This window comes from Calypte anna, chromosome 2, assembly GCF_003957555.1.
Source record: "Calypte anna isolate BGI_N300 chromosome 2, bCalAnn1_v1.p, whole genome shotgun sequence".
In the NCBI taxonomy this organism is placed as follows: Eukaryota; Metazoa; Chordata; class Aves; order Apodiformes; family Trochilidae; genus Calypte; species Calypte anna.
The window spans coordinates 70926111-71070289 of NC_044245.1; the positions used below are offsets into that span (position 1 = coordinate 70926111).

General features: G+C 39.7%; 1 protein-coding gene across 1 annotated transcript; it reads right to left on the reverse strand.

Annotated features, from left to right (window-relative positions):
- Positions 1 to 15916: 15916 nt before the first annotated feature.
- Positions 15917 to 117003, reverse strand: LOC103533769 (cadherin-6). The gene is made up of 13 exons (XM_030444812.1): positions 116964 to 117003; positions 70349 to 70499; positions 64151 to 64508; positions 38753 to 39047; positions 37105 to 37224; positions 34826 to 34993; positions 33180 to 33367; positions 31563 to 31816; positions 25685 to 25821; positions 21228 to 21349; positions 20339 to 20456; positions 20002 to 20253; positions 15917 to 16417 (listed from the first exon to the last, which is right to left on the reverse strand). Exons 3-13 carry the CDS (start codon positions 64379 to 64381, stop codon positions 15927 to 15929), a joined length of 2376 nt encoding a protein of 791 aa, XP_030300672.1. The 5' UTR covers positions 64382 to 64508; positions 70349 to 70499; positions 116964 to 117003; the 3' UTR covers positions 15917 to 15926.
- Positions 117004 to 144179: the final 27176 nt, after the last annotated feature.

Consider the following 144179-nt stretch of genomic DNA (forward strand, 5'->3'; position numbering starts at 1 on the left):
ACAATTTGAAGCCTGTGCCAATTTGAACTTGATCAGACCATTGTAGAGAAAGTCATAGACAAAGTATCAGGAAAGACTTTCTTCTTTGTTTCCTCTCAAAATTTGTATTTTACAGATCTGCTCTCTTCATCTTTTTGTTCTTGGTCTGATGTTCTAAATATGTGCATTAATTGCACCTCATCTACCTTTGAATTTTTCACTAGACTAATTACCTCTAGTCTTTTGCTCATGTTTAGCCAAAAACTTTTCCTTCCTTTGCTTACAGACATTACTACTACTGTTTTCTTCTGAGATTTAGTATAATTTCCTTCCTTCATTTACATTGTTACCTTGAAGATATTTACAGGCTATGTTCATTTTCCTCTGAGGTTTCTCTTTTCCCCAGTGTGGATTTTTTTTTCAGTTCCTTTCTTTTTTCTTCTCTTTCCCTAATTTCTATGCTCCCTTTCTCTTTTTATCACCAGTACAGCTAAGCATTTTGACTAATTTTACTTGTAATTTTTTTTTCTCATATGTTTAAGTTTCAGAAACAACCTTAAAATGATGTGAGGGACATTTCCACAAAAATATTGCATAATATTATCTCTTTTATTATATTGAGTTTTCTTTTTAATGTCCATCAGTAGCAAATGTCTTGTATCATTAAGCCAGCTGTCAGAGTTATGAAAATCAATAAAATAAAAATCTATAGCCTTTACTTTTTTCAAGAAGGACTTCACATTTCTTTAATTGCTCAGTGGTGCATATCTTATTTGCCCAGACTTGCATAGGTTCTGTGTAACCTGTGGTACATGTGTGAGTCTGGTGCATGCGTTTGGACAAGCAGGGAGAGTCTGCACTCTGCAATTAAAATGCAAGAATGACATTAGGTGTGCAACTCTTGCTTTGAATGTTTTTCCATTTAAGAAAGGCCGCACCAGGTTTACACCTAGATTTAAGCACATTGACCTGCATGTAGATAGATGTCTAACAGGATTTTCAGAAGTGAGTAGGCAGGCTGAGTTCCTAATCCTTAGTTTCTCGATTCTACCAGTTTACACCTGAATCCCTTTTGACAGTTATCTGTGCTTAATCACTTTGCTGGGGTGGGAACTGACATTTTCTCTGTGGAGTGCTGAGAACAGCAAAGCTCTGCCCTTACCACATCCTCAGCAGTAGCAACCTGAAAATGCCTAAGAGCAACAAACCAAAATCAAAGCGATGCTAAGGGGACAGGGAGTGGGAGTTAATATGAAGTAGAAGGAGCGAAGCAAAAAGACACCAGGCATTCAGCCCATCTGATGACAAGAGAGTGAAGAACTAATGATGAAAACCATCTGGATGAGGCATTGTCTTTCTGTTGTTTACGAATAAGCTAATTTAGTCAAGAAATAGAGATTGGATGTATAAAAAGTACAAGATTTTACCTTTCCCTGAAATCTCTGGCCTCGCATTTGTTTATAAGGATTATCCAATGGAGGGAGAGCTGCAATCTGAGAATGTGCCTGCACTGACAGTACAGTGCCAGGGAATGGGAATCTTGAATCTGTCAAAAAAATAAATGTGTATTGCTATCCATGAACTTGAGAAGATGCAGCTCCTTCACCCTGAACCCCCTGTTGCCAGTGGCTGCTGCTGTCAACCGGAGGGTTTGGTTTCAATATTGTGAGAAACCTCAGGCAATCTCACACAATGCAAGTGAGAAAATGACAGCCCTCTGATGATGCAGCCAGTTTTCCTGATCAGCGTGATTGTATGAGAGTGCTGTACTTAGTTATATCGATTTGTCTCTGAGAGCTCTTTCTGCCACATAAATCTCATTGAAAATCTTTAAAGATCCTGCCCCAGAAGGCCACTGTGTTTTCTTTCTCAGTAAAAAGAAGCGGAGCCAGGAATTCATTCCTCAGAGTTTCAACTAGAATGGCACAGTTATGAGGCAGGTCTGAATGCATCTCTATTTTACATTTTGAAACATGTAAAGCCAAGGTTGCACTTCATGATTATTCTCCACACCTAAGTAGTGCTACAATGAGCTGTACCTATCTCCTCTCCCTTTCTTTCTTAGTTCAAGAGGTTTGAATAAAGAAAATCACCTTTCATTTAGATGGGGTTATTTGAAGGAGCGTTGTGCTCATTGTAGCTCAAGGCTTAAGTACAATAGGCACCACATTATAAAGATACTATTTGTGCCAGTCTAGTTAAAAAGACTGATAGTGCTTCCCTGATAATTTTTTTTCTTTTGAGTCACTAAAATTATTTTTAATGTTTTACATTAAAAATAATGTATTTCAATTCAGCCAGAGCTTAGGAAGTACAAAATACAAATTCATACTAATTCTCCATAGAGTTACCAACATGTCTGAGTCACAAATTGTGTCTTTCTTCATGGTGGGCTCATTTCTTTTGGTATATATAGAATGAAATTAGAAAACACAAGTTTGACCGTTTTTTTTTCTCTGACAAAAATTCTTTTTTTAAGAAGGTCATTACTGAGTCTGAATTATCCATAACCCAGAAGAAAACCCTGTTTGTGTAAACACATATACATGCGTGAGTTTTAGGCTGTTTAGGTACAGGATAACTTGTATGATGTGGCTATGAATGTTTCAGGGACACTAAGTGTTTGGTAACGTTATTCTTTTTTCCTCTTTAATAGCCTGATAAATTATTTCTTGGCTTGCTCTGTTGCTCTGCCCAGATGCAGCCGTCTGTCCATGCACTGTAATAGGAGACTGGGGACTTCATTTCCTTCTCCTCTTTTTTTCTTCTAAACAAACTAACTCCAAGACCTATTACAACCAATATATACCAAAGTGTCATTTATTAATTTAAACTGTGCAGCCCAGTGCAGCCTAAATGTAATTACCACAAAGCAGAACAAAGCTGACTTCATAAAGCCAGGACATGACAAGCGACATCTGATCTGACAAGCATCCTCCTGCAGGTGCAGAACCACAGCAACTAAGGAGGGCATTCCACTAATCCAGGACATAATGGAAAATTAAACAGGCCACGATTTTGTCATTTATTGCAGGGGTACTAGTGCATTTGTAGGGAGCCAATTTCAAAGAAATGGGCCCTGTAGCTGTCCCCTCAAGTGGAGTAAGTTTGTGATTATGTCATTAGTTGTGTCCATGGATCCTGCCCTAGTATTTATTCATGTGTTTGTGAGCTTCTTTGTATAAATATTCATATACTGACATTATGATAAATGACTTGAAGGTGCAACAGCAAATGGATGAGAAATCTAATCAGTAAACCAGCAGATTTTGAGGACTGGAACAAGCAGTGCCTAAGAGTACATGTAATAATTTTATTACAAGTGTGAACTCTCATACCTGCAGTATATCAGCACAAGCATGGAAATGTTTTTTCAACTAATAGTTCAGACTGATTAGACTTTGAACCCTTGCCCAGACTTGAAGAAAATAAGGCACCAGTATTTCTCAGATGTATGCATATTTTTAATTGTATGCACTAGGACCAGAGCATTTAGTTTCAGTGAACTTACAGACTGAATAATCATAAAATTCCAAAATTTTCAAAATCAGTTTCTGGGCCTCCATTGGGTTCTAGAAACCAGTTCCAGGTCTTTTGGATTGGCCTTTGCATTTTTGAGTTCCCCTTGATTAAATCTTGTGTTCTTTTGATATTAACAGTTCAGGTTTATGGGAGAGATGTAAATATGTCCACTGAACTTTTATGAAAATCCAAGTTATATTTCTGCCAGAAACAACATTCCTCCATCTGATCCTCAGTACTCCTTTATATTGCCTGCATTGTCTGCCCCTTTTTGACTCAGATGAGATAGAGGCAGACTCTTGCCTCTCCGTGTCTATGCTACCAAGGGGATGGAGAGGTAGGAAGATTGCACTAGCTGGCCAGTGTTTTCAAAGGGGAAGAAGATGTCCTAGAGGTACTTTCCCATTCTTCTCACTGTTGGAAGAAAGATATTTATATTTCTCTTTCCTGTACTCAATGCCACACACACACACACACAAAAGAAAAAAAAAAAAAAAGTGCTTTATTTGCTAAGGAGGCTAGAAAGAGTTCTGGTGGCCTCTAATTCATTGCAGTTCCAATGGGATTGGGCAGTGGGGAGGCAATCTGAGCAGAAAGTGTTTTCCCTTGGGTAACCAAGATATCTTCTGGAGTATGCATTTTCGCACTTCATCACAGTACCAGCTGCAGCAATGACAATGTACTGGAAGTACTGCACATGGAGGAAAGGTCTTTTGCACTTTTCCAACAACTAAAAGGTACCGAGTGAATACCCAGAACTATGTCCATCTGTGAAATGCGAGTACTCCATTCATACTCCATTTAGGGCTAAACCAGAGCATGATCTTAAGAACCTGGCAGGGTTTCAAAAGAGAAGATAGAGTAAAATGATAAGACTAAGTAATCATTAGCATAATAGCTTTACATGTAGTTAGCACGTAGTGTAAATGTAAATGTTTATGAATGTAGGTAGGCTATCCAGGGGACAAAAGAAAGGACTTTCAAGAACACGAGCTGAATGAAACAGAATTTTGCAGTTCAGCTTTGGTCCAGTTGGTCTAGAGTCTGGGTACACAGGAGGGGTGGCCAGAGCTGGTGCAAAGTGAGCACTGTGTGCATCAGGGACATGGCCTGCCCAGTGGAGAGGGATTGAGAGAGAAACAGTATCACAGACAGCTGATGGGATTTGATGCTATCTCTGCTGACATACAGTGAGGGGTTGGTTTTTGTTTAGCAAGGTAATAGTTAAAAGGCAATAAAATGAAATCCTGAAGTCTTGGCACAGTGTTTTATATATTATGATCCTCCAGCCAGAGATATTTTTTTCTCACATGGTTCTTTTGTTTCATAGTTCTCAGGAACAACACCTATAAACAGTCCTTCTACCCTCTGCTGCACTTCATGCTGGTTAACCTGCATTGTCTTTCAGCAGTCCCATTTCACTCCTGCCGGAATCAATGATAAAGTTCTGACTGTGCAAGGGAGTGAGCCCATGGGCCAAATGGATATTTGGTATCAAAAGGTTTGAAGGGCTCTGTCTGCAAAAAAAATTGCATGAAGTATTTGCTCTAAAGACAAGTGCCTATCTCTTATCTCCAGGGCATTTGTAATCAATCTTTTATTACAAGTTGATTAAGTACTAAGATAGTAGAATAGTGAATCTCCAAGTGTACTTTTGAGTTCTCTTTGTTATTCAAAAGCAACTGTAAAAATTGCCTGGAGAAATGTTGATAAATCCAGAAAACAATAAAATCAAAATACCATCATAGTTGTTATTTCTAATTATGAGAACTTGGCAATGGGAACATTCATCATTAGATTTTTACCTAGAAGATTTTGTAAGTGGGCAGGATATTAAAGTATTTGTTGGCTAATTATGTTGCCTATTTATCATATGCTTTGTGCAAGCAGATAGTAGAACACATGGAATAATTTCTGTGCATAGATCATTTTACTAATATCCAGTGTGTGCTTCTCAAAATGGTGGTGGCATCCACAGGAAGCCAAATAGAAAGCTGAAATCTGTTGTCTTCAGAGATATGTAATAAGGGGTGTATCTGGTGTGGGAAAGTCTAGATTTGGTGCATTTGAAATGGAAACCTGACCTTGCTCTTGCTCACTCAAGTGAAGAGGCATGGCTGACCCAGCTATAATTTGGAGCAGTAACAGGTGGCTTGATTGTCTTGTCACTGGATTCCTTTTATCACTTTAGGTTTTCTGTCTTTGGCAATAGGCATTAGGTTCATGACCATCTGAACAGGAGTGATGAAGCCTGGGACTGGCTTCATCAGAGAAAGAGGAAGAGGAAGGCAGAGAGGACCTGGCTCCACACTCTTAACTATTTTGATGCTGGGGCATCAAAATGTTTAGCCATGGCAAAACAAAGGTGAATCTAGCTCTGTTTTTTTTGTTCTGACAGGGATGCCTGGGCACATGGAGGAGAAAAGCATCTAATGTGAATAATAGGGTGAAGAGTCCACCCTCTCCAAGCCAACAGTAAAAATACATTTAGGAATGCTGTGTCAGAGACTGATCCAGTTGGACCCCCACCTTCCCCTGCTGTCCCTACGCTGTCTACTTCACTCTTTGACTTGCTCTTTTATTCAGACCTCTTTTCAATGTCTTGTTACCAAAATTTAGGTTTGTTCTTTGGGGGTGTTTTGGGGTTTTGAGTTTGTTCTAATGAGGTAGAGCTGTAATTGGGAAATGGGTTAAGCTCGCTTCCAATTAAGATAATTGACGTGAAATACCCAGTTGCATCCTGAGAGAAAATGAGTTCCCCAGCTGAGTTGTAGAAGTGAGCAGCTTTGTCTAACAATGTAGGCAGAAGCAGATGTTTAGAAAAACATGTAAAAGCAATCAGGAGGGGATTTATTAATTTGTTTATTAATTTACATTCATGCGTGAGCAGACAGCCAGCAAAGTACCAAGTTTAGAATAGGTAAAGTTCCAGCAGCAGGTACAAGGAAATCTGTATACAGGTAAATCTTGGTGGGTTTCTTTTTTTGGTTGGTTTTTGTTTTGATTTTTGGTTGGTTGGTTTTGGTGGGGTTTTGGTGTATTTTTTGTTTGTTTGTTTGTTTGGGGTTTTTTGTGGCTTGTTTGTGTGGGTTTTATTTGTTTTTTAATATAAAGGAGTAACTACCCAAAACCTTTTTGGAAGACTAAGGGCAGTGCATCTCCTTGAATAGTCTTCCTGACTCTGTTCCCCTGATCCTAGGAATTTTTTTCTCTGTTGTCTATATACATGATAAAGTAAGGGCTATATGTATTTCCATAGCTAGTAAAAAATATACATGGTTTTGTGTAAACCTACTCTGTAAAACTACTCTGTAGTTTTCCAAAGTCAAAAAATAATGAATACTAAAATTATTCTGAAATAAGTAGTGGCTGAGAACTTCTGACAATGCTCATGTTTGCTTTCTAACTTGTGGGGAATAAGAAAGTGGAATCAGCTTTTCTGATCAGATGGAAAGAGGATGCTTGGGGCTCTCTAATGTGAGGACAAACAGCTGCTGAGAACCTGTTGGTGTGATCAGTTTGGAGAGAATAAAGTGCAGAGGGTGGGTGTTTGCTAGGTAGCTGCTGGAGCTGGAAATAGGGGAAGATGTACTAGGGCTGGTAAGACTAAAGAAAGGCTTCAGAGGCTTTGGATAAGAATATGTCGGTTGTTTTACAATGTCTATACCTTGCCCAGCATATCTGGATTTCATTTGAAGTATCAGAAGTAACGTTATCTGAGATTAAAATTGGAAGGACCATTCACTTTGTTGCTTATGTAAATGATCATTCCTGTGATTCTTTTGCAAATATTAAAGCATCAGTGCATCAGTTAAATGTTTTGTTATTCCCAATTGTTTGCTTTTTTGAGCTCTTCTTGAAATTCAACAAGGATTGGTTAAGTTTTTGAAGTAAGAGATGGCAGGCTTTGATGGCTTGTCTGACTAACTTGTCTCTATGGTGACTTTGGTAGTACTAATGAAAGATGAAAACTGGGAGGATTTGTGTGCTGTACAGGAATTTGTCTTACCTAGATAAAGCTGGCAAATCAATGTTTGAAAATCAACTAATTTTTATGGCTTAAAAGCTAGTCTTAAGTTGACTTTTCTTTGTGATTGAGGTGCTCTTTGATGTATTAAATCAAGTCAGAAGATGGGAAACATAGCAGATTCCTCTTTCATGTAAAGAAGAGTAGTGGGGAGTCCTCTGTTCTGCTTCTGCCACGCAGAGCCTCAGTGCACGTGGAGGGCTGCAGAGCCTGGACCACCTCTCAACAGGTGGACAACCAGCATTACTGCTGCTGCTCCTGCTGTCTTTGTTTAGAGGATGGAAAAACTCAAGCTGGTGTTCTTTGTAATCTGGTAGGGCTGCTCTAATAGAAAAAATAATGGAGCCAAGAGATGAGGTAACTGGAGCCTTTGTGCTAGCACCTGCAAGTGTATGTCCTTACTGCAGGGTGTGGAGGGGAGGTAGATAAATTGTCCATCCACAGTTCAGTGCTTTGTTTCTGTGATTTGGTGTTCTGCAAGTGAGATCATAAAAATAATAATTATTGTGTAGAGCGATGTATTTATAGCCTTATGATCTACTATTGAGTGTCTAAAAATGTTGGTTTCTTGGGCTATTCATACAGAAGTTTTCTTCTGAAGGTTCACCAAAGATTGCAGTTAAGGCTAATGGAAGGTTAAGGCTAATTTCTCTCATCAGTTTAAAAGTTATTCAGTTCTTTCATAAACCACACATGGGTTTCAGTGTTAAACTGCTTGCTTTTTGTTATTCTTTCTAATGCTTTTGTGAATTTTTGCTTCACGGTTACCTTTCCCACTCTTTTCTTTGTCCTTGTATTTAGAAAGGAATTTAAGCATGATGGAATTTCTGAAGATCTAGACAGATCTTTTATTGAGGAAGTGTTAAAATGGATAATTTCCCCTGGAGGCTGTACTTATGTTAAAAGACATTGCAAATGACATTTGGTCACTCCATAAATGAACTGTGCCTTTAAGTCTTCTTTTGGACTTCATGTAATGAAAGCAGAATAGCTGAACAATGCTGTTATAAAATACATGATCATTGTATGCTTCAGTGAAGGCATTCCACATCCTTTGCTTATACAAAGCTCCTGCTGACTTCCTGGGAAATCTTGGCTAGTCACAATTTGGCTCGTGATCATAGAGGAATATCCTCCTCACAGTGAGCATCACTAAATGATGCTTTCTGAAATTATATCACTCTTTTAGGAGGCCTCACTGATCACAGAATAGTGATTCTACTGCTCTCATAGCATGTTGCAAGCCAGACACTTACAAATGGCATTTAAAAGATTGAATCAATTTACCCTTGTGTCTTAAAGTGATTGCAGAATCTTTGTGAAGGTTTATCTTTATAATAGTGTTGTAAATACAAAACATAGATTGACAGAATTAGGAAAAAACCCACCAGGTTAGAAAAAAAACAATTTATTAAGTAGTATCATATAAATAACTTGTTACAAAAATCAATTTGCAAAAAGGCAAATTTACTCTGTGAGAAATTGTTGTTCAAATTGGTTTCTCATTAAATCGTTAAATTGAATTTCCCCCTGTTCCCCACCCCCCAAAAAAGAAGCCAGTACAGTGAATGGGAAATATAAGGGAGAGAGTGCACACTTGCTATCTGACTATAACAAATAGCCCATCCACGCTTCAGAAGAGATGATCATTCCAGAATGGGTCCCTTTGCAACACAGGGAGGCTTCTAGGTATAAATCTCTTGGGTGTCAAAAATCTTATTGCCCAAATCAAATGTCCCTCTGTGCTGAGCAGGGAGCAGATCCATCCGTCAGCCACGCTGAGGCTCCTTTGGCATAACCAGGGGATGACATCGTGAGAGACTGTGGCTGGAGCATGCCAGCAAGTAAATCTTCCCAGGTGGTGGCATCAGTTTCAATCTATGGTTGAAAGTGTTTTTAATTAAAAAAATCAATACCGAAAAGCATTTATTTTAAGGGGTTTAAAATTACAAATCGCAACAGGAGTTTGCCAGATTGATTTCGCTCAGTAACACAGTTAAGATGCACATAGCATTTATTATAAGGCCTTTCTTTTGACTTTTCAAAGCAATGAAAGGAATCACAGAATTAAAACACTATAGTGATAATGAAGAGTTTCCAAAACTTTTGTGTGTCAAAGTCCAGAACAATTTTGTGTTTGCAATCTTTTCTCTTTGTCATGTTCACCTGAATGCTTAATAATTCTATACATTTTATTCTTTAATAAACATCGAAGTAATAGATCATAGAAAACTAAAAGCTTATAGAAAGTGTCTCCAGGTATATTTACATAAATAGTGCAGTCTCATAGGAAAGGTTAAAAGCCCATGGGAGTGGAAAAGATTTCTCTATGTGGAGGACTTATGCCTTATTTATCAAATCAACTTTGTGGAAGGAGGAATTCGAAGTTAGCAGCGCCTTTTTTATTGTTTGTATTTGGTTGTTTGGTTGGGTTTTTTTTAAGAAAGCAGAAGACATGCAGAAAAAAATGTAAGAGCAGATTTGTAAAAACGCCTTGGAAATCCAGTAACTCTACAAATACTACATGACAGCGTTGTTGATTTTAAGTGACATGGGCCCACCTTGTACAATATTGATTACCCCCATCATACCTCCTCAGCCAATTAATTTTCTATTCTTCCAGAAACTCCCAATTCTATCACTCTGGTACTCCCTGCAGCCCCACCCATGACTTTTGGATACCTGCTGCTGAATTTTATAAACTGTTCTTTGGGAAAGTGTATAGTGCATGTCAAAGGCAGGTCTGATCTGAAAAGTGTAATGTTGAAAAATGATGGGCAGGATCAAGCTGTGGGGTTTATTTTGTGTTTTGTTTTGTTTTTTTGTTTTAGCATTAAAACATTACTTTGGCTGCTGTGTTTTAACCTCACTTTCTGGAGCAAGGCATGCAGCTGTAGACATTAAGTATGCTTTTGTTCCCTTCAAGTACAGAAACAGTCACTAAGAAAACAAGATTTTCTGAAGACTAAACTGAAAATAAAAACGTTGTGACTTTGACATTTATCAGAGGAGGCTACTGTTTCACAGGCCTAGAGGGGCTGGAAAAAGCCCTGCCTTTCACAACTTACAACGTAGTTCATACTCATTGGAAGTAGCATAATGACTGTTAATTTGTCAGCTCTCATTTGACAAGGGAGCTCAGACTGAAGTGTTAATTGAAACACAGATGAACAGAAATTGAAACACAAACAGGGTATGGAAGCATCCAGTTGGGACAGTGGTCTTCTGAAACGTTTCAATAGCACTTAAAGCCAAAGGAAACATGGAGAAATTTAAAACAGATGGTGGGAGGGAGAGCTAGCACAGCAGTGCTCAGAGTCACTGTCCATAGTTCACCCTGCAGAAGGCCATCAAGATAGGTATGCTGTAGAAATTCAACACGTTTTAATAACAGCCATGACAAAAGGACTTTCTTTTTTAGAGATCTAGATTTAATTTGCTTGGTCTAAAAAAAAAATGATGTCTTTCTTTCCATACATGCAAATCTCCCTCTGGCTGCTTTAGGAAAACGTGAATTGTTAGAAGTGACTGTGCACTCTTGGTCCTGCTCAACATGGATGAGTCTGGTTTTGACATATGGCCAGCTTCCAGTGCTCATTATTTCCCTTCTTTTTATTCATACTTTACATGTGCAGACACACATTCCCAAAGCCATTCTCCCTGCACTACCTCATGACCATTCTGCTTTTTTATGGTACTACAGATATTCAGTTAGTTGGGTTTTGTGGTATGTTTTTGGTTTGTGAAAGAAAAATAAAAATGTTGTTTATTTAATGTAGCCTGCTACTTCCAAAACTTGATCATTTGAAGCTTGCTTCTCCCACTCACATTTAATAGCTAGGAAATGCTTGTCTGTAGAATGAAATAAGACTTGACAGCTAACAAAATTTTAAAAATCAGAAAAAATATATCTCTTTCTTAGGACAAGTTTAGAAAATATTGGTGTTTGTATAGGTGGAATGTTCTTTCTCTACTCAAGAATCTTTCCCAGCAATTTTTTTTACCAGTAACAACTTAAAAACAGAGCTGGGTTGTTTTTCTCATGGTTATATGCTTCTCTATGTCAGGTTTGAGAATGCATTCTGTTCCTTTGGAACTGTTGGTAGAGCCCTGTGGAAGCCCCCAAAGTCTCTTGTTCAGCCCTCACTGCAAGTTTCTGCCTCAGCTCTCCTCCAAGACCTTGCCTACACAGAGATGTTCTGACACAACTGTATGGGAGGTTTGTGCTCGTGTCTCCTTGTACTGGTGCTGCTGAGGGATAGAATTGGTTTTAACCTAGAATAACCATTCTTCTAAAGTAAAAAAACAAACAAACAAAAAAACAAAAAAACACAATTATTTTTTTCTGGAACAAAGTGGGTTTTTTGGGACTTGGAATGAAATAACTCTACTAGAAACCGTACTTCATTTCCAGTGCAGAGACATTGTTCTGCAGTAGCAAGGCTGGCAAAATCTCCCATGGTGAACACGCTCCTCTTTCATGTGAACTCCACTGAATTCCTTGGTATTTTTTAATACATTCCCTAGTGTCAGCTTGGATGTTTTTCCAGATTAAAAAGCAACTTCATTGCTCATCTCTCTGCCTGGCTTAGCTGAGCTTCCTTACAATATTTCTTCTCAAACAGGTGTGGTTGTAAGGAGAACAGGCTTAAAATAGCCAGGAAACCCTTGTCACAGCCCATGGTCTTAACATTTGTTTTTCTATAAATGACAATTCTAGCATTGTGGGAAAGCATTGCCCAATATTCATTTCTATCCTTAAGTACACTGGCATGCAACAAAGTGCAAATAAATATTGTAAAGTTTTGCATTCACTGCAGTATGGCACTTCTAAGATGTAATATGCAGCACTGATTTTATAAATTGCACTCTGTTACTGCCAAGCAAGAAGAAAAGACAGATTTGGATTAGTCTTGCTGTGTGAGAGTTGCTAATTCTGTCTAATTTTCAGGAAAAAGTAGATCTTGAAACCTAAATGCATAAATAATAATTTGGATGCAAGTTTGCCTTGAATTATCTTAGAAGAATCCATTTGCTATTCAGGCGCCACATTCCTAGTGACATAACAGTTTTATATACAATGTATTTACATAACAGGCACGAGTAGCCACTCATATTTACTCTGTCACTCACTGGACAAGATAAAACCTGCTTTCAACTAAAAGACAAAAAAGAAGAAAGAAAAGAAACCCACGTCTTGTGCTTGGACTGCTACTAACAATCATTAAATCAGACAAAATCGCCGTGCGGGCATAGGAAAGTAGTTACAAGGGCATCAGTGATCCTCCTGTTTTGTTTTTCCACACCAAATGGTGACTGATGCATCTTAAAGAGTAACCTGCAGGGTGGCCTGGCCCTTTCAGGGTGTGGGGTCTGTCCCCAGCCAAGTGTTGGTGACTCCTTTTTTCTCTCTGGGTGAGAGGGTGGCTCGCAAGGCCACATACGTGTGTGGTTCCACAGCTACCCCTGCCATCCCTGCTGCATACAAATCTGTTTCCTCAGGGCTTGAGGAGGGGAAGGGATGGTTCACTAGCTTGCACTGGGGATCTAGATGGACTCTGAGCTTGAAGCAATTTGCTGAAGCCAACCCCATGCAGAGAAGGTTGGGACTCAGGCGTGTGTTAAAGAGCCATTAGGATGGAGCCCCTGGAGGGGGTACACACCGACTGTCCCCATTGACTGTATGAGGAAGGCAGCCTGAAGTTAAAGTGAGCTGTGGAGGGTTGTGCTGAGCATCTCTGATTCTCCACGTATCTGAAATCCAGATGATTGATTCCCCCCCGTTTTTCAGAATCAGCTTTTGTACTGGTTGCCTCCTGGATGCTCTGGTTTCAAGAAAGCCACAAAGGCCTAGATTTTTAAAGGCTTTTATCATCTTAAATGACAAGCAATTAGCTGTCTTGTCTGAAAGCTGTAATTGTGCAGTGCTCCCCTCTGCGAAGGAGTCCTTCCCCATCCCATCTGGGCACCACAATGTGGCTCTCATCCTCTTCACTGTGAGCTGGTTCACAAAACCTGAAATTGTCATCATACTTGTATAAGTCTAATACTCAGAAATCTTACTGTTTTCTTTATTTAACTATCTAGGAGTGACAGATTCCAGGGATTAATTTTTAATCCCTTTACATTTTCTGTTTATTACCTTTTTTCCCTTCTCTCTTTATTTTTAGCATAAATTGGAGCTGCTGTTTAGTTTTCAAACTGATTCACTCAGGGGAGAGGGGGAATAGATCCATGCCTGTAATTCTGGTATTAAATACTGTTTCAAAATGAAAGAAATGAATTTTTTTTAATATACCGGATATATTTAAAAAAATAAAAGACTCCTTCTTTGCACAGTGCCACAGTGGGATGTGTCCCTACTTTGGCACACAGGGTAGCTTTTATCTCCTGGAACTGGTTATGTCCCATAGCAGCCCATTAAGGTTTTCTCCATATAGCCTCTCCTAGTAGGTTGGATTTGAAGAGCAGCAAGAGCATGCATTTGAGAGACCAATAGAAATACTGAGTGGTGCACAAGCTGTAAAGAAAATTGTTTTGGTCTGAGACTATGTAATCTTCCCCCACCAGGTTAAAAATTACTTAGCTTGGCAAAGCAGATAAACACACACACACACACACACACACAGACTTACGATTAAAATTTTACCTTTTGATGAAGTCTTTAGCAACCCTCGGTGAGTAGTTTATTTTTAAAAGATGAATCATAGTTATGAATACTACGTTTCAGGCCACTGAAATGACAATTGATTCTTGCTTACTTCAGCATTAAGGGTTTGAATTTGGAAAAAAAAACCCCAGAAACAACCACCCAAAAGTGCAAGAAATTACTTCCTCTGGCAGAATGCCAGCATTTTCCATATCTAAAGCATTTTTCAAATGACTTCTATAACTCTAGCAACATCCTGATGAGGTAGGCATTATTTCCCCACTTTACAGATGGCAAAACTGGGTAGTCAGTGAGGAAGCCACCCTGGGCATCCAGGCAGGGAAGGTCAGGACAACCAAAGCACCCTTTCATCCTTTGCAGTTGCTCCTTTTGTCCCAAGGGGTGGCAGTCACCTTGAGGCTACCGCCCCTACATGAGAACAGTCAGAAGTAGATGGACATAAAAAGCCTGACTCCTGTCTCCCCGGCACAGTGGCCATCACTGAACTGATGAAGGTGAAGGCCCATTGAGGAAGTGTAGTGAAATGAGGCAACCAGGTGTCACTAATTACCAGGCAGTGGGCATGAGCTTGTGTTAAGCCCACCTGTGCCTGATTAGGGCGGGCCCCCACTGCACATGAGCAGGATTAGGGGGCCAGTAAAAGGTGAGGCTTGAAGCACAGGCTCAGCTCACTCCTGAGCAAGCCAGCAGAGAGGTCGGTCACTTCTGGAGCAGTAGCAGCGAGCCAGGCTAACCAGTCCTGAGGGCAACAGACTCAGGGCACCTTTTGTGCACTTCTGCTGGAACACCTGTTGGACCTTGGAGCGCCGTGCCCTAAGAGAGGGTTGTCATGCAACAAGGAAGTACAAAGAAAAGCACAGTTACGATCTGTTCCTTCCTCCAAGTCATCATCTAATCTGGAGCTGGGTTAGACGACTTTCCCTACAGCACAACGCGAGTCCAGGTAAGAACTGGGAAACCATCCAAGAATTAGATATCAGGCCTACTGACCACACACATGCACACACACACATCTCTCCAGCAATGCTAGGTCGGAAGAATATATACATAGCAGTCAATGAACTATATATATGTGTGTGTTAGTATGATTCAGTGCATTGGGGGCGATGGCGAGTTCTAGAAAAACACATAGGTTTAAATGACCATTAGGCTTTTCTACCCTCCTTATGAGTAAAATGCATGTATGGTGTTTTTTTTCTCAGCTTACTCTACTTGTATAATAAACCTTCATTCCATCACCACTACTTTTGACTATAATACATAGGGTAAACTAGGGTACCTCATTACATTGGGATGTGCAATACACAATCAACAGCGCAGTCGTCTGAGCTGAATAGTCTGAATACAAGTAAAAAGAGCAAGTGAGCTTAAACATATACTATACTCCAATTTACAATATAAGCAGAACAAGTAAAAATATTGCTCCCCATCTGATCCCTTTTTTCCCCTCAACTACTGCCGTGCCTGTAAGGTTGACTTGGTAAACTGGATGCACTAAAAATAAGAATTTTGCCTCTTGGAAGGTAATAAAATGATAATAGAAAAAAGTTTTCTGACAGCTGATCCACACAGATTGCAGTCTTTAGACAATTTGGATGGGTGGAGCAGAAAACCCTTTCATGCGGCTGTGGAGAAACAAAGAAATAGCCACTTCACAAACCTCAATGCTGTTTCTGAAAATGAAGAAGGGAAACAAAACAAACAAACAAACAAAAAAAAGGCAACATATTAAAAGTCTTTGTCACTGTCCATTGCGCCATACATATCTGCCAGCTTTTTAAACCGAGGCCCCCAGTCACTGAGGTAATCGTAGTCCTGATCTCCGTCCGTGGTCACCGACTCCAAGGAGCTGAGGGACTCGGCCACAGAACCATTACCTTCGTACGCGTAGGTTGCTAACGAGTCATATGGAGGGGCTGCTGGATCTGCATCGTTTTCCTTTAACCTTTGGTTAATGAAATCTCTGACATCCGTGTTGTCTCGTGCCGTTGTAGTCCGCCGCGGCATAAAAAGTGTTTCTGGCACAATGTCCCTGCGCAATTTGTTATCGTCTATGGCTTCGGGATTCCTCAGCGTGCCGATATCAAACGCCTGGGTGTCTTCCTCTCCACCACCTTCATCATTATAGCTGACAATGTTGTCTCTGATGTCTTCTTTGGAAATAATCAAAGGCTCTTTTTTCCGCTGCCGTCTCAGTGCTGCAAACAGCACCACTGTAACTGGAAACAAAAAAATAACAGGGGAAGAACAAGGGGAAGGTTAATCCCTCGCTCCATTAAAACCCAGAAGAAACGCTGCGCTGTGGCTCGAATCTAAAGTTTTAAAAGATGTTTTTTTGCAATATTGCAAATGTGCACGGCAGGTTTTCAGACTGTGCTTGCTCTGCCTGAAAGTACCCTGGGAGATTAAATGGCATGGATATGCACTAGAAGAAAGGAGATGTCAAGCTCATAAGAAGCCAAGTGGAGTGAATTTTTGTCAGTAGGCACATTTTTACCCAGAGTCATATAGCAATTTTATTGCTTTGAGAAAAGAACCAATTTCATATGAGTTGGGGGCTGGGTGGGAAGAAATACTTTCTCCAAAATAAGTAATATTGGATGTTATTTACCAATCCCTAAGGATGAGATGCAACTTTTGCTATGGACCAGGCTGGTATCTACTGGGCTATCATAAAAGGTTAGCAAAGTTGCATTTCAAGATAAGTAAATCTATTCTCCAAGGGCAAAAAGCTTGGAATATGGAGTAGATTTTCAGCCAACAGAAAGTTCATCTTTTATTAACTTCCCTGTCATGTTTTCACAAGGTACATCACCTTAAAAAAAAGTACATGACTTAAATCGTAGACTGACGAGATACAGTAATCATATTTTTTAATTTGCAAAAGGTTTGAGATTTCTCAGATAGGTATTTTACACTTTTCATCCTAAAATGTGTGTATATACACATATATTTTCCATTTTTTTGGAGGGAAGTAACTTTTTCCAAGGCTATGATCCAAATTTAAATATTTTTACCCAGTAATGACCCCTTACTGGTGGAGAAGTGGGCACAGAGGGTGGAAGGGGACGCATTCAATATGGTATTTTCTTTAAAAGGCAATTTAAGATTTCTTCATTAGATTTTACTGTAACATGGTGAATGTCTGAATATTTACAAATGAACAGCAGCAAGAAGCAGGGATATATTACCACTATCACTGTTTCTTTGACAATCTAAAACCCACAGTGCTCACTATTTCAGCTCTGCAGTGAAAACTTCAAGAAAAGACACATCTTGCTGGTTTTATAATTGTTTCATAGCAAAGGAAAGCAACTAAGAAAAGATCTGAACTCCCTGATATGAGATGATAAGGTGAATCAAAATTATCATTCACTTCAGCTGTATTTCTAAAACGATGTGTGAGTCAAAGCACAGTGATTATTCAAGACTTTTTTTTTTTGCCTTTCCTCATTTTTAACCCTACTAAGGTCAATTCCAAGGGCTAAGGACGAAACCCAAAATTTTAGTCCACTGAAACTTAGATTCCCTCAACAAACAAAAAGCTGATTTTTTTGTTTGCTAGTTTTGTTTTTAAACGATGGGCTTCATGGCAGGATTGCTTAAAGCTGAGTGCTCTCTGTTTAGTGTGCTCAAATATTTTGTGTAAGAGTCTCATTTTTTCTGCCTATTGATTAAAGAGGGATCCCAAGAAGACAGCATTAAGTCAGAAAATGCTCTAATTCCTGCTGTATCTTTTACTCAAAATAGTGTAAGGGAGAACATCTATAAATAGGAGTTAAAAGAAAATAAGTTAGGTGGTGAAACTGAAGGAATTAGGAGGGTTGGTTCAGATGGTGAATGCTTCAGGCTCTCACCCTAATGATGTGGGCTTACTTACAGTGTTATGTAAAAGCTGTAACCCCAGTGATGCTTCTTTGTGCTGCAGTGGAAAAATGCAGTGAAAGAATTCTCTTAAGAGCATAAAGCTGTGACACTATGTGGGAGGACTGGGGAAAGGTCTGTGTGAGAGAACAGAAATAGAGAAAATTCTGGAGAACTTAAAAACAGTACTGATTTTGAAAGGGCCTCTGAAACAGGGACTGATCTGAGAAAGTGTAGCGATGACAGTTCTTACGTGGAAGGGTTGTAGAAATATCTCATTAACAAAAAAGGTGTTACACAGAATATGCAAGGATTAGACTGATAATTGTCACATCTCTGATGCTTGGGTTTTCTTATTTTGCACTGGACTTGCAGGCAAAAGAAAACCCATTAGAATTTATATGTTAAATATTTATGTACATGTCACTGTTTAGCATTATCTGAGGCCTTCAGATAAGCTGCTGGATGTACTCAAACTAAAATAAACCTACCATCTTACAGACACTTTTTGTTACTACTAAATTTTAAGTCATGGCTCAGATCTGCCTAGCATATTGTTTTTCACTCAGTAATTGTTGCACATGCAAACCCTGCAACCAGCCTGAAAATAGAAAATTATATAGCTGAGTTAATTGAAAATCTGCTTATGGTGCATGGTGGCGTGAGCAGTAATTGACATAAAGTGCTGCTTAGCAAACAGAATCAATTATTTTCGATTGACATAAACCAGGAAATCGTTTAATGTCAGATTGATATTAATGAGCACAGTTGTACTAACAAGTGAGAGACTATCTGAAGCATTAGATTTCTTTTACTGGTAAGGAACCTGATACAAAGAGATCTAAGTCCTTAGAGGCAATGGTACCATGCTTTGAAAAGTGAATTTAATGGCAAATTAAGGGTAAAATTGTTATTGTGGGAATTTTTTCTGCAAATGGGATAGTGCTTATTTGAGCAACTCATTACTATATTGTTAAAGCCTGAGAATTACAACATGGTCTTTGACTCTTCACTGGACAGGGAAAAATTTTTAATAACAGAGGTCAGGATGATTCTGCAGTGGTGGTGAGCATGTCCAAGGAAGATAGAAGCATGGTAGAAAGAAAAGGATTCAGTGGAGAAATATTTTCTCCCCTGCTTGACCCTGCTGTTATAAATTTGATCTGATTCCCTTCTTTCCTGGCCAGATACTAAAGGTGACTTATAACATCTCCCTGGGAATTGCCTGTGTTGTATAGTATAGTTCTCCTTGGATTAATATACTATGGCTAATGGCCAAGCAGATTGTCCCTGTTATACAAGAGGAATGGAACCTGAGACAAATGGGAGAGATGTTGCAAAGTCCTTATTTTTATAAAAAATAAAGGTTGAGCACCTGTAATTGTTGTAGCCAGAGATCTGTATGCCTTCCCCACTCAGGATCCAACCTCTCTGAAAGGGAGGACCCTGCAGCCTATGTGAGGGTGCTTGAATAGACACCCCTTTTTATCATCCTTTTCCAGCAGAACAGAAGCACTGAGAGTTGCTTCTTCTCGGTTTAGACATGGGAAGTTCATCATTTAAGTTATCTGGCCTTCTTCTGTGGTCAACAGAAAGACACCTACAGAAGGTGATTAGTCTGGTCCACCTCAGATACCAATAAAGTCATTTTGGGAGGCTTGAATGTCCCTCTAGAGGTTCCTGTCTCCTTCCACTTAAAAGAGGGTGGAATCCAGCTGTCTTCTCTTGCTTGGACATTGCTAACTTTCAGATACCTAACATCAGGCAGGATGTGTTCTATACATCATACTTATAGCAGCCCTCAGAGGAGGAAATACAATAATATAAACACAGCATAAGACAAGGATATCTTTTCTTTGCTCTTGCTTTATCTCTGGTATAATGACTTGTAGCAGTCCAAATATTAATGAATGGAAGAAAATGCCTCTGAGCTACTCACCGAGTAAAATAATTATACAGAGAAGAATGGCAATAAGAGCTCCAGTGCTAAGACCAGTAGGATGAATCAAGGCTTCTGCATTACAGGACAGCATCTTTCCTCGATGGTCACAAGCACATACTCGAATAGTCACAGTTTCAGTGCTGCTCTGGATAGGGTAGTCATTGTCTGATATTACCACTGGCAAGAAGTAGGTACTCATTTCATGCCGGTTGTATCTGTTTTTACGGGTGAAAATCCCTGCTGTATTGTCTGAAACACAAAGCACACATTAAATCTTCATCTGAAGACTGAAAGCCAGATGAGATAACAAAGAAAAGTCTTTCTAGAAATTCACCTCTGTTGTCCTGTAGTGTAAAGTTTGAGCTGCTGGCTGCCTCAGGAGCTAACGAGAAGGAAAACTGATGTCCACTGTAAGAGTCATCTTTATCAACAGCACTTAATGTTTGTATCAGCTGAAACAATAAGAACAAAATTATCTTCAAAGTCAATAGACCTTATGCTTACTTATGTACTCCAGCGTTGGAACGAACTCTTATTGTATTCATTTCTAAATTCCCCTTCAAGGCAGCTGATGCTGCTATGGTGAGCTTAAAAAAAGTGGTCCGTGTGCTGCCAGTGTGGTTTAGGATTGTATTCCATACCACCAGCCAGTAACATAATGACCTTGAAAGTTGGCCAGAAAATCATGTTGAACAAAAAAGCAGGCTTGGGTTGATGCCACTCCAGATGGGTAGCAATAGAGATGAAAGGTGAGACAGTCCAAGCTGACTGTATATTTAACTACCCAAATCTCATTTAACAGGAACTGTTTGGCTGAATCTTTCAAGTTATGTTACTTTGAGCCACTTAGTAATAGAACTGGAAGAGTGAGAATTATTTGGCAGGAAACAGTTGTACCACAGACAGGACCTGTAACAGTTTCAGACCTGAGACTCTTTTTGAAGGAGACAGTGGAGGAGCCTGAATAAAGCAGAGAATCACAAAAGGAAAATGTATCAGGGATAACAAGGTGCAGTATGGAAAACAACAGTGTAAAACATGCTGTCACATTAGCTGCAAGAATACTAAGTGAAATCAGAAGCTGTGCAGCCACTGTTTGGTTTAATTTTGAAAAACTGACAGTTTGATGCAGTACAAAGTATATCTCTTGAGGAGGTGATGCAGGAGTAGTGGCAAAACTCAATTAAATTGGAATATTTTCTTAGTTCATGCAGGCAACACACCTGTTCTGCCTTTGCATTTTCACAGACGAAGGTCTCATAAAACATGGCAAACTCAGGAGCATTGTCATTTACATCCAAAACCTTAATGAACACTGGGACACGGCTGCTTTGTTTTGGGTTGTCTGAAACGATAAAACCAGAAAGAATATTTTATTGAGCCCAGGTACTGACAATGCAGGAGGAGAAAAAGACAGACTTAAGGTTTCACTGCCTTAAACTCCTCCACTTGCAGCACTCCACTTGTATTCTGTTGATTTCTGGGGAATGCATTATGGAGTGAATTCCACAAAGCTGTGCTGTGTTTTCATTACCTGGATTCTGTGTAATCTATATAGTTAAGACTGAGTAGAAGTCAAGGATTTAAAAAAATCTTTCAACACTTCAAGGACAATTATAAATGTGTGACACACACACACATATTTATAAATAAAATACTAGAATTAAATACAATTTCTTACATATAATATTTAGTCTTGCACAAATCTCATGACACAGTTCCTTAAGCTATCATGATTACCATTTTATTATATAACTAGTAACCGTGGCTGAGATCACCAATACTTTCTAATCTGTTGTGAATGAGTTTGGCTGATATTCTAGAGTTAACACTAAAAGCTATCAGCTGAAGAACATAAGTCATAGAATACGCAAATCCCATTATGTAAATATTTTTTTTTCCCTATAAGGACTTTATAGTGCCAATGGATCAATTTTTACATGGATATTCCTGAGCAAAAAATACTGATGAAAAAATACTGTCAACTTTCTAGGTAAAAATGAAACCATTTAGCGATGTACCACACTGTATAGAGCATTCCTCATTCTGTTAGGGGGAGACAGGCTTTAGTCACAAAATAAGGAAGAAAGACAACAGGCAGCGACCTTACGTAGGAGCCATGAATGGTGAGGTAGGCAAGATTCTGAGGCAAAGCACCACATCATAGCAATCATCAACTCCTAAAAGGTGAAAAACTTGCCCCCCAAATAATTGTCATCACCAGTCAAAGGGATACCATGAGACATTGACAGGACTCTATCTTTTTACTTCATATCCCACAAAAAATGATCCAGACCTACCTGCCCCAGTGCCTGGGAGTATGTGGATGCAGAAATGGGAGAGAGTGAATGAGTGCCATTTAAATTAGTTTCATTTAAAATAAATACGTTTCCCCTCCCTTTCACAAGAACTCATACTGAGTTTTGCTATGCTAATTTCCTACTCATGTTAATATAGTTTATGAATGCATTTTTAACCTATAATTCAAGTGACAAAAATAGTGTGATAAAATATAGCAGATCTGAGACTCCATATGCTTCTACAAGCATTCATTATAGTAGCTTGTTGAGTCAGGCTTTAATGGAAGTCCTATTACTGTCTTTATCATACTTTTATAAATATGAAAATGCCTCCTTCAAAATTGGCACTATAGTTGTATTACAGAGCTCAGTCATTTGGACAAAATATTGTGCTCCACAGTTTCATTGAAGTTAATATGATTCCATTAGGCATAAACCTCTTTCTAATACGAACCATTGGGTAAATTCATTCAATGTAGAAAATAACAGTTTACGTATGATATAGACTAGGCTGAATTCTATGCTAAACTACATCAATACAAATGATAATTTTTTATATTAGGCAGAAAACAAAGGTAGTCATTTGAAGTTGCAGGTCTATTGGAAAGACTATTTCATAAAGGTATACCTTTCAAATAAATACATTCAAATATATGGGCAAATGTGTTTCTACTCCACTCAAGATTTATAACTGTTTTCTTTCCTGCTTTTTGAACTGTGGAGTATGTATTTTCATTTTACTTCTAGGTGCTTTAGATTCTTACAAGTTAAAATGGTACTGTAATAAACAGAAATTTCATAAAAACTCTGTGCTTTATGGGCATAGGACTTTTACTGATTTAATGGAAATGTATGATGAAATATATGTATACATCTTTAAGCCTTTTTTGCCATCTTTCGAATTATTTTTGCAAATTAATTGATGTAGGTTAATGCATTTGAATTATCCTCTAATTACTACTGGGCTCCATCTCCAAAAAAAGCTCCACATACTCAACAAACTGCTTAAATCTATTCATCACTACAGTGCTCTTGAGCCAGCAACAAAACTATTCCAGGTTTTTGGGGTGATTTGTCTGTTTGGTTGGTTGGTTGTTTTTAATACCTCCCCAAAGGCCTGTAAATGTTTGATTTACCCCTAAGTGTTAAGTAAAGAATATTTAAAAATACTCTAGGAACTATGTCTGGTAAATCAGCTGTGATTCTGCAGCTGTGAAGAAGCAGCCCAGCGTACTGTGTTTTGTTGCCAGTTTGCCTTCTGACTGTGGCAGATGTACTGACCCTGTGCTACACCAACTATTTGTTTGCAGCATTCACAGCACGATTCTCAGGGCTGCTGAGCAACTGCAGCTCATACTAGAGAAAAAGAAAAACACTAAAAAAAATGGAGTTAAATACATTTACTGACAATTCTAGACAATTAAAGGCAGAACAACTGTGCTTTTATTTCTTGTCTACTGTAAAATAAAAAACATTTTGGAAAAGTGTTTCACCATATAACTTTATCATCCTTTTTTTACCAGTTTTAATAACAAAGGGAGTAGCCATCTATCTGAATGTACATACTGCCTGTGACCGGACTGGATATTTCTTTCAGATTATTTCAGTGAAATATCCATGGAGCTTGATATGGTGGTATGCAAACAGTGATTAGCTAGAATTTGATGGACTTGGACTTCATCTGGTCTGCCTAGAAACTATGATTTTAGCTAGGGATGTTAAGCAGTGGTGCTTTCCAGTGTAGTCTCTTAAAAGCAAAATCAGTGAAGTAGGCTTGTTTGAACAGGACCTGCATTTCAGGCAAGAAAATTGGATCTGGAAGGTATCTAACCCAGTCATGCCATATTTGGTCAAGGCTCAGTGAACCACAGCCTGGGAAGTAGCTTGTTGCAGCCTGGAATTAGGCTAAAATCTAAATCTAAGTATCTAGACTAAAGAGGAGTGGTAGTTAAGACAGAAACCTGTGTCAGACACAAAGGTTTAGTTGAGAGGGTTTGGCCCAGTACCCTTAGTCTGTCCTCATGGGAGAAGGCAAGGAACTGAGTATTTCATATAAATGCTAAGTTGGTTTCCAGACAGTATACAACGTTCTGTATATTATTTCAGTTCTACTGGGATCCGTGCAAGTGTGGTTCTTAAATGCTCTTGCTATTCCTCTCTTTTCAGGTGTTTATTTTTCCTCCCCTCCTCTACCCAGGAGCTCAGTCCATAGTGTACAGCTCTTGACCCTAGAACACTCCTTCAAAGACTTACTAGAAACACCAACAGTCAGCAGGAGGTCAATGTTTAGTATACTGACACCATGCATCCAGGGTTAAAAGGTGCAGACTTTCAAGAGAAGGAGACAAGTATTTAGAAAGAAACATCACTCCTGTAGGCTTTAGCCCACTACCTTTTACACAGCCCCATCTGCTTGCCTCAATAGTATTGTCTCACATTAGTATTCAGTTTTTAAAAAGGCCTACAGAATAATAAAAGCTAGAGCCAAGTACTCCTAAGTTACACACTTCTCACACACGTGCAACATAAGAAAGTAGGGTATATATTATCTCAGATTATTTTTTTTAAAAAAAGCCATTTAGGCTCTGAGCTGTACAATACTTTGTGACTGCCATAAAACTGGTATTTGTAATTAGGTTTGTCTACCATTCCAACATATTTCACAATTGTAAGCACTGTGACTCTGAAGTGAATAGAATTGCATTGCCTAATATTTGAGCATGTCACATGCCTATAGTTATTATAAGAAAATATAGAGGATTGTTCATTAAAGCCACCTAGCATACACATCCTTATCTAGATTCCTGGCATTTCATCTTCTGAAATCAAGACGATTATTATAATCACAAGATTACTTCTGAGCAATCCCAAACCAAGTGACAGACTGATTTGTAACTCTAGCTCGTAATTTCAAAGGACTCTAAGGAAGTTTAAAATGGAAATCCTTAAAACTGATTAAGATCTGGGCACCTAGCTCAGCCCAGCTGCCTTAGTCTTACTCGAACATATCCAGCCTGTCCTATATTCAGTGTGGATGAGACAATTCTGCCACGGATTGCAGTTTGGCTTGAAACCATCTTTTTTGCTGCATGCCAATTTCAGAATTCAACAGTCATGTTAAAAGTGGAAAATGACTATTACTGATTAGAAAATGCAGAATTATTATCTTTCCTCCCTGCTCAGCTGAGTTACCTCTTCATGAACTCTGTCCCTAGCAAATGCAGAGCTGCAGACCACCTCTTGCCATTTCCGCTTCTTCATTAGTATTGAGTGGCCTGTCCATATAACCTGACATCTGTCCAGCTGGGCTTTCCACACACTCAGCTAGAAGGCTAAATTCATTACATCAGGGACAGCAGTGGTATTTAGGTTTGACTTACTGATCTCTGATGCTATTACTGTAATGTTGTGCCACAGCAGTGTTTCCCGGTCAAGGGGTTTTGAAGTAAAGATCGAACCATTTCCTGAATTGATGTTGAATACTCTGTCCATATCAGTGTGTCGATCTACAGAGTACCTGCGAATACAGAGATAGGAGTTAGGAAAATGCTTTCCTTTTAATTTCTATGTTCTTAAACCATTTTCTAAGATAAGACATCAAACAGCTAGTAAATGGGGTCGCCTTTTGTTTTCAGCGCAGGCTTCGGAGTCTTTTTATATTCACACAAAGAGCTTGTTCGGAGAGTCTGCATAATGACACGTTGGAGGTTTGATTTAGAAGGTGGAGCACTGTCACTGAATAAATGAGTTCCTGTAGAATTTACATACCTCTGAGAACCATCAAAGCTTTGATTTTAGTGAGAAATGTGAAGTCTGTGTCCTGAAAGATATGACATTTATTTTAAAGCTGAGTTGGTTTTGCCATTAGAAAAACCTCTTTTTATGGTCTGATATCTCAACTGTTCCAAACAATTTCTTACATAAAATTTTAAAGTTGGGGTGCATTCTTGCCTTTCAGTTCCCAGCGTTTAAATAGACTTCCCCTCCCAAACAAGTAATCAGGAAACAGGTATGCTATTTTAAGGTTTGTATCATGTAAAGATCTGCTTTAAATCATTAATACTAGCATGATCAGCCCTGCTTGGTAGCATTCATTTTTACATCTAGATACTACCAAGTTCTAGAGGAACTCAGAGTCAAAATACAGATTTCAATCTGATCTTTCACTTTTCCTGCTGAACTGAATCCAACTTTTAAAAGTAGAACTATCCAGTCCAGGGGAGAGGGTGCTACCCCACCCTGGTCCAAATGCTGTGACTTGGTTTCTTGCATAAATTACAGAGGTTCTGCTCTTGTTTTAAGCCCAGATGTGTGCTGATGTACAATTCAGGACAAGGCCTTAGGAAGCCTTGTGTGCTCCCTTGGTCTTCTTGCAGGCCACATCGAGGGAGACAAGGCAGCTACTGCTGTCCCTTGTGTCCAGGCAAGAACCAGGATATGGATGAGCAGGTATTCAGTCAGATGAAAACTGAGCCAGGAGAATGACTGACAGGATTTCAGAGAATGCAGAGCCTGAAGAAAACAAAAGTTTCCATTCCCTGCCCTGCCTAGGGAGCAGCTGTATGACATGTCCCTTATTATGCACAGGTTTCCCACTGACTGTGCAGTGTCTCTTAACTTCTCAGAAAGATATTGCATGGAAGGAGGGAAGAGATTAGTTCAGTTGAAATATCTAATTCTGACAAGGTTTTAAAATAACTAACCTCCTAATTTTCTTGTAACTGCATTGTTTTTTCTCCCTTGCAAGTAAATAGATGGGATACAATATCCACAACAAATTAGATCGGTCTTATTCTACAATGACAATTTTAGTGTAGCGTACTATCTTAAACAAAACTGTAGCAATTATTAATTCTTTGCACTAGCCTGTTTTTCCATCCCTGAATTCAATTCCTATGGAAACAATCAAATGAGATTCAAAAAAACTCACAAAAAAACTAAATTCCTTTGGTAGGACTTGCGTAGACACACCTTGCTAGTTTGTCAGGTGTTGATTTAGTTTTTTCTTATTTGCTGTCATCTGACTAGCAGTACCTCACTTGACTGTACTGTCAGCGGTGGTGTCACTAACCTGGCTCCTTTATGCATTGCTATAATGTTATCATCAGCTTACACAGAGTATGTGAGGAGGTTTGTAATAGGCAGTGCTGACTGACAGGACAGCTCCAGCAAGCTGTGTTGCTTTGTCCAAATCTAAATAGTGCGTGTGAATTTGTTGATGTAGCTGAAACATTTGATGGAAACAAGTTTATACAAACTGGTCTGGCTCTCTTATATTTTGACAGAGTATGCATTTGATATGGTAAACATTTCATTTTAACTTTCATTCATTCAGGCTTTTATATGATATTATGTTGGTATTTTGTGAATTCAATTCTTTTTTCAGATATTCTGTAATCCATTTCCATATCTTTCAGCTGAAATACTTTGGTATTTCCATTTTGCTCTAAGTCTAGATTTTGCATTCCTATTTGAAATATCATGATTTTCCATACATTAGCTGTTCCAGCCAACAGTAATTGTATGTTTCAGGCTCTTATACAGTAAGATATTTAAGTAAGCAGCTGGCTTTAGGCATGAATTTTCCATTTGTTGGTTTTTTTTTTTTTTTCTTCAGTTATGATTTCACTCATTCTTCATGTTATGAATTGACTTAAAATATCTTAATGCCTTAGCATATTTTAATGCCTTGGCATATAGTAATCACTATCTTTCCTTTGTAAGAGTCCCCAAATTCAATCTGTGAAAAAGTATCTGGAAGAAATAATAATAAAAAAAAGAAATATATTTGTCTGTGCTTTCTAAGGTTACCAGAACTGCAACATTGAGGACTGCTTCTTAAAGATATTAAATATGTTAAAATTTAAAGTCCTTTTAAAACCATGTGTTTGTTCAGTCATTTGTGCAGTGGAAAGTTAAATCACAAAAAAAAAAAAAAAACCAACCAAAAAAAACCAGCCAGAGAGCAGCTTCTTAATGAAATGTTAATTTTATTACTTCATATCCAAAAGAAAATACATACAAGGTCAATGAAGTTAAAGTATATTCTAATTATACCATTAACCCTGGTCTAGAAGGATGATTTTAATAAGCTAGACTGTCACTTCTCTTTCTTGGTTTGTATAAACCAGTCTCTTTTGATCAAGGTCTGCTAATTATGTTGAATTAGTGGTGATTCTGACTTATGGATTATAACCTAGAAAGAATGAAGTAGACAATATTAAACTCATTTTGCATTTATTTAATAAAATTACTGTTGTGTATTTGTCAGATATCAGGAGTTCATCACTTTCAAACACTGAGGAATTGACAAGCTAGGAAGTTAAAAGGTATCTATGTAAATTCCAGTCTCTCCTTTTACATAGCAGGAAGAACAGTAGGGTGAAAGAAAGAATCTAAGACATGCAAATATGTTGTCAGTAAAATACACAAACAAAATTAAGCCTTACATTTGTTTGTAGATCATTTTCATCTGGGATACTTTAGTAAATCAAATCACAGCAGGGAAACAGTTCCAGTGACTGATGAACTTCATTATGCCTCTGAGGAGTTACTATAGCAAAAAAACTCAACTAGCAATTTAAAAAGATCTGATGTACAACACAGCAGTGCTAGTTGCAGCATTATCTTTTTCAGTTCATAATACTTCTGCTTAGTCAAACACAAGCAGAATGCAAAACTTTTTTTTTTTTTATAACACAGCTGGACAGTGGAGTGTTAAGAATGAGTGTATTAATGTCACTAGGCATGGATGCATACTCAAATACAGTCAAACATCTATTGTTTGGGGTTTTTTTGTGTGTTTTTTAATGTCATGTCACAGCAAAGCTTATTTATAAGGGTTGGACTGGTGAAATGTAGCTCTGTCAACACACAGGTCACAAATGATTATGCAGTCTTACAGCCAGGGCAGATATCTGCTTCATATTTTCCTAGTGCTTCATTGTCTCCTGATGCTCAGCAGCTTGCTTTCTAATGTAACCACAAGTCAGGAAGATTTGTGGGTCAGGAAGGAATATGTTTGTGAATTTTTCATAAAGCATTTTCATAATGATATTGTGAAGGTTTCCTTTAATGGAAGATCAAAGGGACTTTCATCTAACAGAGTTAGGGCTCAGTTTGTTTAAAAAGAGAAATCTTCACACAGGAGAAAATGGAAGGTTTTCATTGTAGTATCAAGTATCTAAAGATTTTATTTTTAACCATCAAGAAAAATTGATGAGCAAGTGACAAGTCATATATATGTACAGTCTAATTGCATCTTCCCTGAAGCTCAGAGTGAAAATCAGATTTAATATCTCTATTGCATGATGAAAAAAAACAAAAAATCACCCTGTCAAAAAGATGCAGACTCAACCCACGGCCCTAAATTCTAGGAGAAACCCAAGATATTAGCACCATAAAATTACATTATTGCAAGCTAACAAGTCTCAGACTACTGCTGATTTCCTTCTCTTACTGTCTTTCATGTTTCCTCTCCTATGTTTATTTCTGTTACTCTAACCTCTTCCTCATTTTGCTTTTTCTTCTGCATTCACCTTGTTTTTTGCCTGTTATTAGAGATAAAGGAGACAATTTTTCTGATAAATTTTGCTCAAAAGTTATCTGATACTTTAATATGCAAAGTACCTATACTGTATTAAGCAACCTTTGAAAGATAGGTAAGTTTTAGCACATGCATTCAAATAATAAAAAAGAGCCAGTAGGCAGGACTCAACAATGAACACCATAATCCCTATCCACTGTAAATCTCTTACAATTAGGAGCTGGTGCTGCTGTGAAATGCAAATGATTGTGGCTGTCACCACAGGGAAGTACAGGGAAGCAGGGAACTACTACCCTCACTCTCCAGTGCCATTAGATATGAAAAAAAAGCAAATTCATATGAAGACTGCAAGGGGCCTGCCTGGGTGTCAGCTCAATCAATTTTTTAATCTTTCTAGCATGCCCATGAAGCCATGCTATAGAAGGTGTTCATTCTATCCCTGGGCTTCATCAAAGTCAGCAGTTGCTCCTTATGTTACTGTGCTCTGCTAGTCCAAAATTCCCTATCGTTGTTACACATTGTGACATGAAGGAAAGCAACCTTAATTAAAAAAAAGAAGGCTTAGTCTTGACCAAGAGTTATGTGCCTGCAGACTGAAGATAGAGAGGATTTCTGCCAGTGGTGTTTTAGTTTCTTCATCTAGGAAATGAAGATGATACAATATTTACCCCTCTCGCAAGGCAAACTAAGAACTTAGAAGATACTCATTCCTCATGAACATTGTCAGATATCTAAAGGAAAGACAGTTGTTTGCAGAAGTGCAGAGTTTTGATGGACTGGACTTTGATTAAACCTGAGTTGTTCTATTTTGATCTTAAGACTACTGCTGCATTTCCAAGTTGTCCAAGTCAGAGACATGCTGAAAACTGACATGGACTTAATATTGCTGCATTTTTTGTTTACTCCTCTTACTGTCTTGTCAGTAAAAATGAACTTTAATTGTAGCACGCAACTAATTAAAAGTTCTTTTATCCTCTACCCAGTATGATTTAGGAGCTCCAGTATGTTTTCATATGTACTGAACCTATGTACTTGTTAATTTCCAAAAAATGAAGGCTTAGGTGTAACTACTCCAAACTTAATACTTCCTGTAAGACTAGTTTATTGATTCACGGCAAGAGTAACTTATAGTTTGTCAGACTGATTCTTATCTTACTAACCTTACACTGATACAAGTGAGATCAATCTGTGTGTGCACACGAGCTGCTTTGAAGCTGTTATAATAATAATTATTATTATTGTTATTATTTTTAATTTACTATTGGCAGGTTATAGAAGGTAAATATGACTTCTGTTAAGCATGTCAGATGGGAGAAGAAAGTGATGGGTGTGCTGAATCACACACACACAACCAACATATAGCCAAGAGGATACACTGTGCTGCACTGGAAAATGTTAAAGGTGGAAGAAGGACACTAACATCTTCTTACTGCTCTGTTTGCAGTAAAATATCCCATGGCAAAAATAACCACATGCAATTGTCACTGAAGAGGATAGGATGTAATTCAAGATGCAAGAGCCATGCAGACAATCACACATACATAGATATGCTCAAGTGGGAGAAATCATTTGCTATCTACATTATTCCATATTTAAGTATACGTGAACAATCTTGTTGTTAAAAGTGGGTTTTTTGTGTGTATTCTGACATGCAAAAAACAAAATTAAAGATGTAAAAAATGTACACACAAGTGTAAATAGTCTATGCTTACTTGACAGGGTTCTTTGCAGCATCTGGATCCTGAGCAGTTACTGTTCCTATTACACTGTTTATCGGAACATCTTCTTTCACTTCCATTATATATGCTGGTCTGCTGAACACAGGGGGTTCATCTACATCCTCCACCTGAATTCTGACTGTAGCTGAGTCCTTGAATGGCCCCAGGTAGAGAAATCGAGGGTCCACATGAGTATTGGTAGCTTCCACTTTCAGGATATACAGGTTTTTATTTTCAAAGTCCAGTGCCTGGGAAGAGGAAAAAAACCCAAAAGTTTGAGAGGTCTATCGAGATCGCTGTAGCTTGCAGCCAGATGGTCCATATGAACAGGGGGGTGTCAAGGAGAGGTCTGTGCTAGCTAACAGGAGCCTAAACTGCAATTAAAATGCCAGCAGACAGGAGAGAAACAGAACTTTATGTCACTGATGATGCATTAAGAAAAAAAACACCTTTTCAAGAATTCTATACCTGGAACTCCTAAAAACCAATTAATCTTGCCTTCTCAAATAACCTTAACTCTTCATTCTTTGTATTCTATAATTTTTGGCAATTGCTGGTTTCTTGACTATGCCTTACCCCTAAGCACCACACATTAAAGAGGGGAAAATTTTCAGTGAGCTGCTTGTAAAAATATTGGCACTCCATCAGTGAAAGGAAACACCATGACACTTGGTGTCTGGATATCCAGGAGCAGCCACCAAGAAAAACATGATTTTGTGATAGGCTATGACTATATCACATGTTGTCAAAAGTATGAAGAAGCAGCATTTAGTGACTCTCTTCCAGAACTTAGAGAAATGTGGGGAAGAGAGTAGTTGCCCCGTTTTTCTATTATGTTGTGGAAGATTCACAGCTTTTGTCACCAACAGACAGAAATGCAAACAGAGTTAGACTGATATCATAATTAGCCCCTGGAAGGCAACTCTTAAAAAACAAGTAATGACAGGTGTCTTAGTGACATCAACAAGCACTGCATGTTTGGAAAATCTACACAATGTCTATCTAGTGTTGACTGAACTTGAACTGATAGAGAATGATATCTGTAACCTTATCAAGCTTGCCTGATAACCCACTGTAAACAACATTTGCCAAACCATTTCTGACAGCCAATGTGCAACCTAGTAGATGATGTCCACTGCAATCCAGCGAGGTGCTGTGATTCCTTTTTTTTTTTTCTAAAGCAAAAAGGCTGCTGCTGGATTCATTACATTTTCTCAAAATGTGAATTAAAAAGTAATTGTCTATGAACTTTAATACATTAGAGGTATGCAACACAGCATCTTCTGATAGCACAAAATAGGCAATGTGATACTGATTATTTATATGGTCTTATGACCTTTCTAGTGAATGAACAAACACTGTAGGTATCTCAGGGACAAAATCACTGTTGGATGGTGCTTCCTTGAGTTATTCTGTGATTATGTTCAGACTGCAGAATTTTTTTCTCAGCCTTGTTATCACTCCATAGATTATTTATTCAGATCCCTCAAAGTACGTGCATTGGTTTAGCAACACCACATGTTGCACTGAAAATGGGAAAAACACATTTGTGCAACATAAAGTTTTGACTGGCATTTCACAGGCTGGGATTAAGCATGTTAAAAAGTGCACCTTTTTGACTGTTATAATTCCTTCCTGTGTGTCCTTGTCTGTCGTAATTCCAAACATGTCATATCCATCCCCCTCCGTGATACTGTATTCAATCTCTGCGTTTTCATCCACATCAGCATCATTAGCTTTTATCCTGCCAACTGGTGAGGCAGGTGGTGTAGACTCAGGAGCTCTGAATTGATATGTGCCTACAGCAGACAGAGAAGGAAATCTGGTCAGTCTCATGGTATTTTGGACACCATGTCCAAGCCCACTATCCATTCTGGGCATGTACAGATGAGCTACTGTGTCTTCAGGACTTCCTGGGGCAACAGTCTTCAGCTTCTACCTTACTTTCGCTGGGATTAAACATAACTTATTTTTTTATCTCTTTTCTAGCATGAAGAATGGGCATTTTGTTTTCCTAGATACATGTATCTTTAGCAAAATGTGTCCCTTTCTAGACATTACCAGGGTCTCTGTCGAACATATCAAAATTATATATGAAAAATATCCCGGGGCCAAAAGACAAATCTTAATAGCTGCCAAAGGCCAAGGCAGCTTAATAACACTAAAAACAAATTCAGCCCAAATGCCTGTTAATAATGTGCTACATTGAATTATCTGAAGAAACTACTTGGGGACTGTTGGTGTTATGAAGCTGTAACTTTGGCTTTTAGATTGAAGACACTTATGTCCAGAGATGTATAATTAACTCATTAGAGTCAAAGTGCTACATTCTTTCTTAAGTTGGTCTAATTTAAATGGAAACACTTTCCCCACAGCTAAGAACAGACTTTGAACTTAAATGACAAGTTGCTTCCAATAACTTTCCCAGTGACTTAACTGCCAAAGCTTGCTGATTTGCCTGATAGTATCTGCAATTATTTTCTCTAACAGATGCACTTGACTTTGACACAGACTGACACTGTGATACACACACATCATGCACAGAGTACTGGTTAAACAAAGCAGGAAAGAAGACGGCACAGGGCAGAAAAGAAAGAAAGGAAGGAAGGAAAGAGAGAGAAGTGGATGAACACTGAATCACTTATGGCCATGAATGGTCATTAATAGGAATTACTTCCTAAGAGATCTGGCTCAAGTGATTCCCTTAAATATCACACAGATATCTACCAAATCGTTCAAGACAGGGGAAGGAAAATAGCCAGAAATATCTGTCTTTGTTTCTGTATGCAAAGCACATAGAAAAATCTACAGAAGCACATGCTTCTTGGGTATAGGTATTCATTTTAATAGAATTTCTCCTGGGATCATTTTATGCGATTAATTATGCTTCAAAACTTAAATATGTTAGACTGGAATAGGTATCTTAAAATGCAGTCAAACGCAAGGTCTACTAGACATAGTATTGATCAAGAAATACATATTATATCTGTCAAACCATTTAATAAGTAGGAAAAACAATGCTTCTGTACATTAATTCACTTCTCAGACTATCTACTGCATCTGGAATAAAAATATTAAAGATTTGTATCCCTGTTAACTGCAATTAAACATAGCAAGCATATTGCTTGCTTTTTTCTTTCTTAAAGGGAGCCTGATACTCAGTAAGTTCGTGACACTAGAAAAAAATAACTGAGGTGAAAAAACCCACTATTTTTATCCCTTTTAGTGTGAAGACACAGAATGCAAATATTCCATACTCTGGGGGAAGCGAGGAGGGTTGTCGTTTACGTCAGTCAATGTGATGTTCACGGTGGTGGTTCCTGACAATCCTCCCATCTGGCCTCCCATGTCCTTAGCCTGGATGACCACTTGGTACTGCTCCCTATTTTCACGGTCCATGTTCAGCAGAGCAGTTTTAATAATGCCTGAAAACATGAAAATTAAACAGTTTACAAGTAAGGTACTGACTTTAATGGAAATTCTTACAAAAAAACCCTCCATGGCCTAAAGAACAAAACAATCTTTGAGTAATAAGTAAACTTTGCCCAGGACAAATATTTCCTGTTATGAGATGGCATGTTGAATTACAGAGTTGTTACAGGCTACCTCAAGCTGCTGCCTATATGACAGACATAATATCGGTGGCATTCCCAGAAAGCTGTTCTACCTATTTTTGAGCAGTCTTATTCTACATAGCTATTACCCCCTTTCAGTTTAATGCTAAAGTCTCCCACTGAGAAAGGGACTTTTGTTCATTATAATGTGCTCCACATTTTCTCTACTTTTCCTTTTTTATTTTGACAGATGTGTCAAAAAACCCCCAAAAGCTAACTTCAACAAGACATCATTAAGGGGGCAGTACAAAAACATTCAATGGGAGAAGAGAAATTAATTAAGAAAATTATGAGCATCCAAGCATGCCCAATACATATATTTCTATTTCTACAATGATTGAAATGATTTTGCCAATCACTTCCCTTTTCAAAGCCACAAATAACAGTTATGAGACCAATTCCTATTGAAATTTAAAGATTCAAATTTACCGTGAAGAAAAAGGTTTGCATTCTGGTCTCTTCAGGCTAAAAGATAACTCTTTTGTAGGCAAAATGGGTGAAATTCAGGTAGCAAAATCACTGACAAAATACACAGCAGCTTTGACAGAGACTTATTTCACTCTGGGAGTTTTGCAATTGATTTCCATAGCAGAAAGATCAAGCCTGTGGCTTACCTTTCTTCCTCTCTGTGCTCCCTACAACCCTCTTGCTAAAAGATTATTACTGGTCAACTTCCAGCTACATCATCCTCATAACTCTAGACAGAAGAACACATAGTGTACTGTCCAAGTCAGAATGAGTGAAAAAATTCCAGCCTGTAGTATCTCATACCTTATGCTCAAAGGGCTACTCCCTTTGATCTTAGCTCTCCCTCTCTTTAGAATCATGTATATTTTTCTTATGTACATGTTTTCCTTTGAGATATCTAATCTCTCCCTTCTTTTCCCCGCCTGAGTCTCCAAGATTTATTTAAGAAACAATGGTAAAACCTGATTAATTGTTTGGGATAATGAATTTCTTTCCTGTAAGGATACAGAGGTCTACCAATTTCTCTAGCTTCCAGCTAATATCCAGGGATAATATGGAGTTTCTTATCATAGAATGTTAAGTTGGAAGGGACCTCAAGGATCATCAGGTCCAATGATTCTAATACTACTGTTTATATGAGATGTCTCAGCACCTGGTTCTTGAGATCCTCTGTTTCTTGTTGGAGAAGTTTGTTATGTATCCTGAGAAAAGACTATCCCTGTAGTCAGATAGTCAATGGTATAGAAGATTCAGTCAGCAAGAATTCATATGTTTTACATGCACAGGTTCCAAAGCTATCTGTTAGTCAGCCCATAAAACATTCCAGTCACTGTCTATAATTTAAACATCTTCCAAAAACAGAACTCAGAAGTTTAGGATTCTATTTGTGATCTTCTAGCATAGCGCAATAGCCAATTTTACCTCTTCTATCATTATTCTTAATTAAGATTTCTTACACAAAATTAGCATTAAAATGATATGTTACAGATGTACAGAAATGATAATTACTTTAAACAGGTTTTGAAGAAGAAGAAGGAGAGAAAAAAACCTCACCACCCTCCTGAATAAATCCTCAGTCTTAATTTAGCCATTATGAAGATCTATGAGGTTTAAGCACTTTTTTTCCACACCCACCTCTTTCTCTTTTTCTTCTAAAAGCCAACCTATTTGGTGTAATTTAAGCATTCATGGCAGTATCTGTACCCACTGCTTGTTGAAAATGATTGAAAACTGGTTCACATCCAGTACTAATTGTATTTATTAGACTGTGCTGGTGAGATTAAAACAACGTAGGTGTCATGTTTACAGATATATAGCTCTATTAAGTTTGTCAGATTTTGCACTGAATAAAATGCAATCTCTTTGAAGTTTTTGTCTAATATGTCCTATCTTGGCTTAGCATGTCATTTTGAATTATAGATGTTGTCACAAAATGACAGATAAGGTCTCCTGACCTGTCTCAGATTCAACAGAGAAATATGGTTGTCCCTGGAGAATGCTGTAGACAACTTTGGCACTGTTCCCATATGTAGGATCATCAGCATCAGTTGCGGTGACTTGCACAACAAAGGTACCTGTAATGACAAATTAAAGAAAAATAAAAATCCAAAGGCTTTTTGCATGGTCAGGACACTTTATCATGTAGCAAAAGGATAGCTCAGGTCAAACATATGGCAAAAATTTAGAGATATTCTAATTTTCTGGAAGTTTCTTTGTTCATAAGTAACATAGATACAGAAGGAAAATGATTGCTGTCTTATACTCAGTTCATTAAAATATACAGTTATTGATTGTATATATATTTTTTTTCATTATATTTCTTATGAAGAAACCAGAAACCCACTCTTTCCCAGCTACTAAAGACACTGAGAGTTTGAATCTAGGTCAAGGATAAACTATTGCAAATTTACTCATGCTCGTGAGGTGTTTGACATAGGAATATAGAACTGTTTTTTTCAGGTGTCTTCAAAAGAAAGAAATGCTGTTGAATCTTAGGCAAAGTGTTAACAAAAATTTAAAATATCAGCTTAGGTTTTGGCATTTTAAACAGATATGTGAAGGAAGTATTCACTTCACATATTAAAACGTGAATATTAGGTTCTCTCTTCAACAGATGAGGTTTCATCCATGTGACAAGCCCCATGAATGAGAGGAGAGAGTATGGCCCAAAGTCTTTATTCTCATATTGCTTGATCTTTATTTTAATCTCCTTCTTGATTAAGATTAATTAATGCTTCTCTCCTTAGATACTATTTCAGATTAGAAATGTGTTTCTTGTGGTTTAAGCATCCATTGCTCTCTGACAAAAAAATCAAAATGACCTCCCTAACATTCAGAGAAAAATAATTAAAACCTATTTTTTCTCTGGAAGATACAGTCTTGAAATTATGTTTCAAGGAAGTTGTGTTTTTGTTTTGTGGGGGTTTTTTTAAATTTATTGATTGATTTTTACACCTTCAGACATTTTAAATATGTAGAAATATTTCAGTGGACTTCAGTGGACTTCTGTGCTTTTTCCTACTGCACAAAAAGAGCAACAAATGTAGGAAGTTGATGGCATATCTCAGAATCAGTGATGAGTAGACTCAGGTGACAGTTTTCACTCCTGAAGTGTGTGCAACCACATCTGCACCTACACTTTTCCATTTTCTTTTAAACTTCCTGAACTAAACAAGGGTGGTTAAACAGTTCTAGGGGTGGTTTGGACACACTTAGGTGACCACAGATTACCATATTATCACATTCCTACTACATAATGCTAACAACACATATTAAACACTCTACAGGTATCATCTAACAGTTTATCTCAGTTCACTTTTACAGGGAGTTAAACTAGAGTTATTTATAACTTGCATTATTTGTCGTACAACAGAGGGAGTGGGTTTCACTCAGCTGATGTCTCTGATTCCAACAAACTGTTCTCACTGTTTTTGAGGAGTTAGATGTGTGGGGTTTTTTAGTGGTTAAGGTGTTTTCACTCCAGACTCAAACACTGGATATATTCAGTGGATGCACCCAGTGCCTGTAAACTTTGGACCCTTCATTAACTCCACACAGAGAACCCAGATCACACACTGAAACCAATTATTAGTTAGCACCTACCAATATCTGACATCTCAGGAATGCTGGCATTGTAAACATCCTTGGTAAACATTGGCTCATTGTCATTGATATCATGGATCTTAATGATGAATTCAGACTCTGGTTCCACTGGTCTTCCAGTCCTTCTGTTTATAGCCTGGGCACGGAGTATGTATACAGGCTTTTCTTCCCTGTCTAGTCTCTTTGTGGCCTGGATGTCACCAGTGTTTTCATTGATAATGAAGAGGTCTCCTGCTCCATCTCCAGAAAGGATGTACTTAAGTGATCCATCTCCTTTATCCTGGTCTGAATGCAGCTGGTGGGGAAATGGGAATACAAAAAAAGAAGAAAGGAAAATAATTGGGACACAATTCTAGATACTTTAACAAATACCATACTTTGCTATTATTAATACTCAGCCCAAAGTCTGTACACTGCTCTTGGGAAATGAGATCATACCACATTAGAAGCAGTGAATTGATACAGTTGAGTCTTGTGGAACTGAAACATCCTGCAATATTATAATAAACTGCTGGAGAGAAAAACATGAACTGAAGTTGCAGATGAATTTCCCAACCTAAGCACAAATCAATCAGATCTAAATGCTGGTGGCTGAGGTTGAACCCTAGAAATATGTGAAAAAGAGAGGTCCTACAGTGGAAAAACATTGGATTCAGGAACTTTAGTAAGCAAAGAATTAAAAAGTGGCCAGGACAGCCACTTCATAAGTTTAAAGTCTGGGTGTTTTGTCCTGTGAACATTACATAATGTACTGCATAGTATACAATGTAATAACATGCTAAATTCATGAAGAGGAGAAACATGCATTCGCAGATGCAGAAAACTGAGTTGAGTCAGGCAAGCATACTAGAACATAACAGCACTGGCAGCTGCCTCATATAAAGGGATAAGGACCAGGCTGAAACACGGCAGGGGCAAGGGAAAGAAGAGTGACGGTAATTAGCCTACAAAACATGATCTCCCAAACCATCATCTTTTTTTTCTGCCCAGAAGATTTTTGAGTCTCTCAAAATGTTCTCTAGCGCACACACACAAGGTATGGTCAATTCAGTCAGACTCTCATGGCTGTTGCCTTGATAAAGGCTTATTTATCCCTCCTCATCTTAAAATCAAAGCTAATCAAGTACAATTTATTTTGTTGCTACATTAGAGAGAAAAAAAAAAAAAAAAGAAACATTAAAATAGCTTCTAAAGTCAGGGTATAGGTGATGAAAATAATGAGAAAAATTAATCTCTTAGGTGGCAGATTCATGGAAATTTTTGATTTTGTAGGAAGATGTGTTTATCAGTCACTGTCCTGGTTTCATGGGAACTGCATCATAGACCAAACATGGAGGACAGGCTATTAGGTGCCCTGAGTCAGCTGGGAAGTTGTCAGGATAGCTGACCCAATCTGACTGACAGGTGTATCCCACATAACTTAAGTCATGTTCATTATAAAAAATGGAGGTGAGCTGGAAAAAAATGAGCTGGAGCCCCTCCCTCTTGGTCTGTTGCTTCCTCTGCTATTCTTGAGGACAAAGTTGAGTATGAGTTTGTATACTTCCTGTTGGTGCTTGTATTACTTCTGTTATTTCATTGTATCTGTTTATATTTCAACTCAAAAGGCTTTTCTTCTCTTCTCGATTCTTCATAGCTGGAGAAGGGACATTGGGTGAATTGCTTGAGTTTAGACCTGGATATGGGCTAAATGAAAACACCCACACTCTCTCAACCAGCTTTTTGAGTCTCTTTTTGTGCATAAAAAAACCCAAAACTTGTTTGACTGTGTGGCAAAATACTTGACATTACTGGGTGGCATACTTTGTAGAAGAGAAAGATTTGTAGGTTGAAACAATCTAGAAAACCTTCATGTAGGCTTTACCAATGCCTGGCTATGTTCATAGCACTCTGGAAGGGCAGCCCCCAGCGTGATAATGTTTTGGTCAATGTTTTGGGCTTCATCCAACTTTCTGCCTAGAGCAATGCTATGCTGGCAGCCTATTGACAACCTGCTTGGTGGCTCAGTGCTTCACAGTGTGTGCTTATGCCTATGATCCCTACACAAAGCATGTTCCATGCAACAAACCTGCCTTTAAGGGCAACACTCTTTGTCACCACATGTTCCAAAAGTGTCTAATAACACAAAACTGTAGAATATTTAACTATTAGCAGATGTGCTGAGGCATTCTTCTTAATTTTCTCCTAAGGAAAAAAATGGGCATTCCATGAAATTTTGCACAGAGCCTCTTTTCTCTTGATAATAAGAACACCAATAAGTAGCTGGTATGGAGCATTTTTCAAAAGCAGATTTCAAAACCCTTCATAAAAGGGTTGTTAATTTGTTCTGTTGACTATTTGTTCTGTTTTTTTTTTTATAAAAAAAGCATAGAAAACTGAAGTTTGTCAGCGGGCTAGTCTTGGAATATGAAACTGATTCTTGGAACTCGGGTCTCCTGAGTGCCACTCAGTTGGCCAGTACACTCAATACACAGGGCCTAAAGGATTTATGTAAATTACTAGGTATTAACCTCAGCCTCTGAAAAATATGTGTTAGACTTGTTTGCTAAAAAGTCACACTAGAAGTCTACTGAGGGAAATAATTTCAAATAGATATTTGAATATAATTTTCCTCAAAGGCAACCTGCAACAGAAAAGGCACAAAAATAATTTTGTCTTTAAAACTGTGTACTTTTTATTATTGTTTCACATCAAAAATTCAACTTCTGTTGCCTTGAAAGCCTCTTTAACATATTGGGACAAAAACAGCCCTCAGTCATGATCATTAATGCATATGAATCATGGAATAGTGCTGTTGTGAGACTTCTTACAGGCTGAGCTCCCAGACCTGTTTTTTTTCATCATTTTAATTAAATCTGGCTTCAATGAACAAGGTAGCAAAGAAAAGGTCAAGCTAGAAAAGGTGTTGGAACCACCGGGAATTGCCTTCTATAATATCCTTTACGTAGCCCAGGCCACCTAAAGAGCTAAAATTAATACTATGTGCAATTTTTTTCGCGTCCAAATTTTATGAAATTTCCACTCATTCTCCTCAACTAATCCACCCATATAAAATCAGCTGTGACTTTGGATATAAAGATAAAGTAGATACCAGTGTCATGACTCATCAATTTTAAGGATGAAGTGATCTACCTCCAAGGTTGAATCTGTAGCTCATCTGCAAAAGTATTAACTCTGGAAAATAAACATTTTTCTAACAAGATCATTTCCTTACTTTTACAGCTTGCGTAAGACATGACAGAACAAACTAAGTGCTTAGTTGGTGAGGGTGTATGTGAATCATTTAGTGTGAGAGTGAGACCTGGGGGAGGTCATGTGCAATGTCCCAGTGTATATTACATAGAGTTAAGGGTGGCTCAGTGACTGCTCTTTAAACTAGCACTGAATTTACTGTGTGTCACCATGTGTGGTCTCAATAACCTGGTTCACAAAGGGTCTCAAAAGGTATAATTACAATCTGTTTGATTTCAGTAAAGTACAATAGATCTCTAACTGCGTGCTGTCAAGGTATTCGTAGGATGGGCCTTTATCATAACACCAGCATCAGTGGCTTAACAGCAAGGTAATAATTGTTTGGATCTTTTTCACTTTTATTCATAAATAGTTTTTTTTATATATTGGAAAAAACAAGCAGATCTCTAGTATCTAAAGTTTCATCCAGATGATAAATTTGCAACATTCAGTTATGAGAAAAGTATTTTAAAAATCCAGTTTATTATCTGTTCTCAACTGTTTGCTTAGTTGAAAAATTTTATCCAGAAACAGATAATTATTTATTTTATTTTTTGAGTGTCAGTTTATCTAAGAAGCAATATTTTGTTCATGTGACCCAGGTGAGGGGGAAAATTTTATTGTGACCAGATTAAATAAAAAAAAAACCCAAATAAATTAAAGGAGAAACAAATGGCGCATGTCAAGGCTAAAAGAAGGGACTGGAGGCAAGATGCACTTAAAGTACCGTTGATTGTTTTGTGTATAAAACTTAACAATATTGTCAGGTTATGAGGGTAAAGTGAGTAGTAATAATAAATCTCCTTTTCTTTTAAGCTGAAATTATTTTTTGCTACCCAACTACCTAATTACAAGGGAAGATTGCTGCTAAGACATACATGTATAAATTTAACTGCAGGTACTTTTAGCAGGACTGACTTGAGCCAACATAAGATATTCTAGTTTCACTCTGTGTGTTGCAAAATGTCACTCCATGTTGCAAAAGAATGCTCATTATTCTGTGCATAAAGTTGGTCACATAAATGGGCCATGGCAAGCAGTTATGAGGTAGAATAAAAATGTCTTGGGACACATTGCTCATGTTATTTGGGCTCTATTATATTTACTATACCAAAAGAGAAAGTTATTCAGCCAAAGGTTTTCCAGACAACAAGAAAAGGCAGATATGGCATTCACTTAAATTGGTGACTGAACTGAGTAACACCCCAAATGTAAGTAAAATTGTCAAGAAATAAGTCTGTGCAATAAAAAGTAAATGCACCAGCAATTGTATGATATTAATATTATAGTAAATTGATTCATTCAGAATTTAATCTGGACACTTTTGGAAACTGTCCATCAATCACTGGCTAAGGCTGAAGATGGATGACAAATTAAAGATTTTACTATGCCCTAGGCATACTTTCACTCGTTTTACTTTAATACCACTATTAAGTGAACCATCTGGCTTGCTTTTAATGACTTACACACAGCTAAAAGCTGTCCAGCCTCTGTCTTTCTTCTGCCCTCTCTTCCAAAACATCCTGTCCCAAAACATTCAAACACAGCTGTGTGAAAGCAAGTAAGGCTTTATGCCCCCAGGGAGAGATGGGCATGCAGGACTGCAGCATTACCTACCTGTATTTGACAGTCTTCTTCTTGTCACATAAATAATTACTTTAGAAGGAGAAATGTTTGTGTGTTTGGTTTGGTTTGGTTTGATTTTTCAAATTAACCATAATCTGGAGTAGCCTCCTTCCTGTGCTTTTACAATAGGACTATGAACTTATATAGCATGAAAACAACAGACCCAAGGAAGAAATTCTTTACAGAGAGGGTGATCAGGAATTGGAAGGGGATGCCCAGGGAGGTGGTGGATGCTTTGTCCCTGGAGGTTTTAAGAAGAGACTGAATGTGGCACTCGGTGCTAACTATGGTGGTAGTGGATCACGGGTTGGCCTTGATGATTCCAGAGGTCCTTTCCAGCCTGGATAATTCTATGATTCTAAGTCATGAGCTACACTCCAAAGTGTTGGCAGCACTTAAAAAAGGAGTGAGAGAGCACTTAAGCAGAGGGCTCAGATTTGGTCAGGGCAGGGCTGCAGAGAGCTGGAGATGAGCTCTGCTGCAGCTTCCCCTTGTCAGGGCCTGACACGGAGTCCTGGGCCTTGGGCAGGGTGAGGGAAGCCCTGGGCCTGGGCAGGGACAGTCAGGGCTGGCAGTGCCACAGGGCACTTTTCTCACCATGCTAAAATCACCTTGATGTGAAACTGTGTGAAACAGCAGTACCAAACTGCAATGGAAGTCTTGATCCCATATATTTTAATCGCTAGGTCTAAGTGTCAGCTTTTTTGTGTGTGTTTAAATGGAGTACGTAGGAGAGAAGGAGCTTTCCTAGCATGCGTATTTGTAACAAGGTTGTACTGAAAATGTACTTTCATAACTGTGGTAGTTAAATTCCAAAAAAGCGAAATAGAAGGTTGTGGGTATTCTCCAGAATGAAATAACATCCCCCTTAAACTCACTCTATAACACTGATTTAAAGAGCATAGTTAATCTCATTTATGAAGTGGCTTTAGGTTATGCAAGATGGCTGTAAATTGCAGTTTAGCTCCCACTAATGTCCTATTGCTGGTTATAATACCTGGTAATTTGGTGAGTAAGATGTTTTCCCATCCACCCTGAAGACCAAGTTCTGTATCCTGCTGTCAATGTAACACCTGACTCAATGAATTTCAGAGCCATTACTGAAGCTCTGCAAAGATCAAAGTCAATTGACCTTGGGATGTACATAATGAGCTATGAACATGCAATTATTCAGAAATAAGCTGCCTATTGCATCTTACTATTTGTATTTATAAGAGGAACTTGGGATTCTGGGGTTGCTCTGGTCACATTTTTGTCCCCTAACACAGTAATGAAATGGAAGCCAATTGTCAAAATTAGTACGTAGGCAGTAGGTAGCTAACAAAGAGAATCACAGATTTACTCTTGGCAGTATTCATAGTACATAATTTCAGTCCAAATTGAAACAAACAGCAGTACTGTCTAGTAATGAACAAATTAAATCACCTCTATTGCTTGAAGTTACACAGTACAGTACTACAGCATTCAAAAAAGCTAAAACACTCAAAATGAAGCTGCTAATACTATAATAATGCACAGTGTCTTTTTCATTATTAATAATAACCTTGTATTCTTCCCTGTCTCTTTTGATGCACTGTACCCCTACATCACCACCCAGCCTCCTCAATGTCATAAACAGCATAATCAATACCATCATGTAATCAGCACCAAAGTTTTTGCTACACCTGGTGACTGTGTGAAAAAGGAAAATGACATTGGTTTTGTGCATTAGGTATTAAGCGTTTATGTATATTTTGCTGAAGCTTAAGTGTACACTTCTTCCTAATGTAGAAAAAATACCCCCCTAACACTTCATATATGTTCCACACATACGATATCACGTGCCATCAGGGCAAATACCTACAAAAATACTTTATTTCAAGTCATAAAAGATCCTCTTTTTCATGAAAAATATTTTGCAAGATCCACAGGAGGATCTAACATCTTCAGAACTGGCAGATTTTCTGTGGATGTGTGTGCCAAGCTCTTATGGCTTCAGTTATGCCAGGCTTTTGTTCTTTTCATGGTCCACAAAACACCTCTCTATCTGCTTTCACTTCTAACACGATGTGTCCTGCTCTCCCTCATATCACTTAGCCCACCAGCATGGTATTTTAAATTTCCTGCTCCAGCTTGTACCCTTGAAACCTCTGAACTGCAAAATGCTGTTCCTTCTTGTGTTCCCTAAATCCTGTATGGAGAGAAGACAGCATGAGCTGCAGTTGGTGGTGGGTTGTTATGTGCGTTTAGGGAACAGAAAGCTGACAGCCAAGGCACAGTGCTTATTTGCCTTATGCAGCTACTGTTCTTCCAAACTGTAAATGGAATTAATAGTTTTCTGACATCTTTATTACTCTATAAAACTTAATTGAAAGTGGTGAATATTAAAAAATATTTAGAGGAGATCAATAGAGAGAAATAGAGTCTAAAGTACTGAAGCTAGTTATCTACTAAGGTGAGAAATCAGGTCAGGACTTACGTATTTACTGTTAGGAACCTCTATTTCAAAAATTTAGCTTACATTTCTGATAAAAATGGGAGGACAGATGCTAAAAAGGGATTTGGAAGACAGCAGGCAAAAGGTGCTACAGCACCAGCACTTCTAACTTGGTGCTAGGAAAACTAGAAAAGTCATTCATTTCCATTCTTTTAATAACTGGAATTCCATTCCAATAAAGTAATTTGATTAAATGAAGTTTTATACATCCTCAAAAGAGTTGGAGAGCCAGAATCTGAAGTACAATTCAAAAACTGTCATTTAAAAAAGACAAGATATTTGACAAGATTAAAAAAGAAATGCAAACAGGCTGAGCCTTAACAGATCACAGCACCATAATTCCAGACATACAACTGTTCATAACAGCACTTCCACACAGGGGCTGTATTTAGGCTAATACAATAGGTGCTTAAAGTACATTCCTGTTTTTTTATATTATCTTATTAACCCAAGCTCTGCTTTCCTAAGCAATCACCAAACTTCATTTTTGGCTTTCTTGACCTTACAGATGTCATGCTTTATAGAGTACTTAGTTAACTATAGGAAGTAATAAATTTATTATTTTATGTATAATTACTCTACTATGGTTAATAAAGTAAACCAGAATATGTCTCAATGTAACAGATTCCTGACTGTTTGAGTTCATTAATGCAGTTTTAATTTGCTTACTTCCCATCATGACTAATCAAGAAAAAGGTGCAAAAGGTACCAGAGCCTATTTGAAGAAATCACTGCTCTGCTGATTAGAAAGAATCTTGTTTCCCAGATTAGCTGTGCTGTTCTTGTGCCCAGAATTATTTTCCTGTTTAAAAAACTTCCTCCCACATACATACATTCTTCTTCATCTAACATTTATATATAATTATCCCATATACTCTCATCATTTTTCATTGCTAGGCTACGAGCCTATGAACAGTCTTTGCTTGCAAAATAGGCACTTCTAAGTCCTTGGCTGGAATCCTGTGTACAACCCCAGCTCCTAGTTTTCAAGTAATGTGGATTCTAAAAAGAGACAGTGAAGAAAAGGCCAGATAAGAAAGGTTGATGATCCTAGTATTGTTTTCTTTAATTGCTGCATTTCAACAGGCCTTCTTTCTGTATGAATGGACACAGGTCTTTGAACATCAATGTTAATATTTTTTTATCTGTATTAGAAATCTGTATAAATATTTTCCATATTCATTGCCATATCAAACTAGCTGCTTCCTGTTCAAAACACCTCCAGATCAAAATACTCAGCTTTATCTCTTTCTCCTGCTATTTCTAACTTATGACTACTTGTTTATTTTTTTAAACAACTTTCATGAACATTGTATTTTTGTCCTGTTTCTATTCCATTTTTAAAATCACTCTTTTCTTCTTACAGATAGTATGGACATTAATAAATGTCAAGTCAGCACTGAGATCAACAAAAAAAATATTTAATCTGTAATGAATTTATGAAATAGAGCACTGAAGAACTATGAGATCTCTGTATTTTAAGGTATTGGTTTCTTTGGAGTTATTAGAAAATATACTATATTTTGCTTGTATTGTGCTTACTTTTTTAGTCTATAAGAATTTTTTTAGCATCACCAGAAATAATTCAAACTCTGTCTCATTTAGCTGTGGAATCTTATAATAATACATAACAGGTGTTGTTTTATATAACTTTTATATCTGCAGGCTACTTTGTTGAAAGAAACCATACCAGCTCTGATTCCATGGAATCAGGTGGTTTAGAAGGAATATTAAAATTCTAATAATAAGTATATAGGGATCTAATATTTGGACTATTAAAATGTAAATCGAATGTTTTGTTAAGATAACCACCTCGATGTATAATAGGCAAAGGGTAAAACAATAATGCCCCCTAGAGGCACGCTTTAACCAAAGTACTCATTCTTAACTTTCAGCTTGAGGTTTTTACACACACAAAAAAGCCATGAGATTCAAGGTGAAAAATAATACTGTATTGCACCTACTGCAGATGGAAGAAAAAAGTGAGATATCATATAGAAGTGTTCAGTAACAGCTGCATGACCTGAAAAAGAACTTGTCCTGATAGCAGGAACTACAGGAGGAATTAATTAAATATATACTAGAAAAAAACACCAGAGTGATACTATATTTCTGCTTCTTAAGAGTATGAAAATGTGAGTGAACTTTTTCATTCATGCTTAAAAGTAGAAGTGCCAGTCTATTCCTTGTAAATGAATGATACTAGGAAAAGCTAAAAGCAGTTGTGTTGCGGATCAACTTCAGAACATGAATGGGCCAAAAACCACTGAACACATTTCAAGATTCAAAAGCAATCAGGCACTCAAATACCAACCTGAAAATAAAAGATGGTGACTTTTGATTTAAAAATGAACAAAGAGAACATAGAAAAGGCACCAGACCACGGACAAGAGGCAAATTTCCCACTGGCTGAAAAAGGGGAAACACAACCCCCGCTTTTAAAATAAGAAGAAAAGAGATGATCCCCAGATCCCTGGGGTCTGCAGGCCAGTCAGTCTCATCTCTGTGCCTGGCAAAGTCATGGAGCAGATAATTCTAGAAACTATGCTAAGGTACATGGAAAATTAAGAGGTGATTGCTAACAAGACTTCAACAAGGGCACTTGTGCCTGAAAAATTTGGTGGCCTTTTATAGTAGGTTTCCAGTGTTGGTCTTCTAATTAGAAAGACTTGGACTTGATGGATGGAACACTTGGTGGATAAGGAATTGGCTGGATGGCCGCACTCACAGAATTGTGATCAACTGCTTGATGTCCAAATGGAGACCAGTGACAATTGACATTCCTCAGGGGTCAGTACTGGGACCAGAACTGTTTCACATCTTTGCTGGTGACATGCACAGTGGGATTAAGTGCACCCTCAGCAAGTTTGCTGGTGACACCAGGGTATGGTGTGGCCGACATGATGGAAGCCTTGTCAGGCTTGAGAGGTAGGCCCATGAAAACCTCATAAACCTCAACAATGCCAAGTGCAAGGTCCTGCACATGAGTCAGAGCAATCCCAAGTGTGATTACAGGCTGAGCAGAGAATGGATTGAGAACAATCCTGAGGAGAAGGACTTGAGGATCTTGGTAGATGAGAAGTTCAACATGAGCCAGCAACATGTGCTTGCAGCCCAGAGAGCCGACCATATCCTGGGCTGCATCAAAAGAAGTGTGAACAGCAGGTCAAGTAAGGTGGTGACCACACTCTACTCTGATGTCTTGTGACCTCACTTGGAGTACTGTGTCCAGTTCTGAAGTACTCAACTCAAGAAGGACATGGAGCTGTTGGAATAAGCCCAGAAGAGAGCCATGAAGATGATGAGAGGGCTGAAGAATACAGGCTGAGAGAGCTTGGGTTGTGCAGCCTGTAGAAAAGAAGATGTCCCCAGGGAGACCTTATAGCACCTACCAGTATCTGGTGTGGGCATACAGGAAAGCTGGGGAGGGACTTTCCACAAGGGCATGCAGTGACAGGACAAGAGGTAACGTCTTCAGACTGGAAGAGGGTAGATTTAGGTCAGACATTAGGGAGAAATTCTTTCCTTTGAGGGTGGTGAGACACTGAAACAAACTGCCTGGGTTGGATGAGGATGCACTCTGGCAGTGTTGAAGGCCAGGCTGGATGAGCTTTGAGAAACCTGATCTAGTGTAAGGTGTTCCTGCCCATGCAGGAAGTTTTGAAATGTTCCCGAAGGTTCTTTCCAAGCCAAATAATTCTATGATTTTAAATGTATGAAAATAAGAATAAACATCCATAGTCTGATGACTCACACCTTTATTACACGTTTCAAAATCAGAAGTGGTTTGTCTGACCTGAAGTTCGAACATGCAGCCACAGCTAATCAGCTTTGCAAAAAATCAATTGGAAAGTGTCAATCCTTTCAACATTGCCTAGGACTGATCAACTCCTTTCCATCTTGGGTTCCCAAACTGCTGCTGCTCTTCATTGTGATTAAACAGGGACAATGGTATAATATATTTTATCCTGCACTGTAGTGCCTCAAACTAGAAAACTCCTTATTCTTTTCCCCCTTCTCTCTAGGGCCAAGTCATTTTCAGATCTTAATGAATATTTAGCAAAGCTGCAAACTAGGTAAAGGTGTCTCCATGTACTACCAAGAAAACACTCAGCTCTTCTGTGGTAATGCAGCTCTATTTGTTCCTCCTGCAATTATCTCTAAGCTCAATTATAGCAGAAATTTTAAAAGTTTGCCTTCACAGAGACAAACAGGTCTTCATGTAAGGCAACGGGACTGTAGTGTCAACTCTGATCAGACATATGGGCCCTTGATTTTCATGTTCTTTTATCAGACTTACCACTTTTCTTTGAACTACTATGTAACAGTAAGAAAGATAGTCAGTCTTCCCTTTAGACTCTAAGGAACTCAAAACAATTCTGCCTGTGAGTAGTAACTGACCTCTCACTTAAAAAATAAAAAAATTCCTTTGTGTAGCCTTAATTTTACTGGTTTTACTTACAGCAGTTGGATTTCATTATGCCTTTGTCTGAAAGATAAAAGAGCACTCTTCAGCTAAACAGCAGTGATGGTAACAAAAGAGTATGGTACAGACTTCTGCAATTATTCTCACAAAAGCTGAAGACCTGGTTGTTCTCTTAAGGAAGGCCAAGGCACTTCAAAAGAAAAACAAACTGTTTTATGCTTTTTGGTCCATCTCTTTCAGCATCCAATATTTTCTTGTCATACTGACGATAATTCAGGGTTTTTAAAATGTGTGGCAGCAACAGCACCTGGTAGATCACAGAATCACAGAATCAGCCAGGTTGGAATGAACCTCTGAGATCATCAAGTCCAACCTTTAATCCAATAGATGTGAGGACTGGTTTTAGCTGAGGTATCAGCATTCACTTACTGAACAGCAAAAGGGACCAGACTCATCATACCCTTTCTCAGGTACTAAGAAAACCCTCTTACATGAACAGCCGAGCAGAAGATTGAGAGCTTAAAATTATTTTCTTAGCCAGTGCATCCATTTCAGTGATCAGGAATGAAAATTCAAGCCTTTGAATTCTTGGAAACCATAAAGAGCAGTACAAGTAATTCTGGTTTAGGGGACAGACTCTCTCTCATGACTGCAAATTTACCAACATAACTGAATAGTCAGCCATTGGATTAAGTGTGTGTCTTAAAGATTAAATGGGGAAATTAGTTTGAGGCATTAGTGATTATTTGCTTGGTATGAACGAAAAATAGAAACATGGAGTGAAATACATTTAAGTGTGGTGCTTTGACAAAACACAAGATATGTAAGGTAAAGATAGGCTTGTGGCTGTAAATGCAGGACTGGCAGGTTTTAATCCTGTTTCTGTCACAGTCTTCCAGTCTGATCTTTTTCAGATCACTATTTGATGCTTCTACCTTCTCCCTGAAGTAAAATGTGAGCTGTTAACAAGGTCCAGTTCTGTATGTAATGATTACAACATGATTTGAGAGCCTTGGGTGTAATTTGTTCCGTGTTAGTTTGTGGAAAGACTGAGGACTATTTAACCAGAGTAAAGATGAGCAATATTGTGCCTTTGCCACAGCCTGCTGCATTTAGAGAGTGGAGGCTGGCCTATTCCTAACCCTGCTGCAATGCCAGGAAACCTGATTGCCCTCAGGAATTTCCTATTATCCACTAGCTAAAGGTTACTGTCAGCCCAGGTTAGTGAAGGGATGGGGTCCATAGGGACGTTTCTTCACTCTGGGGCTGGCTATATTAGCTCAAATAACATTTTGAAGTATCTTAAGACTTTGTGGTAAAGTGAAAAGGAGTATATGTACTTTAATTTCTACCAGGTGAGCTGTGGGGTTAAAGAAAATGAAATGCCTAAATTGCAATGCCTTTCCATGGGAATACAATGAATCCCTTATGGAATGTGTGCCTTCCTGGAAAATCTCTCCCTTAAACCCCCATTTTTCAACGAGAATTGTGCATACACTTAAAGAGCGCCAACTTCTGCTGTGGCTTTTTTCCAAGTCAGAGCAAAATAGTTCCTACATCCTGATATATCTAAAAGGTAACAGGAAAAGCTACCTACAACATAGTTAATGTACCTTCATTGTTTAGGCTAACAACCTAATATATAAAAATCTATCCAATTTTCCTTTTTTGCAAGAAAAGATAATCACTGAACCAAAAAGCCCAAGTACATATTTCACATTTTTAAATATTATGCAGCAAAAAACCATCAACATATGAATGGTTTTGTGTACCCAGTCATTTTATGGAAGAATAGTTTTGTGAGTTTGATCTAAATATTTTTCAATAAATTTGAAGGACTTCAATTGACTATAATAGCACTGTCCTGTATTGCATTACTGCATTACCCAGTCAAAAAGGAAACTCGCATAGTAGCAGATTACAGCGGGTATTCTACTGATATTAAGAAAGAATACTTTTTTTCTGAAAAAACTGCATTCAACAAATATGCCATTCTATTATTAATTTGTGTATATGGTTCTTAACCTCTAAATTATGTGATGAGTATATTTAGTTAAATCAGTTGGTATTATATACCAAACTTTGCCTTTGATTTTCAGGGAATTCAACCAGGGACAGCTGTTCAATCTTTATCTGTGGTAAGAATTATCGATATCATCACTGTGATGATGGTTTTTTGGGACACATGAACTTTCAAAAATGCCTCAAAATTATATGGTAGGCAAATACAGCATCTTAATTCACTTGTATGAACAAGTACATTTCTAATTCAGTGAAAATGTCTGCTCTCCGTTGTGAGCATGGGTGAACATATCATAAAGATGAACTAGTGAAAAACCAAACCAAAATGAAAACACCCTTTGGCCTGATATCCAGAAATGTTTTCACTATGATATAGTTGAATAAAACATCAGGCTTCTTCAGCAAGTAACAGCTTTTGACTACTCCCTGATGGATGTGCTTGAAAGCAAATGCTCATCCTTTGCTTACTGACAAAGGCGACCCTTTGATATTCTGAGCACTTGATGCTGACAATCAAATACTGAAATATGTCTGTGAATTTTATACACTATATAAAAGTGTGTGTGGCAGGGAAGAAAGTAGGGGGATAGAGAAGAGAGGATATAGACAAACACTACGACAAATGAGAAACCACATTCAGATTTAAATGAAGACTTAACAGGAAGGAAATTAATTCATATCCTCAGGTTTAGTTGATAATCTATTTAATCTGTTTGCTATTTAATCTATTTGCATGCCTGGATCATCTAGTTCTACAGTTCAGAAGCTGGGAAAAGGAAAAATATCTCCATGATATGTTTTAAAACTTCATTTCAAAGCAAAGTTTGTGCCATGTAAACAGATAATTAAACATTTGGGTAAGACAGCAGGTACAATCTAAAAGGCCACACATTTAAATATCAAAAGGACACTCCTGAAGAAGGTTGCTCAACCAGGCATATGTTTATGGGAAACTTTAGCCAAAGATGGCACTGAGTAGATTCTTCTTTCACATTCCTCAAAGTGCATTAGTCAGGATGTGGCTGAATAACTCACATGACTTAAAAGCTACAACAGAAGAATGTAGGTCTTTTAGAAAGGCCAGGTCAGGAAGGCAAGGAGGTGAGTTAGCAAAAGATCAGCTCAAGGGGATGAAACTTTGCTTTGGAACAGGTGACAAATAAGTCAAGAGCTTGTAAATAACAGGACAGACCAACACAAGATATTACTTTAGTCATCTGCTACAGTCTGCCTGCTCGAAGAGATGAAGTTAGATGGAGCTTTCTTTAGACAGATGGAGAAAGCCCTATGGTTGCAGGCCATGGTACTCATGGGAGATTTTAATCACTCTAATGTTCGCTGGGAGGACAATATGTCTGTGTGCAAGCAACCCAGGGTTCTGCATCATGTCATAATACAATTTCTTGACCTAAGTGATTGATGAGTTGACCAGAGGATGCATTATGTCGGACCCACTGTTCATTATTAAAGAGCTGCTCAGAGATGTTAAAGTGACATTTGTCACAGGGCCCAAAGGCCCCTGAGCCTTGCAGAATATTCTGGTGGAGTGAAACATTATACACAGCAGACAAAAAAAAAAAAAAAAATCAATAAATTAGGAACCTTTTATGTTAATTGGAAAAACTCGGTTCCATAGGACTGGATACATACAAGGATGGTGATGAAATGTTTTCTTTCTATAATGCCTGAAAAATCATAGCGATTGAGGAAGCTTCTTAAATCTGAAAATAGGGAAAGCAACACTCATTCTACAAAACAGGCAAGAACAAGGATCTGAGAACTAGAGAATGGCCAGCCATATTTCAGCTCCAGGGAGCATCATAAAGAAAATGCACTTGGAGGATGAATACAGGCATGTGAAGTAAAGAAGGTGATTTGGAACAGCTGGCATGTATCCAGTCATGGAAATTTATGCTTAAGTAACCTGATAGTCTTCCAAGAATACACAGATTGCAGACAAGCAGAGCATGACTAGAGTCTTCTATAGTATCTGCAGACAAACCAGAGAGGTATGGACTGGAAAAATGTCCAGTTAAGGTGAGTGGAGAGCTGGCTGGATAGCCAAGCTCAAAGAGTTGTGATCTGTGGTATGAAGTCAGACTGGTGGGTGATTACTAGTGGTTTTTCAGGGGTTGATATTGGGCCTCAGTGATGCTGTATGTCTTTATTAATGACTCAAATCATGGAATGCATCCTCAGCAGTTTTGTAAATGATAAAACATGGACATTTGTTGAGAAAAGCATTCTCAATACAGAGAATGCTGAGTAAACCAACTGGCTTATTTCAGCAAAAGTATAGCCTGTTTATTGAAGGTATTGTTCATCCTCCTCCATTCAGAGTTTGTGAGAATAGAGCTGAAGTACTGCATCTAGTTTTGCTTCTCTGCACAAACAAGGTATTAACACATTGCAGTGAGTTTACAGAAGAGTCACAGGGAGAGTTAGAGGGGCTGGAGCATATGATGTATGAGGACAGAGAAACTTTTATTTAGAAATAAGAAGAGAAGGTGTAGTGAAATGAGGCAATCAGGTGTTGCTAATTACAAGGTGGGAGTAGTGAGCTTGTGTTAAACCCATCTGTGCCCAATTAAGGCTTACCCCAGCTGTGCATGAGCAGGATTGGGTGACCAATAAAAGGTGGGCTTAACACAAGCTCACGCCTCCCACCTTGTAATTAGCAACACCTGATTACCTCATTTCACTACAAGAAGGCTTATTGTTCACCATTACCTAATGGGGAGATGTAGAGAAGGCTGTGATAGGATGAGAAGCAATAGACACAAGTTTCAGTGAGGGAAGTTCTGATTAGGTTTTGGAAAGGGGAAAAAAGGAAGATGGTTAAGCAGTGAGAGAAGTCCTAGAGAAGTTGTGTAATCTCCATCTTTGGAAATTCATAAAACTGGACCGGACACTGAGCAACCTTCTGAACTGGGACCTGCTTTGAGTAGGGGATTATACCAGGTAACCTCTCAGATTTTCTTCCAGCCTTAATTATTCTGTGATTCTATCTGGCAGGAGTGATATTCAGTCCCAGGCTTAGGTAACAGATCAAGATCCAACAGTGCTGGTCTAGGAAAGTGGGTTCATTTTGACTAGGCACCCTGGAATTCATTTGGTGATAATGCTTGCATCTATACCCTCCCAGTTGTATCATACCTAGTATTCATGGAAGAAATAATTCTCTTTGAAGCACATATAATTGGTGTGATCCTATCAGTCTAAATAATCTAAAGGAATAATAATCTAAAAGGAATTTTTCATAAGATATTTTCTGTAGGTAATATAATAGACATTTGCATAAGGTGGGTTTATCAGGCCAGTTGTGACAGGCTTTGTTATTTGGAAGTAGCATGAGGCTCAAGCTCACACCAGTTTACAGTTACCATGAATAGCCGTGCAAGAGTTTTTATCCACAGGGCACTAACTCTTTGCCCAGAAACCCCTTGGCAGTTGTTATTCACTTTTTGTACAGGACATTCTGTGAGGAATTTTAGCAGCTGTAAGCACCGTTAACTCTGCTTTAAGCAAGTGACCTGAAATGTGTAAAACCACAGAAAGAACACAGAGTGGAAAGAAGCTATGAATGCTCTAACACCTCTGTTTGTATGCCCTTTAAATCCTCTGCCCATGCCCCAGTGAGCCTGATCACAGGGGCTCCTAGTTAGGAGGAAGCATGTTGTAGCACCAAAAGTATAGTTATACTGTTTGGCCCTTTCTTTTTAGGGGGAACTTAGCCTTACATTAATGATGACATGATGCTAAACACAGAAGTCATGCAAATGACTTGACTTAGCTTGATGTTGCATTCCAACATGAAGATACAGTATGGGCAAAGCTCACAAACATGCAAAAAAGATGGATGAATGCTCATTATGTGAGCTCGTGTGGGACAATAAAACCTTTGGAAAAACAGACACCTAGTGGTGGAACATCACTTGATGTTTCACAAAGAGACTAAGTAAGAAATAGTGCCAGATAGGTGATATTCCTATAGAGAGAAGTCATTCCAGCTGAGATCTTCTGAAGCCTTGCTTGGTACAACATGACTCATGCAAGCTGAAGGTGGAAGGACAGCAGCCTTCTTTGTATGATATGACTCCAAAATAAATAACACTGAGAAGAAAACAGCAGGAATGGTAGTCCTAGCAGAAACCTTTGCTGTTGTTTTTCTCCTTTAATGTACATTTTTGACTCCTGGTGTTTTATTTCTTTTTAGTGAATTTTGTTCTGTTGTTCTGTTTGTTTTTGGTTTGTTTGTGTTTTTGTTTTTTTCTGTGTGTGTGTGTGAAATTAGAAAAGAAGAGAGGAAGGATTTATATTTTTCCTTTCTCCTTTCCTTCCAGAGGGTGATTCTTCTCTTTTTTTCATATGGCACCTCAGACTTTAATGATAACTACAAGGTTCACTGAATCCTGAAGTACTTGCAAGTGCATGCTGAGGTTTGTTTCACCTCATTGATGGTGAAAGCAAGCCACAGTCTGCATTAGTGTGTAGGCATCTGCAGTAGCTATTCACATCACAACACATTTTCAGTTTGTGTTTTGAAATGTTATACTGCCTGGCTACAGCTCTCAATCTGCTGCTGCCCTGCTGTGAACTTGTGTTCGCTGGTGAGGGAAACATCAGCAAAAGAAAAGGGAGTCATAGGCAGTATGAGCTTTGTTCAGTAAAAGCCTTTTGCTAAGTTTATGGTTTAATATTTTTGGTGAGCCAACAGTAAAAAACAAGTGGAGGAATAACAATGGTTCTTTGTCTTGATCCTGAGTAAAAGGATTTTTTTTTTAGCCACTGCTAGCCATCTACAAGTGCTTTATTCATGACACTGAAGCTTTCTAGTGAGGACTTTGCTGCACTGTACAAACAAATAAGAAAATGGTAATCAGTGTGCCAAAGACCAGCGATCTAAGAAACCCAAAACATAGCGTGAATTCACCTGCTGTCCCTCATTGGAGTGGAACATTTATGTGTTCAGATGTTTTTCTATAGCTAGAAGCCTAGGAGCACACAGTTCATGAAGATGTGTAGATTGCTAACAAGAGTAGGACAAGATGACCTGTAAAAAGATGTGGCCCAAAATATAAGCACTGGTATGAGAGGGTTATTAACATATGAAAGAAAAAACTGTTATTTCAGGACACACACACACACAAGAATTAACAGAAATATTGGCTTGAGGGTCCCAGTATTTGCTTGCTTCTCTGAGTGGAATGAAAAGAAAGGGAGGAGGTTATGTACTGTTACATTGTAAGTACCATCATGTATCATAATGTCGGATATGTGGTGTGTGTGAAACAGATGGTTTTAAGGCTCATATATTGTGTAATAGATTTGGATAAAAGGATGATGCCAAGTAGATTCACAATTATGATGATCATAAACATTAACCACACTGTGTTTCCTGCCTTTTCATTTTCTGAATAACACTCTTGCCCATCCCACCTAGATCTCATTATCTCCTTTCTTAGCCTCCATACAATAGCTTTAAATCAACAAGTTCTTTTGGATTTCCATTCTGGGCCTCCAACCTCTCAACTGTCCCTCACATCAGAGCTATCTCTATTCCACAGAGACCGACAGTGCAGAGAACTTCTATCAGTGCCAGTAAATCTTTCAAAGAGGAATATAAGACAAGTGTGTGTGTATGTGTGTGCAATTCAATATAGAAATGAAGGGCAGTTGGTAAAGTCAAACGGTGGAACATAAAATATGAATTATGGATGAGGAATAAAGGAAGTGCAGATGTGCCACAGGATTTGTTCTACATTTTAAGAGAATTAAAGCTATTCAGCCTATTGAAGCAGGAGGCAGGAGATTTAATCATTTAAACAGGGGGGGCTAAAAACTCTGCTTCTTTGTGGGTTTTTTTTTGTTTGGGTTTTAAAGTTAGTTTTTTTTTAAAGTTTAGAAATTTCAGACTTTTAGTTGTGTTTAAGGTCTCTTAGCCTCCCTGAACATCAGTTTCCTCATGTCTAAAAGGCTGGTCTTAATGCTCTTTTCACCACAGCATTAAATGTATGATTGCAGTCAACTAATATTGGTACATGTAAAGGACCCTGGGAGTTTCTTCTCAAGAGCAAGAGCAGGAGTGCCATAAATGGCCCACAAAAGAAGGAACAAAGAGAGAAGTTCCTTCAAAGAGAGTGGTGCTGACAGCAGTTACTGCTCCTTGAGGACCACAGCATTCCTCACACAGGTGGTGTGCTGGCTGGAGGGAGCCTCATTCTATAATGTTTCAAAATTTTAGTTTGTCTCCTACATGGTGAAGTGTGGAGGTTCTCCAAGAGGCACAGCATAAAGTCAAATTTCCTGTGCTCGTTTAGGTATGAGAGAAGACTGTTAAGGACTTGACAGGGACAGGGGTCCAGCCCAGAGCCTGGTGTACACTGTGGTCAGTGCTGCAACCCACAGGCACCTCAGGTTGATTTATGTAGAGATGATTCATAGATTTCTTCCATTTTGCTGTGAGCACTTCAAGCACAGGAATTGTTCAAGATTGAGAGGTTATTCAGAGACTTAAAGCCTGGCTCTTGAGCTGCAAGTTCTCCTGAAAGTAGAGTACATAATCTAAACCAAGAGAAAGGACATTTTAAGCATCAAAACAAATTGAAAACTGTTTTAGGTAGACTCCCTGAACACAGAGAAGTAACAAGGGGAAATTTTAACATTAAGCCTTTTGTAAAAAACAGCCACTGTGTTTGGAACATTAAACTGAAAGCATCAGGTATATATCATAGTCGGAGTTACAAGGGAAAGAAAAACATTGGACAAGTGTTTGCCAATAGAACAGCATAAAGGATGATAAAGTGCAGATGGGAACAGTAATTTTAGTTTACTTTTCACATCTTACTTTTTTTGTAGAATACACATTTTGATAAGTACAGAATGCTAGTGTAGGAAAGATATGAGAGAAAGTGAAATCTTCTCTTGATAGTTGTGATGTCATCCAATTAAGATATGAAACCTTTCAGCCATTGGTGTAATGTGATCCATTACTGCCTCAAAAATGCTGAAAATGAATTGACTGTATTACATGACAATAATTTCCCTTATTTAAATAGCCCCTTTTGTGTGCTCACAGCCATATATTTTTGTTTTGGTATGTGACTTAGTCTCATTACTATGGTTTGGAGAGATTCTACCTTTTGTTTTCTTTGCTTCCAGTGAAATACACTGTAGGGAATGGTTCTGTTTGCCTTAAGAGTAGTTACATTAATAGTAATTAATAATAGTTAATTAATTATAATAGTTATATTGATAGTTCTGTTGCCTTCAGAAATAGAATCAGGTAAAGGAAAGAAAAACAGTACTGAAACTGTACTGTGAAACCTTTTAGTTCATCCCCTTCTCCTCCAAAGGAGGATCAATGGTACCTTAAACCATTCCTAACAGAAGGAAATTTATCTTTTCCAAAGAAAAAGATTCTGGTTATGCCTACAGTAATGCAGTATTCTTTCTGCTTTGCCAAGCCACCACAGCAGCAGGGCTTTGACTTTGTCATCACTGAAAAATGGAGTTGTCAGTGGAGGATGATTGTTTATGATGGTTTGTACAGGTAGTAACATCAGATGGCTTCCAGGCAAGCATACTGCTTGAACTATATGAACATCAATAAGACACAGCAAAAATGAAAAGTATGTCTGGAAGTTTCCTTTTAGTGCCAGACAGACAGAGTGTGACAAAACTGTTCTACGGCTGTGTCGGCTGTTATCAGAAATACTAAGTTACTCCTTTTCCCTGTAGGCTGCCAGAAGTTATTTCTGGGTTAAAAAGTAAAATTTAGGAATTGTTCAGAGCTTTCATTAGACTGAAAGAAAGAGGTATTCTATCCTGTTATGTAATAATGATTTGCATGTTTGTGCTCTGGCTAAAGCACTCAGTGATAGATACCAGTACATGGATTTTATGTAGCCAATGGGACAGCCATGAAAAGAGATAAAATGCATACAAATTGTAACTATACCTTTGAGTGTAATCTTGGAACAGAGCAGGTTTTTTTTCACTCTTTTGCCCAGGATTATCTGAAGACCTCTAGGGAACATAGCACTTATTTGTATATACAGCTGTACTAACTCTTCATTGTTTATCTGTGATTCAGAAGAGCAGTCACCACTGCCCTTTAAACTTATATTAAGTAGCCACAACTTAGTAGATATAACTAGATCTCTCTTCAAACCTAACTCATATGTTGCAGATTTTGGCTAGGTAGTAATGCTGGGCACTTCTCTGCTGTGATGCTCATGTAATCCTTTTGGTTTATTTTAGGATTGAATCTCTGCCAAGTGCCAAAACTTCTGAACCAGAAGAAAAGATATCTTCAGGTTAAAATGTCACTGTGCCTATCAATCACACTTCAGTGAATAGCTGTAGTTCAAAAGTTATTCAGCAGTGCAATGAATAATTCCATTCAAGAAGTTTTCTGCATGTTTCTTATTATGTCTGAGACTAAACAAGACTGGAAATGTGAATTTCTACTCTTTTTAAATGGCTTTATTTCATGAATATACAGGAATTAAATTAAGGAATACAAGAACGGGATGGTAAAATGGTGGATCTAGTGTCAGAGCCACAGCACACTATCAGTTTGTATTGATACCACTGGGAGCTTCTTATTGGCAGCTTCTTGTTCTTACCCAGTGTGATACAGCACCATATTTGGGCTGAGAGTCAAGTAAGTAGCATACAAAACTGGGGAGTACTTTTTAATATCTGACAGTACCCATGGGCACCAAAAAAGGGCTACTTGTTTTTGTGTGTTTTTAGGCAGTTATCTTCTAACCAATGGAAAGCATCTGGGTTCATTGGATATAGAGTATACAGTCTGGAGAACAGTAATGCTCTGGTCCATGATTCAGATGATGCTTCAGTGTTGTTTTCAGCACTTCCCTAAGCTCTGTCTTCTCAGAGATTGCATTTCTTTTTTATTATCTCAAACCTGAATGCATTCACCTTCGCTTTTCCTCCAAAATTACCACAATAGAAACCTCTATTTATAGTATAAACAGTTACAGGATTTACAACGGTAATTTGGGCCATTATAGAAATAAAGCTGTTAGAAGCTTTCACAACAGGCTTCTTACATCTCAAATCTTGATGTAGATGTTAAAATTAAACAGATGCTACCAAACAAAAAGACAACTGACTTGAATAAACTAATTTTTTTTCTTGCAGCTTATAGGGAATATTTTTTTAGAATTATGATGTTAATGCTCACCAACTTTAATCACTAAACACACAAAACCACAGAAGATCCAGCCAGCTTTGACTTCTTATTCTGTGGCATAAACACAAATCTCCTTTACATACACATATTGCTATTAGTTTAAAAGATTTTCCTGTTCACATTTCTCTATAATATTAGAGAATTAAAAGACTATAACCAAATATTCTTACCATGTTCAGTTCATATTTAAGGTTAACACTCAGTCCTCTGAGAAAAAATATGCTTCATAAACATGTTCATTATCCTCATTTACCCACACCAATCAAGTTTAATTGCTCAATTAAATTGCCTTGTTACCTCTACATGGAGACATTCAGCTGTTTCTATCATTTATCCTCGCACCAATACTCAACTTTCTGTGATAATAAATGGCTGCTCTTTCATGCCTCTTGGCTCATTGTTCAATTACAAGGGTGTGAGCAGTTCTGGCATTTGAAAGACATGTGAAAGGCCACTTATGAACAGCCCAAGGACACAGAATCAATGACATTTATACATTATGTGTCATTTCTATGCTGTGCAATAGTAAGTGTATTAAAGTACCAATAGACAGAAGAACAATTTATAAAAATAACATTCCCTTTTTTTTTTCCTCTCTCAATGACTCCAGTTCAAACTACCTTGCTTTTCTGGTCCACCTAGACCATTTTTTAACTGACTCTCAGCAAAGTCATCCTCCAGGAATATTTGCTCCTCCATCCTTGCTTCAGTCCCTCTGAATTCAATACCTTCTATTGAAATTCTTCAGTGGAGAAAATGGGGCACTTGGGGCTGAGCAGGTTTCATGTCAAAATTCACAGTGAAAACAAGAGGTTGTAGGACTTGCATCAGCACCACATGCATTGTCTTTGGAGAAAGAGATCCCCATTAACTCCTGAGTATACTGTGAAAAGGAAAGTGTGTAGAGGACTGCTGTCTTTCAATATTTTCTTTATTTTTTTCCTTTGACTCCATATTTCTTACCTGTTGGTTATTGTTCCTTTCACTGTCTCATCTTCTGTTTTTATTTTTGCTTTCTTTAAGTAACCTTTTTCTCACAGCTCCTATCCTCTACCCCATTTGACATCCCTTTCCCCTACTTTCTCTTGGTTCTTTCCTCTCCTTCTTCCTGTCTTTCCAGTTCTTCCCTCTTACTCTCTTCAGGCTTTTTTCTTACCCTCTAATCTTCCTTCTTTACTTGCCCTCTCAGGAATCCCTGCCTTTGGCTTTTTCCTGTAGATTGTGCTCAATGGTACCCTTTCATGAATGCTGATTATACTGGTCAGAGCTCTATGAGTATTACACCAGCCGAGTAGCTCCTCATTTGAATCATGCTTTGCAGCCAGTGAGCAGGAGAGGGGTGCCACAACCCACTGTGACTGACAGATGATTGGCAGGCAAGAAAAGCTGCCACCATCTCTCATGGGAATGCTCAGAAGCTTGCAGAGGGAGATAAAATTTCAAACTACTGTAATCTGCAGCCTTTGCTAAGAGGTTTGGGAGAGTAAGCTAGATCAGACACAATCCCATTTTAGTTTGGAAAACTAAACTGTATTGCTTCTGCTTTGAATGTCATCATCAATAGCATAATTTCTTTGTTCTGCAGAAGAGACTACTTTGGGCAGTGTAGACTCTCTGTAGACTTACCACAGGTTCATTAGGTTGACAATTGACATAAAGGTTGTTACCTACAAAGGGGTCTTCTGGTCAGGAAAATGGATGGTCTCAGAGTTAAGATGTGAATATTTATTTTATTGTTATTTTTTACCAATTCTTTTCTGTCTGTCAGCATGTTTTGAGCTTAGAAAATTTCAGCTGCTTGTTGCTTCTTAGTGTATAAGCAGAGCATACCTCAACTCTTTGTAATGGCAGGGCTTGTGGTATTAAGGTTATGTCACAGAGTCCTTAGTGACACCACAGAAGTCTCATAGCTGCAGTATGGTTGTGCACCATGGAAAATAAAAAGGAAAATAGTTGCCATTTGCTGGCTAGAGAGAATCCTCACAAAATATGGATGCTGCCAACTCTAAATATGTTGGACCAAAACTAGTCCTGGTTTAAATAATTTGATTCTAGCAAAATTTATGAGTATGATCAGTTATGCATATTAAAATTCAAACCTAAAAATCTGGGCTAGACAGCCTTAGACTTAATATGCAGTATTTCCAGACAAAAATAAAAAGGAAAATCTTTAACATAATTGTGCATGATTGGCAATGGTTAATTGAGGAACTTCCTGTCATTATTTCAATCTGAAGTGTACTAATCTTCCTACTGAATTATCATTCCTCAGCAGAAGTTGAGGCAGACAGGAAGGCAAACTAAAAGCTGTAGCAGGCATTGCTCTTACCTACTTGCTATTGCTGGGTTTCCAGCTCTTCAAAAGTCAAAACATATATGTCTATGAAAAAATCTTACCTTGCCAACATATTGGTAGTCCGTTCCTGTGTATTCTTCCAATAAAAAGAACTGATTCCACATCCAGCTCCGTTTGGAACGATGGAGGTCTTGCCTGCTGTTTCCAGACAATACCAAAACCTTTTCCTCTTCTGGAAAGCCACTAGTCCTTTTGGATAATGGACTTAACAAACTTTGGTGAGGCTGACCAGCCCAAAACAGCAGCCAGAAGCAATGGTAAGGTCTCATCATGATAGCACAAGAAGGTCTAAAGAAAAGCTTTTTTTTTCTTGTCCTCCAAGTAACCTACTTTACTGCACTGAATCCAATCTCATGCTGTCTTCTGTCTTTAAAAAGTCTTTGAAGTTTCAAAGGATCTCTGAAAAGAGAAATAACAACTTTTAAAACATTTTCAGAAACTTAACAGCAAATAAGAACAAAAAGTTGAAGAGATTATCCTGTTGACTGTTGAAAAGCTGGGTGTTTTTAGTTCCATGAATTTATATTTGTTAGTAGGAAGGAGTCCTCATGTTTGGCTTTGTGGTTTTCCCCCCCCCCCCTTTAGCTCTGTTTAACTCATTTACTTTCATTCATTGACTAAGACAAACCAGACATTTCTCTTCTTACTGCCTGGACTTTGGGATGTAACTGATTAGTTTCTGACTGGCGGTCTTGATGACCTTATTACCTTGTTATGGGCTGAAGAGCCTGGACTTAGAAAACACCAGTTTTCCCAGAAATTTAAGGATGCTTGTCTTCTATTTAATTTTGGGAGGGTTAGGTAAACAGGTTAGTGAAATAAATGTGCATATCTGTCAATATCTCCCAGATACCAGCCCTGTTTGATACTGTGTAGGAAATGGTCATTTTGGTTTCCTCAGTTGCCTACTGCCAGAGTTTCATTTTGAGTTTTGGACTGTTAAATACATAGTTATTTATGTAAATGCTTTCATTAATAATTTCCGAATAGATATTAAAAAAAAATTCAGATAGTTTGTCTCTATCTGTATGTTCATAATAGTTAGTTCTTCCTAATATTTTTAATGCTAAATATTCGTTTACCCGTCACATAATTCTGAAAATTTTTCCTGTCTCTGAAGATTGCATAGTTTTCATCATGAAAAAAGCAGTACAGAGTACTACAGTGTAGTAGGGACAGATCATCCATTTTTAAAAAAGTTGAAAGCTGCTATTCAGGAAGAAAAATTTTACTGTGTGTTTCACATTAACAGTCATGCAAAAGGCTTAATGATCAGCTTTGGAACATTTTATAATCTGAGACATTTTGTAGGAAATCACAGAATCCTAGGGGTTAGAAGGGACCTCGAAAGATCATCTAGTCCAACCCCCCCTGCCAGAGCAGGGCCACCTAGAGTACATCGTGCAGGAACGTGTCCAAGCGGGTTTTGAATGTCTCCAGTGAAGGAGACTCCACGACCCCCCTGGGCAGCCTGTTCCAGGGCTCTGTCACCCTTACAGTAAAAAAATTTTTTCGAATATTCAACTTGAACCTCCTGTGCTCCAATTTACACCCATTACCCCTTGTCCTATCATACTTAGTTGACAGAAACATTCTACAACATTTTTTTTTGATAAGCGCTTTGTTAAATTTTTAGTCTAAAGAGATCCATACTCTTAGAGAAGCATCACTTGATTAACTTTCATTTGGTTTAACAGAGATGCTCTTTGGAAATGTTATTTTTTCAATATCCTGGGGGAAAAATCCCAACAAAAACCAACAACATAAATCATTCTGAACCAGCTCAAAATTCAGCACAGCAGCTTTCAATATTTGTAAATAAAGATTGTTGAATGACACTCTGACTATACCAAATTGAAAAAAATTGAAAATAGATGTGTTTGTTTGTTTTATCCTATAAGCATTTCACATAATAGCACTTGGATCACATTCTATATCAAAGGCCAATTTTTCCCCCATGTTATGTGTATTCACTTTTTTAAAGGTGTAAATAAGACAGACTCTAGCCTTGGAGCTACATTGATGGAGTTAAAGAATTTACAATGCCCTGGGTTACCCACTCTTCTGGTGCTCATTGTTCTTAGTGATAAATTGTCTAAAATAACCTCACAGTGCCTCTTAGTAAATAATTTTCTGTAAAGAAATACCACTTAGCTTTTAGATGGATAGTAGGTAATGGAACATGGCTGTTGAGACAATGTTGTTCTACTGCTTCAATAGGTAAGATACCATAAAAAGGTAACTTCTGGATGAGAAGGGGTCAGTTCTTTAGCATTTCAAGGAAGAATGGAAAACACACAGCTAAACCTGAAGCATTGTAGTTCCCTCTGGAGAAGAGGGAAGGTGTTTCATTTGCCCTCGTTAATGCCAGTGAACTTCTTTGTAGAAAAAGCCAGCTCTGCCCTGAAGGTCATGGGTGCTGTGTCTGTGAGAGGTTTTGAGTGTTGTGAGATAGACACAGACACATGGGCTAATGCACACATGCATATAGACATGCAATGACACACAGGCAGATATAGAAGCAAGAACATAACCATTGCCCAACACAAAAAGGCCTCCACAGAGGACAAAGAAAAAAATCCAGTGTGACTGAGCCTTCCAGTGTGCTCTACAGCTGCCTTCAGTCTGATTCCTGAGCACTGGCAAATAAAGGTACAGGTTGCTTGAGGGGAACACGGGCAGATTAAGGCACCAGACTAGAGAAAGGAGAGGTGGCTTTAACTCTTTCCTGTTTTTGATAGTCTCTCTTCTCCTCCTCCTGTATACTTCTGACCCATGTAGAGCGTTGTGCTTCACAGCTTTGCCAGCATCTGCTCCTCTAACCCCTGGCTCTGAGTGGAGTCTCTTAGGGTGGGCAGCTTCCCTGACGTGACATGAAAGGGGAGATTATGTCTCACACAGTATGTTTTACTTCCATTTTCTTGCCAGGCTGCTTTGCAGGAAGGCTGAGGCCTGCCCCTTGGGTGAGTTAATGCATGCCCTGGGCAGTGGCAGCACGGGGCATGATCTGTGCTTGCAGGGCAGGTGGGAGAAAATGGATGAGATGGTACCTCTGGCTGTGTACATGTGCCTCACCACACTGGGCAGGCAGGGTCTGAGGTGGGGAGTGCAGTATAAGAGCAAGCCTATTATTTTGCTATTAGTGAAGCCTGCATGGATTGCTGAAGCATGAGGGAGCGAAAATCATCACTTGACAGCCTCCCCCAGTGCTTGTCTCATTACCCCTGCAGCTGAAACACACAGTGGGGCTCCATGTGTTTGCTCCTGCACATACCATTTCCAGAGCAGTGCTGCCTGGAGCAGCATTACCTAGACAGGATTTGTGCCAGACTTTTAAAGGATTAGTCCTTCAAATGCCAATTGCCAGGAAAAAATTATTCCTGCAGGAGAATGTTCTGCACTTGAAGTAAGCTATAACTCACAGTTCTGATGTCATGGGAGAGGTTTTATAGCGGCTCATGCTGAAATATAGCTCACGAGAATGATATCATAGCTGTGAAATACAGCCTTTTACTTTTCTCCACGGAGACATGTCCAAAATGCTGAAATAAGGGCATGACCCTGTAATGTCCTTCTTGACTGGGTAGTCTTCAGGAAGCAGCAGAGAAGCTAAGACCCAGCAGCTTCCCTGTGAGTGGCAAGAGAAGAATCACACCTTTGTAGACCCCGATTTAGGTGTGAAATTGAGGTAAGTAACAAATGAAGTCCAGGGTGTCTTTACCCTATAGATGCTGATAACTGTTTTATGGGTCACAGTGATAAATTAAGCAGAATGAATAAAAAGGAAAGGAATACTATACTCTGAGCTGAGCTTTTAGTAAAGAGAGAAATCCTGTGGCTTCTTATGTTATTTAGTGCTCCAATCCCAATGTCTCATGCTCCAGAGAGGCCTCTGTAATGTAATAGTTTTTCTAGTGCAATCTCCTTTCTTTATTTTGAAAACAATTCATTCACCAGGGATATTCTATTTTCTTTAAATGTAGATGTGAAAATATAAATGATGGGACCTTTAGATGGGGGCTAAAATGTCTTTGGTTTCTTCACATTGCACAAAAGGAGTGCTTTAAACATGGCATTTTTCTCAACCGTCAGCTGGTTGGGAAACTTGTGTTCATCACCTGTTCAGAGTGAAAAATTATCTTCCTGTACAACAGCCTCAGACCACTGGCTTAGCTCTGTCAGCTCAAATACATAGCAAATCTGGGCTTTTTATCAGAGAAGAAGGAATCTGCATACCCAAGTTTAAAAAAAAAATAAATCCCAGTCTAGCTTTAGGTATGATGATTGCTAACATAAAAGAAATGTCACTTGCAGTTACAGAACTGCCTTCACTGTGACAAGTTGCAGATTTAAAGTTTAGGTTCATGCCTCTTTGGAGGATCAAAACCTCAGACAATAGCTTAATCACTATAAATATCAACTTACTTCAAAATTATTTCCCTTAGGTGATGATATTCACAGAAAACCTTTCTAGTCACCCATTTCCCCAGTATCTCGTTAATGTAGTTAATGTCTTAATGCTACCAGTGTGAGAATTCAGTGCAAATTCAAATACTTTCAGAGATATACTTAATTATTTCAACAGTAAATCAAAGAGGAAATGGGTCCATTGGAGTCATTCCTATCAATCAGGGAGCTCTGCCCTGGAGATGCCTTTCTGGCATGGTGACAGATATCAGAGGCAAGTTCTTGACATGAGGAACCGCAAGGAGGATCTACCTCCACTCCTACTCAGTGCTGTGGGACATGATGCTCTTCACAGCTCATGGTTAAATAAACCAGACTAGCTAAGAGTCTTCCCCTAAGAGGAATCAGAAAAGAGAAGAAAAACATTTTTCTTCATTCCTTTCTGTCCAGTCCCATAATACTCCCTCCTCAGTAGTCTCTCAAAGGGATATGCTCTATAAAGTGTCCTAAACCACGAACTCGAGTGTAATTTCTTTCCAGATCCCATGCACTCAACAATGTTTCTATATGTAGTTATACATATATATATGTATATTGGACATCATGGGCTGCTTTTTAAAATTTTAAATAGCCAACAACCATCAGTGTCTCCAAAGTTTCTGACATAACCTTTATTCAAACAGAAGTGCTACTATAAAAGTTCTTTTATTCCCTAGTCATCTAGTCATCATCAGTTTCATTGTTTGAGGGTTGAGTACAAAGCTTCACACATTAAGATTAAGGTCCATTAGCACACTGGGATGAACATTAATTGTATCTTCAAGAATTGATAATGTACAATTATTCTCACACTATGACTGAATAAGGAGATGAAAGTTAATAGATGATGTGGAATAGTAATTTAGGAAGCTGTGCAAGGGAAGTGACACCAATATATCCTGGGTGAGTATAATATGGATCTGGAAATTCAGCTAACAGGAATAGTTACAAGAGTTAGTTTTAGGGTTGGTTTGGGTTTGTTTTGTTTTGGGTTTGTTTTTTTTTTTTTGGAGGGGTTTGTTTGTTTAAGGTTGTTTGGTTTTTTTTTTTCATTTTGTTGGTTTGTTTTTCATCCAAAACTGCATTCATCCTCAAAGAAATTGCTTAAGATTTTGGGCAAAACCACAGAAAGGCAGAGGATAGATTCTGCTCTTTCTGTCTAGCAGATTACACTATTACTGCTCCAAAATCAGGTCTGATTGATGGTACTGGAAAGATGCAGACTAGTCCCTGGCTTCATCAGGAGCCATCCTTTATGAAGTGCCTACTGCCACCTTTGGAAGGAAATGAGGGCTCTGCCATGGGAACTTTAATTTATATTTAATTTTTCAGAAGATGTGGGGATGCACTAAAAATATTCTTATATCATATCTTCTAGAATCTTACACAGCTAGCAGCAGTTGAATTTACCAGGCAAACTGACCATGTTTAAATCCCAAACAGTTCTACAGAGCAAAGTGCCTTCCACAGTAACTCTACTGTAGGCTTCAGCTTGTTTCCCCATGCAGAAGAGTCAATTGCCAGTCCCCTGGCCAGTCCATGCAGGGAGAGAGACTCCATGCATGCATGGTCCTGCCAAACATCAGGTGCAAGGGTTTAACTCATCAAGCCTGAGAGAGAGGAAGGCAAACACTTCATTGCCAAAGCCTGAGGAATGAAAGGTGGGGGAAGCATTAATGGGGGAGAAAGGTAAAAGGCAAATAGCAACTCCTGGGTTTCTTGTGGAAAGTGGGACTGCGGTATGGAATGAGGCATGCTAGGTAAGTGGTGATTATTCATCACTTGTTTTTTACCTTGTTGCAAATCCATGACAAAGAAGCAAAGTCCTTATTCCCTGAAAAAACTCAAATGACTCAGGGAAGCCAGGGTCCTAGGCTGTTGCTGGGGTTGTCCTCAGAAACGTGAAGTATGTGCCTCTGCTACTCTGCAGCCCTGCAGGAAAGACTGCAAGGAAATGATTAAGGCTGTAAGGAAAATCTGCAGAAAAGTTACTTTCTCATCACGAGGGTGGAAGGTTAAAACAGCAGTAGTTTCACAAGAAAAAAAAAACCAAACAAAAAAGTATTTCAGCAAACTTCGTAAAACAGAGGCTTCCAAATTTGTCATATTCGGTTATTTTTAGTGACACATTCATATGTTTTAATATATCACACTGAGACATTTTCATATATAACAAAGTCTTTCTTGCTCAATATTTTCAGTAGTAGCAAAGTTTCATATACTCATAGGCTTTAACATCACAATCTTGTCCATAATTGACTTGGACTTAAAAAGCAGTTCTTGAATGTGAGCTTGCTTTACAATTATGTCTCCCTTCAAACCAGTCAGATCTGAAAGTCTGCATCTAACAGTTTTCCCAAGTGTGAATCCATTTTTACATCTCTGAAATACAAATGCTCTTTTTCCTTCATTGTCCATGAGGCATTTATTTGTAAATATCAGTCATAGGCAGAAAAAAAATTGGCATTTTTCCAGCGTAAGGATAGGTGATGAAATTTTAATCTTCTGATGTTCACTTTTTCTGACATCTTTGTTATATAAACCCATATGGTCTAGCGATCACTTCTGTAAATATACCTCTGAAATAACAAAACAGAACAGAGCCAAGAGAGAATTCAAACTGAAAGATTCATGGTATTAAACTAGAGGTACTTTCTGAAGACATCAAGTACACAATGTAATTGCAGCCAGTAGTGGTTGATTATAGTCTTTCAAAGTCATTTTTTTATTCAGTTCTCTCAGCAGGAAAAAAGGTCCAGAACTATAAAAAAAATAACTAAATGCAGCAGAAGCGTTAAGCTAAGTACTACCTCCATCCTGTATTGGGATCTATTAATGTGGCCCTTTTGAACAGTGCAACTGCATTAACCGCAGTGGACCTGAATGCACATGAACATCAGCCTTCAGAGAAGTACTATCTGATAAAAGAGGGAAAGTGAGAAGTATGTATCTCCTCCTTTAGTTCATGAATGGTGGTGGCAAAAGATGACTGTATGACTTTATTCAGCAGCTGGTGAGTGATTTGTTGATGTTGTTTGTCTGCTCTCTAATACTTTGATATTTCTTCACCTAGCATTTGAAAAGAGCCTGAGTGTCATCTTGTATCAGAGATGTCCCCTTTAAGCCTCTGTATTTAGCCACAGAGTGTATTTTTTATCTTCTGTGCCTAAAGAGTCTCAATACACAAGATTAGAGGAATGATGCAGAAAAGGAAATCGTTTCCATTGTATGGTTGCATTAACTGACTTCTGTGGTCATCCAAGAATATCTGTGGCAGGGCTAGAACCTGGAATTGGATTTCCTTTGCTGAATATACTGTTTGGATGCTGGCATATGCTGGAGAGTGTGTGACTGCTGTAGCTGGAGCACATGGAAAAGTATCTGACAGTCCCTGGGTGTGCAGGCAAGAGCAGTAACTGCTACAAGAGCAGCAACCTCATTTAGGTGTCACAGGCTAAGTTATCTCTGCAAGCAGCTATATGGAGGCAAAAGGATAGACCCAGCTCCAGCTGATCTTATCCTCTTTGTGAGTTCTTTGTGACTCTGTGAGTCACTAACAGGAAGCCAGAGACAATCTTCTGAAAGGCTTCTAGCTCCTGCCTGCCTCTTACAGGTGATGTGAGGACAGGCTTCCATGGTATTTCGTTGCCCTCTGCAGAGGGAACCATTCTGCTAATTCTATGTCATAATCTAAAACAGGGGACAGTATGTGATGAGCAGGTAATACAAAATAGTACTGTAAATAATATTAAATATAAGTTAATATTAAATTTAATATTAATATTAAGTAATATTAAGTTACTCCTTGATGGAGAGAAGACTGAAACAGTTAAGCAATTAACCACATTCAATAGGAGGGAAAATCAGTAGACCTCCTACTGCAGTGCATAGGTTTTTTATTCCTGATCAATACCTTAATGGCAGAGAGTAGCAGATGCACATGAAGTCATAGATAAAGGGTTTTCTGGTAGAACTGAAAGTATCCTTGAAGCCATGAAAATGCTGTTGAAAAGTCTTATTCCTTGTTGCACTACTTGATGAAACTCTACAATATTGTCATCTTACTGTGAAAGTGTTGTTTTCAGCCATGCAATAAGCTACTACCAAGATAGCGGATACTTTAATGGAGTTGGGGTTCTCCTTAACACTATTTATTTATTTATTTTAGGATAGGGAACTAGCATATGCTTCAAAGCAGGAGTGTCATCAGAAAGAAATTCAGTCTACCTTTAGCATTGAATTTGATGTCTGTTAAGGAGCGTAGCCTCCCTACCCAGTTAATGGAAAGACAAAAGCTCTTGGGTGACTTGATGTGCCTATGTTAAAGCATTTTGTCTCTTCACTGAAAAAGCTACATTTTTTGAACACCTTTTATTCTATTTCTTTTCAGACTGGTATTTGAAAGGCTTCTAGACAGAAGTGATCAGTGACTTTTTAGGCTTTTAATTGTAAAGCTAAAAGTATAGGTATTTTAAACTCCGTTCTGAGAAAGGTATGAGATACCATTACCCTAAAATCTCTAACAAGGGAATTGTTCTAGATCTTTAGACACATTAAAAAATCCCCACAACCAAACAAAAAATACCCCAAAAAACCCCAACAAATAAACAAACAAAACTGAACAACCCCCCTGAAAACCCAGCCATCTTGTCCCTGAAAATTGTTTTTCTTAATGTGAGATAGCATGGTGTTTTGCTTTTTCCATGCACTCACCCTACCGTTTCTTAGGCACACACTTCTAGGGCATCAGAGGAAAATTATCCACAAGCTCCCATAAGTGAGACAGAACCATAGACAACAGATCCATTCTGTGCTGATCAGCAATTACTCTAAGTCAAGATGTCAGTGATACTCTCTAAACACAAGAGAAAAATCTGGGCTTGCAGCCGTTTTAGCATCGTTGCAGTTCTCCCTCAAGTCTTGCAGTTTGATAATGAAGGCAGAGGCATACACATGTATAAAGAAAAGAAAGGAGGAGGTAAAGTTTCTTGTTTTATAGGTATCAGTATATTTTCCTATCAAAGGCTGACTATTTTTGACAGCAATAATTAGGCAGTTCAATAACAGACACAAGTAAAATTTATTACAATTTTTTTTTATTGTGCTTTGGGCAGTGTATATTGTTGTCAAGCACGATATTGATTGCTAAAATCCTGATTTATTTCCTAAAGGAAAACCCCCACACTGAGATAACAGAGTTATTATGGCAAGTGGTACAACTGAGGACAAAGAAGATAGGAGAGTTCACCTGATCCTAATTTAAGCATATTAGAGCTGATGCACTTTTCATAGGTACAAAAGAGGTTGTTCTTTTCTATTTTTTATTAATGACTCTCTGTAACTTCCTATTTTTAGTATATACACAGTCCTACATGTGTTTGCTACTGCCTTTTTTTTATTTGGTTGATTGTTGGGGTTTGGGGTTGTTTTGGTTTTTTTGTTTGTTCATTTTTTGGCAATTCCAATCTCTCCTGCCTGCATTTTGCAGTTTACCCCTTGCAGGGATGCTCCTCACTACCTTGCTTCCCATTGCACCCCATTTCATCTGTGTAAAGAAGATGTCTGTCTTAAGCAGTCTGCCATTTATCAACTGCTATTTGCTCACTATATTTTTCTTTACTTCTTGACAGAGCCATATTCTAATTTCACACTCTGAAATTAAGTGAAAACAATCACTAGGTGGGCCATAAGGTACTGGACCTACAGAGGATAGAAATAGATAAACTTTGGCTTTGTATTTGATTGTAAAGGGCTTTCTTATTTCTCATAGACTTTCATGGTCATTTACCACTATGAATTGGATGCAGAGTGCTACCAAACCAGAAATGCCTGCAATGCGCTGCCTTTTGTGGGGAAGTGAAGTCCATTTGTGCCAATATACTCCAACAGGAGCAATCAACTGAAAAATAGAGGGATGCCCATTAAGAGCCATTTCATTAACTGTAGATTAGTAGGTCACGTCTCTCTCTTGATGAAAGAGTATTATGTCTTTGGTCGTGACAATAACTGGCTATACTAAAACATTCTGGCTTCTTTAAAAGCCTCTTAATGTTACCGCTATAAAGCTCACAGTTCAAGACACAGTAGCAAAAGACAGGAGAGCTAAATGTGGATCTGCTGGCAGCTGTGGTCTGCTGCTCAGACCTTTTTATCCTACTTGGGATCCCATTAAAAATCCAGGAGATCTTCTCAAGCAGAGCTAGACTGCAGATGGCAGAGGATGGAAATACGTGTGGCAAGTCCTCTGGAGCTATCCTCATGAACATTATTACAAAAAGCTGCAGCAGGAAGCTGCAGGAAGAGGGACTGAGCCACTTCTGACTTCAGAGTTACTAGGCCTGGATGTCGATGATTAAAATGGGAGTAAGGCATGCTTGCAGTTCATCCAGGGTGAATAAATACCACACCAGGATGGCAGGAATGTTCTAACAATCTGGCCAGGAGGACATTCTTATCCAGGCACGATGATGTCTAGTCATTCTCAACTGTCTGCCAGGAACATCTGCAGTTTGCTTGTGACTTCAAGTGAGGCAATAAACTTTACCTTTTCAGTGTGTATTTCTGGCCATGATGACTCATTACTTAACTGAGGTTTTGTGAACAGTGAGAGATGTTTCTGAAACTCTTGAGGTTTCTTGAAAAGGAAAGATGCATACTTTTCAAATCACTAGTCTGAGAGGTGGCTTTCTTATTTGAAAAGAGCCTTTTAAAACATTTTTGCTAGTAATTTTCTGTTTCTCAGAATATGTAAAGGTATAAAAGAATGTTATTTGTGAGTTATTTTAATAATGCCACTTATGTTGCTAGTTCACTGAGAAAACTTAATGAATCATTTCATTAGGGATATTGAGGAAACTTGAATCACACTTGGGGTTTTTTGCTCTTTTGGTTCACAGTACTCTGCATATAAACACTGCGAACCTCTCTAATATAGAGGTATGTAACTAACACCTTAGCTTGTTTTATTAACGTATATTCCTCTGGCCATTAAAAGAAGCCATAAAGTTTCTTTCAGTGGTATGTGATCAGAACACCATAAACATGTTGTATATTAGGTGTAAAAAAAACCTCTGGGAAAGATTCTGACCTGACATACAACAGTTGATGTTCATCATATTTCTAAATTCTTTGAAATTATGTGGAATCTCTTTGGGATATAAACAGAGTTTGCCTTTTTTTTGAAAAGTAGTGTCTAATAGAATTACTGAAAACTTCCCCTTGAGACTTGAATATGGTGCTTTATTTTTCAAATCTGTTTCAGACAGAGCCTTTGCTATTGCTTTCCATGGAAGGGAGTGAGAATTATGCTGCAAATCTTAACTATATTGTTAATGCTAAATATCTATGTGATCATTATATGCAGCAAACTAGGTATTAGAAGCCTCTAGTACGGTTCTACTTTTGTGTTTTAGACAACTGAAGGAGCCAATCCTAAAAATACAGAATGTGTGATGCAAGTGGTTGTTCTCTGTCCAGGATTCAGCAGTACATCACTCTTTGCAAAACCAATGAAGACAGCAAAATTGGCCTTCTTTGCTCAGTGGAGTTTTCGTTGTCATTCTGAATTAATTCCATAGAGTTGCCAGGATTGATAGCCAAGATCAAAACCATTGGATAAGTGGCTTAGGAGGAGCAGAATTAAAAGAAACTATTTCTGCATAATTTGTGCTTTCATGCCTGTAAACAGATGTCTCTCTTGAAAAAAACAAAGAGATACTAATCTGGACAAGAGAGGCTTCCTTCTTATTTCAGAAAATCCTTTTAATCTAAAAGATATTCCTCTGAGCAGTTAACGCTAAAGAAAAGTATTTCCAGTAAGAAATGAAACTTGGCCAACGGAGGTGTCAGCTTAATCTCTGACATTGTTCTTTACACCAGAGAGGGGTGTTCTTCAATTACTGGAAAGACTACTGTGTATGTCTTAAGTATTTTCTTGAGCCAAACCCAAATTTCTGGTACTCTTATAAGAAGCGATAATCAGACTGCCTTAGTCTTTCTGAAACTGATGAGAATTTTGTGAAATTAGAGCCAGTGTGTCACTCCTTTTGTTTTCTTTTTTATTTTTTTCTTCTGTTTTAATGTTTCTTCATTCTACGATTGTTTTTTTTTTTCAGTTGTTGTCCTTCTTTTTATTAGCAAAATTTCTGTTAGCCAGATTTCAATTACTTCAGCTGAGGACATTGAAGCATAGCTACCATTTGAAGTGACCAAACGTTTACTGACTACATCTAAAGAAATCCATGGTTTTGCACCAGAGGATGCATTTATTTAAATCTCAAACATAAAAAAAAAAAAAAAATTGCATTTATTTTGTATTCACAATACGTTCCACCCCAGTATTTTAAATATTGCATGCCCCTCTAGCGCACTGTGATTGTCATCAGTTTAGGCTGCTTCCCTCTGGAGAGATAAAAGCCTCCTTCCTGTCAAGGTCATTTAGCTTTGATCCTGAAGTCTTCCTACTTTCTGCTTTCCTGTTTCCTTCTCACTTCTAATTACAGGCAAACTGATGTAAGCTGAAAATTGTCAAATTGCCCCTGGAGGCAAACATGAATGTTCATTTACCTGTCTAAGGTACCAGCATAGTCTAAATTACCAAGGAGGTCAATCACTTAATAATCTTTGGTGTATGTATCCTCAGAGTCATTTTGTGAGAACTGCAAATTCCATGTTCATTCCTGAACACAGAAACACAGTGAGTTTAAAGACCAAACCTTTAGAGGCATTTAGAAACAAGACTTTTATTGCATTCAGGTCAATGGTATTTAAGCCTCTTATCTGGTGACATTTTAGCATTAATTCAAAACCAGAAGATAACATGAACACTGAAAAGTCCAAGGAATCATTAAGAACTGAACATGAATAAACTCATAAATACCTATAGATGTATCCTCATTACTGTAAGATTTCATGTATCTACTCAAGTCTTGACAACTTTGTTTTTAATAATTATTTCTTAAATAAGATGCAAGACATTTACAGTTTTATGATATTTCTCACCTGATGGATGAAGATAGTTTCAAAACACCACCACAAACACACCAGTGGTTTATTAGCTTCACCTACGCATTATCTGTTGAACTGATTGTCTTGTAATGAAATTATGTTTCTTTTCAATTACATAACCAATCCATAACTTATCTGTTTTAAACCAGAAATTGGATTATCTCTCCTATTTAAAGCCTTTGCAACCTAGCAACAATGCAGGTGTTGGGTATAGGCAGGTAATATGAGAGGAAGTCTTCTCAGGAGTTATTTGCCTCTGCTCCCTCCCCATAATCTCTAACTAATACCCATTTCTTCTGATATATTGGAGGTTCTTTCACACTGTAGTTTGTAAGAGGACTTATTTTCAAGTATGGGGCACTTATAAAGCAGTCAGGATTATCCAAGTTTCAAGTTGTCTATGAAAAAATTATGGTATTTCATTAAATAGGCAAGTTAAGATTTATGATTTTAGATTTTCACTCCTTTGTGTTTATAAATCCCTGAAGTATGCTGAAGGGGTGAAATATTGTCACCTAGTACCATATTCCGACTGTTGAGCATACATATGTATAAATATATGTATGTCTGCATCTGTGTGCTATACAGTACTACCTATACTAGTAATGCTGGTGGAAATTGAGCCTTAATTTCAGTGCTGAAGGGCTCAAGCATTTCCTTGACATTAGTATCCAGAATAGGATGGAGGCTTAAAACCACAAGCTACTGTTCTGTGAAATGAAAGTGTGACTCTATCAGATGTGAACAGAGCTGAGCGACTTCAGCTGGAAAGAAAACCTCAGGTGTTTGGGGGAACAGCATCTAGCATTTTGACTGCAGTCCATTTGACTGTAACTGAAAAAAGATGGGGGGAAGTTCAGTTTTACTGACAATAGCACACAAATTGGTGTGTATGTCTGTCTGGAGGCGAGCACATATCATCAGCTGTACCAGTGTGAACACACCAACACTTTAGGAAATAAGATTTTGACATTGCTACTGACAGACTGTAGATTTTTGTTTTACCTTAACCAAGGCCAATTCAGGCTTTGTCTGGTCCTGAGCTTAACTTGGCATTTTTTTTTAGTTCAACCAGCAATTGCCCAACAGGTGACTGATGTCCAACTTAATTTCCATGTTAGCTTAACTCTGTGAAATTGCATGGTTTTACCCTCATGAAAATATACCCTGTATGTTGTGCCAGCAAATCCTAAATGAATATACTGTAACTAAAGCTGGGCACCAACTGAAAAAACAAACAAACAAAAAGCACAATAGACTGTGAAAAGCCCAAGCAAACCAGGAAACCTTAACCGTACAAAACATACTCCTTCCAGTGAGAAATTTAGGATGCTAATTACTTGCTGTTGCTATTCCTAAAAAAGGTGAGCATAACATGACAAAAAGAGGCAGGCATCAGGAAGCTGATGACTGATAAATTGGATGATACTATTAATGGGAATTAGCAATAATTAGATAATATAGACCATAAATGTTAGCATAATTGTAACTGAACTTAAAATCACCATTTGGTTCATTTTGATTTTACTGTTGAAACATTAATTAGACTAACACTAAACTCTAATTGTTGTCTCTACATATAAGGTGGGTTCCCCTGTGCCCATAATGAGACTTTTGATGGTAACACTGTTGGATGGGCAATTTTTATGCAGTGGAAGTGTGGAAAAAGGGAAAATAATAAGAAGTAGCAGCAAGGAGAAAGAGAAGGAGTGGCAGCAAAGAGGCTCCTAGCTTGGCAGCACTTCAAAACTGGGATGCAGCTGGTTATCCAGCTGTGAGCCTGGGATGCAGCCAGACAAGGAAGACTCAGGGCACACCCCCCAGATGTACCTTTTCACTACATTTATTTTAAGCTCATGCCAGTGGCACTCTAACATATCAGGTGGTATTGAAGGGGTCAGGTATTTACTTAGGCTCCAGTATGGCAAGGCATCTGAATGGGTGTCATTCCTCTGTGCTGTCCACAGAGAGCAGCATCAAAGGTAGGGGACTGCATGCAGAATTGAGGGTTGCAATCGCCCTCTTGGTAACAGCATCAATTTTGCTCTTGAAGCAGCCTACTATTCTCAGCAGTTTTGCACCACAGGGATGAGCTGCATGCCAAAACAGACAGCATCAATTCATTAGTCAAGGCTGACTGAAATTCAGAGCAGCATCTCAGATGTGCAGCCCATAATTTGGAGGCCTAAGGGAGGCATGGATGAGGGTGACTTCAAGCAGCCTTGCTTTCTGGCATGCTCTGGGGCCAGAATTGGCTCCTGGCAAAGCCTAGGCAGTCCTGGGAGCTCTGTAGTCACTGCAGCAGCCTGTGTTTTGCTGCTCAGACTCTACCTCTCCCAATCTGCATCTAGAAAAGGCAGTCCAAGACCATGTTGGACATGCTCCCAGTGCTGATATACACGTGAGCAGAGCTGCTGGAGTTCAGACCCTGGCAAGTGATGAAGCCTGTGGCAATGCAGTCTTCCTGGCGGTGCCTGGGGTTTCTAAGGCTCCTTTAATGGCTTCTTAAACAGACGCTTTAGTAAACACAGAAACTCTGGAAGAGTGATGGATGGCTCCCTATTCCAGTCCAATTGCAGTGTATGAAGTGACACATGAGCTGGTTTTCTCAGTCATAAAAAAAGAGTAAAAAACAACATGCCTCAATGCTTTTGAAAGCTAAATAGGGAAAGGGAGCATTTCACTTCAGTGGACTTGCATCCCTGTCGAAATGACAGGTGGGGAAAGGGCTGGGAAGTGGTTCCTTGGGGGGACGGGGGAGATTATATATTATATATATTATATATCCCATCTTGAAGGCACCTGAGCCATGAGTCTTGAATAGGCATGTGAAGGAAAATGAGTTGTCTTCAAAGAAAAATTACAATTTTCTTTGCTTTTGCAAAAATGCCTTGCCATTCCTTCTCAAATGGGGAGGTGCAGTGTATCCTTGCTGCCTAAACTCTGCATATTGTGTTAATCTTAATATTTGGATTTATTAAAAGTACAAATTTCCTCCTCCATTCCCCCAGGATAAGGATTCAGGGTTTTTTTTTTTTCTGAGGAGCTGCATTTTTATGCCTTCTTACAGGCAGGCAAAGTTTGCAGAAGGTGACTTCCTACAGAAAGTGTGTGGCTTCTTAATGTCGATTTGTTTCTGCATTTACTTCAGGACCCTGTAGCAATCTGGATGAATCCTTGTAGTAAGTTAACAATAAAATATGACTTTCTAGGATGTGTACACCACTGTGAAACTCGAGGCAAAAAGAATGCCCATTCTATTTAAAATTAGTACGGTTGTTACAAAATGGAGAGATTTCCCTTTGTCTTCTGAAATAATTTTGAAGGCGGTTTTGTTGTGTTTGTTTTGGGGTATTTTTGTTTTGTTTTTCTTTTTAATTACAGCTGTTTTGTGAGTGGGATGGGAAAGAGACAGATAATTGATGAGTGTGCTTTTTCTGACATGGGGTGATCTAAGCACAGCTTGTGGCTGTAGGAGAAAGGAGGATTAATTGTCAGTTGGTCTATTGTTCCAACCTGTGACAAAATTATACAGTGTGGAATCTACACTTTTTAAGTGTCTGTCTCTCTTTCTCTGGATATATGTGAACTCATAGCTCTAGGTGTAGCAAGAAGGATATTTAAATGCAAAACTGCAAGATGAAAATTAAAAAATACAATGGGTCACCATTTTACTTCCAAACATTTCAGAGCTGGGGAGGGATGGGAAAAGAGTAGCAGACAACTTTGGCTCAGTCAAACAGAATTTCCCCATGGCTTTAAGAAGCAGTGTGTGCTGCCATCACATCTTCTTCAGCCACTGTGAGGGAACAGTATCCCTTGAGCAGTCCGAGTATCTAACCCTACTTCTTGCACTTTTCCCTGGGTAGCATCACCCTTGCAGATGTTGATCCTCTTCTGATTTGGACTGCTGCTGGACTTACTTCAGTCACAACTAGTTGTTTTTTTTCCTGAATTGCTGCTAATTGCAGCTTAAGGCTGTTGTATTCTACTTTATTTTGATCCTTGTAGCAGAAGGGCAGAAATTTAAAAATTCTATTTTAGGCAAGAAAAAAAGCTCAAAACAAGTTTTGAAACTTCTTTTCTTACTTGCTTTTATTTATAGGCTTGATCTCCAACCCCATGCCCCAGCTCACCTCTAGCAAACAACATTAAGCCTTAATGAGAAAATCTTTAGGGTGAGATCATAACAAATAAATAGCTGTTTACCCATGAGTCCTTTCTATTGTTTCTCTTTGTGTATGTGTGTGTTGTAGTATTTCTGTGCTTTGATAGGATCAAAGTAGTTTGGCTTCTGTATTCCCGTAGCTGGGTTATATGAACATTTTTCAAATTCAGCCTTCCACCCAGGACATGTACGAGCTCTCAAGGAGGCATAAAGGAAACATCCCAATCCAATGACTGCTGCAGATGTGTTCAATAAAAGAGGAGCTGTAACTACACAAATTACCTTTGCTAAACTGCAGGGTGCTGCAGAACTCCTGGAATGAGTTTCTCCCTGCCACACTTTTCATTCTCTCTGCTGGTTGTGAATGAATACAAATTAAGAAGAAATCCCTGAAAGAGGTTATAGGCCTGAACAAATATCTTACAAGGGAATTGGACTGTTCATGCTATTTTTTATACTGCAGAAAGTTTTAGGAAGAAAGGGAAGCCTGCATGAGGAGGATAGGAATGTGAGATGTTCAGCACAGCTGACTGGCAATTTCACTACAGGTCTTGCAATAATTGATATTTTAATTAAGGTACCAGCTCCTGGAGGTGGGTGATTGTCAGAGTATCTCCATTTTTATTAAGGAAAGCATGTTTCTAGTGTGATGTTTGCCAAATAATATTTGTCCTAGCCACCCTGGAGCTCAAATACAATGAAAGCCAACCCACACTTACAACTTTTTCAGTGTTTGAGACAAAATACCTTCTGAGTCAAAACCTAAATGCATACACTTTGGGGCTGGGCCCCAGACTTTCTAACGTGCCATGGTTAGTTCTGGATGTTTATATTCAAAATCTAGACTGTGCTGAGATTGAGAACAGCAGATGGAAGGAGCTACAGCAGCCTATTGTGGGGAGAAGAGTGCAGTGGGGGTGCAAAATACCTGTCAGGACCTGGAGGAACAGAATACTGGTGGCAAACTCTGTGAGCTGCATCCCCAGGAGGAGCAAAAGCACTCTCTTTGCCAGGGAACAAAAAGCGACTACAGAAAAATTGCTGTGTTACCTTCTACTGAGGAAAACAGTTTCTTACAGAGATTTATCTACTTCACCTTTTGCCTCCAAAATGCCATTAAACAGTGCATTCAAGAATGGGCCCTGGTCCATAGACAACTCATAGACACTCTCCAGACCTATAAGTGGCTGAGGCTCAGTCCATGTTTTTCATCAGTGACATCCTCAGCTCTGTAGTTTTTTGAGAACTGTGCCTGCTCCTTCTCTGGCAGAGGCACACAGATAGAACTAGTTGTATTTTGGCTCTGTAGGTGTAAAAGCAGGGCTTTAACTGTTCTTCCATACTTATAGGTCTGTTTTATTTCTCCCAGCAACTACTTTGTAGAGTCCCTCCTGCTGTAGAACCCTGGGAACTGAGACCAGGAGTTTACCTACATGAGGCATATGTGCTGTGATAATTTTTTTGCCATTTTTTAATATGCTATGCACAATCAATTTCAGAATGATATAAAAAGAGCCAACATGAAAGAATTCAAAACCCTCAGTGGTGGGTTGCCTGTAAAAATAACAATATTGTGGCTTCAGGCCAGCCATGCTGAGAACAAATGGAAGAAAAATTCTCTTAAAATATTTAACATTACACAGTGGATTATCCTGGATTACAATTAATCAAACATGTCTGTTTATTTTAAAAAAGACATTGATGTCAAGTGCAGTTCTGTCGCTTTCATGTTTGTTTGCTACTACTCAATAATATTTTAGTAAAAGCCTCTTACTAGCCAGAAAATAATACTTTATACTTTATTGGTTTTTGCCTTTTTCTTATGTCTACTTAAATTCAGAGGCTTTCTTGCATGGATTTTAGAAGAGCAGGGTGGAATCCATTTCCAGTTAGGAAATGCTACTTTCTTCTTTCCTCCTTATCTCATGAAACATGTCATGTTACACATATAAGGATGGTCATGGAGTGACTTATTTTGTTCCACTGAATCATTGGCGTGAGTATAACCAGTTTCACAATCTTCACTGGCAATAGCTGAAAGCATAGGTGATTTGATGACTTTTTTTCTCCCAAACATGGCTATTAACTGCTTCAGATTCCATAATTTGCATTATTGGGAAAAAGCTTTATTAATTCATCCTCTTTTAAATGAATAAGCATATCGATAAAGGGAAAAAAATGTGAGAATGGAGTGGAGTAAGAATGGTTATTATGTGGAATTTTTAACCAATTAATGACTTTTGAATGACAAAGTGGGCTGAGAATTGCGAAAGCAACTTTAGAACCACGAAAATGATATTTGTGCAACCACTGAAATGAAATAGTCAATAGGATTAATTTGGCTATCCTGTCTCCCGGACAGAGAACTTGGGCCCTGGAGCTCAGTTTTTAGAGCCTTTGAACTTTTTCTCAGCTGCCAGCTGTCCCTGGCTGTGCCAGAATTCCCCAGGCACTCATGCTTCTGCCATCAAAGCCCTCCAGGTGCGTGTACTTCTACTACTGAGAAAGGGCAAAATTATGGAAATCTGATGGAGGCAGGCAATGCAACAGCTAACACTTGGCACGATTCACAAGCTAGACCCTCTTTACCCTATTTTCCCTCAGAAGCCTCGGCTGGGACATCAAAATGTGTCCAGTGAATTGGAACATCGCTCAAACAGATTTCCCACCACCAGCCATCCTGCTCTGGTGGGGCTCTCTAAGCTGGATCCTTTGCTATTTGTTGTGTGAAGGCTGTGTAACTGCACTATTCATAGCACCCAGGTTATCCATTTGACTCCCTCAACCCCCACAGTAAGCCTTCTCTCCAGCCTTTATTTGTCCCAGTAGCAAAGGGAAAGTTTTAGCTCAAATTCTTTCTCCTGTCTGATTGCTTCCCTTTTCCCTGCTCCTGCTTGAATAAGAGTATAAACTGCACTGCAGCTCTACCTTACAAAACCAAACAGACTCAGATAGAGGAGCCAGGTCTTGTCCACATGTTCTCTCTCAGCTGCAGCTGTGTTGGTTTTAGAGCCTATTTGACACTGGGCACTCATCTGTATGTCCTGCCAGGAGAGGAGGGGTTAGCTGTATTATGCCTTAACCCATTTCAGTTGAAATAAACCAATTGAAGCTTGCAGACCTCTAGCAAACCTATTCAGTCTTGACATAAAGGAGGTGGAGAGGGTTCCCAGGAGCAGGTCTAGGTGAGTAGCTTTGAGAAGGTGGCCTGAAGCACAGGAGTGGTGCCTCCTTCACCAACACAGTGCAGCCAGAAAAGGATACAACAAGACTTCAGCCACATCATAAAATGGGGGCTGCTGCAGCTTTTTGCAGGATGGATGAAGGGACAGAATTGTGTCTGAACCCTGTGATCACTTGTATTTTCTGGTCTGGTCTTCTAGATTCCAATTTAGCTATTAAGGTCTAATAACAAAATGGAAAGCTCAATTATAAAAAATGAAATGTTGCATTACAGGTTAACAGAATGGTCTGATAAACAAATCAGCTGTATTTCATATTCTTATTACCAAATATTTCCACTGTTGCCTACTCTCCTTCTGTATGTTTTTGTTTAAAATGCAACTGCTTTATCTATTATCTATTTTCTCTTTGAAGAAAATGAAGTATAACTAAGACTTAGCTACATTGCTTTAGCCAGAATATCTTCTGTTCTTTTATTCCCTCAAACCACATTTCTTGCTTCAGTCACACAGAATTGGATGAAATGAGAATCAGACTTGGGAGATTTAATTACAGTTCCAAAAGGCAGAGAGCCCTGGGAATTCAGCACCCTCTTCTAGCTGTATGTGATGTTGACACCAGGGAAATTTAAGATGTGTCTGATCGAACAGAGCTTGCACATCATCTTCATAAAAATCCCCACTGTTTCCAGTTTCACTGAATACTATACACTTAGGCACTTCTGCCAGAGTTGAAAAGCACTTTATAGGCACTGAGTGGAGCCTTGCAACACATCTTTATGCTAAGTGCTATCTTTATTTAAAAGATTGAAGGAGAAAGGATAAGAGGGAAAGGATGCCAAGAGGGATTAGTGCCAAGAGGGACTTAGAGAAATACTTGCACGAGTTAACCTAATGGGAATTAGGCACCCAGCTGACTTCTTTGCATCCCAGGAAGGCATCTAACTCCCATGGATATAGTCTCTGAGGGACTTTTGCAAGTCTCTTGAAGTAACATTAAATCTTTGTAAATCTCATACAGAAGAGTGTGTCAAGCCTGAGCCAGCTGTGATTAGGGCTAAACGTTTCTACCTCTTATTGAAGTAAATGGGACTTGGAGCTAGACAAGATACAAGGCTACAGGGGTGACAATGAGCCTGAATAACCCAGGAGCCCCCATACTAATGCACTTGGCTGGCCAAGCATGCTCAGACACGAGAGGCTCTACGTGCTCTGGCTGTGCTTCCAGGGTCAGCATTTACCTGGTACTGAGGGTGGCCCCGGGTAGCCTCCAAAAGCCTAACTCTGCCATGGTGACTTGCACATGGTCCTCTGGAATGGAACAGGAAATAAAATCTAGTTTATTTTTGCATCAGGCACAGTGAGAGCTTCTTGGTGTACTTGGTGAACAGGTAGAGAAGGGGCTCAGGCAATAAATACTACAATGAAGCAACCTGCTCCCCCTGAACTATTGAGATACCTGCTGGCTCTTTTGTGGCAGAGAGGTCAGAAATGCTCAATATTTGCAATGTTAAGGTTTTTTTCTATTTCTGATTTTCTGATCTCTTATGATTACACCCAGCCTCTACAAGCCTTTTGAATTGGAGTATATGCTTTAAAATCTCATTGACTTTTCAAAAATCAAACAATTCCCTCCTCCCAAAATCCCAGGAAGACAAGTGACAAACCCAGGCAAAAAGTACAGAAATTCAAAAACTCCGCAGACAACACAAAATGAAGAACGAATTCAATAATATGTAGTGTAGTGCACTCCCTGAGCACAACTATAATGCTAGAGCAGAATGGATAAGACACTATCAGAGCTTTTGGAACCTCTTTCTTCATTTTACAGTGTGCTGCAACACTAGCAGGCTTGGCCCCAGTGCTTCTCTGATCACGAAGCAAATAGAGAAGCAATAGCAGAAATGAGAGCTATGCCTGCTGATACAGTGAATGGTATATAACCTGCTGCAGTATTGCTGATATGGGGCTGTAGAAGTGTGTGTGTTTGCTCAGGTGTGAATATATGTATTGCCTCTCTTTGTCTACATGGATGCTTTTGTTTCTTGTGTTTATACAAGCTTGTCTTACAGGCTGGCATACCTCATCTTTGAAACTGTGAATCCCTCAAATTCCATTCAAGCACACTGCCAGCAATCCACAGATGTACACAGCAAGAGCAAGTGAATAAAACAAGTGTGACTGGAAGGAAAGTAATGCTGCTTTGCTCTTGTGTGAGCTTTCTCTTTAGTCCTGTGAAGGACCCAATTTAGCAGAGCACTTTACTTTCAAACTCTGTGCTTTTACTGAAGGCTGCCAGCAGACCTAAAGATAAAGATGTACCTGAATGTTTTGCTGAATCAAGGCCTAAGAAGCAGAGCATAACAGAGAAAGTGTTGATCATTATCTAAGAAATGATGGGCTGGCATCATGCTGACAGAAGCACTTTTTCAGTGCACATAAAAACAGTAGGGATAACAGGTGAGGAATGGATTTCTGCATCTTATCTCTCACTCATTGAAATAAATTGTTTTGTGTTTCCATGAAGTTTATTTAACTTATTCCTTCCAAACTAGAATTTTGTATTTGAGCCAGGTCAGGAAGTAGGTGAGCAAACTCTTAATTGTTCTGCAAGTTCAGGCCAATCTTAGTTTTTCTCTTGTGACACATCTGTGTGTGTGGTGGAAGGCTCTGTGTGGGAAAAAGCTTTGTACTGATTTTTCCCTTTGCTAAATGGTACAAAACATTTAATTTTACCACTGGTTGGCAGACCAGAAAAGAGGCACTTCTGTTTATCATCTATGCTGGAGATCACTGCACTTTGCCACTCCCAAAATACAGTAGTGTTTCTACAGCTGGGAAAGCTAACCAAATTGTCTTCTCTGAGCTGACAATTTCCCTTGCAGAGAATGAGAAGGGAGAGGAGAATTTGAATTTTAATGTGCCCCTCTCCACACACACAGGCAGGCACATGTACCTCCTGCCAAAATACGCATCTGGTTCTATAAAAATCCCACATCCTCTTGTGTGAATGCAATCTGAAGTCATAGGTTTGCATAAGAACTACATCCTCAGCCAGAGGGCTGTGAAGTATCTGTCAGCTAGTCAGATGGATATGTACAGAGCAAGCTATTTACAGCTGATGTTGCTGTTTGGAAGACAGGCACTTGGTTATCTTTTTACTTCTGTGCACCTGTGGCCTGTGTTGCTTATTTCATAATGCTTCAACTTGCTTTCAGCTCACCTTGTTTGAGCCAAGGGCAACTCTAAAGTCAGCATCTGATGTTTGGGAGTTCTAACCCTTGTGCATGGCATGGAGAGTGCAACACTGGGTGCTGAGGTGCTGTTTTGTGAGCTGGGGAAGGAGGGATTTAGATGGAAGCAAGAGCCTTGTGAGTGTCAGGGAGAGAGGCAGGCAGCAAAGCAAAGGCTACTGCTTCTGTCCCATGAGATCTGCAGGAAGGAAGCTTAGGAAGTCAGCTTCTATGAAGGAAGCAACTGAAGCACAAAATGAGACACATCAAATAATATGAGGTGCGATTCATCAGAACCTTGCACCCTTGTCTCAGGTGATGTATGATCTGCTTTAATTTCTGGTTCAAGCAAACTACAGGGTATGAACAAGAATTCAGCCAAAACAATGCAGGTTAAACAGATAGGCTTTCAGAAATCCATAGTACATGGTTGACCACAACATTCTGCAAATAACCACTTTCATAATTGAAAACAATTACATCCCCAATTTTTTAATCCTTAAAAAAAGAAAAGAAAATAAAGCATACTTTTGGTACCATTGTCTCTAGATCAGATACAAGTCTCAACAAACTATCAGGGAGTTACTCACAGGAGACCCTGCAATGTCTGTTATACTGGTACCATAAAAATCTCTTCCTAGATGCAGGTGATGGCCAGCAAACTTGAAATTAAATCCCGCTGTGATGTTCTTTTTCCTATTCCACTGAAACGCATGGGGTAGAGGTTGACTGCTGACTTCTTCTCAAAGTGTGGTCTGTGGCAACTATCTTGGAAACCGGTCTGAGAGGCAAGCTCTTCCATTCCTGCACTGAAGTGCTCTAGCAGATTAAAAACAGTGGGATGGAGAAGGAAAGGTTGCTGAGCAGTTAATGGCACTAGAATGGGGAGACTGCATGTTGCGATGAACATTGCCATAGGTTGTGACCTTGCCTGGTGCATGTGGTGCTGATTATACCACAGGATCAAGCAGATGTGAAGGAAAATTGAGTTTCATCTCCTCCCAGCTATCACAGGCCCTCTTTGGAAAGTGGAGGATTATGATAGTTTAGGAAAATAATGTATATATCTGTTAGTGGATGCAATAATGATGGATTTTTTCCCCCAACTGAAGTAACTCTGATTGATGCAGCTGGCTGCAACCTATAATGAACACTAAGATTAATTGGAGCCAAGGACACAGCAGTCCTTAAGTAGCATTATTCTGTGGTGCACTCATGTGTTGTTATTAATTTTCCTATTTATTTGACTTTACAAAAACACACACACACAGAAAATCTGAACAGAACTGAAAAAAGAGAGCTCAGTTATCCCTCTTACAAGGTATTACTGAGGATGGGGAGGAGCTGAATCACCCAAGTGCTTGGTGACATGATGCTTTTGTACAGTATAACGCCTCCAGGTTACTGGAGAGCATACTGTGCACTGGCATTTGCTACATCTGTGCTCTTCTCTCTTCTAGCTGGTGCAATAAAGATTGGGCAACACAACACTTCCAGGCCACAGCTATTTCATTACATCAGAGATCAACCTGAGTCAGAATTTGGACACCTGAAACACTGAAAAAAATATATGTAACATAGGATTAGATCCTCTGTGCTGTGAGAACAAACAAGTGGCAGATCCATCCTGGTATCTCTTATCTGAAGGCAGCCACCATCTGCTGGATGGTCAGCATCTACAGCAATGGTCAAAGAACCCAACAGTAGGCTGGTGTGGGAATAATCTCCTTCCCACATGAGGAGCATAATCTGGTAGAGCTGTCTCAGAGACAGCTCTGAGATCTGAAAATCTGAGGTACTATGGACTTTCCAAGGCAGTCATGAAGACCCTGGGGCATTCTTATTCACAGTCTGCTTGTTTTTCTCCACACACGTGTCCCATTACCTTTTGGGATTAGCAGGACTGTGTTGCAGTGGTTTCTACAGTACATATTCCTGTCACATGAAAAAAAAAAACCAAAAACAACCCACATTTCCCATGCTCTGTATGTATATATTTAGGAATAGGGTGACAAAGCTTGGAGTTGTGGAGCATACTGAGCAGAGCTGAAGGTAGCAGAAATTAAAACACTGATGGGAAATAGAACTGATAAAACATGGATATATGAGAAATAATGCTTTTCTCTGCTAATCTCAGTGCTACATAAATGTGCAAGACAGTCAAGCCTGTACAGCACGTGAAACATCTACTTGTCAGAATACTTCAAAAACCTACCAGCCTACTCCATCCCCTCCTAACAAACAATGCAGTGTAAGATCTTTTGCTTTATTACAGAAGTCAGAAAGACAGAAATTATTCATATGCTTATAAAAACTAGATTTTTACAAGGTTCTGTTTGAATGAATAGTGACTATCAATATATGCCTGTATTAGGATAATACATATAAGCAGAGCTTTCTGTGTCATGTAGTACTAAGGACCTAAACTAAATTTAAATTATTGGGAAAATTAGCTCCTTATGATCCACCCAAAGTGTTACCCTAACTTCTAATATCTTTACAAGCTTTCAAAACCTACTGCCTTATTCATTCCATGATAATGTCCAAATCAAGATGTTTAGCCATCAAAAATATATATATAAGAAATAAAAATATGCAATATGAGGGAGAGGAGGAAATGGGAATAGGGGCAGAATTCCTGAATGCTACAGATACTAACAGCTTTTTTTTAGTCTTTCCCTAAGACCTTCTGATCACTGTATTTCATATGTGAGAAAATATCAAGATCCTTTCCTTGTTACCATTTATTCTGACAGCTGTTTGTGCCCTAATAAGACTATTTTCTTGGTCATATTCTTATTAGTGCTCTAATGCATTTTGATATGCCCATTTTGGCTCAACTGCAGCAAAAAAATTGTAGATGTACTGAGAAAAAAATAGGGCAGAAACTTGTCCAGAGTTTTACAAAAAGCTAGACTTCTGAGGAAGAGGAATTAAGATTGCTTTTGGACCACTCCTTTCTTGGGAAATGTGAAGCCCTACCACTGTGCCCAGTATTGCATAGAATTTTATTGGTGAGCAACAATGTGTCATTGTCAATCTAATTAATAAGCAATGGAAAAGCTGGAAAGTCAAATTCAACCTCCTGGAAATAATTTTTAATATATTTTACATTTGTATTTTAATTATTCATTAAAACAAACCAGAATGACAGGGTCACAATGCTTTTCAGTGGGCCCTTAGAATAATCAAAAGAGTAACTCTGCTCATGGTGGTTTTTAAGTGGAAATGTAGCAAGAAAGTAGGAAAAAGAGAAGTACAACCTGAGATGACAGGTTCCTAAGTCATTATTTTCATATATATTTTAAAGAGAGTAGAATGGTGCTCACGTGGTGAATGAGTCTGTATTTTATAGAGGAATAAATTCTCAGGGACATAAAACCTTGGGGCAATACAGTACCACAGTGATCAAGTTCTTGTTTCTGGGCAAGTATAGCATGAAACTATTTTATCATGCATTTTTCATCTCATCAGTATCATGTTGCATGATCGAGCAGGAACCATATGGCACAAACTCCTACACAGTTGCAAAGCACACAGACTTTAAAATGAGTGCCACAAATCTATTTGCCAATGCTTTGTACTTCTAGAAAGGATTACGAAGTTAGCACTGCACAAAAGCAGCACAGGGGAGCCTGACTCATTCCAAGCTGTATCTTAGGAGCAGCTTGGGGAGCAAAAATAAGGCTAAAGGTGACTAAGCCATCCTTACACACTACTCATCCTCCATCATTTTCTGCCAGATCATACCCTTGATCTCTTCCTTTCCTTTATTGCAATGTTTAGCCTTTTTTAAGCCTCTTCTGCCTCTTCTACTTCAAGTCTCGGGTGGGTCACAGGACATAGTGAAGGGTGAAGTATGCTCTGCACTCCTGCAAACTAAACATCTATTATGTGGAGACTTGCAATTATGGGAGAGCTGGACTGAATGCCCCAGATGATTCCTTCTAGTGTTATGTTCCCAGGAAATTCAGCAATATTTATAGAAGTTTGAAGGCTATTTTAAATTGTGCCAGCTGTTAAAGACAGCAGGAATTCAACAGGGTGATAAAGGATATTTTAGACCAAGCCCTGACTTATACTGTCTGCAGGGAGTGTAACAAAAAAATTGTTAGGAATGCTCTGCTCAGTCTGAGAATTCACCTATTCTTGGATAAGCCTTCCAGGGCTAAAGCCTGAGGGAGGACAGATTTATACTGGAGGAATGGTGCCAATCTGCACTCATGCAAACAGGGTCTGGCTGTGGAAAGGGAATAACAATAGCAGAATTATTTAAGGCCAAAGATTGATATTTGAGACCTATCTGGCTGGAGGCTGGGCTTTCCGGTATTTGATTTTTCATTCATTAAACCGATAACTTAACCCATTTTCAGTCCCTGTTAATGCACCTCAATTGCATGAGTGCTTTGCCAAGCCATTAAAGGAACCACCTTACAAAAGAGATGAGCAAAATTGTGTCCATATTTCTGCACTGTGACTCTGATCACAGACATAATGTACTGAGCAGGATATAGTGCTCCCTCAGTACTCTCACTGGGCCTTGTAAAAACTAAAGAGAGGACAGGAAAATCTCTAAAATCTGCACTTTCACATATGATCCAAAAGCTGGGATTTTGAAATTACATTAGCCAGGTATAAATTGAAGCTGCAAGAAGCAGCAGTGTGTCCAGATAAAAGCATGCTGCCTTGTTACATGTGTAGAAGGAAGGATACTTAAAAACTTGGTGGAAGAGTTGATGCTATCATCCTGCCCGACTCCTTGTACTTGCTGTCTTGGTGGACTTTTTTTGCTTTACAGAAAAAAAAACCTCATGCTCTATGGCCTTCATGCTGCTAGTATAAGTAGTGGAGAAAGGCTGAAGACATCCTCTCCCTGCTCATGGAGGGTGTAAGCTGACCCAAACCTCAAGCTCTGGAGCTCAGTAAGGCAAGGGCTGTGGTGAGATGACACAGGTATCTTGACAGGGCTCAGACCAAAAGATCAGCCACAGCTCCCCAGTTGCAAGTCTTTGTTCCCACACCCCAACACAGACAAAGGCAAAGGTCTACAGGGGCGCGGTCCTCAGCCACTGGTATGAAGTCTGCACAGAATGTATGCATCACTGGAAATGGTTTGAGTAAGACTGGGCTATTTTGTACTGAAATTAATATTGCACTCCATCAATACCAACCACTGGTAGCAGCGTGCAACACACGGCTGGTGGCAAAACCTTTTAAAGCATTTCCACAGAGCTGTACTGTCCCGCGGCTGAACGCCTCCACTTGAAATGCTCAGTGGAGAGAGATGGTATTTTTAGCACCCCACTCCTTGCTTGCACTTACAGCCTTTACTGTGTTCACCTCATCTGTCTGGCAGGACAGCACAGGCCTCCTTCATGGAGCTCCTCATCTTCTGTCATAGGTCTTATGATTGCCACAGCATCCATAGACCCATCAGGTCACACCAAAGTTCTGCAGCAACCCGGACCCCTCAGGGGGACCCAAGGCTGTCTGTGAGCCACAGAAGGGATGACCAACACCACCAAAGTCATGCTAAACCACCCCCTGGAGGAATTTGCTTCCCCTTGCCTGTTGCTCGAAGAGAAAAATATTCAGCAAAACTACACTCAGTAAAAACAGTGGAAAAAAAAAAAAAAGGCTGGACTGTTTTAAAAATAATTAACAAGCGGTGCTGCAGTGTCAGTTTTAACAACACGTGTTTGAACCTGATGGCAGGACTGACTCCTTGTGCAAATTTCCTCGGTGGAGATGCAGGGAAGCCCGGCCCCAGCTCCGGCCCCGGCCCCGGCCGCCGCATGGGGGAGCTCCAGGCTTTGCAGACGCCGCCGGCCTGGAACTAAACTTGTCCTCAGTCTCCGTTTCTGAGACTTTTTAAAAAAAAAAACCAACAAAAAAAAAGTAAAAATAAAAAAGGTAAAAAAAAAGTAATAACCGGTGCTTTGAGGGCATACGTAGCTGGGTAAATAATTTAAGAGTGGAAGGGAAAGGATTGACAGCCTTTAAAAAATAAAAAAAAAAAAAAAAGAAGAAAGTATCTCCTCCATTGATACCCATTTTAAAACACAAGCAGCTAATCCTTTCACTGTTTCCTAGTAAAGCATTTAACTGCGACAAGAGTTGTGGGTTCTTTGAGCACTTTAGACGGCTCAGCTGGAAGCACAGAAATATTTATGGGAGCTTAATACAGTTTAACATCATTACTTTTTCTGCCATAAGACACCAAGGCCAATTGACTATTTCCAATTAATTAGGCTAAACCAAAACAGAGCAAGAAATAGCAGCCAAATAATTATGATCGGACTGTGGAATGAGGATAGACTGACCCTGAATGTAAGGTAAATAATTTTCTGATACCAAAACATAAAACTACTATAGGATGAAAAGGCAACAACTGAGTGAAAGAATGAGAGGGGGAAATCTTGCTCACTATTAACGTTACTAAATACTGTTTTCCTCAAATCCTATCTGATAAACTTATACCCTTTTGTTTGTCTAGATGAACATCATGTCACACCACATAAGTTTGCTACACAAACATATAGTGGCATACACTCTACCAAATTCCAAAGTATGGTTTTTTTGAGAGATTCCTATACAGAACAAAGAAATACATACAGTGAGAAAGATGTGTTTAGTTTTTTCTTTAAACGGCTCAAAAAAATAATCTAATCAGAATGTTACCAAGCAGCAGTGCTGTGTGTTTCATTTATCCAGATCTTTAAAACTATTTTTAATGTTGTTTAATGTTTTTCACATCTTACCAGTCGACACTGGAGTTGGTGGTTTGTATCTCATTGCATGAATGGGGGAGAGAGCTAAAATTTCTCTGGAACGGATGAGGTAATGTTTACAGATTCATAACCAGGCTGTCGCTTCTTCTGTTGTTTGCTCTTCAAGGTTGGGTTAACAGTCTAAGTGCCATGGTGACTCTCTGGAAACCCAGAAATGCAGAACAGCACTACAGCAACTGAAGAGGGACAGAAACCCAGCCTTGGATCACAGGCTACTCTGTAGCAAGGTGAAAATTCTGGAAGAAATCCTGCCCGTCCCAGGGGCTGTGTTTATTTTCGCATTGGTGATTTCTGATGACAATTTTCTCACGCTTTGTAATGACACCTCAGGTAAACTGGCTTGCTCACGACACAGAGCTCAGTCACAACAGAGAGAAAAAGTGCACTGCAGCCTCACAGGCAGAGCCTGACAAAAAATCTTAAGATACTCTGATGATTTTAGGTGCTAAAAAAGCAAGCTCAGAGTGGCTTTCCAAATGACAAATGTTTTCCTGTGAGCCGATGATGAATATATATACATCAGCGGTTATTTTTCAACAGCCATTTCTCACAGTTCAGCCAATTTTGAGTTACTTGCATTGCATTTTAAAGAGACCTGAAAAGGTCTGGGTTTAAGCTACACTGTAATGACAGTCTTTAAGATCATTGCATGTAATGATTAGATCTTCCTCAAACCTCTGAATGATAAGAAAGTGGCTATATATGCGAGTGTTTGAGGCTATTTGTGTCTCTAAAAACATACCTGTGCATAAGCATTTACACAATTGGGCTAATCTGGTCTAACCTGCAACCACCAGAACTAATTTCCATGTTTAATTTTTATTTTTTTTTTCCTCCTATTGTCCATTAATGTGACAGCTTCGTCTTTCTATTACAAAAAGAAGAAAAAAATAAAAAGAGAAAAGGAAAAAAAGAAAAGAAAAAAAAAAGAAAAAGAGAAAAAGAAAAAAAAAAAAAGAGGGAAAAAAAAAAAAAAAAGAAGCAATGACTTTAACTGCGATTCACTGTGAGTTTTTCCAGACCCCAGAGAGAAGAGAGGTTTGCCTTTGCTCTCGCATCCACATTCCACAGCACTGAGGAGTCCTTTCTCACAAGTCTCCCATTCTGCTCCGAATCTGGGCTGCAGTGCTGCCCTGTGCTTGCTGCCTGCCACCCACCCTACGGAGCCGCGTTCTTTGCCTGCACCACTTGCCAGGCCGTGCCCACAGGGCTGCGCAGCGGAGCGCGATGCGGAGCGGCTCTGCCAGCAGCCCCGCCGTCCCAGCACCCGCTACACCTCGGCTCATCCGTCCTCCTGACAGGCAGAACCAACCCGCCCGGGCACGGCACAGGGCTGGGACACCTCAGCTGCTGCTGCCGGACCTCTGCCTGGCGCCGGGCCCGACTCTTGCACGGGTACCAAGCCAACTCGGAGATCCCGCAGCACAGCACCGAACCCCACCGTCAAGATATTCTTATCACCTCGGTATCCAAATCGGCAGTACTGCTATCAAACACTGCCTGGGAGAGACATCTGCTATTGAGATGTGTTATAGCGGATGGAAGGAACTGAAACACAAAAAAGCAAACATATCCTTTTTCCTAATCTAATCAGTATTTTCAAGCAGTGTATCTGCTTAATAGGAAGGTTTTAAAACATTTTGCTTGAGCTGACATTCTTTAATTATATTATTCACACTGCTGAATATGCATTCACAGCAGCAGAAGCTCCATTGTTAAAGAACCCATAGATTCAATCTGTTTCTTTCTCTGAATTTTTCTGACTTGGTTGTATTTTTCCATTCATCATTATTTTTTTGTTTACTTCTCACATTTCTTCTTAAATGTGTGGGTTTTTTCCTCTTACTGTGTTGTTCCACTTAAAACACCAGGATTAGCATGCAGATGTTTTCTTGATCAGAGATATTTTTTTAATCATTCCTATTTTCACAGTCTATTTGGGTAGCTGTGGATTGTTTGTTTGGCTTTGACCCTATCTTGTGGTGGTTTATTTTTCTTTTTCCTATTAAACGCATTTCCTTAGTCTTCTGACTGTAAACACCTATTTGCTATTGTTTTACTAAAACAATATTTTAGAAAATTAACTCTTTTTCTACTTAAATTATGGGCTATGCCAACTATGCCAATAATCTAATATGTTCCATGTTTTTACTGCTTTGCTAATCATGAAAGTTTAGGTCCAAGAGATGTTGGTTTAGGTATGTCTTGAATTTTTAAAAAAAGCCAAACAGGAAAATCGTAAGTTTTCAGCATGTAACATTTGTAAAATTGTGCTGTAATACCTTTGAAAATGGGTTTTAGAATTCTTTTAAGTTATAGGATTTACTGAACAAAGAGTAGACGGAGGAGAAAACTAATCATATTTCTTAGCAATAAGAAAGGATCAACTTTTTCTTTTTTATTTATTTTAAAAGGATAATGATATCTTTCAATGAGTACACATTGGAGTTTTTATTATCTTGTAATCTGGAGGCTAATGTTCACAGGATTGGAACTACACTTTATTTTTAGAAAGCTGAGAGGACAAAAAGATGTTCAGCAGCTTATCCTAGAAGAACTACAGCAAACAGTTGTATGTTTAAGCTATGACCAACAGAAAGAATACAACCTGAGTTTCTGCTACCCATGAAACTGGCAACATCCAACTTCATTAAATCTCTGTTATAAACACTGAGGATGTTCAGAAATCCCTTCTCTCTTGCATTAGAACAAGTAATCAATCCTGGACTTTACAGGACTGATATTTCAATATAAATTTTTAATGTCAAGAAACTAAAGATGGGGCGGGGTGGTGTTCTTCCATTACCCTGAACATTGCCAGTAACTAGGGTATCCACCACTGCCACTGTGGCTATGTATTTAACTTCTATGCCCAGAGAAGGAACCTCATCTTCACAGAATCACAGAATTATTGAGGCTGGAAGAGATCTCTGAGATCACCAAGGCCAGCCTATGGGGACTCTTCTCCCCATGGGGAGAGAAACTCACCTACACATCATCCTTTACAAGGGAAAGCAAAATTGCCTTCAATGTTTTGTGCTGGGCCAGCTCACAAACTTAACTCGTTGGGGAATCTGGCCAAGTCAACAGAACACCCTGCTTGTTTCTCAAGTTTGTTTAATGCCTAAAATTTTGTGGGTTAATAATTCCTTCTCATCCAGAATGGCCACCTCATTCCAACCCTGTTAGGCAATGGCAATTGAATCACCATGTTCTGGCACCCATCAGGAGCAGTTCTGGGGCAGGTAGGAGAGAGCTCAGTTCAGCAGAGAAAAGCAAAACTCACACAATTTAGTTGCCTCTTGAAAAGCATCTGCCTCCATTAAATGCACTTAATTCCTGAAAAAGGTTATGAACAGAAGTTTAAAAAGTAAGACACCTTTGAAATTTGTATTATCACTTGAAAGTTTTTCTACAAATAAGTATATGTAAAAATCTATGGATGGTGTTTTTTCCTTTTCTTTGTTGCTAGACATCATAAAAGGGGGAAAATTTTTTTAGTAAGTTTTTAAAACAACCTGTCTTTTTCTCCCAAAGGAAAAAGCCAGAGATTATCTATTACCTGTAGCTATAATCAGGTTAATATTATAAATATGTTTTCCCCTGCAATCCTATTTCTTTTTTGCTCAAGTAATTAATTTTTTGTGACAACACATACTTCAAGGAGAAAACACAAGATGACTCTGCTACAGCAGTATGAGCAGAGCAACAAAGAGGGAATTTTTTTCTCTTTGGCTCTGCAGTGTGTAACTGAAAATGCTATGGGGGTTGATCTGCTTTCTTTAAACTTGTGGCAGTTAAAAAGTGCATTTTTTCCCCAACCATCCTGTCTCCTGTCACAGACAAAAAGCAGAAGAAGTTCCTGTACCCATGCAGCCCCCTTGCACTGATACAGCTGAAGCAAAGACAATGCAGGCAAGGTATAAACCTGATCAGAAAAAAGAGATGGTGTTTATGCAGGAATCTAGATGTGTGCCATCTCCAGTGAGGGACTTGGGTGCATAAAGTTATGGAGATTATCCTAAAGTTGCCTCCTTCTATCTTGTAATCTAGTGATTTGCTATCCCAGCACAGCAGTTTTCTACAGAAAAGACATAATGTGGCATCTCTCTGAGAATACCATTGTTACTGAAGGTAAGCTGAAAGTGTTACAGTAATTATCATTCACCTATAATCGATACATATCCATTTTATTTAGCCTCTTGTAACCAAGGAAGGCATCTGTGTGTCTTTGGACAGACTGTACATGGGTGAGGCAGGGAGACTGTGGAACAGAGAGGTGGAATTCTAAAATTTGCCTTGCCCCTTTAACTGGGAGCTGAAATTGCTGGTAATGTAATAAGCTACTAGTTAGTAAGGAATTAATAAATTATTGCAATTAAATTAGCTGTATTGCCAGCCCTGAGTCTTCAAATAAATTGTAAATTGGACTGACTTAAAAATAGCCTAATACTGTTCCTTTATCTTTTCCCCTTGGTAGACTTCATGTTTTCAAGGCTTTCTTTAAATGCAAGAGCTAGGAATTTTACTTTTTTGATGATAATTAAAATCCCTCCATAACAACATCTTTAACTTAACTGGTCAGGGCTTTAAGGAAAGCGAATGCTAAGAGTGGAAAAGAAGGAATGACATATGCAGTGGATTTCCAGGAGAAATAAAAACCACCAAAAAAAAAAAAGAAATATAAGGGCCTGAATCATTGCTATTAATCGCATAGGCTGAGAATAATTTCACTGAAAACTACAGGTAAAATCTCAGCCTCTTAAACTCATAGATGACCAGAGAATGTTTCCAGAAACTCCAGTCTAGAGGAGTTACCCCATGGGAGTAATCCCATGTAAATAAGAGCAAATGTAGGTCCTGTCACTTGACCAGACATTCTAAGTGACAGAAAACAGAATCATGTCCTTAGCTGTTATAAATTTCATTTGGTTTTGTTTTCCCACAGCAGAAAGCTGATTTACCTGTCTGATGAACTGAAACTTAAGGTTGAGCTGTAGGTCTGATTTACAGAAAAAAAGGTGTTTGCAAGGGATGAACAACTATATGCATTTTAGATGCATATACATCCATTTGTGTGAGGACAAAATCTGTTCTGTTTACAAATGCATGCCATATGGTCTCTTTTTACATGCCAGTTCTTCTTTTAAGGTGCATGTCTCCAAATCATGAATATTCAGAGAATCTTCAAACCCCAGTGTCCAGGTCTGCAAACTGCTGTTCAAGTGAGTCACCACTGGCTTCATGAAATAACTTTTCCTTTGTAAATTTGCAAGTGACCTGCTCTGGGGAAAAATACCTTCAAAGGTAGTGATAAAACACACTTTATAAAAAAATTGAATTCAGAACGAGTAAGGATTACTCATGAAAGGAAGGGCACAGGCACTGACACTTAAACTTTGAGTTACCCAATTCCTTTCCAAAAACTGGTCTTTAATGGATGGCTGTAAAACTGAGAGTTTTGACCCCCCTCCCTTGTTCCCCCTCCATTGCAGAAGATACTGCAAATCAGTGTTCTAAGATTTAAAAATGTGGTCTAAATGCATCAGATATATTCACAGCAGGTCTTTCACTGCATGACTAGGGTGAGAGAGAAGTGAATTACACCCTGAGATAAAAGACTCCCCTGGCTGTAGTTTTCTGCAGATATGAGAAAAAACAGACTCTTGGCTCTTTGAGTAACTCAGGGGCTCAAAAGTTCAGGAATCCTTCCCGTGCCTGCCACCACAGCAAATCAGCTACCTTGGAATGAGGTGGCTGATTTTTTTTTTTTTTTTTTTTCTTTTAAATCTCTCTACTGATGCAATGCTTCTGCAATGTAGACACTGGCAACTGCAGAGGATAAAGGCTTTTTTTTTTTTTTTTTGGTCCACAGAACAGATAATAGATAAACAGCAGCAATGAGAATTTCTTCAACCCACCTCCACCAAGGATCCTAGAGTTCCTCTTGCAGTGCTGTCGTCCTGCTACTGATTCACCAGCCCATACCAGTGAAGGTCTCAACAGATCATGCTATTAAAAAAACCCTAAAATTTTTCAGTTTTTTGTTTCTGCATGAAAGCAAATGGAAATACTCATTTTGCCCACACAGTCCTCTGAACATCCATTAGGTGGTACTAATGGTGCTTTCGACTGTCGGCATCTGTTCTAACTGGGGTTTTGAGTAGGCAGCCTAGAAGGTAGCATGTTTTCAAAAACCCAGTTGCTTGCCAGTCCTCTGAGGAATACCAGCTATGCTGGTAGCAACATACTGAAAGGTGTGAGATACCAGCCAGCAGGCCAGGCAGTCTCAGTGGCAGAGTAATAGTTTATTGAAAGAGACAGGCATGTGAGAGTGAGCTTTGAAGTAAAGACATAAAATTTCTCTTGTGTGGCCTTTTAAACACTCATACTGAACTACCCTGTCCAAGTAGCTTTGTTAAAAGCTTTTGGAGAGTATTCTGTTCCCAGATATCCCTCCCCCAGAAGCATTTACCAATCTACCATATTGTGGGGAAAAGATAAATGCTCCTTTTGGAAAACAGAAAGAATCTCTGAGTAAAGTGTAATCATATTCTTTATGAATTCTCACCATTCTACATTTCTTTCCTTGACAGTCCTGTATTTTTTTTTTTTCCAGTGCCAGTGGCCTGAATAGTAATGGTGTAGCACGAGCCAGGCTGTCACACACAACTCATCCAGACTCAGAATGAAATTCTCACTCCTGTGTCCAAAAGAACTGGAGTTGTTAGTTTGATCTTTGCAGTTGTTGCTTTTGGGTTTTTTTGTTCTTGTTGTTCATTTTTGTTTCTTTGTTTGTTTGTTGGTTTGGGTTTTTTTCTGAGGGAGGAAAAATCCCACAGACAACCAAAATGCCCTTTTTGGTGTGAGATGGTCCCACGTAATTTTCTCTCTTTGCTTATGGCTTGCAGAGATCATTTCTACAGGAGCTAGGGTGCTCCTGTAGGAGCTTCCTACTTTTTGGCACAATGTCTATGCTTTTGACTTTGCATGGGAAAGGTTAGAGCTGAGAAAGAAAAGCTGAGTATTTATATTACAAGGTATGTGAGTGTGTGAGCCAAGCAGGCAGAAGTGGAAAAAGCTTGCAGCATATAGGTATAAACCCCAGGACAACAGCCAGAAGGCTGCCACCATGAAAATGTACTCCCTCCTTTTGGCATTCTTTCAGTCAGGCAGAAACGATGCACAGCCTGACTGCAGAGCCCAAATGCTCCAAAGCATCCTCTGCTTTGCAGTTGCAGAGGCCCATTCATCAGCTGGTAAAAGCAAATGCAGTTCCTTAAAGTTTCTAGTTACGTGGATCTAACCCAATTCAGGACCCAATTAATTTTTTCTTTTTTTCAATGCATTACCAGATGGAAAGTATGCACTAAGCAAAACAAGCTACTGTTTTTTGAGGGCAATGGCCACTTGCAATTCTAATTTGGGGTTTTATGTTTGTGCAAGCTCACCTGGAGAGACACATTTTAGAGCTGGGCTGAAGCAGCAGAAAGAGTTGAGCCACTAAGTGCAGCATTGGGTATCAGCAACCCATTTAAAGCTGGGGTGTGTGAATGTAGGGATGGGTGTCTGCTCATTCTGAAGAGATGCATACAAATAAGGCAGAAGCAGATGTTAAGAGATCACAGTTTCATCCATTTTCCTCATTCAGTCATGTCAAGATGAGGCCACTTGCACAATGTGGACCTGAGTTCTGTCTCCAAACACCTTCATCATGCAAAGGTATTTGGCTTTATAGTTTGAACTCAGGTGAGCTGAGACTCTGCTTGCAAGCTGATATCCATATGTTCCTCTGGAAAGAACATCCACATGAGAAAATTTTACTGCCTTGGTGTGTGGTGGAACTTGATTAGTAATGAGCATCCAAAAGCAGAGATTGAGAGATGTGTACAAACCAGGTGTTGACAGATTTTTTTCCTCTAGCAATTCTTTTGATACGTGCACCATGTTTGTACACTGCAAACTGTGGCATGCTGTTTCAGTCTCACATGGAAGAAAGCCAACATTTCCCACAAAACTGTTATCCTTGCTGCAGAAAGCAACCCAGAATAACCATAAAATACATACTGAATGAGGTCAAAAAGCTTATGTGTAACTAGGCACTAGTTAGTGCTTAGTTCAGACTGTGCAGTCACAGAATAGGAATAAAATGAAAAACAAATCAAAGACCATTTTCCTGGCAACAGTCCTGCCCACAAATACAGTCCAAAGATGTGTGACACAGAGGGCAGAATTCATCCTGAATACCACTGAAGACGCATGACTCCACTGACCTGCAGGAGCCGCCAGCGGATGTTTTGTATCTCACTTTTTATTTCCTAGTTCTTTCTCTTGCATACATCAAAGAATTGTGACATCTTCATGTTAGGCCTGATAACATGTTGTTCCTTCACATAAGATTCTCTATGGCCAGACCTACTTTGGTTGGTTGTGTTTTTTTGTTTTATTTTCATTTAAGAGACCCAAGAAGCCATAGTTGTGAATGAAAATCACACTGATCTCACCTGAATATTCTGTACACAGAAAGCTTTTAATATAATTCCAGTGGTTACAGAATGAATCACAATATAGTAGGCATTCAGCTCTTTTTTTTTTTAAATTTAATAAGCGTGCTTTAACTGGACTAAAGCATAGCTAACATGTTTAACTTAAACATCTATTACAGGGTAGGGTAGAACTCACTTAACCACTCTGTTCTAATATGTGAAGTTACCCATATTTTTGTCAAATAATCCTGCAGCCAAGACAGATTTCTCTGAATTATTTGTCAGCTGGGACTTTATTAGGTTAAAGCACCACTTCTTGCAATTAGGACATGTGGGCACTAATGTCATACAAATAAATAATATGTTGCTGTAGAACAGTTTGGATAAATAATTCATCACCCAGATTAGGTACGAACTATTTGCTCATGCTGATGTTTGTTGTGTCACTGTCCATAGAAGTCCCATGATATCGCTCCTGTTCTCTAGCTACATGGCTGAGGACTTTTTTTAATGGGAGAATAAGGAAAGTGAGGGGAGCTGATTGCTCTCAGTTCTCAGGCATCTCCAGTGTTGATAATTTATTAATGCATTTTCTTCTGCTTTTTCTTCTGCTTGCTTGGTCCAGTTTTTCAGCTCTTGTTTATCATTACAGCTTCCTGAAACTCAATGGAATAATACTGATTTGTCATTTCTTGACTGAGAATGTGACTGAACAAAATTTCAGTTCCAACTGAAGAATAAAATAGAAACCTTCAGCATTGCTAAACCTGAATCTAAAAGCTTTATTCCTCACAGGTACTGCCCAGTCCCTGATTCAGCACAATCTTTTGAGCATTTGCTTCAATCTGACAGACTGTAATGGTCCACAAACATATGCTCACCTCAAGCATCACAAGAAAATATTCTGATTACAGTTCTCATAGTCCTTATAACAGCAGATCCTTGAAATGTGAATGCAGCCCTAAAACAAAAATTCAGTTTATCACATCCTGAAAAGCCAGGAAGGTGAAAAATCTTCCTCTGAATGTGTTAATGCTCATTTTTGCTTTGAAGAACCAGCAGTTTTCAGATTATGGCTCTAGTATTTTAAAACTTAAAGCAAAGCCCTCGAGTCCAAGACAAAAACTAAGCTATTGATTAACAGAGAAGCCATAGAGATGTTGACAGTTCAAATAAAACAATGAAGATACTTAAATATCAGCATTTCTTTTGAGCCTTTTAGTGTTTTACTGACTAGTGAAGTTCAAGAAGACAAAAATAACATCTCCCTTGCTGTGAGCCAGTGGAGCTCATAGCCCCTAGCTGACAATATTTTTCCTTAGCTCTACAGCCTACGACCACCACATCCAACTCTTGGTGAAATGAGTGTTAAATCCACTGAACAGTATCAGAAATGGTAATACACGGGGGGGAAATGAAAATATGTCATACAATTAACTAAAGCTGCTGAACTTGGAGCAGACAAAGTCAAGGTGGGGCATTACATCCATTTTAAAATAGATAACAGGACCTTGTTATTTTAAATGTTCTGATAGAAAAAAAAAGTTTACAAAAAAACCCCAAAACAAAACAAAACGGTTTGTTAGATGTGGAATAAATTCCACTCTGTTCCACTAAGCTGCATGTCTTTAACCTGATTTTATGCTCAAGAGAGAGAACAAAGTTTTCCTAGAAGAGTCACTGGTATCTACAACCCCATCCCCTTCCCACCTGGTAGCATGCTCCTTCCTAGGCTGGCTCTGTAATAGCAAAAAGGGACACTTCTACTCCACTGCTTTCCAGAATACAGCAGCATGATCACCCCCTGCCTCCTCTCCTCGCAGAGGCTGCCCAGCAGTAACCTAATAAGCAGGGCTGGGAGGCTTAGAGGAAAACATTGCTGAGACAGAGATGTGGCTAGTTGCACAAAGTAAATGTCAAAAAGGAAAATTCCTCTCTGGGAAGGTCCATCAGTCAAGCCCTGGACATGTACATCTGAATTTCATTCTCGAAAGTAACATTAGCTGGACAATGTTCAGCTCCTGGAATGTTCAGTCTTGTCTGACTCTGCCAAGTGCCAATCACCCTCCATCCCAATGGACTTCAGGAACAGTAGAAGGCAACTAAGAGACAAAAACCATCATTTTGCAGGAGGAAGCCCATCGCATGAAGCAAGAAGGCAGTGTTCTCTCTGGCACGTGTGAGGGGATGAGGTACTAAAAGAGCAGAAAAACAAACTGGTGCTCGGAATGTTCTCGCTGTTTTGGAGGCAACAATAGTAATAACAACAACAACACCAAAAAAAAACCAAAAAAAACCAAAAAAAAAAAAAAAAAAAAAAAAAAAAAAAAAAAAAAAAAAAACCAACAACAACAAACCTGGGCAGGGTTTCTCTTAGATGCAAATTAAGATTTAAATATAAAAATTATAGGCTTCTGCTAATCCTTCTTAGGAAGTCATAAATTGTTAATCAAACCTTAGGCAGTGTTGTTTAATACCAACTTTAATAAAATAGCTGCCTGAAGCAGAAAGACAGTTGGGATCCTGACTCTAAAACTTTGGTAGCCTCATCGACATTTTTGTAGCCTGAGGCTTTTACACTACCATTGATACCAGCTCCTTTGAAATATGCTCATTTTTTAGGTTGCTAAATTATTAAACACCTTATTAGTAGAAAGATTAGATGGAAGAAAAGCCATCTATGTATGATGGAAAATGTATTGGAAGAGGTAGGAAAAGTTAAGGGAATATTTACATAAAAGATGATACAGCTCTATTGTTCATATACAGAAGTAATCCATAATCCATAATTCATTTAAAAATGAACACATCAAATTACATCACAATGCATGACAAATTGTTATTGTTGCACTATAACAATATAAATTGCATAGAAACATTTCTGTCAAGAGTAAAACCTGTTTGAGACTAAAAAAAGCAATGTCACTTCAAGGTTGTTTTCCCTGTTGCTCCATAGGATTTGTCTGTCACACACGTCTCTCATTTCCACCATACACTTTGATGGGGAGCAGCAAAAGTTCCCTTGTACGGGGTAACCAAGTCTGCTAAATTAAAACTTCTTTGAAAATTGCAAGAAAAAGGGAAAGGAAGAGAAAGGAGAAATGTTTCTTCCTTATTATTCCTTAATAATAATTGTCACTCAAATGAACAGATCTTTAGACTAAAAAAATAGGCACCAGTCATTTCCTTGGTGCAATGCCTTTCTACTGTAAGTCCAGAGCAGCTTGTTAGCATGCTAATTGTTGCATTTAATATGCAATACAGAGCACACTTTGTACTTTGAAGTGCTTATTCATGATGTCACGGGTATTAGTGTATATTTCTTAATTACACAACTGGACAATCTTCCCCCCCCTTCATCTTACACTTTCTATTGCTCTGATTGGTTTTTCTAACTAGCCAGAATAATCATTTTGCCACACAGAAGCAGATAAGGAAAAAAAAAAGTAAACAATTTTAAAAGCCATTTTAATTTAATAACAAATTGGGAGCTGTACTTTGTGCTAAATTAGCACTGCAAGCCTCATATCAATTCAAGGCAAGGTTCCTTGTTCGCTACTGCTTAATTAATCAGTCCTGTTTCCATCTAAATGAATATTTTTTTTTCTTTCTCCCCTATCATCTCTAATATCTCATTTCAGGCAGCACATCAAGTTAATCTTGCTTACATTAGCAACTTACTTCTAATGGCTCGGCTCAGTTATTTACAATAATTCATCCTACCCCAGCTCGTAGCTGAATTCTGCTTGGGCTCTGCTCTGTTGGGACACTTGGAGTCAGTGGTAAAACAGCAAGTGCAGCCCCATGGTGCAGCACCTGAGGACAAAGCCCAACTTCCAACACACTGATGTCTTCTGAACTTTTGGCTTACGGGCACACCTTGTCTTCCCAGAGGCAACACAGTGCTTAGGGACATTGTTTAATGGTGGGCCTGAAAGTGTCAGACTTATAGTTGGACTCCATGTTTTCAAAGGTCTTTTTCAACCTAAATTATTCTATGATGCACAGAGCTGGACAAAGGACAATTTTCTTATGAAACAGCAGTACTCAACAATCCAAAGGCAGAAAAGAAATATATGAAGGAAGTAGAACATAGAAAGAAAGTTGGGTAGTACCTGAAAAAATGTCCTCATCACCCATTAGACAGCACACCCTGTAAATAAAACTAGAATAACCATGAATCCTGCACCACCATCACTAGTGAATATTAAAAAAGAACAAACCTTTCACCATGTCACATTTGAAGGAAGTGAAGAATGGGACTTTAAGCACCAGCTGGTTGAATATCTCTTCCTTGTGCTCACTGAACCACTCCCAAAGCTGCAAAATGATGTCTCTTCCATGATCTGGTATTTTCTATCACCACAGTAGCCAAACACATTAAATTTGGAACTTAACAAAAGATCTCAGGTGTTTTGGATTGCACCAACCTGTCCCAAGCCAAACACTTACTGAAGCTGTGGTCACTGGTCACATCCACTCTACACCCTCTCTGTTGCGAAGTTCAGCCTTCAAAAGTAATTTTTCTGGCTGCCTCCTGGGACTAGGATGCCTGCTCATGTCCTGTTTCTAACCCTGCTCCTCCTGACCCCCCACCTCCCCAGGTGACACCACTGCTCCAGCAGCCTTGTCCTACAGTCACCCACAGCTTCAGAGACTTAACAGATACCTGCTCAGGTCACAGCTCGAAACCAAATCTGCACCTGAGAGGTGCTTACATCACATGAAAGCTGCTTTTAATGCCAGTTTCACTAAACACAGTTACCTCTGTAGTAAACGCAAAACACACTTAATATTAAATGGGCCACTCGAAGAGGACAGAACATGTCTGTGAGGTGCCTGAGCAACCTCAGTATTTACTTTTTCTCATCCAGGAAACAGGATGGTATTGCAACAGGAAAAAAAGGATGTGCAGTGTATTTTAACCTCCTAGATTTGCAGCAACCAGTTTCTGACCTCTCATTTAGCAGGCTGGTTGAAATTACAACCTGTTGCTAAGGAAAACTCTGTCACACCTTAAAGTAACTGTGATATCAAGTAGCTCTGAGATATCTGACAAGTGAATTACAGTAGATTAATGAGGAGCCACTTCAGAAATCCTGCAAAAGACACTCTAACATCTTACAATATGATAATACATTTCATTGAATAACAATATAAATTCTGTGCTGAGAAAAGCTTGAGCCTGTTTTCGTGTTTTGCTCTTCTTTTTTACCAAAAGGAAGAGAAATCCTTTCTACAAATCAGAACAAACACTTTTGTTTCTAATGGGAAATGCTGCTCTGAAAAACACTGAATTTTAAAGCTGCATGATATTAGATTGTCTGCAGAATTGTGCTGATGGCTGTAAATATTAATAGATAAGATACACTGGGCCAGCTTTTTTCTCCAGAGCTTATGCACTGCTTCCTCTGAAGGGCAGATGACCTGAAGACACAGAAGGCACCAGAAGGAAGAATCTGAGCTAAGAAATGGATTTAGAGACATAACACACAGCGACACTTGAACAAAGGAAAGATGTTCCTGCTATGTTCCAGCAGACCCAGCCAGGGAGTGACAATCTCAAGTCCAGCCCTCTGTATCCCTGCTGCAGCTGCCCCCAGTTACTGATGAGAACGGAAGGACAGCAGAGAATCTGTTTCCATGTTGTGCAAATGAGACAGGGCTAATTTGCTGAAGGGGCTTTCAATAGGAACTGATGATCATGCCTTACAGAGGTTTTTTTTTTCCATCACCACCTTCCTTAGTCTACTGTTTAGGGAGACCAAGTATACAAATCTTTGGAGATCACAGTTTGGTCACCATGGAAATAATTGCAAAGTTGTAAACACTTCATTAAAAGATCCTGACATCTTGGTCCAGGAAGGCGCTTAAGTATTCAAAGAATCTTGAGATCTTCAGTGCAGTTCATTGGTATGTTTGAAAGTAAACTGCTCTGAGACCAGGTATGATAAGGCAGAGAGAGGGAGAGGGAAGATGTCTGCTTTGTTTATAGGAGAAATAACTTGGTAATTATCAGCGGTGAGAAGGTAAATATCATAGCAGGGCATTCATACTATTTAGACTTAAATGGAGTGTAGATGAAATACAGAGTTTTATAAAACTGGTTGGCACAGCATGAATTACTAAAAGAGATGTGTCTGGTGGACTTTAAAGTTGCTTCTGCATCTTTTTCCTTTTCAGCAGTGACAGTTAAATTGAGCACCAATTTCACAAAAGGAATTTGCTTCTTGAAAGGGATTCTAACTCTATATATTCCTGCTCTGTAATCTGCCAGAGCACTCTTTGCACTGTAAAAACAAGGAAATAGGCTCTCTTGAATCTTCACGTGGTTGAACACTTTGCTCCAAAAGCATCTGGGCATGAGATACCATGCATCTAAGACCCTGGTACTACTGGGATCTAACACTGACATATCACTTGTAAATTTAATGCATCTTTTTCTACTTCTCTCTATTTTTTTATTACATGCTGGGATCAATATCAACAGCAGGGGTATATGTGTATGCCATATCCTTATCCAACTAACTTCTCTTTGACTCATCTTCTTATCTATGCACTAAGAGTACTACTCCTTAGATGTTTGCAAAATGAGGAGCTTTGAAATTAATTCATACAGGCATGCATGTGAACAAGAGAGAGTGTGGTGTGACCTCTGCCTGCCCCAAATCATGTGTAGCAGCAGCATGCAGAAAAGGCAGCTTTTTATAAGACTTTTTTATCTCCTTCTCTCCCACAGCTGTAAGCAGGTGGGAATGGATGAGGCAAGGAATGGTAAAGAAACTCTATGCCCAGTCCAGCCCGGCCAGTTCAGAGAGAAAGGTCATCACTATCTTGCTTGGGGACAGCTCAGATTACTTTCTCCTGGGAATAAGATTCTCAGTTTTGTCCCAGAAGGCTCTGGAGCTACCCAGCCTCCCCCTCCCCATCCACACAGAACACGGCTGAACAAACAAGAAAAAAACATCCAGAAAATCCTTTGGGGAGAGAGTGTCAAAACGGCTGCAAGAAGTCCTTGAGAAAAATAATTGGCTTTCTTTTGGATGAAAAAAGAAACCCAAATCTGATTTTTTTTTTCCCCCCATCCATTCTTTGATCAGCTCCAGCAACTCAAGTGAGCAACAGAGAGGCAGAAGGGTTGACTGAAAGCTGTACTTGATGTAGATCCTGGTTCAGCATCCCTGCTGTGCTACGGCCTCCTCGCATGACCTTGGGCAAGTCACTCACCTCCACTGTGATTCGCTTCCCCTCACTGTAAAACAAGGCCAATTATACAGGCCAGTCTCTCAGCAGGGCTGTGTGGTGAAGACATTTTTTTAGACATTGCGGAACACTTGAACAGCTTTTGAGTGAAGGCTCTATGTCAATCAGCTGTACCTTGCCCCTTACTTGGAGGCTCGCAAATGTCCACAGAGCATCTCACAGTAATAGTGTTATTTTTTGGCAGGACACCATAAGCCATTTTGCTTCCTTTTTGTCCATGAAGACACTTTTGTCAAATAATGATTGCCACACTAATGACACTTTAAAGTTACAAACAACCAGGCACTCAAAGAGAATCAATTCAACGAGGAAACAGATTTCAGCTGAATGCTTAGGGCAAAACTAAAAGCAGCCATGCTTTTAATTATTTTTGTTAATGTGTTGGAACTGGGGGAAAATGACGATGAGGGGGGATGAGGGAGGAGGATGCATGGATTACTTACAGAGAAAACCTTCCTTCAGAGATTGGCCCCTATGCTGCATGGTGTCAGCACCACAACTGGGACCCACAGGCACATGTGGTTCTCCCACCACCCACCACCTCACATGTAGGACAGTTTGGGATTCCCATGTCCTTCAAGAACAGAAAACAGAGTTACTGTCCAAGGCAAGTATTTCCTTTGAGTTTGGTTTTACCCTTCACACTAAAACAGAGCTACATACTAATGACCATGTTGATTAAGCAACCTTTGTGCTAATTGATGCTATCAACTGACAACTGGAATGCAGCAGGTAGGGGAGTAGGTAGCTCTGCTTTACACCCAAGCATATACACACCTGCAGTACCTGAGGAAACTCCACTAGTGGTTAATTTCTGTGCTAATTTTCAATCCCTGCTGACCCTTCTCCTAGGCCCTCCTGCTCTGGCTCTGCGATTAGATGCAGAAGTGGGAAAGCTGGAAAGATACACCACCTATTATTGCACAGGCATCTATAAACATTACAGCAAGATAATGGAATTAGTTTAGCTGAGAGGAATTAAGGTACCCAGATAGTACAGGGCCGATCTCATTCATAAAGTGCTCTCTTCTGTGTGTTGTGGTGTGTCACTGGGGAAGAGCTGAGAGGTTACGATGGGTATCTGTGATGCAAATCAAAACTAATAGTTATATTCTGGCTAAAACTAAGCACTTTTTGAATATAAATAAATATATACGTATATCCTGACAAGATGAGCTAATTAATCCATACACTATTTGCCCACAATGCCAGAAGAAAAACTCATTCCTTAACAGGTTACTTAAAACATAACAAATGGCTTTATTCCTGACTATCACCAGATGGAAATGTATATGCACTTCTGTCTGTGTGTTTGGCAAAGAGGGGAGTATGGAGAGGATGTCTTGTGGATGGGTGTGAAGAAAGATAATGCAACATGAGTGTAATCTTGGATGTTTCAGCACATTGCTATCAAATGCTCTGGCACCATCACAGTTAAGCAATCACTTCTTTGCTTAAAGCTTCTTTTTGGAGGTCCAACACCATAACTCATGAAGGACACCATGCCAGACATGTTTTTTTCCATCCTGCCAGGGCTTGCAGGCTCCTCTTGCCAGAAAGATGCAGTTTCCTTTCCACATAAGCAGTGCTCCTTACCACTGCTAAGGGAGCTGCAGCTGCAGGAAAAACTGTTTTTCTGGTTAATTTTGAAAGAGGAAAATGTTCCAGGAGCAGGCAGCTTCATAGGACTGGGAATACCAACCTGTAACATTAATTCCCACACTCTAAACAGTCTTGTACTACAGTTATCCAAGTTTCTTCTGGGAATGTTCCTATAAACATATAAAAGAACAAATACAAATATTCATAGAATTTGCTTGGGCTCTTCAGTGCCAAGTGCACAATCAGGAAAATAAAATGGAGGATGGTGATGGCAACCAGTCACAGATGGCCATGTGTGCAAGGAGGGATAATGCTGGATGAAATAAGGAGGGGAAGCCACTGATGGGTGATCAGGACACACAGCAGTGCCCTGGAGAAGCTGAGGAACCCGAGACTGGATGGGCTCCTGAGAGGTACTGGCCAGTCATTGGGGAGGGATGAGAGAAACTCTTATGTTGAGATATACAGTCTGAAAAACCCAAATAGAAGTGAAGTATTCAAAAGTCAAACTTTAAGAACGCTTTTATCCAGCGCTTTCTCCACCTGGTTCCACTGCAGTGTCACTCAAAACATAACTCAGAGAGGCTGACTTTTTCTGATGTTTTGCATTAATTATGCATTCTTCAAGGGTGTTTTTAAAACTCAGGCAGGGATTAATAATCTGCCCTGTACCTTGTGTTAAGCAATAAAGACAGATAACAGCTGGGTTTAATCGCACTAAACATTCCCTCTACATCTCGTCTCTCTCCATCCCAAATGAAACAAGGTGAGATGTCATAACACCTCTCTCCTGACACAGCCCAGTTTCTCCAGACTTCTCAGAAAGGGCTGCCACGAGCAGCAAGCAGCATGAGCAGACCAGCTGCTACTGGATTTTATCTCATCCAGAACACATTTAAACCTGAGAACTGTGTTTATGCTGCAAGGTGAATCCTGCACAGAGTCAGCAAAAGAGATAGGGTTCAGTGGCACATAGTCATTCACTTCATGTGCAGGATGGACGACTCACTTCAAAGTTTTATGTTGAAAAGGTCCTGAATTTTACTCCACATGGCAGGCAGGATAACCACAAATAAGTTTATAATCCCTCTTTTGGAGAACTGTGTATCGAAGTAATTATTTAGTAAAAAAAGAGAAGGAAAAAGAAGCAAAACTCAAATGACGCAAAGTCCTTGAAGAAGTCAGAACAGCTACTTCAGCTGACTTGGTCTTCAAAGGGTTAATGAAGAAGTCTCCCTGACACCCAGCTTCCAAGGCACAGCCCTTCCATGGCATTTCCCGCACTCTTACGATAATCAAACGATACTGAAAACCAATTCTGCTTTATTCTGGTATAATTGCCGCAGAGCCACAAGAGGAATTGCGACCATTATGCAAGATGAGGCACCATCACAGTGGGGCCTGCTGCTTCAAACGGATTCTACTGACTCGTTTTTATAGATTTCAGCTACCTTTCATTTCAGTAATTAGCCACCATTTCCAAGGAGATCCATAAGCAATTTCCTGCCCATCTTGAGCCATAATGCTACAAGATTGCACTACACGTGGTTTACAAGTAGCCAACAAAGGGTAGGGTACTGGAAAGTTTAGTTAAAGAAGAAAAAAAGAGCACTCTTTCGTTTAACAACGGGTAAATGTTGATTCCCTTTAGATCTGCTTGAACACTACACAGCACACAGGCATCCACTGGAAAGCCCAATAGTGATTCCTTGAAACCCCAAAATACTGAAGAAGTCGAATAACAAGCAGCAGAATGGAGTGCTGAAATCTTCATTCAAAGTAAAAATGATGTGGCAGATCTGAGGGGTTAGTGAACTAACTAACCCAGGAGGATCCTGCCCCGAGGAACCCAGTGTGCCCTTGAGTAGAGGTGTGCTGGCGGAGAGAAGGTGCTCTGGCAGGATCTCAGATGGTGAGAGCAGAGACACATTCATAACTTCTATCAAGTTTGCATTACTTTGGAGATCTTCAGCAGAAAGGATGGAGAAAAAAAACCAAAAACCTCACAATATTTTTTTTAATGTGTGTGTTTTGCTTTCAAGGAAGTCTCTCAACTAAATATTATTGAAACAGCAGATGGCAAAATGCAAACTTTATGAAAGGGAAGGCTGCCTTGAGCAGCAGGTTACTGTTTGCATGGGAAAGCTGTGCAAGGGAGGGGTGGAGGGAGGAAGGGAAGAGTCAGAAGTTAAGATGCCTGTTTCTAACTGAACAACTTGGTTACAAAATGATCACCAAGTCTATAAATGTAATCTTGAGTGCTGCTATAGAGACATGCTAGAACTGTAAGCTGATGTGAAAACTAAAATACCTAGAGGGACTAGTAAATCCCTCCATGGATCCCAGTTCCTTCAATGGCTGCAAAGGATAATTGCAGAGGACTATAACAGGACTGAACCAATGCCACTTTCCTTGGTTAAAAAAAAAAAAAAAAAAAGTATTGCTGCCTTTGATTATATTATTCTGAAGACTGGCTGCTCCCCCCCTCCTTCCCCCAGCTCAAAATTTAACTGCAAACCACTAGAAATACATCCAGAAAGATTATGGTACAGCTGAAAGCCAGAAGCATATGAGATTATATATTTACTGGTGCTGTGTCAGATAACATCTGAGAGGAGAGGAAAAAGGGATTGAGCCCTGCAGTCTTTATTAGCATCTTTGGACTGCTTAAAGGAGCTATCCAATTGTGCCATTGCTGCCAGGCTTTTAAAACTGTATATATCCATGATAAAGGAATCTACTTGATCTTGATCACAAGCTTCCAAGCCCTACCCAACTCTCCTGTGACTTGCAAACTTATTGCCTTTAAACAGGAATTAGAAAAAAAGAAATGAATAGGGATGCACCATTACCCATAGCATTATACTGCTCAGGAACAGATGTTAATCAATTTTATGGAATGCTTTAAGTAATATGCAAGCAGTTTTGCACGGAACTCACTGCATAATAGAGATTTGAGCCCACCAAACACATGAGATAAACCTTTATCTTGAATAAGAGAGTAAAGTCAATTTTGATTAAAACCAAAGAGGTCTGCACATTCAAGCAATTTTATTCCCTTGGAATTTCATTATTTCCAGAGTGCTATTACACATGGTTCTATGACAAAAGAGAATGGAAGTACCCGTGCTCCTTGTGCATATGTTCATGCACATAGCTCATGAAGTACACATGTAGGATGTATGTAACTTCCTCACACATTCCTGGATAGATAGGAACACCTGCACTATTTCAACTGCACTAGAAGAACAGTAAATTTGGAGGAAAGACTGACCTTACCCTCTGAAAGTATTTTTTTCCTAAACAGTCTCCCATGAAGTACTAATGGAACTTTAAAATCCAACACCATACACAAATACAAGGAAAAAGGTGCCCCATCTTTTCAATTTGTATAAAAGTAGCAGCTGTGCCATCGTGCTGGGAGTAATTTTGGCCATTAAACTTCTTGATCCTTGAATGTCATCAGGAGTTACTTAGGTGACCATCCACTTGCACTTACAAAGTACTGCATTTAACTCTCCATAAAATATGGATTTTATTGCAGCAGTGACAAGAGTTCCTTTCACAGCCACTGACCTCTAATGCTATTGCTTATCTCTTGACTCAACCTTTTGCATAAGAATACATATATACAGTAATACACACAGTTTATTGGTTCCCCTGTGTGTGCAGGTAGGTTTTATATATATGTGAATATATAAATGGTTCAATCTTTCAGACATACAAAGTATGTTACCAGCTCCTTAGAAGCATTTACAACATCACAAAATTCAGGACTTTCTTTCTACAATTACTCAACTTCTCTCCCGTAAAATGCCTGTATACAAACCCCCATCCTCTTACCACCTCCATCACTCCTTAAACCCGCTCTTTTATCAAATAAACGATTTCACATTTGTCAATTCCTGTAACGTCCCCAGATCTGCCCCTTCTGCCCCCTTCTTTTCGCTGAGGGAGCGCCTCATTTCAACTGTGCTCTACATTCAGCTCTGCACTTTCCCAAGGATTTTGTTCATGATCTGATGGGTTTTGCCCTGTATGTGGTTCACAGCAACTAGGCAGTGTCAAGAAACCAAGACTGGTTTTTTTTAATTGTTATTTTCTAGTTATTCATCATGCTTCTCCGTTTTTTTGTTTTGTTTTGTTTTTTGGTTTTTTTTCTTTTCTGTTTGTTTGTTTTGCTTGTTTGGTTTTTGCTTTTTTTTATGATTACTTTCCCCTTCCAAACACACATACTACCCTTCTCCCGCTCTAATCACCTCCTGGCGACCCAAGTGGCTTGCCGGCGATAACAAACCCCAGGAAAACGCCGCATCCCCTTCGTCTGACTTAAAATGACAGCAAACGCGGTCCCCGCACCTCCCCCTCCCCCCCAACCACCGGGCAAGCCGCGGAGCTCCGGAGGTGGGGGTGACACGGTACCCTGGCGCGGCTGTGGGTTGCAGAGCCCTCCACAAGACACCTTCCAACTTTGCAAAATAAGTGCTTGCCCCCCACCTCCCCGCCCCCTACAACCCTCTTCCCTTTTAATTAGCATTCCCCATAAGCACAGCAAAAAGAGGGGGGAAGAAAAAAAAAAAAAAAAAAAAGCGGGGAGGGGGGGGGGGGATGGTGGCAGAGCTGGCTGGTGACAGCTAGAACTTGCTCCTGAAGAGAGGCAAAGCCGCATCTCCTTACCGGCACGCAGGGACGACGGGGCCCGGCCTCGCCCGGGTCGGCGGCGCGGCGGCAGCGCGGCTCCCTTGCCCCTTCTCCCCGCCGCTCAGCCTGCCCGCCTCTCACTGGGGCTCCCGCTCGGGCAGCAGCACTTTTTAACTCCAGCATGCAGGCAACCCAAGCCGAGGGGGCTCTCTATCTGATTGGTTTCCATTCAGTGCTCCTGATTAATAAAAAAAAAAAAAAAAAAAAAAAAAAGGGGGGGGGGCGGAAAAAAAAAAAAAATCCAAACTCCTCCTTCCCTCCCTTCCTGCCTCCCCTGGCAGGCGCACACACCCACACCCACTCGCACCCACACGCACCCCCGGCGTTGCGGATGCCGGAGCCGCCGCCGCCGCCGGAGCTGCCGCACCGCGGACGGGGAGGCGCGGAGCGGGCGCGCAGAGGGCTCCTCCGGGCGGTCAGGGATTTGCAAGTGAATGCGGTGGGAGGGCAGAGGGGGAGGGCTATGCTACAGAGCACCGCTTCTCCCCAGCAGTCGCTTCGTGCTTGAGGTGGAGGGCAGCCAGCTTCTTTCTAATCGTTTGGTAGTGATAGTAAAAGCAGAATAAAATCGGAGGGGGGGAGTCGGGGGGAGTAAAGGAGAGAGACGCATGCTCCTCCTGTGTGATCTGTGTGCTTGAGCTGTGTGGTTTCTCATCCCCGCAGCCTTTTTTAAAGTCCTTCTCTTGACACTAAGAAATGCCTGACTGGTCTTTTCCCACACTTTCCGGGAACTTCCTGGACTTGATGAATCAAGAATTTCAGTGAATTATTAATGGACATGATACTTCGTGGGGGTGATCACATGTGGCGGTTTCTGTGTGAATGGGTAGCGGCAGAGGAGGATTTTCCAGGTGCTTGCCTTTGCTCTGCCCCCCCTTCCCAGTGGACTCCTTGCTGACGAGGTTATGACTAACCTGAATGCAGAAAGAACTGCAAACTCGGCTTCTGCCGTGGGACTCGTAGAGCCTCTCTGCACACACGCATGTTGTACAGCTTCCTTCTACCCTCCCATGCCCTCAACATCCCTCCATATCCCTCCTCTACTCCACCCCTCCCCAAGTCTAACCTTAAATAAGGTTTTAGGTGTTTTAGCCTAAGTATTGAATGGCAAGATGGAAATTGCCTGCCAGCTTATTATTTACTTGAACAGAGTCCACTTCAATTCAGCTGCATAGTGTCCCCTTAAGATTCATGGCAAATGTTGCAAGAAGTGAAGCTTTCTGCCATTTGCCTCTCACGTCTCTACAGTCTTAGGTTTGACCTTTATGATGTATTCTTTCCCCCTGATAGTCAATCTTAAACAGTCTTTTTTTCCATCCCATCTTCTTACTCACCTCTCACAATTTCTGCTTGCTGTATGTCTTAAGGATGGGTCTGTGCTGGCTCTAAGCCACCTTTGTGTCCTGTTTCTGGACCACTTCAAGGCTTTTAGTATAATTTAAATACTTGGAGCAGCAGAAGTTCAGGTAACGATCTTGCTGCTTGTGCTCTAATTTCTACAGAGCTGCAGCACTATCTCTACAGCAGAGCTGTATCCTTGAAATGGATACTGGTCTCCTTAAGGAAGCCTTCAAGCTGTTCCCTACAGTCACTGTGTTGGCAAAAGCCTTTTTCAGCTCAAAACGGAGCTTTTAAGGACTCTGTGTGATACCTACAGAAGCCAAAGAAATGTTAAGAATATGGATTCTGCTTTCCATGTGTTTGTGAACTCTACTTAAGAAAATCACCTAGAATAGCCACTTAGTTACCACAGCCATTATCTAGCCATTTTAATCTTTCCACACAGCTGCACAGCTGGGTTTTTCCAGCCTGTGGATCCTTCTGATTGCTCTTCTTTGAACTTCCTCTGGTTACCTCTTTTTTTTATTTATTTATTTTTTTCAATGACAGGTCAGGAGCTCAGTGAGCATTTGCAGAATATTCCCAGGAGAGCCTTCTGGACACCGTCTATCTCTCCTTTATGACAGATCACATTTACAGGCTTTCTTTTGCCCTTCCACATTGCATTGTCAATGTCTGATTCACTGCCCATTCTGACCCTGAGGTCTCCTTGGGCATTATTCATTCCAGGATGTCTCTCATTCTGGTTAGCTTTAATAAGGCTACTTTTTTTTTTTTTTTTTTTTTTCCTATGCATGGTATCCTCAGACAGAACAGGGTTATTTTTGTCCAAGCAAGACTCCTGTATTTTTTTTTTAAAAGAAAGAAATAGTACAGAAACTATTGTGTTTTCTAGAGAATGTACATGAGATTTTTATCTTCTCATTAAATATATTAATTTGTGGATGACAATTTAAGTTCATAGCTGTATTTTTTTTTTTATAAATTTTTGAGGGTCATTGTCAAGATGATACTCTTCCTCCTCAGCCCTCTTCTTTTGACAGCTGTTATGATATTAGAATTCCTAGACTAGATAAGGTCATTAGCCCGTGAAATGTCCGGTACCTGACACATTAGCTGTGTGAAAGGCTCAGCTAAGCTTGCAAAAAATTAATCAAGATCAGCATTGGTTGAAATGAACTTCATAGTCATGAGGTGCAGAATTTAAGGAGATGCAAAGAAAGTCTGAATGCTTATGAATCTACCTAATGAATCATAGAATCATAGAATCGGCTGGGCTGGAAGGGACCTCAGAGATCATCGAGTCCAACCCTTGATCCACTACCGCTGCAGTTACCAGACCATGGCACTGAGTGCCACATCCAGTCTCTTTTTAAACGTCTCCAGGGATGGAGAATCCACTACTTCTCTGGGCAGCCCATTCCAATGCCTGATCACTCTCTCAGTAAAGAAATTCTTTCTAATATCCAACCTAAACCTTCCCCGGCACAACTTAAGACCGTGCCCTCTTGTCTTGCTGAGAGTTGCCTGGGAAAAGAGACCAACCCCCCCCTGGCTACCCCCTCCTTTCAGGGCGTTGTAGAGAGCGATGAGGTCTCCCCTGAGCCTCCTCTTCTCCAGGCTGAATACACCCAGCTCCCTCAGCCTCACCTCATAGGACTTGTGCTCGAGTCCCTTCACCAGCCTGGTTGCCCTCCTTTGGACCTGCTCCAGGACCTCGACCTCCTTCCTGAACTGAGGGGCCCAGAACTGGACACAGTACTCGAGGTGTGGCCTCACCAGCGCTGAGTACAGGGGCAGAATCACTTCCTTGGACCTGCTGGCCACGCTGTTCCTGACGCAGGCCAGGATGCCATTGGCCTTCTTGGCCACCTGGGCACACTGCTGGCTCATGTTCAGCTTCCTGTTAATCCAGACTCCCAGGTCCCTTTCTGCCTGGCTGCTCTCAGCCACTCTGTCCCCAGCCTGTAGCGCTGCATGGGGTTGTTGTGGCCAAAGTGCAGGACCCGGCACTTGGCCTTGTTGAACCTCATCCCATTGGAATCAGCCCAACTCTCCAGTCTGTCCAGGTCCCTCTGCAGAGCCCTCCTGCCTTCCAGTTGATCGACACTCCCCCTCAGCTTAGTGTCATCTGCAAATTTATTGATGATAGACTCAATTCCCTCATCTAAATCATCAATAAAGATACTAAACAGAACCAGGCCCAACACTGATCCCTGGGGGACACCACTAGTGACCGGCTGCCAACTGGATGCAGCCCCGTTCAGCACCACTCTCTGGGCCCAGCCCTCCAACCAGTTCCTAACCCAGCGCAGAGTGGCCCTGTCCAAGCTGTGGGATGACAGCTTTGTCAGGAGTATGCTGTGGGAGACGGTGTCAAAGGCTTTACTGGAGTCCAGGTAGACCACATCCACAGCCTTCCCCTCATCCACCAGTCGGGTCACCTGATCATAAAAGGAGATCAGGTTGGTCAGGCATGACCTGCCCTTCCTAAGCCCGTGTTGGCTGGGTCTGATCCCTCACCCATCCTGCAGGTGCTGTGTGATTACACTGAGGATGAGCTGTTCCATGACCCTGCCAGGCACTGAGGTCAGGCTGACAGGCCTGTAGTTTCCTGGGTCCTCCTTCCAGCCCTTTTTGTGGATTGGCGTGACATTCGCCAACTTCCAGTCATCTGGGATGTCCCCGGTGAGCCAGGACTGTTGGTAGATGATAGAGAGGCTTGGCGAGCTCTTCTGCCAGCTCCCTCATCACCCTTGGATGGATCCCATCTGGTCACATAGATCTGTGGGGATCCAAGCAGTTCAGTAGGTCACTGACTGTTTCCTTCTGGATTACAGGGGGAGCTGTTCAGATTTTTGTTTCTTTCTACAAGCTCCAGAAGCCAGCTGTCCTCAGGATAACCTGTCTTACTGTTGAAAACTGAGGCAAAGGAGGTGTTAAATACTTCGGTCTTTTCTTCATCTTTGATAACTATATTCCCACCCATGTCAAGTAGAGAATGGAGGTTTTCCCTGCCCCTCCTTTTGCTACTGATGTATCTGTAGAAGGACTTTTTGTTATCCTTCACAGAGGTGGCGAGATTCAGTTCAAGTTGTGCCTTTGTCTCTCTAATTTTCTTTCTACACAACCTAACTATATTCCTAAATTCTTCTTGAGTAGTTAGCCCTTTTTTCTATAATTGGTAGGCTCTCTTATTTACCCTAATTTCTTTCAAAATCTCCCTGTTCAGCCAGACTGGTCGTCTTCCCCACCAGCTCGCCTTTCAGCGCACCGGGACAGCCTGCTCCTGTGCTTTCAAAACTTGCTTCTTGAAGTACATCCATCCCTGCTGGACCCCTTTGTTTTCAAGGGCTGTTTCCCAGGGTACACTCTGAATCAGTTTTCTGAATAGGCCAAAATCTGCCCTCTGGAAGTCCAACGTAGAGGTTTTATTGACGGTCCTCCTTGCATCCCTGAGTATTGAAAACTATTATTTCATGATCACTGTGTCCCAGACATCCATTGACCACCACATCTCCCACCAGACCCTCTCTGTTTGTGAACAGGAGGTCTAGGAGGGGCTCCATCCGTGGTAGGCTCGTTTACCAGCTGGAGCAGGAAATTATCCTCTATACACTCTATGAATTTCCTAGACTGACTCCTCTCTGCTCTGTGGAGCAGATGTCCGGCAGGTTAAAGTCACCTATGAGAACAAGGGCTGACGATTTTGAAACATCTGCCAGTTACTTGTAGAATAATTCATCACCCTCATCATCCTGATTGGGTGGTCTGTAACTCCCACCAGGATATCAGCCTTGTTGGCCTTCCCCCTGATTCAGATCCACAGGCACTCAACCTTATTGTTACTGACTTCAACTTCTACAGAGTCAAGAGACTCTCTAACATATAGAGCTACCCCTCTACCTCTCATACCCTGCCTGTCCCTTCTGAAGAGCCTGTAGCCACCCATGACAGCACTCCAGTCATGGGAGTCATCCCACCACATTTCCGTGATAGTGACTACATCATAGCTTTCCTGCTGCACGATGGCTTCCAGCTCCTCCTGTTTGTTGCCCATGCTGCGTGCATTGGTGTATATGCACTTCAGCTGGGCTGATGATTTGGCTCTTAACTTGGGCTGTCCACCCTTGGGCTCCTTTCTGGAGAGCCCGGTTTTGACCCCACCCCCTTCAAACTTAGTTTAAAGCCCTCCTTATCAGCCCTGCCAACTTATAGGCTAGAGTCCTTTTGCCCTTGCTAGAGAGATGAAGCCCATCTGGTTTGAAGACACTAGGTATGATAAAATTTGGCCCATGCTCAAAAAACTCAAAGTTCCGCTGGTGGCACCAACCCCTTTAGCCACCTATTGATATGATAGGTTTTCCTACTCCTCATTCATCTCTGCTACTGCAGGAATTGAGGCAAACACCACCTGTGCTCCTGACCCACCAAATAAACCACCCAGTGCCTTGAAGTCCTTTTAAATTGTCTTAGTACTTCTTCCATTAATGTCATCGCTGCCAGCCTGGACTACCAACAGTGGATAATAATCAGAGGGCCAAATTAGCTGGGGGAGTCTCCTACAAATGTCCCTCACCCAGGCCCCAGGAAGGCAGCAGACCTCCCTGTGGGATGGCTCCGGTCGACATAAAGGGCCTTCAGTTCCCCTCAGAAGGGGGTCACCAATTACAACTACCCTTCTTTTTCTCTTTGTAGCTGTAGCTGTAACCCGTCTGGTAGATGGGGGGCAAACAGGAGACCTTCCGAACAGATCTTCCTCTTGTCTGTCCTCTGCCTGATGCTCTGAGTACAGAGCCTCATGTCTGTTCTCTAAGGGCACCTGGGGAGATTGGGGGGGTTGGGAGGGGATTCTTTTGCCTCTCCAATGAGGGACCTGTTTCCATTCCCTTCCATCCACCTGGTTTGCTCCAACTGCCTGATGGCAGGAGGAGCAGGGCTTCACCGTCTCCTTCTGGACTTCTTTTGGGTTAGAAAGGGTGTGACTCCACCAGTCAAATTCCCTTTCACTATCTCTAATACTTCTTAGTCTCTCTACCTCCTCCTTGAGCTCTGCCACCAGGCATAGCAAGTCATTCACCTGCTCGAATTGCACACAGACCCCACTCACACTGTCCTCTGGTGCTAACACGAGGCTCAGACACTCTACACAGCCAGAGGCCTGAACAGCTACGTCCCTCTTGCTGTCCCTCTTCAGGGGTTCCGTCTGTGTGGACACACCCTGTGTCTTAACAGCAACAGGATTTGCTCTTTTGGAGACCATTGCTCCTTCAAGAGACCTGGGAGGCGGCTGTGCCCCTCCTGCTTTCCCTGCCTGTGTGAACTGCCTCGCTAACCGCAGTGCCCTGTTCTTGTTTGCCTTCTCCTGTTTGCCGTGTTCGGGATCGCTGGCACCACTCGCACCTCTATTTCCCTCTCTGGGCTGGGTGCCACCCCCTTATCAGCTGATTGGCCTCACCTGAGACCACCAGCAAGGAGCAATGCCAACAAGGAGACCACACTCTTTTTTCCCCAACCCTTGAACCAACCTAATATTTAGAAATCAGGTGGAGCACTCAATGCAAAACGTACTTTCTCACACCTGTCTTGTCTGTGGCCTTTCTCTGAACCAAATAATGAATTAGCCAGAATGAAGATCCAAAGTGGCAACTTCAGCCTTTGTGGTCTCTGTGGAATGCACACACCTTGCAGACTGTGACCAAAATGTCCCTGAATCTCAGCCACAGTCACAAAAACGAACTACAGCGTGAGCTAAGTATTCAGGAGAAATCCTGTTTCTAAACAATCAAAGATATCTACGTGGGGTTTAAAGACTAAGAAGAAAAACCTTGAAGCTGGTGAAAGCCACTACAGTTCACTACAGGTGACGTATCTATGAAATAATTTGAAGGTCTCCCTTTGTGCTCCTCACATGAATCAGGCACTTGTGTTTTCTCAGCTTATTTTCCAAAAAATGTGGAAAGACCTTATTCTGAATTTATAAAGGGGAAACCTGAGCCTAAAACACCTTCTCTTTGGTCTTTTCTGTTTTGGCTTTGTTTGTATATTTTTTCTGGGGGGGAGGGAGGTAGAAGTGGGGTGGTGGGCACAGGGAGACAGAAAACATTCAAAAAAAGAGTGCAACTGGAGTTTTGCACTACCGAAGCAGAAGGCAAAACTTTATGGTAAACTTAATAAATAATTGGATAATGCAAAAATTTTGCAAGTGGAATAAATTATTAACTTGGTGTTACATCATTATGGATGCAATGCATGGTGGCTACCCAGATCTTTAAAAAAACACAGTTTAACACTTCTGGACTTCTGTGACAATGAATTCCACAGGTGAACTGTATACAGTAAAAGTGTGTATTTGTTTCTTCATTATCTTTATATTCATAGCCTCTTAATTTCAGTGACAATTTTATATTATGTATCTAGAAGATAATGAGTTCCTGGCTAGTTTTAACCGTATTTTTCATTTATTCTTGCTCATAGAATTTGTTATCCTGGTTTTTTTTGGTTTTTTGTTTTGTTTTGGTTTTGTGGGGTTTTGTTTGGTTTTTTTGTCTTAGAAGTCTCTAAACCCTGTCCTGTAGATGCATGTGCAGTTGCCAAGCACTAGTCAGGCAATTGTAAGCAGCTGAGATAATGTCACAATTTACAATTCCTCAACAAGACATGCTTCTCATAGCACTGAAACTGACCCCTTGTGATTTCCTAGTCCAAACTGACTTCAAATACAGAATAAGCAGCTTGGCTTCAGCCACTTTCCTGTCTTCTCCAGTTCATACCCCTGTTCTGCTGGACCACTGGTTGATTTGCCAAAAGGGTCTCAGTGATTGCATGCAGCCCTGCATTGCCTATCTATGTTCTCCAAACAGTTTAATTCTTTGCTTAGGTCCTTAGATTTTTCCAGTAGGTGCCCAAACTAAAGAAAGAGGTTATTCCAGCAAATCTGAATTCCCTGTTCTAATTTGAGTTTGTTAGACATGTTAGACCCTCCTAGCACTGATGGAAGAAAGTAAGTGGTTGATTACTTTGTTTCTGCATAAACCACAAGTAACTATTCCATTTATACCTATTCCACAGATTTTTGTTGGTTTTGTTTGTTTGTTTGTTTTTTTGTTTTGAGGTGGAAGGAATTCCCTTTGTGAGGTACAAAAAAACAATGAAGAAAAATTTGCATCAGACCTTGCTGATTTTGTGGAAACATTATGAAACCTGCCTGGTTTTTCTTAGATTGCTGTCTGAACCTCTCAGCTGCTACCCAAGTAGGGAACCTGGAACTGCAAATTCTTGCAGTTTCATGCCTTCTTCAGTGTCTATCTTTCCCCATTTCAGTGGTGAAAGTCAGGAACTGAAAGTAATTAGAAAATAGTGATACCATTTTTGGTTTGTCCTTGAAATAGCTGTGTGTATTTATTATTAGCATGGCTTCTTATAACAAATTGGAACTTCTGTCTTCCTATCCTGGCTGGAGGCAAAATTTAATTTTCCAGTCAACTACCATGCTAGCTATACTTCTGCTGCTCTGTATCCATCTGAACTGTTCCAAACAGCACCATTTTTCTTTAAGAAATAGCTATTACTTCTGAATGAAGTAATTCTGACTACCATGGCCCTCCCTCAATTTTTTTTTTTTATTTTTTTTTCCTGGTCTAGGGCTGGCAAAACCAATCTCAGTTTGAATTAAATTCATACTGAAATAGATATCTTCAAAGCTGTCATACACCTCTGAATTTCTTACCAATCCTAATTCCAGTGGTATTAAAATATCACAAGAACAGCTGTTGTTATGTTGCTTCTGGAGTCAGTAATTATAGAATTGTGTTGTGAAAGTAACAAGCTAATGGGTGGCAGGTAAGCTTCATGTACATCAGGTTTAGGTAGGTTCAGCTGAACTGAACCTTTGTTTCAGGGTTCACCCCTCTCCCATTGCAAACCACAAGTGAATTCTCGATGATGAGAATGTCAGTAAGGGACTCTTTCACCTCTGCATTACCAATATGTCTGATTGATCATTCCTGATTGATCATTCCTGACAGAAATATAAAAATGTCAGCATAATACATAAGACATGCAGAACAAAATGAATAAGCATAAAAAACCAAAAAACAAGCAGCTAATTCCTTGGGAGTTTCACTGCTTCAACAGGTACATGAAGTTGAAATTGCTCTAATCAGCACTCCCACAAGCACTTCCACTTGTCATAGAAGAGGCCTGAAAGGATGGAAACACTTTCAGTTCAGAACAGCATAGTGATCAGATACATCACAGCAGTATGTTCTTTAAAACCAAAAGTTTGCATCATTAGGATAAGTGAGGAGCCATCTGCATGCATTAGATAGCAGCAAATAGAAAACCAGGTTCTATCCCTCTAGCTGAACAGTCATTACACAATAAAATCAGTTCATGACCACATTTCACTGTAAGTCATTTGGCTACAGTCAGAATCTTGATAGCTTCCCTGTAACAAGAGAAATGTTATCAGTGATCCTCTGATGCTGCTGTTGTAGGAGTTGTTACTCATGGGCACTAGTCTGAGTCTGTAGATGTTCCTCCTTTCTGCATGAAATGTTATTGCAGTAAAATTAGAAGGCAATGCTATTTTGCCAGATCTGTCGAAGTTTCAGGTGCTTTGGGAATATTTTATAAAATGCATGTATGTATTTTTCAAAAAATGCTTCCTTTTTCTAAAATACTCCCTTCAGCTTGTTACAGAATTCACAGAACTCTTCTACAGGTTTGCATTTGCTAACAAAATGCCCCACTTTGGTCATGAAACCTATTATTTGTCTTTGTGAAGCTAACATTCTTACCAGTTCCCTGTCTGTTTGTACCCATTGGTACTCTCTTATTCTAGGACTCAAACTTCCTTTGTAGGTTGCCATGGTTTAACCAGCTACTCCTCACTGCCTGAGACACAGTAACTGTCTGTGTGTCCTCTCAGATGGTAGAGAACATCATGTAATTTTACTTTGTCAGTCCTTTTTCACTGTGGACTGAGCTAAAAATAATTACCTTCCACTTGTTTCTGGCTAGGACTGCCTATATGAACAGTAACTTTGCCACAGTTGATGTATGTTACTTGCTGTGCAGTAATAACTTGTGAGGCTGAAATGAACGTACTTTGTATTTTAATAACCTTAGGAGAACTGACTGTCTTGTCTGCCTCTGCTTGCACAAGACTTAGCACAGTGGGAGAAAAAATACTAAAAAAGTAATGCAGATAATTAATACATCAAAATCACAGTGTACTTTTCAGTAGTACACACATGCACATATTCACTCAAAGACTTCCTGGCCCAGAGAGGTTCTCATGTGAATAGAGCTGAAAGGCAAATGCTGAAAAGGAAAATGAAGAAATGGAGCAAGTTAAGCTTCACACAGCAGGTCAGTTTAGATCTCATTTCTGCTCCACTCTTGCTCACACCACTGTCTTATCCTCTTATTCACAGTGTCTGCCATGTCTGGTTCCTAACAAAGTTTTCAATCCAGGCACATATATGTCTCATTTCTCAGATAAATATTGCTGAAAACCACAGGTCACTCCTTCCCTTAGCTGATCAGCTCCCCTTCTCAAGACTATGACTTAGTCAAAATCTTTACTTTCCTGATAAACCTTTTGATACATACGTAGTGAAATGAGGCAACCAGGTGCCACTAATTACCAGGCAGTGGGCATGAGCTTGTGTTAAGCCCACCTGTGCCTGATTAGGGCAGGCCCCAACTGCGCATGAGCAGGATTAGGGGGCCAGTAAAAGGGGAGGCTTGAAGCACAGCCTCAGCTCAGTCCTGAGCAAGCCAGCAGAGAGGTCAGTTGAATCTGAAGCAGTAGCACCAAGCCAGGCTAACCAGTCCTGAGGGCAACAGACTCAGAGTACTATTTGTGCACTTCTGCTGGAACACCTGTTGGACCTCAGAGTGCCGTGCCCTAAGAGAGGTTCATCTTGCAACGTACATATTGCAACTGTGTGTGTTGCTAGGTCATCTATACAAGGACCAGGTGATATATTTTGAGCATTTTTCTAAAAAGTGGTGCTTTGTCTTACCCCATTGCCTCTTTTTTTTTTTGGATTTTTTTTTGTTTGTTTGTTTTTTGTTTTTGTTTTTTTTTTTTTTTTTTTTTTTTAGTTTAATCTAGTTCCTGGTAAATTCCTTGCATGGCTACAATGATCTGTGCAGTTACACCAGGACTGAATTCTGCACCACTCACCTTATGCTAAGGTTGCAAATCCACAGTGTATTTTTCTTAAAATAGCAGGGTTTTAATTTTTTTCTGCTCTAACTAGTCATTCCTGCCTCTGCCTCAGTTTGCCTCTCTCCAGAATTTGGTCCTCAAAGCCATCTATGGGATTCGCCGTAACCTCGTCACAAAAACTTACCTGGGTAAAAATTACTGTTGCTAAAGTCAACTGTTGTAGTGGTAATTCTGAGGTAATGGTGAACTACTGCATCTCTATGAGTGGGAAAACAGTGGCTGGGGTAAACTTCTTAAATGGCTGTATCATTGAAAACAGTGTGGTGTCACATTACACATTAAAATACACATTCCCTTTTCAGGAGAAATTATATAGCAGCATAGTAATAAAATTGATGAAAAGTCCCTAGGACATTTGTAGAAGATACTGCTGTAGCTATATACAGACTCTGCAAAGTGAGCTAGAGTTTTATATTAACATTTACTTGAGATAATCAGCAAATCTGCTACTGCCTTTCTACTTGCCAACTGATATTGTCATCCCAGAGAAGACAAACACCCTTTACACTACTGCCACTCACTTTATCTGAGCAATGTAACCTGATTTTTTTATGTGTGGCTGAAGGCAAATTTCTTAATGGAATTTCACATGGGCTATTTTATGCTTCCCCACAATATGTCTTAATTTTTTCCTTCCTTCTTTTTGGAATTCCTCTCATCTGCTTCTTTACAAAAAAACAGAACAAAAAAATCACCTGAAGAGTAGAAATTGAAGTTTTTTATACCTAGCTTTAAAGATGCCAGTTGGACTACTCATTTGAAACCTCTTTGTGAACCCAGTTTTTGGTGGCCAATGACCATAACATTTCAATAACTTCCTGGTCTCTATCTCTAAAAGTTATGTTTCTGTAAACCAGGGACAATAATCTAAGTCTGCATCTGAAGAAGGTAGGGCTGTTTTGAATTCAAATGGATGTCTAAATTTCAAATGATGGTATGATTGCAGATGAAAGGTAGGAATGCCCATGCAGTCTTTGTAAATACATATACTCTTCCTAGGAGACTACAGCACTTCTGCTTCCGTGCTGATTGCTTGTAGACCCTCATCCTACTCCTTCAGGATTACTTACATGGTTACCCATTCATCCTCCATTCTCTACCCCCCAAACCCAGGCCTCTTTAGAACTTTTAGAGATCAGAAGCAAAAGTCTTGGCAGAATTTTTTATGACTTCCTTCATATGGAGTTTCACAACTACACCTGTGAGTGACATTAGGAGTACAGTCTTTAAGGATGTGGCAGCTCACTGTAGGTTGTCATGAAGTGCAAAGGAAATACTGAAAATTCATGATGCAGCTGGCTAGTCAGTCTGGTATTAATATAATGTTGAGCCTTTTTTCCTTAATTGAAGAGAAATGTTCTCTCTACTGTAAAGGATTTCCAGTTAGAAGGAAAAGCAGTGACCTTTTATTTTGCATTTAATGAGAATAGCCCTCACTAGAAAAGAGCATATTGTCAGGACCTTTTTTATTTACTTTCTCAATTAGTAGCAAACTGTGATAGTAATTCACAAGAGAATTAATACACTGACTTCTGCATTTTACTGTCTCCTCTTCCTGTAGCTATTTTAGGAACTGCAATGCTGTAGGATATACCTAGTTCCTGTTAATAAGTACAATACTGAAAAGGAGAGAGCTAAACATCCTGTACCTGATCCTGTTTCTTATCTCTTATTCAGTGAGCTAGGTGGGAAACATTTTAGCAGGAATTATAGCAGTGCAAGTGGGTTTTTGTAAGGAAAGACCATCTTGCGGTTGAGTGAAGTAAGTAGACTAGCAAGCATCCATGATAAAACAGGGGAATCCCAGTAGCTGCCCTGGGATTCCTGTTAGAAATGTTAGTTTATTGACCTAGGTTGTATCCCTGCAAGTCAGTTAGGAACAGATCTAACTTTGAGCACCTGACTAGTCCCCCCAAAGCTGGAAAGACTGTCTTACATCTTTGTTGAATCAGGGCTTGAGGTGCTATGGGGATTAGCACTACTATAAGCCTCCTGTGGACTATAAAGAGCTAAAAAGTCCTATTTTCATGTTCTCCTTGAATCAAGTGAAGAAATATTTCCTGAACCCACAGTCTGTGTTTCATACTCAAAATACCATGTAGCCCATTTGAATATTTTTGTAATGCTTAATATTAGCATCTCTCACACAGTTTACATTACTTTGATTTATGGAGGTCCCACTGTGGAGGACTGGGAAAAAACTGAATTTCTGTATTAGTAAGCCTGTGACAGAAAAGGAGGCAATTATCTCTTACTTTGAAAGCTCCAAAGTGTAATTCTTGTAATTAATTCCTACAAGGTTCAGAGAATCTAGGCTGGATTTGGTTTGTGGTAGATATTTACATTCTCTTTGGATCAGTTATATACTTATATGTAAGAACAGTGGTTTCAATAACTATCTTCTACGTAAATTTGCAAATCAAATAGACCCTATGGGGCATCTGATGTAAATCAGTGAACTGTTGTTAGAGGTCCAGCTGACTATCTGATGCTATGGATAAAAATAGGTTTCTTTGCATGTCTTTGATTAAAAAAAAAAAAAAAAATTTATGAGGCACTTTCTTGCTAGAATTAATTCTCTCTTCCATTTTCTCCCATATGATTAGTTATGTATTAGCTAAACACCACAGTAGGGAAAATACTCAACAGCTATTTGGAGACATAAAACCAGCCTAATATAACATGCACCCGATAGGAACATAACCCATAGGAGCTGTTGGGGTGGGGCATTAGGAAAGAGCTATAATTTATAATTGGCCACTGTTCATCTGATAAAAAAGAGAGAAATTCTGTGTTCAAAAGGAACTTCAAAATGTGAACCTGTCAGAGCCTGTGCATTGTATTTGCTTTGGATAGTGCATTAACATCTCTAGCAAAGCTTATGCTATTTTGAGTGATGGAGGTCCTACTGTGTAGGGCTGGGGAGAAAAAAAATAAAGTTTTGTATTAGTAGGCATGTGACTGGAAAAAAGGCAATTATCTCTTTCTTTAAGAGCTACAAAGTACAGTGGTGGTAGCTTTTGACAAGAGTAAACTAGATGTGCACAGCTTAAAGGCAAACTAGGGACATGCAGATGAAAAGTTCAGCCCTCTTTCCCTTACCTCCTCCTTTCTTTACCCACCCTTATGATCTCTTTTACAGTTAGAGAGAAAATCTGGGGCACTTGTTTCTTTTATTTCTTCCAGATTGTTATTCTACCTTCATTTTTGGTGGAGTAGTAATGATATCCAGTGGCTGCTTAGATGAATCACTGATAGATATTCCTCAGGGATATTTCAGAAAAATGCATCCCAGCCAGGACTTCTTTCCTAACTCACAGCATAAATTTGAAACCTATACACTCTTGACAACAGTAATCAGCTCCTGTTACTGGTCAGGTTTCTGTTATTTTTTTCCCTGGCACTCTTCAACCCTTCTATTTTGTCCACTCCCACCAGCAATTAAAGGCTGCAAAGAATCTCTTACGTGAATAAGAAGGTAAGAACACACAGAGAATCCTTTCTTACTTTTCCAGTTTATCTCCAGAATGTTATGGGATCTTTCACCCTTTGCACTCACTAGCTTATGCTGGCTTGGTTTGGGATTTACAAGATACTTCAATTTCTTTTCTTGGGTACTTCTCAACAAAAAAACTGGGTAGGCATTTTTCCTTTATGAAATCTTCAAGGAGTAGAGACATAGTCAACACAAGAGGAAAGGACTGGGAATATTATAGTAAAAAGACAGCTGAGCTCTATTCAGGGATCTGAAATCTTGAAATGAAAAGTGTCACATAGAAAGGCTTCACATCAGTTACAGAGGTGAATACTGCTGCTGTATTCAGTGATTGCTTCTGAAAGTACAAAGCAATCTACCCAAAGTGCAGGCTATGTCACAGAATGACCTAATAGCTATGGAAGGGGTTTGTTCTGTTACTTCTGAACCAGCCATCTGAATTTGGACCATGGTGGTAGTGACTGGTATTGGTTTGAGACCAGGAACTGATTGTTGCAGAAGCAACTCCTAGCGTGTTATAACATCTCCCTGCAAAATTGCCCAGCTGTGGTGTTACCTTTTATGGAAAAGCTTCTCTCCCAGAACAGATTTGGGAGTGGCAGAACTCATCAGCTCTCTTCCTCAAGAAGGTCTTTCCAGTTGGCCTTTTCTGGTTGCGCCAGCTGCCTGTTAGAAAGCAATCCATCTCTGCTTTCACTCTGTTATGCAGTGATCCCCAAAGAAAATGCCTTTAAAGCCAGATGAGAATAATTTCTCAAACTTGTATGACAATCTATCTATTACCACAGCAGTACTGAGAGCTCTAATAATCGTACAGACATGATGTTGAGCAAAACCTGAGGGTTTCCTTGTGTGTCCCCATCCTGCTGAAGTGGCAGCTGCTGGCACAGGGCTTGAGCAAGCCAGGCATGAAGCAGAGGGAGGGAGCAGGGCTGCTGTCAGACTAGCACTGCCCTGCTTGTAATCCTGCACTCCTGAGCAGTGGATCTGTGAAGAACAAGAGGCATCTAGCCTGGATCAAGAACAAGCTGCATTTTTTGTTGTTGAATTAGAGGACAGATTCCTAGCAACAGATGATGGTGCATTGGTGTAATGGGAGGGTATTGGTCATAAGAGAACAGACCACTGCTGATAGCTGCAAATGGTAAAAATTCACCTGTCACTGGTGGCAGAGTGAATTCATATTTGATCAGCTCTCTACATGCAAGAGCTACAATGAACCCTGAAGCAAAATATACTGTTTTGCCAGAATGCAGACTAGTTATTTGTGGAGTTCTTGGTAAAAAGCATTCAGTTTCAAGGGCTGCAGGGGCTGAGGAGGTTGTATTTTTGTCTTATGTTTGAGGAGTGCGCTTGGGAAGTGCTGAAGACTGCATTGCAGTTCACTATCCCAACTCCCCCAGCTGTGCTGACACAGCTTGGTGAGAGCTGAACCAGTGAGCTGGGTCACTGACATTATTTTGCTGTTACTTTTCAGGGTTACTTTTAATCCCAGACATTTGAGTGATCTGATTTACAAAGTAGTCAGATACAGAGTTGCCTTGGCAGAGCAGGGAGGGTAAGACTGCAGCGTGGGGTCAGAAGCAGAGCAGGTAACCACGCTGACCCAACCATTCTCATTTGAGCTTGCTGGCAATCCCTCTGTGTCAGAGTTGAAGAATGTGGTGTGCAGTTTGCAGCGCTGCTTCCAGAGGTCTGAGCATCTTAGGAACCATGTGCTATTAAAGTGGCACTTCTCATTGCTCAGTCTTTGTCTTAAAATAGACAGAGCAGGCTAGGAGATGTTTGTTTACAGTAAAACAAAAGCTCTAGATGGAGCAAATTAATCTTGTGGTATTTAATTTGTGATTCAGGCTCATCTATGACTCTTCCTGTTTCTCTGCAATCAGAAAGATCTGTTAACTTCACATAAACATTTAGCCTAGTCAGACTTGGCTGCCAAACTTCTCTCACTTTTCAGTGGTAGTGGGGTGCTAAACTACTGTTTATTCTGTTAAAACCAACCCCACAACTTAATGTGGGTTTCTTTTGTTTGCTTGTTTTTTGGGGATTTTTTTTTTAATTATGTTTTGCTGTGTTTGAGTCAGTGTTTTTTTTTTTGTTTGGGAGGATGTTCAGGGTTTTTTTTGTGGTTTTGTTTTTGTGGGATTTTTTTTTAATATACTCTTTGCCTAGTGTTTATATTACAGGGATCAAGTAAATATTCTAAAATTTTCCCCACTACTATTGCAATAAAAACTCCCTATAATACGGGCACTTATGTAAAAAAATAAGCTGCACTTAATTTTTAGTAGTATATTTGCAAAATGCCATGTCATGATCAAAAACTTGTGTTATTATCTCTCTAGGAAAGCTCCAGTGAGGCTGCATTACATTATCCCCTGTTGGGGATTTTCTCTCTCATGTCTCTTGCTTGGAGCAAAAAAGATGATAAGCTGGGTGTTCCGTGTCACAGAATTAGTCAAAATGACACACTAGACAGTAGTGATTTCTGCTTATTTTAATCAACTTTGTAGCAGTTTGGTTCATCATCTTTTCAACAGAAGAATTGTTTATCCCATTTTTGTTATTAGAGCTCAAATTAGTATCTTCCAGGGGAGGCACAGAAACTAATTGGAATAATGAATGTACTCACATTTGCTGATATGTTTTACCATACTAAAATTCAGATACAATGTATATAGATAGTATTTAATAAAAGTTTGCCTAATGGGATGTGTACTAAAATATACACTTTTTTTCATCTGATTATAGCAGTGGTATGATTTTTCACGTTATATTTTCCTGTCTTTTGGGGCCTTTACGCTGCTCATGAGCAGAAGGCAGAGGAGTTAAGATCACTCTTCCTTTCCAGTATCACTGTCATCATCAGCAGCTGATGTAGCTGCAACAGAAATAACGCTGTTCTTGTTTGTTTCCTCCTCTGAGACCATAGAGAAACTCTTCTGAATGTTAACGAAAGGCTAGAAGTTGCTGTCTGGTATGCACAAAAAGGTCTCTGTCATCTTGTTTCCTCCTCCTTAGTACTGAAAGTAGCAGTCGGAATCATAAGCCCAGCATGGTGGCAGTCGTCCTGCACAGTGACTCCATTTATTTTGTTTGCATGGAGCTTTGAAGTCAGATTCTCACTGTCTTTTAATCAGGAGAAACTCATTGACTTTCTAGACTTCACCTTCAAACACAAAGTTACCCAACATGTGAGATCAGAGACATGGTGTGGAGCAGGCAAAAGCTGCACAGATGTGATGTTTCCTAATGGGATGTTTGGATGACTAGGAAATTGAGAAGTAGACAAACATCCTTTTTATTTCCTCCTCCTTGCTCCCCTGTGTATGTAGGTGGTAGATGCATCACTAGCTGTGCATGCCCATATTGTATCATTGTGGTCAACTAGCAGGTCGTCTTAGGGTGTAAGACACTTGTGGCATTTGCTTTCTAATCAGAGAAAACAATATTGTCATGACTATCAAGCAGTGGAGAACAAAATATTATTCTTTCTGTATTTACTTGCCAGAATATGTTTTCAGAAATAGGTACTTTCTCTAGAACAGACTCACTGATGAGGAGAAAATCCATCTCAATACTCTGTATACCTTGATTCCTACTGATATCATAAAGATGCTCTCAAATCTGAAAAAAACCCCAAACAACCCAACCCCAGGCTTGCTTTGTAAATATGGCCACCATAACATTTTTTACTTTAATTACAGTTTTTATTGTCATTGGAAAGACTTGCACAAATTATTACCAACCCTTTTTTGCAGATCAGGGCTCCACCCCCTTTATATGCACATGGGAGACCACCTATGTACTCTTTTGCTTTTTTCCCATCTCCACCTTTGAGCTGAAACAAAGTTCAAGTGTACTAACATATTTTTCTGATATTGCTATATATGAGTGGAATTAATGACTCAGATGATGGGAGAGCAGTGGACATTTTCTATTTTTATGTCAGTAAGGCCTTCAACAAAGCATCCCATAAGATCCTCACTGAGAAGTTGTTGATGTAAAGGCTTGATGAGCAGTGAGGTGGATTGAAAACTGGCTGAAGGGACAGGCCCAGAGGGTGATGACCAGGGGAACAAAGACTACTTGGAGGCTGGTAAGTAAAGCCATACCTTAGGAATCAATAATGGGTCCAGACCCATTTAACACCTTCATTAATGGTGTCGATGGTGGGGCTGAGTGCACCCTCAGCAAGTTTACTGATAACACAAAGTTTGGAGGAGCCACTGATTGTCCAGAGGGTCGTTCTGCCATCCAAAAGGTCCTTGACAGACTGGAGGAAGGGACTGGTGAATCTTGTGAATCCTTCAGCAAAGGGAAGTACAAAGTCCTCCACCTGGGGAGGAACAACCCCATGCACCAGGAGTTGTTGGGGCCACCCAGATGGAAATCAGCTTTGCAGAAAAAGGCTTTAGGGTCCTGCTGAATGTAATTGAGTGTTATGCCCTTGCAGCTAAGAAGGTTAATGGTATATTGGGCCAAATTTTTCAAAGTATTACCAGGAGATGGAGGGATCACAGAACCACAGAATGTTTTAGGTTGGAAGAGACCACCAAGATCATCCAGTCCAACCTTTGACCAACACCACAAACTAACTACTAAACCTTGTCCTTAAGGGCCAGGTCCAAACACCTTTTAAATACCACCTCTAAATGGTGACTCCACCACTGTCCTGGGCAGGCCATTCCAATGCCTGACTACCCTAGATGCTTCCTAACATCTATCCTAAACTTCTCCTGATCCAGCTTCCATTTCCTTTGGTCTTATCACAGCTCACTAAGGAGAAGAGGCTCTTTCCCTCCTCTCTCCAACCTCCCTTGAGGTGGTTGAAGAGAGATGAGGTCTCCTCTCAGCCTCCTCTTCTCCAGACTAAACAACCCCAGCTCCCTCAGCTGCTCCTCACAGGACTTGTGCTCCAAGCCCTTCATTAGCTTTGTTGCCCTTTTCTGGACACACTCCAGCACTTCTGGGTCCCTCTTCTAGTGAGGAGTCCAGAATAGAACATAGTACTCAAGGATGTGTTCCTTTCCCTTTATTCAGTACTTGAGAAACCACAACTGGAGTGCTGCATCCAGCACTGGACTCCTCAGTATAAGAAAGGTATGGACTTACTGGAGAGAAACCAACCTTAATTGGTCACAAAGATGGTTAAGGAACTGAAGCAGCTCTCCTTTGAGAAAAGGCTGAGAAAGCCCAAGAGCCAAAGTTCTCTGTCCATGAAGACAGGACAGCCAAAGAGATCCTATTGATTATTTTATTTCAATCTCTGAACAAATGTTACTTTCATGATTTTAAAGTTGCGCTTACAGTTCTCAGCACACTTAGTTCTTTAAAAACCATTCAAAAGGTTGTTTGAGGGTATAAATACCTGAAGGGAGGGTACACAGTAGATGGAATCAGGCACCATTGGTGTGCAGTAACAAGATGTGAAGCATTTGGCACAAACTGAAACACAAGAGGTTTTGTCTGAAAATCAGGAACCACTTTTTCACCAGGAGGATGACCAAGTGCTGGCACAAGTTGCCCATAGAGGTGTTAGTGTCCATCATTGGAAATACTTAAGCTATCTGAACCTTGTCCTGAGCAGTTGTGTTGAGGTGGCCATGCTTGAGTAGGGGAATTGGACCAGATAACCTCTAGAGGTTCCTTCCCACCTCAACTATTCAGTGATTCTTTGAATTGGTTATTCTCCTAAAAGGTCTACATATGTACTATTTAATCAGACATGAACAATCTGTAGTTATGCAAATTAGCCTCTTCAAAAACATTGCTTCTGAAAGACCCTCACCTAAGACATGATTCTGTAAGCTGCCAGAACTCTGTCTTTATTTCTACCCTGCCACTGCATGCAAATCAAGGGTGTTTCAATTCTGCAGTGAAGTTTTAATCATTGTCAAGAATTTGCTGGTTTGATAGGCTATGACTAGTTCCAATTCAGACCAGTACTAGAGGTTGAAGTGTATGAATAAATGTTGAAGTTGCACTTTGAAACAGCAAATCTTTTTGTCGAGAAGGTTCAACACTTCTGCAGGGCAGTGGAGTGGAGACAAGGTTACTCGGGTCCCTTTGCTATTCACAGTGCTGCAGGAAGGGTTGCTCCATAGTAAAAATAGGAACTAACAATGCCTCTGTGGCAAGAGTGGCATTTGCCCAGCAGTTGCCATTATCTTTCTGCTGTCACCTATCCATGGGAAATGGAGAAATGCTTCCTCTGTTAATCTATCCCAGGCTCTCTGTGGAATCAGGCTGTAGGCTGCCAGTTGGATTATACTGCAGAGTGAGCTGAACAATACAATCTTTTTTTAATACATCTCTATCATTTCCAACCATAAATTTAAGTGGAGAGGTTAAGGATAGGAGACCGATAAAAGTGAGGTGGTTTGAAAGTTATCGACTGAAGTAAAAGGAATTGAGAGCTAAACAGGGATCTCAACTGTGAAAAAGAAAATTAATCCATCTATTTAATTATTTGCATGGATAATATCATACTATCTGAGCACTTTACAGGTATTATGAATTTTCTCATTTCACTGTAACTTCATCAGAAAAAGTTCAAGTTCTGTTCCAAAGTGGGAGCAATATTAAGCTCACTAAGGTTGTGCAACACTTCTGCCACTGAACTGTGTATGAATTTTGCCATCTGTGACAGCTGGCTATTGTCCCCAACACTATGAGAGTGTGAGCTGACAGCCACATATGAGTAGGGATGAGAGAAGGAAAGTGGTGTGAAAACAATCCACCAGCATTTTTAATATTTTTCCTTTTCTTAACAGTCTGTAACTGAGCCTTAGAGAGTTTGATTTAAAGGATCATCATCTGGACTACAAAAGCTGGTATTTGGAGCATTCACTTTGTGTCCTGTATGAAGAGACTTGCAGGCCCAGAGAAAACCCTTGGAGAGGAGAGTAGGAGATTGTTTCTTTCCTTAGTGAACTGAGGCTATTTAGGGAGAGGAGACTCTGGAGGATGGGACAGGTAAAAGGAACTGGGACAACCCTGAAGAGAAGCAGGGACAAACAAACTCAGGCCTCGGAGGTGGCAGAAAGAAAAAGACTTTTCCTGGGGACCAGAGGGCATGGTATAGTGTTTTCTGTATCTCTGAATGAATGGACTCCAGGACTGAAAGCCTGGAGTCATGGAAGCTCTCTTAAAGGACACAGCCAGTGGGATAAAGATTTGACTATAGCCCCCTTTGTTTCTCTTCTCTCTCACAGATTCTTTTGGTAACTACACTGACAAGTTCAAATTTATACCTTTTGGAAGACTGTTTGTCTAAGCTTATACTGCAACCAAAATTAGGTTTTAATTTTACAGGACAGTTCGATTTTGGGGGGAGTTCCCCTCCATTAATTATGTAGGTAAAGTCCCCTCAAAACTCTTGCTGATATGCATTCCCTCCTCTTTTTTTCACACTGAAGGTATACAAAACAGACTTCTCCATAAACTACAGTAATATGCATAAAGACAGGATAAAAGAAAAAAAATGGAAGGAAATTACATAAGATTGATAAAAGTTTGTGAGCATTGATGTAATGAGAACAGTTGATTCCAGATATATGGTTCTGTGCAAACTCTGCTACTTCTGTGCATGCCTGTAAGTTTGTAATGATTCATCACATGCTGGACTTTCAGCCAGGAAGCAATTTCCTTTCTGTTTGTGTGCTTTTTCTCTACATCATATATTCAAGTACTTTGAACCAAGCAAATTCTGGGTACCAAAATATGCGTCAGAAATGAGAAGAGGTGAAAAGTGCTTATACAGTGCTTGGATTCCTACTGCTCCCAGTGGTTTCAGATGCAGAAACATCAAGCTGAAAGGGAGAGGGAAAAGGCAGTGGTGGTGGAAGTGAGAGGACACAGTATTTAGTCTAGCAGTGTCACTGGAGGTTTGAAGGCATCACTGGTGTTTCATAGAATCACAGAATATTAGGGGCTGGGAGGGACCCCAAAAGATCATTGAGTCCAACCTTCCTGCCTAGTGCAGGTCACACAGAAATGCATCCAGACAGGTTTTAAATGTCTCAAGAGAAGGAGAATCCATAACCCCACTGGGCAGCCTGTTCGAGTATTCTGTCATTCCCACAATGAAAAAGCTTTTCCTTATGTTTATGTTGAACCTCCTATGCTCCAGCTTTCACCCATTTTTCCTTATTCTATCATTGCACATCACTGAGAAGAGCCAGGCTCCATCCTCCTGACACTCGTCCTTTACATATTAATAAACATCAATGAGGTTGCCCCTCAGTCTCCTCTTCTCCAAGCTAAAGAAACCCAGCTCCCTCGGCCTTTCCTCACAGGGGAGATGTTCCACTCCTGTCATCATCTTGGTGGCTCTCCACTAGAGTCTTTCAAGCAGTTCCCTGTCCTTCTTGAACTGAACTGGCACAATATTCCAGATGTGGCCTCCCCAGGAGAAGAACAGAGAGGGAGGAGAACCTCTCTCAACCTACTAACCACTATCCTTCTAATGCACCCCAGGATGCCACGCTGCAGTGTTTCTGCAACACTGCTATGGATGTGCTGATTGTGAGTGTTTGCAGGTATGTTTAACATAGAGTGCCACCACCTTAGCTGAACTGAGTATTCAGAACCCAGAGCTGGTGGGAAACATGCCTTACTGAAGCCTATATGGTTGTGTTAGCCCAGGTCGGAGTATGTATGTTGCAGTCATGCATTGCACTGTCACCAAACTTGTCAGGGAGGGGATTAGAGAGGATGAATGAGGGACAGAGAGGATGAAAGTATGTGGGTGTATATTCAGACTCAATTCAGACCTCTTAGTCTCATGGTACTGTTGCATCGAGTACTGATATGTTATCACTCAAGGACTAATTTGTGTTGGAGTCAATTCAGTGTGGATGAATAACCTACATTGAAGTCCATGTTATTGTGTCAAGTTTATTGTGTCTGGGGTTCACACCAGTTGGGTGGAAGCTGGATTGCACTCCATACAGTGCTGGAGCTATGTCTGAAGCTGCAATGTCAAGCCATATCTGAAGCTCCCCTGGTGCCATGGGAAGGGACTTCAATAGACAAAGTCCTCATTATTCAGTGATCAGTGTAGGGGCCCAATACGGGCCATAATATTTGGCCAAAAATTCCAAAGTTTTCTAAACACCCTCTAGGATTTTTTTTTTTAAGAGTAGTTCAGAAGACTATGTTATTAACTGTTTACAAAGGCATCATAATGCTACCTCAGCTCTGGGCTGGGAATCAACTGCTGTTTCCCAGCTGATAGCTACAGTCTCTTTAAAAAAGACAGGGACATTTCCCTGTTCTGGAAGAAAGTTGGTCCATGAGCACAGGAAGTAAACCTACTTTGTTCAAAGTGAGTGATTTAAGGTTGGATAATAGTATCTTATAGTTAGGTCACAGCTTTTCAGTGATCCTTTCAGCAGAAGGATCTCCTCACCCTGTCATCTCTTTTTGCCAAACTCACAGCAACCTTTTTCAGCCTCTCTCCTTTTGTCAGGCTTGTATAAATTTGGCAATGAGCTCAAAAGGCATGGTGAAGACAAGGTCATAGAGATCTGCATATCCACACAAGCAGAAAAATTACTTTGGAAAACAGATGTTAAATCAATGCTCTATAGTAGAAAAGGCTGCTTTGGTTTGTGGTCTGCAGTAATGATGTTGCCTGAACTTGGGATGTGCCTGGGCAACAGTTTCACTGGAGTGTGATTTTATGAAATGTTATGAAGACAGAGCTCATTTAGCTGTGATTGGTATGCTAAATGTGGCATTTGTTTTAAATTTCCAGTATTTAAAGATTTTAAATTTTTTTTCCAGAAACCGTAATTCCTCAATATATAATTTTACCTGGCAGTCAGAATAGCTCTTGGAAATCCCAGCACAGGCTTGTTCTTTTTAATGCAATATCCAGAAAAGTAGACAAATTGTTCAATGGTTTGGACACTGAGCTTTGTGAGCTCAAGAATTGAGTCTATGCTGAGTCTAAATAAGTAGTCTGTTGTTGCTGTCATTTTATATGGCCAGCTTTAACTTTATGTTGCAGTCTCCAAACCCCACAGCTACTGATTTTAGTGGTACCAATAATGACTCAGCAACAGTGGGGATGAAGCAGTCATGCAGGCAGGAGGACTGGGTGTTAAGCAGTTTGATCCACTCTAATCAGCAGTGGCCACCAAACTGCAAACTATTAAGAAATGATAGGTAGATCCCTGCCAAATCTAAGGAAACAATCTAACAAAAAGATTCCCAAAGATGCTTGTGAGAGATGTGAAACTGTACTTGTATCAATGAATGGCCTGGGGTGGTCTGTCCAAAGCTGACACATAATGAATCTGACCTGATTTACGTGAATAATTTGAGTAATAACTTCTTTCAGCTGACAACTAAGGCTCTGGCAAGAATAATCATGTCATAATTTATCAATGAAATGGACTTCCAACATGCAGAGTCAGCAGGATGTTTTCCTTAGCCTGGGTAACAAATATTGTTACCTCCTCCTTGGTCAGAGGTGAGAGATACTGCTCTTTTGGCCTCATTAAGCTTATCAGAGAGCCTGTGGCTTTTTTAGTTAGAGTCTAAATAAAACTCAACTGAAAATCCATTGCTGCTTTGGGATTTACTGTTTTTCTCACAGTTAGGTCTATGTCTGTGAAATTAAGTCAGATTCCCAAGTGTTATTTCCAGACTTTCTAAGATGCAAAACAATTAAGGAATTAACCAAAGCTGACCATAGGTTTTTAGTTTAGTCTGTGTACCATGAGTGTATCTATCTGCTTCTCTATAATTTCTGGTTAAGGCAAAATAAATCATAACCTACTAATTTTCTACCATTTTGTCTAACATTTTGCCTCATTGGGTTCAGGTTTTTTAGTTTTTAGTGTTTTGGCATGAACTTGATACAAATTTAAATGTTTTGTGTGTAAAGGCAATTATTTCTTTCTTAAAATTTTATTTATGAAGAATTCTGTCATATAAGCATTTGCCATATCTTAATTACTGCAGTTGCCAAGGATGCAAAATATGTAGTTCAATTATTTTCCATTCATCAATGCTGATTCATAAAGGGCACCACCACAAGAATAAGCTTAACTTCCCTGCTTGTCTGGGAAACTCACCTCCCAAATAAGAGATGTTTAAGTAGCTGCTCTCACAGACTTCTCTGGAAATTATCATCATTGCTGTATCATTAGCTATTTTAGATAACTGATAAGTTATGAGATAATCTCTTCTCGGGGGCTTAACTAAGCACCCAAAGAGAAGAGTTTTCTTTCTCATAGTAGAATGTTTCAATCTCCTTGTGTCTACATGTTTTCTTGCCAGGACTGACTATGGCTTTATTTGGCTTATATAGTCCAATAAATTCAAGCTGTTCATTTCTCCCTGACCAAGCAAGTGTTTGTGATCCCAAAGACACCCATTTGTATTGCAGCTCCAAAGACACAGAGCAATTCAGAGTGCTTCTTTTTACTTCAACGCAGCATAAGAGCTAAATTTAGAATAAGATGTAGTTATGGGTACTTTTCTATGCAAGGCTTCTATGTGCTGGTGGGCAGGACAGGTCCACTTCATATTTTGTATAGCTCTGACAATTAGGAGGGAGCGATATTATCCCAGTAAGCACCATTGAAAGCTGAACCACTGTTAGTCTTCAGGGAAATGTCCAACAGATGAAAGGAAAGCAATGAATGAAAGGAAGACAAACCCAATCCTACAGATGGCATTCAGCTATACACTGGAATTTTGCACGAGTTTTTTTCTTGCTTTCAGAATGCAAAATGAAGAGCCAGAACAAACACTTTTCTGAGCCATTTCTTCTGACCTTATTAATCATGCAGGACTTTTCCAATTGACTGAATTATAACCTAGCTTATGTCCAACATCACCCCTGCTCCCCAGAAATCCCCTAAAACAACAACAACAAAAAAAACACTTGAAGACATTCTATCCCTACTGCAACATTTTCAGTGATAGAGATTCTACCCTGTAAATACTTGTACCACCCCAGTGGTCAATTATCCTCACTGTTAAGAATATCTGCCTTATGGCTGGCTTCAAATTTTATCCAGTTACAACTTTCAGAATTTTGGCTTTTCTTATGATTTTGTTTGCTAAGTTGAGATAATGAAGAGACATT

Coding starts and splice junctions, on each gene's coding strand:
- LOC103533769 (XM_030444812.1), bottom strand. CDS start 64,381: ATGATGAGACCTTACCATTGCTTCTGGCTGCTGTTTTGGGCTGGTCAG. Junction 31,817..33,179: donor GAATTATAACAGTCAAAAAG/GTGCACTTTTTA, acceptor TCCTCTTCCCAG/GCACTGGACTTTGAAAATAA. Junction 20,457..21,227: donor AAAATGCAAAGGCAGAACAG/GTGTGTTGCCTG, acceptor TTATTGTTTCAG/CTGATACAAACATTAAGTGC.